This window comes from Nuphar pumila, chromosome 8 (genome assembly GCF_984573655.1).
Source record: "Nuphar pumila chromosome 8, dmNupPumi1.hap1.1, whole genome shotgun sequence".
NCBI classification, from domain to species: Eukaryota; Viridiplantae; Streptophyta; class Magnoliopsida; order Nymphaeales; family Nymphaeaceae; genus Nuphar; species Nuphar pumila.
The window spans coordinates 90,719,010-90,863,188 of NC_143256.1; the positions used below are offsets into that span (position 1 = coordinate 90,719,010).

A 144,179-nucleotide genomic window follows, 5' to 3' on the forward strand; every position below is an offset into this window, starting at 1 on the left:
CTATTTTTCGTCGGAGCCAAACCTTTTTCAACCCAGAGAGAATGATGCAGGGGTAGAATTAGATCCAAGTCAACCCAAAAACAAGAAGAAAGACTACTAGCTATTAATTCGTTCGGATCACATTTCTATTTATTTACTTTGGATTGTGTTTGAATTTTTTTGATATATCTAAATTCATCATATGACGGGTTTTATTTTCAACTATAAATACATTATTTTGAAGGCTTTTGTAATTAAGCTTGATTGATTAATTATTCGGAACTTAGGCAGACCCCTACCAGACCCCATGTGTCAGAGGGATTCGAACCTTGGCCTTCGGCTTGGCTCAGGACCCCGCTTACCACATGGGATGCCATCCCGATATCTTCCTAATTTCTTCAATAATGCATGTTGACCAATTTTCACATGGGAAAAATGAGAGATTCCATTTCCAAACCCGCATGCAAGCTTTTATGATTTTCCCACCCCCACCATCCAAATCCCACCCCCACGCGCACCACCCACCCCACACTCTCTCTCTCTCTCTGACACACACAGACCAGAGGACTAACGTACAGCTTTTTGCAAGAAATTAAGATTTGTCTTCCACAAGATATGTGCATAAACAAACCCCACACAAATTAGGAAGATATCGTCTAATGAATTGTATTTGAAACAGTGCATATACATAGTTTAGAGATGGATGGCGATAAACAGGCAACACCACAATCCAACACCAGGCTGCTATTATATAAACCTATATTTTCTTTCTTTGCAACACCTACGTTATAAACCTGTAACGACTTTGTTGCTAGTTCACATGGATTTTGTTTAGCATCATGTGGCCCTGTCCAAATGTTTTCTCAAAGGCCCACTTAGTTCTCCAAAGAAGGTAATACAGATCATTTGGTTACATGATAGAATGCTCGATCCTCTCTTCCAAACAGTCACACCCTATTTTATACATTCACGGATCGGATTTTCTCTCGAGGTGGCACCCGAAGCCAAGCCTTCATCATGTCGTATGTAGTGAAGCCAATTGCAACTGATGGAACCACCTGCAAAGTTAATCCTCCATTAGATGCTAATCATCTGAATATGCAGGTGACTGCAGGAGGTGACACTGGATCCTTATTTACTCAAACATCGCAGAAAATTTCAGGTTTGAATTCTACTATAATCAGTTGCTGAGGGTAAATTAACTTGGGGGGTGGTTTGTGGAAGCAAAAAGCTTTACACTACCTTGACATAGTTTATGCTCAGGCCAGCAAATAATTGTTTCCACCCTTGCTTGTGAATAATAGTTGTTAGCCCCTCCATTGTGCTTCTAAAGCCAGGATTTCTAGGTTCGGATGATGATGGCAGCATCTGGACCTGATAGCAGTTCCCAAATCAGGTCAACATGGTGAACAGAGGAGGCATAGCGTGGAAAAATGTGAGACAACATGAGGAGTCTTACTTGCATCTGTCTGCGAACCACATCCAAAGGGTATGTGAAAGTTTGCCCCAGTAGGCCAGCTAGAGCTCCACATGAGAGACGCATGGTCACAGACTTCTGATATTCATCAGGAACATGGCGCTTGAGCTCCTCATATACGTAAAATTTCAGGCCAGCATAAGGGAGGATCCCTATCAGCGTTGGACCTGCAGAAATGAAGACAGTATGTATGCAGCTAGATATTAGAGGAGCTAATGCATGAGTATTGGCTGAATAATATATAAGCAATAACTACAAAACTTCAAGTTAGATTTTCAACACAGAGCAGTAATTGCAGATCACACAGTGCAAACAAAAAGGTTACAAAACATGACTAATAGTCTAATACCAGTCGCGGCGAGACTTCAAATCAGTGTTATAAAAAATGCACCTTGAAGCGCAAAAGGTGTGCCTCGCCTTGAAGCGCGGCCCTCTGTGCCTCAAGGCGCAAGCTTGAGGCGCGAAAAAAAAAATTTACAACAAGATTTCTGAGACATGATCAACAAGATTTTTGTAGGTTAATCTCATATATTTTTCAGTTATTTCAGATATGTAATCAGTTTTTTAGTATATTACTGTATTTTAACTTTTGTTGGTTAATCTTGTATATTTTTCAGTTATTTCAGCTATGTAATTAGTTTCTTAATATATTTTAACTTTTGTTGGTTAATCTCATATATTTTCCAGTTATGTAATCAGTTTTTTAGTTACTTTTATATGTTAATCTCATATTTTTTAGAATAATCTCATATATTTTAACTTTTATAGGTTAATCTCATATATTTTTCAGTTATTTCAGTTATGTAATCAGTTTCTTAGTATATTTTAACTTTTGTTGGTTAATCTCATATATTTTTCAGTTATGTAATCAGGTTTTAGTTACTTTTATATGTTAATCTCATATTTTTTAGAATAATCTCATATATTTTTACTTTTGTAGGTTAATCTCATATATTTTCCAGTTATTTCAGTTATGTAATCAGTTTCCTAGTATATTTTAACTTTGGTATGTAATCAGTTTTTTAGTTACTTTTATATGTTAATCTCATATTTTTTAGAATAATCTCATATATTTTAACTTTTGTTGGTTAATCTCATATATTTTCCAGTTATGTAACATGTTTCTGAAAAGACACCATTCACGACTGGATCTGGATCTCAGGATCCAGACCCAACTTATCTTGTTTATTAACACATGCTCATTAATGGCATGTTGTAATATTTGTATAACATGTAATGGGTATTTTCGTACCCTAATCACTGTACAGAAGTCTACTTAATGAGAAGCAAAACACGCAGACCTGGGTTGGGTTTTCTCTGCAGCTCCGATCTCGACATCCTATTGATAGGTGGGTTAGTTATGAGAATTTTACAATGGATTTCCAACTCTTCTTAGCCTCTTTGGGCAAGGAGGATCAACCCACAACATTTTATCAAGCAATAAATTCTAGGAGATGGATTGAAGCTATGAACGAAGAAATGGAGGCCCTTCATGAATGTGGGACTTGGGATATTGTTCCCAGACCCCACAATCGAAATGTGGTTGGATCGAAGTGGGTGTATAAGATAAAGTATAAGCCGGATGGGACTATCGAACGATACAAGGCTAGGCTGGTTGCTAAAGGCTTCACACAGGAGCAAGGACAAGATTATGATGAGACTTTCAGTCCGATCGTAAAAATGGGCACTATCCGCATCATACTATCATTGGTTGTTGAATACCAATGGACTCTCAGTCAACTGGATGTGAAAAATGCGTTTCTACATGGAACTCTAAAGGAGGAAGTATACATGGAGCAACCTACTGGGTATGCAGAAGAAAACTCTAAAGAATACGTGTGCAAGTTAAAGAGAGCTATATATGGTCTGAAGCAAGCATCTCGATCTTTGTTTGACAGTTTTTCGCTTGAAGTAGAAAAATATGGCTTTATTCGGTCTCTTCTCGACCATTCTCTTTTCACATTCAAATGCAAAGATGTAGTTACCCTGTTATTGATATATGTTGATGACATTATCATTACAGGTAACTCTAATGAACATATTGAACAGGTTAAAGAACTTCTGAATCATAGATTCAAGATGAAGGATCTTGGTAAACTGCGATACTTTCTTGGAGTAGAAGTTGACAGGACTGCTGAAGGCATGACACTCACTCAACATAAGTATACCGTTGATGTTCTTAGCAAGGCCGGTATGAGTGATTGCAAGCCTATAAGCACACCCAGTGTACTTCATCAGAAACTCAGTTCCCAAGATGGAGATCTGTATGACGACCCTACAAGATATCGCAGGATAGTAGGAATGCTTCAGTATCTTACCTTCACTCGACCTGACATTGTTTATTCTGTCAATCAGGTATCTCAGTTTATGCATGAACCCCACATATTGGGCATATGGAAGTTGTTAAACACATTCTTCGATATTTGAAGGGAACTATTGGAGATGGTCTTCAATACAGAAAGAGTATGCATGGCCATCACATGCATGAGCTTCTTACTTACACAGATGCAAATTGGGCAGGAGATCCAGATGAGCGTAGATCAGTTTCAGGATACTGTATTTTTATTGGCCTAAATCTTGTCTCCTGGAGCGGTAAGAAGCAAAAAGCCATAGCGAGGTCGAGCACAGAAGCAGAGTATAGATCAATGGCAGCAGCTACAGCTGAAGTAACATGGATCAGACATCTGTTGACAGAAGTAGGAGAATCGATTTTCAAAAGCGTTCTCTTGTGTGACAATCAAAGTGCTATCAACATGTCATTCAATCCCATCTACCACAGTCGTGACAAACATATTGAAATTGATCAACATTTTGTAAGACAGAAGGTCGAAGAAAAGGAAATTGAACCAGAATATGTTCGGACTGCTGATCAAGTTGCTGACTTGTTTACAAAAGGACTTATCAAGGACAGATTTTGGATGTTAAAAGACAAGTTGTTCATGGTTCAAAACCATGTACACCTTGAGGGGGGGTGAAAAGACACCATTCACGACTGGATCTGGACCTCAGGATCCAGACCCAACTTATCTTGTTTATTAACACATACTCATTAATGGCATGTTGTAATATTTGTATAACATGTAATGGGTAATTTCGTACCCTAATCACTGTACAGAAGTCTACTTAATGAGAAGCAAAACACGCAGACCTAGGTTGGGTTTTCTCTGCAGCCCTCAGGGCCTCTCTCTCTCTCCTCGTTCGTTGCTTTCTCACAGTTTCTTAGTATATTTTATCTTTTGTTGGTTAATCTCATATATTTTTCAGTTATGTAATCATCTTTTTAGTTACTTTTATATGTTAATCTCATATTTTTTAGAATAATCTCATATATTTTAACTTTTGTAGGTTAAAATCTCATATATTTTCCAGTTATTTCAGTTATGTAATCAGTTTCTTAGTATATTTTAACTTTTCTTGGTTAATCGCATATATTTTTCAGTTATGTAATCAGTTTTTTAGTTACTTTTATATGTTAATCTCATATTTTTTAGAATAATCTCATATATTTTAACTTTTGTTGGTTAATCTCATATATTTTTCAGTTATGTAATCGGTTTCTTAGTATATTTTATCTTTTGTTGGTTAATCTCATATATTTTTCAGTTATGTAATCATTTTTTTAGTTACTTTTATATGTTAATCTCATATTTTTTAGAATAATCTCATATATTTTAACTTTTGTAGGTTAATAGCATATATTTTTCAGTTATTTCAGTTATGTAATCAGTTTCTTAGTATATTTTAACTTTTTTTTGTTAATCTCATTCCAATTATCTAATCAGTTTTTAGTTACTTTTATATGTTAATCTCATATTTTTTTAGTACTTATTTAAGATTTTCTATTTCTTATTGGTTGTTATTTCATCAATAAAGCATTTCTTTATTTATTTATATTTTTAGATATTTTTTATAATTTTTTAAAAGTTTTCAAAAAAATATTTGAGGCTTACGCTTTACGCCTCGCCTCGGTTTTTTGTGGAGTGCCTCGCTACGCCTCAACGCTTTTCACAACATTGCTTCAAATATATAAGAAAATATAAAAGAAAAAAGTGGTAATGTTGCAGAATTGTAAAGAAAATGCAGAAAAGTTTTCAAAAGATAAAACAAAGAAAAATATGACAAAAATCATATTTCAAATATACTAAGAGGAAAGCGACAATGAAAATACCATGGTAATATCAAAATATAAGGTCATGATAGTTTGGAGACAACATTGTGATGGTTTTGAGAATTTTGTGATAAAGTAGAAAAACAATACTAACATGGCCCTTGAAAATTTCAGACAGAACTAGCGTATCACTTGATCTTCATTGGAATGCTTGAAAAATTAAGATATGAAAACAATGTAAACAAATACCACAATCTTAGCAATAACACTCATACAGCAAACAGTGCCAGCAGTCCCCAACATAGCAATAGAAATTAGAAAGATTCCATAGAATCTATTAAAATGTACCTCCCAAAAATGTCTCTTGTAAGTATAAATATATATACTTATATACATAGAGATACATATACATATATATATATATATATTATATGTATATGTATCTATATATATATATATATATATATATTTTTTACTTTATTTTACCCGAAAAGGGTATTCTTGTAATTTCCTTTCTTGTGCATATTCTATTTGGAATATGTTGTAATTTTTCATCTTTTTTTTTCTGTATTTCTTTTTTAGTTTTTATTATTTTTGCTTTTTCATAAAAGGTGCATTGGGGGTCCCCCAATAGAGTCATTGGGGGCTCCCCAACGACTCCTTTGGGAGCCCCTTTGCACCTCCTTGTATAAATAGGGGTGTTCCCCCTTTGTTTTTCCTAAGCTTGAGAGTCTCAAGCATTTGCATCTTTTATGAAATACATGCATTATTGCATGTTTGCTATTATTACGCTTTTTGCGTATTTTGTTCAAGTGTTGTGAGAGTGTCTTTGTACACTTCTTTTATAAAGTATTTATGTTTGTATGCGTATTGTTTATTCATAGACATTTTCACATGGTATCAGAGCTCGGTTGGTGATCGAAGATCGTGGGATTCCTTTTTTTTCGAGTGCCTCGAAAAGCGTGCCTTCATTTTTTGGAGGTTGAAGTGGTGCATCTTGCGTCTCAAATATTTTAGAAGGATCTTGCGCAAGCTAGAGTTTGAAATATTGTGTTGGTACGCCCTTTCTCCCTTCCTCTTTACTTCATAATGGGCGAAAAAGAGTCTCATTTTACTGTTGGTTTCAAATTAAATGGGTCCAACTATCATGTTTGGGCCGGAAACATGGAGGCTCACATAAAAGGGAAGGGGCTATGGGGTTATGTGCAAGGCACAATTCCGGAACCGGAACCCAAAATAACGAAGGTAAACGGAAGTGAAATCAAGATTCTTGAAGGAGAAGAAAGGATCAAAGCTCTTGAAGATTATTCTAAGAAGCACGATGAGTGAGAAATGAAGAATTTCAAGGTTCTTTCTTGGTTCTTTTCATCCGTTGAAACTAAGATTAATGCCAACATTATTAAGTTCAAAAAGGCATCTGAAGCTTGGCATTATCTTGAGAAAATGTATACATCAAGGGATCTATCCCACAAGTACTATCTTCAAAAGAAGGCGCTCTCCCTTTCTCAAGGTGAAATGACTATTAGGGAGTATTATGCCGATCTTTCCTCCATTTGGGATGAACTTGCCATGCTTGAACCAAAATGGAGTGGAGAGGCAATCGAACTCCGTCACAAGCAACTTGAAGAAGATCGGTTCTTCAATTTTTTGAATGGGCTAAGGCCCGAATTTGAGCAAATAAGGTCATCTCTTTTATCCTCATTTACTCATCCCTCTCTTGAAGATGTACTCACCAAATTAAGTGGTGAGGAGACTCGTATGAGTTTATGTAAACAAGGATCAAATGTTCTTGTGGTTCCTTGTAATTATGAAGAAAACAATGAGGTCAATGCCGTATCAAGACCCGGAAACAATGTAAGAACCTATCGTCCTCCTCATTTTAAACCACAAAGTCAAGGTGAAAATGGTGGGCAAAGAGGAAAAGGGGACTATAGTAAAATTGTTTGTCATTTCTGTAAAGAACCGGGGCATATTAAACCCATATGTCCCAAATGGAAAAAGCTTCTCGCAATGACTACCACCGGTGCACCACAAAAGGAGGAGGCATCATCAAGTGGGTCACTCTCTTTAAATCAAATAGTGGAAGCCCTTCAACCCCTCCTCAAGGGAGCTACCTCAGGTGTCGCTGTGTCTACCACTTCTTCTCCAGGTAAAGTCTCTTGGCTTTTGGACTCCGGTGCATCTTTTCATATGTCCCCAAACATGTTTTCGCTTTCCGATTATTCAAAAAATGTTTCTCCATCTTTTGTTTCCACTGCGGATGGAACTTCTCTTGAAATTAAAGGAATAGGTAATTTTGAAACTCAAAATTTTTTTATTCCAAAAATTAGATTTATACCTAAACTAAACTTAAACCTTCTCTTTGTTTCTCAACTCTCGGACCATGGTTGCGATATTAAATTCTCTTATGATAAATGTTTAATACAGGATCGTCGGTCCGGGAAATTGATTGGGGAAGGCTTTAGAAAAGGAGACTTATACTATATGGAATCTCTTCAAGTTTCAAAATTTTTTTTGTAATGTTGCCCGAAACAAAGATATAAATGTGTGGTACAAAAGACTTGGTCATCCTGATATCACCAAGTTGTCTTATTTACATTTTGCAAAAGACCTATGTAAAAGTTTTTTTTTTTTTAATGATTGTATTCTCGGAAAAATGCAAAGTTTACCTTTTGGGCAAAGAATTATGTTCTCTTCTAAAACTTTCGAAATTGTTCATTCAGATGTTTGGGGACCCGCACCTGTTGCTTCAAAAGGAAGCTTTTCTTATTATGTCATTTTTGTGGATGATTTTTCCAGATATTCGTGGATCTATTTTCTTAAATTCAAACATAAAGTTTTTTCATGTTTTAAAACTTTCAATTCAATGATCAAGAATCAATTCAACAGCAACATAAAGATATTTAGAAGTGATTCTGGAGGAGAATATCTCTCCAATCAATTTAAAGTATACCTTGAGGATCACGGAATTATTCACCAAAGGTCTTGTCCCAAAACTCCTCAACAGAATAGGTTGGCCGAAAGAAAACATAGGCACATCATTGAGACCACTAGGACCCTTCTTATTTCCCAAAATATTCCTAAAAATTTTTGGGCAGAAGCAGCTCTTGCCTCTGTTTATCTGATAAATCGCTTACCATCTAGGATATTAGGAAAAATATCCCCTTTTGAGATATTATATAAGCTTGAACCTGATTATAATAGGTTACGAGTTTTTGGGTGTAAGTGTTTTATACTTACGGATAAGAATGACAAGCTTTCTCCCAAGGCTATCCCTTGCGCCTTTCTTGGGTATTCTGAAACTCAAAAGGGGTTTCGTTGTTATGATCTTCGAGATGATAAGTTATATGTTTCTAGAAATATAACGTTTTTAGAAAATGAAAGTGGTTTTGAAAAAAAAAGTTTCTCAACAAGAAAATTTTGATTATTCCTTCCTGTTTGACTTATTGTCTAGTAATGATGATATATCTAGTGATGATGATGTATCATCAAATCATGATGAAGAAAATGATGGTGATGTGGGTGAACATAACTCACATAATGAACAAGAAAGTAGAATTTCAAGTGATCCAATAACCTACTCTCGTAGAAACCAAGACACCTTTAGAAGTGCTATTGACCAATATAGTGAACTTGTTCCTACTCTAGATCACCGAAGATCTGAAAGGAATAGGAGACCTCCAACTCGTTTTGTCTCTTTTGATTCCTTCTCACCCCGATATAGGGCTTGTCTTAGTGTCATTCATTCTTATTTTGAACCAAGGAATTTTGAAGCTAAAAAATGTATAGAATGGCAGGAAGCCATGCAAAATGAACTTAATGCTCTTAAAAAGGCTGAAACTTGGGATTTCCAAACTCTACCTATAGGAAAGAAAACTATAGGTTGTCGATGGGTTTTTAAGGTTAAAACTAAGTGCGACGGATCTTTAGAAAGGTATAAGGCTCGCCTAGTCGCAAAAGGGTATGGACAAGAATATGGAATTGATTATGAAGAAACTTTGGATCTTGTAGCCCGAATGGTTACAGTTAGATGTCTTATTACTATTGCATCCATTAAAAATTGGAACATTTTTCAAATGGATGTGAAAAATGTTTTTTTAAATGGTGATCTTAACGAAGAAGTATATATGGAAGCCCCACCAGGCATGAAGATTCCTAAAGATAAAGTTCTTCGTCTTTGAAAGGCCCTCTATGGTTTGAAACAGGCCTCCAAAGCCTGGTATGACCGGTTTACCAGCGTTATGTTGGAAAATGTTTTTCCTCATGTTATACTGACACTGCTTTATTTACTAGAAAATCTAATGCAGGGATTGTGATACTTTTGCTCTATGTTGATGACATGCTAATCACAGGTGATGATGTTCAATGAGTCAAGGGTATTAAGTTCGTCTTGACTTCAAAATTTGAGATGTCGGACTTGGGTTTTCTGACATATTTTCTTGGAATTGAGGTTGCTTATTCGCAACGTGGTTATTTCCTATCTCAGTCTAAACTTGCTTGTGAGATTATTGACAGATCAGGAATTTCTGATGACAAAGTATGCGAAACTCCTGAAGTTGTGGGATCAAAAATGAAGATCGACGGCGGTGTTCCTCTAACTGATCCTACTCCTTACAGGCAGTTGGTAGGTTCTTTAATGGACCTTTGCATTAGTCGACCCAATTTGTCACATGCTATACACATTGCTAGTCAGTTCCAGCATGCTCCTACAACCATTCATATGAGTGTTGTCCTTCGCATCATCAGATATTTGAAAGGGACAATAAAAAAGGGAGTATTTCTATCTTCTTCTGAATTAAAATTACTTGCTTATACTGACTCTGATTGGGGAGGTGACCCTAGTAACTGTCACTCCACCACTGGTTTCTGTGTTTTCTTAGGTGAGTCCTTGATCTCATGGCGATGTAAAAAGCAACAGAAGATCTCTCTGTCATCCACTGAAGCCGAATATAGAGCCATGGCATCTACCACCATGGAAATTGTATGGATTTGACGCCTTTTGGAAGATATGGGAGTGTTTATCAGAGAACCAACAAAGTTGTGCTGTGACAACAAAAGTGCAATTTATATTGCCAAGAATCACACCTTTCACGAGCGAACAAAGCATATAGAGATGGACTGTCATTATGTCAGAGAAGAATACTTGAAGAAGGTTATTGATCTACCATACGTGACGTCTGAATATCAACTTGCATACTTCTTCACAAAAGCTCTATGTTCGCCCAGATTTCATTTCCTTCTTGACAAACTTGCGATTATCGCACCGTAAGTTTGAGGGGGGTGTTAAAATGTACCTCCCAAAAATGTCTGTTATAAGTATAAATATATATACTTATATACATAGAGATACATATACATACATATATATATATATATATATATGTATATGTATCTCTATATATATATATAAATATATATATTTATATATTTTACTTTATTTTACTCGAAAAGGGTATTCTTGTAATTTCCTTTCTTGCACATATTCCATTTGGAATATGTTGTAATTTTTCATCTTTTTTTTCTGTATTTATTTTTTATTTTTTATTCTTTTTGCTTTTTCATAAAAGGTGCATTGGGGGTCCCCCAATAGAGTCGTTGGGGGGGCCCCAACGGTCATAAATGTGACCGTTGGGGGCTCCCCAACGACTCCTTTGGGAGCCCCTTTGCACCTTCTCCTTCTTGTATAAATAGGGGTGTTCCCCCTTTGTTTTTCCTAAGCTTGAGAGTCTCAAGCATTTGCATCTTTTATGAAATACATGCATTATTGCATGTTTGCTATTATTACGCTTTTTGCGTATTTTGTTCAAGTGTTGTGAGAGTGTCTTCGTACACTTCTTTTATAAAGTATTTATGCTTGTATGTGTATTGTCTATTCATAGACATTTTCACAGAATCATCATCAGAATCAGTCCATCTGCTGATCTCTGTCAGACCAAGGGTGTTTATTGAACGCCATCATCGGATGCAATACTGGATATATGTAGGTTTTAGAATTTAGGGATTGACTCCTGAATTATATACACTTTATATGTGCTTGCCATGCAATGCCTGTTAAAAAAGAATCAGCAGCGTCAAAAGATGGGATATTGGAGATATGTAGACCATGTGAGGTTCCTCTTCTGAACCACACATTTCATAGCTCTGATTGGCAATTCCTGTTAAGAAAACATTGTTGTTGACACTTCCAAGGTCTTTCAGGCTGCTAAGGAAATAGATGAAGTTTACTAAATGAGCCATTTGACATTTCACAGCGGTAGTGCTATCTTAGGCATCTCTTGTGAAAGGTTAAGATTTAATCCAGATGGATGGATTAAGCATGAAAAGGACTAAAATGAAAAATACACTAGCCAGTCAAAAAAGTGCTATTTATTCAATGTGGGAAGTTATCCTAACCATCATAGTTATTTCAAGTTTCATTTCAGCAGATTGTCACTTAAATTCCAAATGGACTTGTAGACAAAGTGCAGCCCATTTCTTTAATATGGAATGAAAAGAAAGACTCCTCTGAGAAGATTGATTGACACATGAAGATTAGTGATTGTAAACACCCCAAATTTTCACCCTCAACCAGTGTTTACATTTCATGTGTCACTGCATATCATTGCATGCATTCGACATATCATTTCATTGCATTGCATGTCATTGCATCTCATCATCGAGATCCAGTACTCTTGTTTTCAAAATCTTTTAATCCAGATTCGATTTTAAAACTTGTCTTTCAAGATCAAATTTCATAAACCTGGGTTTTTTGCATCGATATTTTCCATTTATTAACCCCTAGGGTCTTATTTTCTTCAAAAAAATAATCTGAATTAATTTTAAACTCAATTTCAACTGATTTCAATTCTCAGATGAGACCCATTTAGGTGGTGTCGCTTCTGAATTCTTTTATTTATCAAAAATCTCAAAATTTAGAGTCCTAGTTGGATCAGGACTCTATCTTTCTATATTTTTGAATCTTTTCAAAACTCCATGCTGATTTTAAACCAGTTGTGGTCATATCCTTGCACATTTCTGTCATTTTTGTCAAAATCTTAGAGTCCTAGTTGAATGAGGACTCTTTTTCCAGAGTCCTAGTCGGATCAGAACTCTACCTTTTACTACACTTTTTACCTGTTTTTGAGAAAACCTATCAAAATCTTTCGTTTTGGCCGAAATCCCAGAGTCCTAGTTGGAGTAGGACTCTTTTTCAAGAATCTCAGTCGGATTAGGACTCTTCTTTAGAGTTTCAGTCGGATTAGGAATCTATCTTTCGTTGTTATTTTTACTTGTTTTCAACCAAATCTTTCAAAATCTTTCGAAATGAGTTAAAAACTCAGAGTTATAGTTGAACCAGGACTCTATTAAGAGAGTCCCAGTTGGATCAGGACTCTGACCCTGATTTCAATTTTAAGAGAATCTTTCAAAAATCTTTCTATCTATCAAAATTATTAATACCTTTATTATGAAATTTCAAAATTCTGGGATTTTATCTCGAATCCTGATCGAATCAGGACTCTATCCAAAGTCTATTTTCTCACTTCATTTTCACTGGTTTTCAAAAGCTTTGTTCAAATCTCACCATTTACTTCTTAGAAAACCAAAAAATTTCAGAGTTCTAGTCGAATTAAGACTCCTCTTCAGAATCCTAATCAGATCAGGACTCTGAACCGGACTTCAATTTTATCTTGTTTTCACTTGTTTTTCAAAATTCTCTTATTTGTTTTCTCATAAAATCCAAAATTTTGAGAGTCCTAGTTCAATTAGAACTCTGTCCCAAGAGTCCCAATTGGATCAGAACTCTACTTTGACTTCACTGTTTGTCATTATTTTCACTGTTTTCGCAAGTTCTTTCATCTATTTTTCAGAAAATACTAAAAAAATCTAGAGTTTTAGTCCAATCAGGACTCTGTCCCAGAGTCCTAATCGAGTTAGGAGTCTATCCTGAAGTTTGTTTTCACTTCTATTTTCATTCTTTTCTATCTGTTTTTCAAAAATTAGGTCATTTTGTAGAGTCCCGGTTGATTCAGGACTCTATCCTGGTTGATTCAGGACTCTATTTCAAAATTCTGATTGAGTTAGGACTCTAACCCTGACTTTATTTTCTGATTTATTTTACCAGTTTTGATAAAATCTTTCAAAAACTCCTTCATTTGGCTTTTAAAATCTAAAACCTCAGAGTCCTAATTGGTTCAGGACTCTGGTCCAGAATTTCAGTTCGTTTAGAACTCTGTTTTCAAAACCTTTGAATTTCACCTGTTGATTTTAACCCCTTTTCAAAGTCATTTTCAGTCTTTGTTTCAAGTTTTTCAAAACTTCGAGGTGGGGCCCACTCAATTGGTGCCATATCTAGAGGAGTTCTGACCCCGTCAGAACTCTGTGCCATTTCGAAACTTTCAATTTCAAGTGTTACTTTGAATGTCTTTTGAGAAAACCTCTTATTTTCAAGTTTTAAAATCGCTTTTTGAAAAACCAAATGGGGCCCACTCTAGGTGGCGCCACATTTGCAAAAGTCAGGGTTAGACTAGGGTTAGTCCATGTCCTAATTAGGTTATGGGTCTAGGTGAGTCGAGATTTAATTTTAAAAACCCTTATTTTTACTTTAGTCTTTGATTTTAAAGTTTTAAAAATTAGGTTTTCTGAAAAACCCAAGTGGCGCCACACTTGGAGTCTCTCTAGGTTGGTTAGCTTAGTTAGGTCAAGCTAGATAGAGTCCAACTAGGTTAGGTCTCTCCAAAAAAAGTCGCTCCCCATTAATGGTTTTGGATAGGTTTTAAAAAGGGCAAATTTGGAATTTAGGAAAATCTTAAACTAAACCTAATTTTTTCTATTTAAAGGACCATAAGGGGGGGTCGACCCCTAAGGCTTCTCTTTGGTGAATCTTGGAGTTTCTTTCTCCTCTCCAGCCCTTTCTCCTTCCTCCATTGCAGCTGCAACCTCAAGGTAAGGTTTTCATAAACTTTTTTATGCTTTATTTAATATTTTTTCATGTTTTAACATGGATTTCACCATTGGCCCCTCTTTCATGGTTTTAACCATGGATTCTCATTCAAGAACCCCAAGGTCGACCCAAGAAGATGATCTAACCTTGTTTAGTGTTGTATTTCGAGATTCTAATCCATTAGAAACGTTTACATTATCGTTTTTCATGTTCTTAACCAACGAAACATGAGATTTACCAGTTAAATGGGTTAAATCCATACTTTCAAAGGGAAAATTAATTTCAGCCATGGATTCCCTGTTTTCTTTTTATTTTTTTATCATATTATGTTCATTGCATATGTTTCAGCATTAAAACAAGTTTTGTTTTGCTGTTTACGTATTTTTTATTGTTTTCCATTATTAAATCATGTTTTTTTTAGTATTTCTTAGATTTCCATGTGTTTTGATTCTAGAACTGTAGGAATCATGTTATTCCGCGTTTAAATATTTGTTAAAAATTGCTGAAAATTTTATGTGGTCCACTGATATGTTATTGAGTCTCTGTAAAAAAAATCATAGGTTTTGGGATTCGGGAACCCTGTCAGAAAAATAAAAGATCAAATCATGATTTCCAGGTGTTAAAATCACTATCGAAATTCATAGGTAACTTGCAAGTATGTTATTTCTCTCACCCGAAGTCTGATTTGTGATCCGTAAAGTGCAGTAGATTCATGTTAATGTCTATTATTTACTGTGATTTTCCTGTATTTTTATGTTATTGTTCATTGTTTTTCCTCTGTTAGAAAGTCAGACCCATGCTTTAAAACTCGTTATGATTTATTAAAACCCTAGTTCAAATCGGGGCGATCATAGATCATTAACCGTAGATTTGATTCATGATCTGTAAAAAGGAAAGTTTATTATTTAATGTCTATTATTCACTGCTGAAATCTCAGAAATTTTTGATGAATTCTGCTATTTTTCCATGTATTTGCAACCGGAAGTGCATGTTTTGATCAATTTTATATTCGTTAAATTCAAGTACAGATTGTCAGAACGATATCTCCCCAACCGGAGATGATTTTTCCGATCTGTAAAAGGGAGATTCTTTGTTTTTCTGTCTATTATGGCTCTGTAAAATTTTAGAGATTTCCATGGTGAATTGACCCCTGATTCCGGTCTGACACCATGACAAGCAAATGCCCGCGGGTAAAAATAGCATATTTTAGGGTTTTAATGCAATTTTCGAATTGAAATAACATCAAAAATATCTTTTTCTGATTCCAATCTAATTTTAGGGTGATAATAAGGGCAGGTACCGATTTTTATGAATTTTGGATATCATTTGATGCTTTGATGAGTTAAATTGCAAAACAGGGTACCCGTAGGATCCCGAAACACTGCCAAAATCATGATTTTTGTGATTTTTTTATTTTTTTTATATATAAGTTCATGTTTTTAGGGTTTGTTCATGTTTAGAATCATGCTAGGACACCTCATGTTCGATTTAGCTGCTATTTTATCTTTTTAAACCCTAAATCCCAAGTTTTTACCAAAATATTTTCTGAAAACCCTGATTTCAAGGCCGTAGTCTTGCTATCAGAGGTAATTTGGTCATTTGACCTCAATTTCGAAATCCCTAACTTGGGTTTTCTTATTTTCAATCATATCATATCATTTTATGTTTGATTTATTCTCATTTGAATTTCAAAATTTGTATTTTACAAAATATCTTTCTGAAAACCCTGATTTCAAGGCCATAGACTTGCTATAAGGAGCATTTTGGTCATTTTGACCCCAAATTCGAATTTCCAAAGTTTATTTTCATATTTCTAATTCAATTTCATCATTTATGTTTATATCAGGGAAGTATGAATTGGGTTTACATCTGAATAATATCCGATAATTTTCAATATTTTCGGATAAATCCAGATAAACCTACATTTTTGTGCTAACATGTTTTCTAGTTTTGCAGAATTATTCAAGTGGAAGACTTAGTTATTTTAGTTCTTTTTCTTTTATCTAATTCAATGTAACATCAGATGTAATAATTTGGAATAAGAGTTACATTTCTTGCATAGAACATGATGCATTGCATATAGTTTAATTTCTGCAAATTTCAATATCTGATATATGCCAATTCATGCATTTTTTTACAAATCCACCATGGTCTACACGAATGGCACGTGCACAAGCTCTTAGAAAGTTGACAAACTCGGTAGAATTCGTATTTTTTGTCATAGTTAGAATACGAATGAGACCCAGATTTGTGATCTTCGTATTAGCCACATTCAGCCTACACTCTTAGGCTAACTTCAAAATGCACTGCATAAAATACAAAAGGATTTTCTCAATTCTTCAAAACAATATCGTTCAAATCCATATTCATTTATTCAATTTACAAATTCCAATTCCAATTCCAATTCCAATTCCAATTCCAATTCAGAGAAATCGATTTTCTCAAAATTTTCTACGTCTTACTCAGAAATTGATTTTCTTAAAACTCTGAGCTTTCAAGTGGTATTTCAAATATTCCTCAAGTTTAAATCACGATTTTCCAAGTCATAATATCTTCAATTTCAAAGTCTGAATTCAGAGAAATCAAGTTTTTCTCAAAGTTAGTTGAAATTCCTCAGAAATCGAGTTTTACAAAACACTTGTATTTCTTCATAAATCGATTTTCTTTTCTTCAGAAATTCTCTCCCAATCATGATTCACGATTTTCAGAGTGTTATATTTTCCAAGATTTTTCCAAGTGTTTCAAATATTCAAAGCAAACATCATGTTTTCAATCTGCATTTTCAGAAATTCATAGCGCATGTCTGACTCTTTGTGCATTTAGGAAATAGAACATCGGTTTAGACAAGTTGAGCAAAGCTAAGCACACTTTTGATCCTTCGTTCAATTACCCCTGGTAAAGGCGCCAGGAACGGTTGAACCTCGTACCAACAGACGAGTCTCATTCTACGGAATTTTTCCGCATTTTAAAACGGAGGCGAATTATTTTCAAAAAAAATTCAAAGGTAAATTTGACTTGCAAAAGTAAAATTTTACAATGATAGCAGTGATACAGCGATGCCAGTAGAGTCTTAGAGATTGAACCCGCAATATGGTACTGACATGTAGTATCCAGAGAACTAAAACAAAAAATCAAGGTTGTTCTGCGACACTTTAAATTGGCAGCAGGGGAGTATTTCTACCTTTTTAGGAATCAATGATCAGCCATTTGATCATTTTCCTTCTTCTAGTTAATGAAATTGAGAATGTCCATGTGGCATAATCATCCAGCATGCACAGAAAACCATATGAAAGCTTTGCAATCCTTATGTTTCTCATTTTTTTTTTTTTCGTATCATCCAGCATGCACTGAAAACCATATGAAAGCTTTGCAATCCTTATGTTTCTCAATTTTTTTTCACAGCTTATAGATGGAGAGAATATCGTAACATGGCAGATTTAGCTGCCTTCTGTTTTTCCAGACATTGACCTCTAGATACTTACAACAAACTAAAACATATTTGCTTACAGCGTCATTTGGAAATTTCATGTATTTTTCTCTCTGCTTGTTCTTTCCTTATTAGTTTCTGGCTATGTCACATAGGTGCACGTGTGGGTGCCGCGATACAGCACTTTAAAAAAACTTGGGTGCGGGTGCGGGAGGGTATATATATATATATATATATATATGAAATCTCAAACAAACTTGACTTTGTATACCTAGACTGATTCAAACCTGGGTCTACATTGACCCAAGTCTGAATCTGACTGAGTCAAATTAAACCCAGTCGACCCAGGTCCAGATACGGGAGGAAAAAAAAAAGCAAAAGGTGTAAATTTCAATAAAAGAGAACACTTCCTTTCCCGCTCTTCACAACAAAAATATTAAACAAAGGAAAATCTGAAGTGCCATGTAACGCCCCAAAATTTCAAACTTGTAAACCTTTTCAAAAGGGTCAAAAGACTAGAAAAATCTCTTTTCTTTTCAGAGTGTTTAACAAATCAGCAAAAACGTTTTGCTTTGAATAAAAGAGGCAAGTTGACAACCTTGGGCGCGTTAGCGTAAAAATCTACATTCACCAAACAGAAATAACTTGCAACCATTTTAATAAATCATTTGCATTAGAAATAACTTTAAGTTGTACAAAATTAGGATTTTCTAAGGAAACCCTTGCCCAAAAACCCAAAACGCAAGCTGCTAGCATAAACAGTGGGATCCTAAGATCATCTTGAAATCGCATCATCGCCTATCTCGCAACCTATTCATCACCTGTGCCCATAAAATGGATCAGTTTCGCGAAAAACTGGTAGATGCACAAGTAAGACGACAGGAAACTGAATTAAGTACATTTGATTCAGCATGCTAAGCAGTTTAAAGCAGATAAGCAGTGTAACTGTCAAATACAGCATAACGATTCATTCAATCGTAAGCTGTGAACTACCAAGCAACTAGCAAGTCTTATGACCCATCAACTAGTGTAAACAGACTTATGTTTCAATATTAACTAGCCTGCGAGTACGCATAGACGCGAATCGTAGAAACAACTGATACTAGTTCGGGCATCTGTTATTCTATGTATTTTCAATAACCCGAATAGTTAGTTGAGTCCGCTCCTAAGGAGACGGCTTTTGACCGAGAGAGGATTCCCCAAAAGCAGTTACTTGGCAACGAATGCATCCAACTTTTGCCGAAGTCCATGAGATCTACCACCTAGGATAATGTTTGGTAGTCCCGTCCCCTAACTCCAATGACTGGAGAGGCTGGATCTTTGCCTAGGTGGTTGTTAACAACCTGTCCATTGGAGTTTTTGTAGTGATCCATCCTCTCCCTTAACAGAAACAAAAGGCGAATGGGTGCGTCAGGCGTTACTTAACTGACGACCCATTCTACATGCTCTGGTCTTGCAACCACTCGAGCATCTTTCCTGTGAAGGCGATCGATCACCATTTTATGTGATTATAGCATTATGCATTTAGCACTGCTCGAGGTCACATAATTGTCTCATCCGATCGTAGTACTAACGAGCAGTGCACGTCTACAAGTATTATATGATGAAAGGGATATAGTTTCTTAACAGGAGCCTTAACAGAAGTGTTTCGTAAAGATGTAATGTTTTTTCAAACTTTACTTTTGACATTCTTTATCTTTTGAAACAGTCGCAATTCGTGCTGACATATGGCATGCGATTTTCTAGAATCTCTCATCCGTTATCGTAGTATATGCATGCCTCGCATGGCTCGATAATGGCCTTGATGAACGGGATACGGGTTTCTCAACAGAACCCCCACCAAGAAGTTTGTTCGAGCCCCAATTCGAGGTTAGCCGAGATATGTCAGATGCACGAACTGAAATAGACAAACACCTCTTTTCCAAATACGTAGATTTGGATAGTCCTTAATGTTTTAGCGTAACTCCCAAAAATCCTCAAGTCTACTTTGCAGGACTACTCACTCGAAAAGTCGGGATCCTTGCTAGGGATCCCTCTCCTTAATCGAGGATGTATCGTTTAAGCTCCTGACTCATCTCTTATCGTAAGAGGAAGACTGGTAAATGCTTGTGCATACTCCACGAGGATGCAGCTAATAGTACATGCGATGAGCGAAATCATGAGCGTCATGTGCAATGGCAATGCAGTAACGAAACATTTGCAAAAGCAGGAGCCTAGGCGCAAAGCGCGACGGCAAAGTAAAGACTGAAAGCAGGAGTACAAATGCAAAGCATGTGCGCAAAGCGTGACGGCAAAGTAAAGACTGAAAGCAAGAGTGCAAACGCAAAGCCTAGGTGCAAAGCGCGACGGCAAAGTAAAAACTAAAAGCAGGAGTACAAACGCAAAGTTTGTGGGCAAAGCGCGACGGCAAAGTAAAGACTGAAAGCAGGAGTGCAAACGCAAAGCCTAGGCGCAAAGCGCAACAGCAAAGTAAAGACTGAAAGCAGGAGTGCAAACGCAAAGCCTAGGCGCAAAGCGCGACGGCAAAGTAAAGACTGAAAGCAGGAAAGCAAACGCAAAGCCTGTGCGCAAAGCGCGACGGCAAAATAAAGACAAGACAGAAAGTAAAGGATAAGGATCGTGAAACTGCGTATGAGAGCTAATTGCGTACTTGTATGTATATATATTCTGTCCAAAAAAAGGGGGGAATGCACATCTGTTTGAAACATTTCCCACGTCACTGTTTTACGTCTTTGAGCCCGAATCGACCCTTTGATTATATCCCGACGAAAATCTGATTGTTGCGAGTAACGTATCAAGGCCATCTCATGTTCTTCTGCTTGATCACTATTTTTTGCTTGATCACTATTTTTTGCATATATATATAATTATCTTGTTAATTAATTGAACTTAATTCAATTGTCCAAGTCCTCCGTGCAATCTTCTCCTACCTTAGGGAGTCTCGTAGTTGCACTTGCCTTTGTGCGTAAGTAATGAAAGGCTCGGGCTGCGGGGCGCGAGCGAGATCCGTCGTGCAAACTGCGAAAGAGCAAAGCATGAATATTCTAACATAGAAAGAAGTGTTGGCCCTTGCTAGGGGTCGACCTAAGGAAAAGAAAGAAGGGGCGCAGCCCCTGCCCGCTTGTCTATCAAAAAAGAAAAAAGAGAAGGGAACGGGGCCCCTTCCTGCTTCTAACAGTCAACAAGGAAGGGGCTCAACCCCTTCCCCGATGGTTGAAAAAATAGAAGCAAGGAGGCGAAGGCAGGGGCTTCGCCCCTGCTGTCCGGAGAAGCAAAGAGGCAGAGGCCAGACATTAGTGAAGAGGGAGGCAGGGGGCTCCGCCCCTGCCTATTGGAAGTCAAAGAGGCAAGGGGCGAAGCCCCTGCCTGCCGAAAAATACAGACGACAAGGGCATCACCCCTACCAGTCTACTGGAAAAGAAGGGCAGGAGAAAAAGCCCCTGTCGACTGATTATGTACAGGCGGCAGAGGGCGTTGCCCCTGTCGACTTGCCGAAAAACAAGAGGCAGGGGCCAAGGCCCCTGCCGACCCATAATATGCATGGGGTGTCGCCCCTGCCGACCTGCCACATAGCGAAAGGCAGAGGCTTTAAAACCTGTCGATCAAAATTTTCAGGCGGCAAGGACATCGCCCGTGCCGGCCTGCCGAAAGACGATAGGGAGGGGCCAAAGGCAAGAGAGAGTGAGAGGCAGAGAGAGGCAGGGGCTGGAAACCCCTGCCGACCGATCAAAAACACGGAACAGGGGGGCGTGTGTCGGCCCTCTGAAATGCGAGAGGCAGGGGCAAAAGCCCCTGCCAACCAGTCGGACACATGCGGCAGGGGGCGTCACCCCTACCGGCCTGCCGACTGAAAAGAAGGAATAGAAGAAAGAAGACAGAAAAAAAAAGGCAATAGAGGAAAAAGAGGGGAGTAGGGGGTTACCTGCAAGGGCCACGGAAGAGGGGCGTCGGCGTCGACAGACGAGGAGTTGCAGGCGAGAGGGCTGTTGGACAGGAGCTCGCCAGAGGAGAGCTCGCCGAGAGTGGGAGAGAGGGTCGGAGGAGAGAGAGAGAGAGAAGGTGGGGGACCGAGAGAGGAACGAGAGAGCGAGAGGAGAAGGGTTTTGAATGTGAAACCCCTCCCCTCCTCGCTGCCTTAAATAGGCACGAGGAAGGGTGGCCCGGGTATGGATCCGTGTCGGGTCCGGATCCGACCCACGTCCGGATCCGACCCACTTCCGGATCCGACCCAGGTCCGGGTCCGATTATTCTTTTTTTTTGCATTGGATTTTACATCCTACCCTCCTTAAAATAATTTTGTCTGCAAAATTTCTATTGGATTCATTGATCAAGGTACAAGTCAGGGTATTTCTCCCTCATATCAGCCTCAGGCTCCCAAATACATTCATCGATTCTATGATGCTCTCAGTGCACCTTAACAAGCGATATCGTCTTCGACCTAAGCACTTGGGTCTCGTCGATCAACGATTGCCACCAGTCTTTCTTTGAATGTCAAGTCCTTTTGAATGTCCACTGTAATGAAAAGAGGCGGAAGTACCAAATAGAGCAAAAGGCACTCTTAAAAGTGACCACAAGAGTCAAGAGCACAAGCACTAAAAGTGCACACACAAAACACTCAAAAGTGAAAATGACTTAAAGTCATAAGGGGGCTCCTTGTAGTCGTTGGGAGCCCCAACGGTCAGAAATCTGACCGTTAGGGCCCCAACGACTACAAGTGTGGGGCCCCTTGTAGTCTTACAAAAAGGAAAAAATAAAAAGTAAAAAAGGTAAAAAGGAAAAAGAAAAAAGTAAAAAAAGAAAAAGTACATGGGAGGTTTTACAAGAATACCCCTATCGGGTATTTCACTAAAACAGAAACAGTATATATATATATATACATATATGCATATATATACTTATATATATATATGGATGTATATATATATAAGTATATGTATATATATATATATATATATTTTAACACACCCCCTCAAACTTTACGGGGAGAAGACCGAAGGTTTGCTGAGAAACATAAATCGTGGAGTTGGGAACACCTTGGTGAAGAAGTCAGCTAGTTGATACTCTGAAGTAACATATGGTAATGAGATAGTCCCTCTGAGGTATTCGTCTCGAACATAATGGCAATCCATTTCGATATGCTTGGTCCGCTCATGAAAGGTGTGCTTGCTGGCAATATATATCGCACTTTTGTTATCACAGCAGAGCTTGGTGGGAGTGGAAATGGGGACGCCCATGTCACCAAGGAGACTCCTGAGCCATACGATTTCCATAGTTGTTATTGCCATGGCCCGATATTCAGCTTCAGTGTATGACAGTGAAACCTTCTGCTGCTTCTTGCATCTCCACGAAATGAGGGATTCACCTAAAAAAATACAAAGACCCGTTATTGAGATACGATCATTGGGATTTCCTCCCCAGTCAGCATCAGTAAAAGCAGTTAAATCAAGAGATGAGGAAGAGGATAAGAAGAGTCCCTTGGATATAGTATTTTTGATATATCACACAATTCTCATTACGGCTGCCATATGAACCGAAGTAGGTGCATGTTGAAACTGGCTTGCTGCATGAACCGCATGAGCTATATCTGGACGTGTGATGGATAGATAGGTGAGAGATCCGATTAATTGACGGTAGGGGGTTGGATCCTCAAGAAGAACACCATCTCCAAGTCTCAGTTTTGCATTAATAACTTCGGGAGTCTCAACTTTCTTTTCATCAGATATTCCTGACTTGGTACAAATTTCTGCAGCTAATTTCATTTGAGATAGGATGTATCCTCGCGGGGAATAAGCCACTTCAATCCCTAAAAAATATCTCAAATAACCAAGGTCAGACATATCAAAAGTTTCTTTTAACATAGACTTTACATCATTTACTCCCTTTTTGTCATTCCCATTGATGATCATATCATCAACATACAGTAGAAGCATAATAATGGAGTCAACTGTCTTTTTAACAAAAAGAGCAGTGTCAGTATAGGAAGAAGAAAATCCTAAATTGATTAATACATTACTAAACCTATCATACCAAGTTTTAGGAGCTTGCTTAAGTCCATATAAAGCCTTTTTCAATTTCAAAATTTTTCCATTTAAATTCATACCTGAAGGCGGTTCCATATAAACTTCTTCATTTAAATTACCATTCAAAAAGGCATTTTTGACATCAACTTGAAAGATTGACCATTTTTTAACAGAGGCCATAGCAATAAGAGCTCGAACACTAGTCATTCGAGCAACTGGGGCAAAAGTTTCATCATAATCTACCCCATACTCTTGGGCATATCCCTTGGTTACCAACCTAGCCTTATATTTTTCCAATGAACCATCACTCTTAGTTTTTACTTTAAAAACCCATCTACATCCAATGGGTTTCTTGCCATTGGGAGGATCAATGATTTCCCATGTTTGTGCCTTTTTAAGAGCATTAAGTTCTAGTTCCATAGCTTCATTCCAATGAGCATATTGTTTAGCATCATTGTAATGAGATGGTTCATGAAAGGAGTGAAGAGCAAGTAGGCATGCTCGAAAGTTAGGAGAAAAAGAATCATAAGAAACAAATCTATTAGGTATTTTGGAAATCCGACTTGACTTTCTTTGAGAGGTCGCTTCGATTGACTCACTTTGGGAAAAATTTTCAAGGGCACAAGGAGGATTTCTTTCATTCCTTCTAGAGTAGACTTGTATTTGTCTTGAAACATTTTCTTCTAAGTTTTGATCGTCATTTGGATGTTCAACATGATCTTCGCTGAGGGATTCACTAGGATCAATATGATCATTTATGATATTTTCTTGAAGTAACAAGTCAAATAGAAAGGAATAATCAATATTTTCATTTGGTTGGTGCGAAAAACCATTTTCCTTTTCAAGGAATGTGACATCTTTTGAGATATAAAGTTTATTCTTAAGTATGTCAAAACACCGATAACCTTTTTGTTCTTCGCCATATCCTAAAAAGATACATTCAATGGCCCTAGGAGAAAGTTTATCATTTTTGTGAGTTAGAACAAAGCATTTACATCCAAAAATTCTTAGTCTTTTATAATCGGGAGACATATTGTAAAGTTTTTCAAATGGAGAAATATTTTTCAAAGAGGATGAAGGAGTTCTATTGATAAGATATGTTGAGGTTAGAACCGCTTCGGCCCAAAAGGATTTGGGGATATTTTTTGAAATTAATAACGTTCTTGCAGTTTCTATTATGTGCCTATGCTTTCTTTCCGCAAGACCATTTTGTTGCGGAGTGTTGGGACAAGAGCGTTGGTGACAAATTCCATTTTCTTTTAAATAGCTTTGAAAATCATTGGACATATATTCGCCTCCCGAATCGGACCTAAGAAGAGATAGATTTCCCAAAAATTGATTTTTAACCATTGCATGAAACTCTTTAAAGAAGGAAAAAAACTTCGGATTTGCGACTTAGAAAGTAAATCCACGTAAATCGAGTGAAGTCATCAATAAAGACTACGTAATACGAAAATCCTCCTTTAGACAAAATAAGGGAAGGTCCCCACACATCGGAATGAACAAGCTCAAATGGCCGAGTGGTAAAGTAACTTCTTTGAGGAAATGGAGTAGCTTTAGATTTCCCAAAAATGCAATCTTTACAAGTCATGTGATTGTCTTTACAAGTATTGTTCAAAAACGGAAAAAGAGACATTTTTACAAAATTTGGATGACCAAGTCTCTCATGCCAAATTCCAATACTTTTGTCTTTTACAAGATTGCAAGATGACTTAGATGGAAGCGTCAAAAAGTCCATAAAATAGAGATCACCCCTTCTATGGCCTTGCCCAATCAGCTTCCCTGACTGGAGATCTTGCACGATGCAATCTTTAGGTGAGAAAGAGACTTGGCATCCATGATTGGTGATTTGGGAAACGGAAAAAAGATTTAAATTAATTTTTTGAACGATTCTTACTTTAGGAACGAAAAAGTTTTGAGAATTTTTGAAGTCAAGTGTTCCAATACTTTCAATTTTCAATGATGTTCCATAGGCTGTTGAAACATAGGAGGACATGGGTTCGGAAAAAACATTTGAAAGAGAGTTTTTATGAGATGTCATATGAAAAGAAGCACCGGAGTCTAGTATCCACATACCTGAAGGTGATGAAGAGTAGGCGATGGCGGCTCCGGATGTTAAAGGAGAAGTCTTGAGAAGATGTTGGAGAACTTCAGAGATGTGATTTAGAGTTTCTTTGATATCTCCCTCTTTGGTACATTCTTCCTTCTTTGGAGAATTTTCTCCAACCGCGGCTACCTTTCCTTTAAGTTTTGGACAAACCGGTCTAATGTGTCCCGGTTCATTACAATAATGGCATATGATTCCTTTTCTAGGCCCATTACTATTTTTGTTAAAATGGGGAGGTCTATATGCTTTAACATTCGATCCGGGCCTAGTAACGGCCAAAACTTCATCACTCTTAATGCTCAAGCCAAGTCGAGTTTCTTCTTGACATATCTCGGCAAGGGCATCTTCAATAGGTAGGGTTTTGCTTCTATGGAGAAGAGATGCCCTAACTTGTTCAAATTTCGGGCGAAGTCCATGAAGAAATTGAAAAAAGTGCTCATTTTCAATTTGTTCCCTTCTTAACTCAATGTCTTGTGGAGCTACCCATTTAGGCTCAAGAAGGGCAAGTTCATCCCAAAGAGGGGTTAGAGAGCTAAAATAGTCTCGGACACTCATATCCATTTGTTTGGTGGAACGGATTTTTTCTTGACAAAAAAATTGCCGAGCAAGATCCTTTTGGGTATACATACCCTTAAGGAAAAACCAAACCTCATTGGCCCTTCTAAATTTGGCAATATTGGCACAATTTTTAAGGCCAACATTGTTCATAAACCATGCCAAAATTTTGGCATGGTTACTTTCCCAATCCTCAACTTTGGATTGATGGTCATTGATAGCTTTGATGCGCTCATCGTCATCCAAAGCTTTTTCAATCTCATTTTCGATTTTAGTGAGAACAATAGAGGGTTCGGGAGTAGTTCCCATAACAAAACCCCAAAGTTTCTTACCTCTTAGATGATTTTCCATAGCGGAGGCCCACATGAGATAGTTGGACCCATTTAGCTTAAAAGAAAGCTTCACTTTAGAGTCACGTTCCATCGACACCAAATATACTTCCTTTCTTCAAAACTTTGAGAGGCACGCGTTCCAAGATAGCAAAAGAGAAGCCCAATCACCAACCGAGCTCTGATACCATGTAATGAAAAGAGGCGGAAGCACCAAATAGAGCAAAAGGCACTCTTAAAGAGTGACCACAAGAGTCAAGAGCACAAGCACTAAAAGTGCACACACAAAACACTCAAAAGTGAAAATGACTTAAAGTCATAAGTTGGATATTATTGAAGAAAGAAAGAGAAGGGTGAAAACCCATACATGCAATAGGAGAATACCTCCTCTATTTATAGAGGAGGGAGTCTCAAAGAAGGGACCACAAGGGGGCTCCCTTGTAGTCGTTGGGAGCCCCAACGGTCAGAAATCTGACCGTTGGGGCCCCAACGACTACAAGTGTGGGGTCCCTTGTGGTCTTACAAAAAGGAAAAAATAAAAAGTAAAAAAGGTAAAAAGGAAAAAGAAAAAAGAAAAAAGTAAAAAAAGAAAAAGTATATGGGAGGTTTTACAAGAATACCCCTATCGGGTATTTCACTAAAACAGAAACAGTATATATATACATATATGTATATATATACTTATAGATATACGGATGTATATATATATATAAGTATATGTATATATATACATATTTTAACATCCACATCATCGTAATGAATGATGTGCGACGGTTCGTGAACGTATCTTCTCAACATAGATACGTGGAAAACGTTGTGGATCTGAACATACTGAGGAGTGAGCGCTACATGGTAAGTTGCCTCATCGATCTGATTTAAGATCTCGAAAGATCCAACAAATCTGGGACTTAGCTTCTCCTTTTTCTCGAACCTGAAGACGCTCTTAGTCGGAGATTCTTTTACAAAAACCATATCTCCTGTCGAGAAAGTAAGTTCTCGACGAAGCCGATCAACGTAACACTTCTGTCGACTCTGAGCAGAACGGAGACGTTCCCTAATCATCTGTATTTGTTGAGTATAGTATTGTAGCACTATCGGCGAATCCAGCTTTCATTCACCAACCTCGTCCCAATAGACTGGTGATCGACAAGGTCTCCCGTACAAAGCCTCGTAAGGAGCTATCCCGATGCTAGCATGATAATTGTTATTGTACGCGAATTTTGCAAGATTGGTATGAGAATCTCATTCCCCCTTTCAATTCATCATACAAGCTCGCAGCATGTCCTCCAAAGTCAGAATCGTGCATTTAGATTGTCCGTCAGTCTGAGGGTGGAAGGCAGTGCTGAATTTCAACTTCATGCCTAAGGCCGACTGCAGCTGCCCCCAAAACCTTGAGGTGAACCTCAGGTCACGAACGGAGATGATTGACACTGGAACACCGTGCAATCTCACAATCTCTTAGACATAGAGGTCCGACAAACTATCCAATGACTGACTGAGGCGGATAGGGTGGAAATGTGTCGATTTGATGAGTCAGTCTACGATCACCCAAATCGCATTGTGTTTCCTCCTCGTCCTCGGCAACCCGAGGATGAAGTCCATCGTGATGTCCTCCCACTTTCATTGTGGAATCTCCATTTGTTGCATCGCTCCGCCTGGTCGTTGGTGCTCAATCTTAATCTATTGGCAAGTCGAGCACTTTGAGACGTACTCGGCTACGTCTCGCTTCATCCCGCTCCACCAATATCTATGTTGCAAGTCTTTTAACATCTTCGTACCGCCTAGGTGAATCGTGTACTTGGACTTATAGGCTTCTGCGAGAACCTCATCTCTCATAACAGGATCTTCTGGAACCTAGAGATGATCCTTACGCCATACACTTCCTTATTCAGACAAAAGGAGGTATCTGCCAACTCGTACTGTGCATCGATCATCTGCCCGACAAAGATCTTGACCAATAGCTCGGGTTGAGCTACGATGATGGATAGACTGGTCGAATTTTGAGTGACCGCAAACGGTTCCCACGATACCAAATCCTCGATCAGCGTCCAACCAGCGAATAACAAGTTAATGGAAACGCTGAGAGTCTTGCGGTTGAGGGCGTCGGCCACGAGGTTCGCCTTTCCTGGGTGGTAGGACAAGGTGAAGTCGTAATCCTTGAAAAATTTCAGCCAATGTCGTTGTCTCATAGTTAGCTACTTCTGCGAGAACAAGTACTTGAGGCTTTTGTGATCTGTAAATGCTTTGAACCGCTCCCCGTACAAGTAGTGTTGTCATATCTTCAACGCGAAGACCACCGTTGCTAACTCCAAATCATGAGTCAGATAATTTTTCTCATGAATTTTAAGTCGGCATGATGCATAGGCGATCACTCTATCATTCTGCATTATGACACAACCTAAGCCTATCCCGGAAGCATCAGTGTAGATCACGAAGTCGCCTTGACCTGAAGGTAAGGTCAGAATAGGAGCAGTCGTAAGACGCTCCTTCAACATCTGGAAACTGCTTTCGCACTTATCGTCCCACACGAACTTAGCCTCTTTCTTTAGGAGCTTCGTCATGGGTAGAGAGATCTTAAAAAAGTCCTGGATAAACCTTCAGTAATACCTAGCTAATCCAAGAAAACTTCTGATGTCACGATCATTCCTCGGCTGCTGCCAGCTCAATACAGCCTCCACCTTTGCCGGATCCACGGACACTCCTTCCTTGGAGATGACATGTCCCAAAAACATGATCTCCTTGAGCCAGAACTCGCACTTGGAGTACTTAGCAAACAAGCGCTCCTTTCGCAAAGTTTCTAAAATAATGCTCAAGTGCTCACGATGTTGCTCCCGACTTTCAAAATAAACCAGGATGTCGTCGATGAAAACTATCACGAAGGTGTCCAAAAAAGTTTTGAACACCCTCTTCATGAGGTCCATGAAGGTTCTAGGCGTGTTAGTGAGTCCGAAGGGCATGACCGTAAACTCATAGTGCCCGTATCGGGTTCGAAAGGTCGTCTTGGAGATATCATCTTCCTTAATTATAAGTTGATGGTACCCAGATTTAAGTTCGATCTTTAAAAAGATTTTGGCCTTCTGCAGCTGATCGAACAGATCCTCAATGTGAGGCAACGGGTACTTATTTTTTATTATGGCTTGGTTGAGCATCTGGTAGTCAATGCACAACCGCAACGATCCGTCCTTTTTCACGAACAAAACAGACGCTCCCCAGGGCGAAACACTGGAGCGAATGAATCCCTGATTCATTAACTCCTTCAACTACTTCTTAAGCTCCTCAAGTTCAGCTGGCGTCATCCGGTAGGGTGCCTTGGAAATCAGTGCGGTACCTAGTAGCAATTCAATGTTGAATTCTACCTCTCGGGGCGGGGGAAGTCCTGACAACTCCTCCGGGAAAACATCTAGAAACTCACGAACAACGTCCAGATCTCTGATAGAGACTCGCACCGGTTCTGACTGGATGTCATTAACCAAGAAGGCAGTGCATCCTTTCCTCAAGTAGTTTTGCGCCTTTAGCGATGAAATCAGCTTGCTCGCCCGAACGGGTTTCACGATCTTGAATTCCACCTTGGGCATTCCTGGTGGAGATAAGACAATCATACTATCTTAGCAAAAGATCTTGACATGATGCTTGTGCAGCCAATCCATTCCTAGGATGACGTCAAATTCTGTCATATCTAGCAGGATAACACAAGCCGGTAAATGCCAATATGCCAAGACTACGTTCAACTCTGGTACGTGGGCTGCATAAATTGTGTTTTTCTCAATTGGGTTATACACGTCAAGGGCATTATGCAAGGGTTTTATAGGTATGTGTAAAAACTCAGCAAAATTTACCGAAATAAAAGAGTGTGTGGCACCACAATCAAAAAGCACAAAGGTCGCTTGGTTAGCGACCAAAAAGGTACCTTACACGAGCTCGCCTTTGGTTAACTGCTCGACTGTGGCGGTGTAGACGCATCCCTGCGCCTTCTTCTGACCGCTAGACTGTGGCGGCTACGACTGATAGGAGGGTTGTTGTTGCCGCTGCGGTGGTCGTAGGAGCAGAGGTGCTCCGTTGTTCCGCCTGCGGTCGTCGGCCGCCTTTTTGCGACATTCGCGGAGGTAGTGGCCCATCTTGCCACAATACAGGCATTCGCTTGTCTTGAGTGGGCATGACTGCTCACTGTGAGATCGTCGGCATTTGGGGCAGACGTCATCTGCCTACTTTCTGCTGCCTGGCTGGGGGGCTGCCCCGCAACCTCGGTCGCTTGGAAGGAGGAGCTTGCTTCCTGCCTCCGTCCTTCCTGAAAAAGGGCGGTTGTTTGACTTGGCCGCCAGAGGGGATCTTCTTCTGGTCGCCACCCGCAGCAGGTAGCTTCTTACTCTGGGTGCTCTTGGAGTGTTCCCAGTCTTCGCTCAGGAGTGTGGTTGTTGCCACTGCCGCGAAGAAGGTTGTTGGCATGCTGGTGAGGACCCTAGGTCGAAGTCCTTTCTTCAACCCTCGGACGAATTTCTTGGCCCTTTCACGTTCATCATCGAATAGGCTGGGGCAGTAACGCTCCAGTCTCTGAAAGCTGGCGATGTAATCCGCCAGACTAGAGTTGCCCTGTGAGAGCTCCAAAAATTCGACCTTCTTCTTCTCTCTTGCGTGAGGAGAAAAGTAGTTCTCCAAGAAAGCTTTTCTGAAAGCTTCCCAAGGAATCTCTGAAATTCTCAAAAACCGCATGTTATGGGCCGTGTCCCACCAGATGCGGGCATCATCCTTTAGTCTGAAGGTCCCGAATAAAGTCTTCTTGTCATCGGGGATAGCCAAAACTTGGAACACACGTTCCACTTCCTCAACTCAGTTCTCGACCATGTCTGGGTCAAGCTTATCGATGAAAGTCGGAGGATCGAGAGCTTCAAGAACTTTTCATACAACTGTGTCGTATGCTGACTTGGCTCAAGAAGGGGTGCTTGACCCCCTTGCGAACGGACCTGACTTCGTATTGCCTCTGTCAGGGCACTCAGGGAATCCATCACGAAACCCGGCTGATCTGACCATTCGTCAGCAAAATCTTCATTCGAGTTTCTTGTCATCCTTGAAGTAAACAAGGGATACAAAATTAGAATTCTGGAAACTCGAGATCGAAGCCAAAAACATTCATAATATACATGCATAACCTGAGTAGTTTACAAAAACTCAACAATGCAGGTATATAAACAGAAGGAAAAAACATTATCCGCAAAAACTTGGAGTTCGCAGACTCCAACTCAAAACAGCAAGTACTAGTTTCTCTCAGGGACGGCTAGTGAACTGTCTCAAGTATTCTCTTGTTGCCCGTGCGCCTGAACTTACGCCGAAAATAAGAGTGCATATCCTCATTTGGGACCCCTGGCTCGTAGAGGTGTGTTGTGAGTGTGTATTTAGGAGAGGAGTCCGGTGCGTAGGTTGGCAAAGCTGGGAGGTAGAATGGAGAGTCAGGTGAAGGCGTGTATGTAGGCGAAACATTGCCTGAAAATCAATCTCAAACAGTCCTAAAGCACCTTGGACTGGGGAAGTTGTATCCTCCAGATCTTATGTTGCAGACACCCTTCTGTCATACGATTCCTTGAGTTGACAGCCACACATTGTGTGCCCTTCTTCACCACAAAAGACGCACTCTGCCTGGGCTTGCCAGGGAGACTCCGCCTCGGAGGATTCCAGCACGGTAGGCTGGCTAAGCAGTACATGCGATGGTACGCGACCATCCTCTCGAAAATGCATTGTTGCCCAAGTCGCAGCTAGTGGTGCCTGATAAACTTCTGGAAACGTGAAGCCCCAAGAATCAGTGAAGGTGGGTGGGGGTGGCCTCTTGGTCTAACATTCCGACCTAGTAGTTAGACGACCATGTCTTTCCACCACAAGGCATCTACCCCTAACCGAGCGACAATGCATCTGTTGCGCGCCTCTGCTCGACCCACTTCTCGCACCGTCAGAAGGGTCCATATGGTTAGGAAGAAAACTTCAATAAAACATACAAGGTTCTTTTAGCCTAACGATGTAATCAAATTACAACTAAGAGAAGGGTTTACTTACAGCGCGATACGGATACTTGATGGTCAAGAACCACTGTTTCTTCAAGCTCTGATACCAAGTTATAACGCCCCAAAATTTCAAACTTGTAAACCTTTACAAAAGGGTCAAAAGACTAGAAAATTCTCTTTTATTTTCAGAGTGTTTAACAAATCAGTGGAAACGTTTTTTCTTTAAATAAAAGAGGCAAGTTGACAACCTTGGGGGCGTTAGCATAGAAATCCACATTCACCAAACAGAAATAACTTGCAACCATTTTAATAAGCCATTTGTATTATAAATAACTTTAAGTTATACAAAATTAGGATTTCCTGAGAAAACCCTTGCCCAAAAAACCAAAAAGTCCAAAACGCATGTTGCTAGCAGAAACAGTGGGATCCTAAGATCATCTTGCTCACGTCATCGTCTGTCTCTTAACCTATTCATCACATGTGCCCATAAAATGGGTCAGTTTCGCGAAAAACAGGTAAGTGCACAAGTGAGACTACAGAAAACTGAATTAGGTACATTTGATTCAGCATGATAAGCAATTAAAGCGGATAAGCAGTGTAACTGTCAAATACAACATAACGATTCATTCAATCGTAAGTTGTGAACTACCAAGCAACTATCAAGTCTTATGACCCATCAACTAGTGTGAACAGACTTATGTTTCGATATTAACTGGTCTGCGGGTACGCGCAGACGCGAATCGTAGAAACAACTGAGACTAGTTCGGGCGTTTGTTATTCTATGTATTTTCAATAACCCAAATAGCTAGTTGAGTTCACTCCTAAGGAGACGGCTTTTGCCCGAGAGAAGATTCCCCAAAGGCAGTTACTTGGCAACGGATACATCCAACTTCTGCAGAAGTCTATGGGATCTACCACCTAGGATAATGTCTGGTAGTCCCGTCCCCTAACTCCAATGATTGGGGAGGTCGAATCTTTGCCCGTGGGGTGGTTGTTAACAACCTACCTATTGGAGTTCTTGTATCGATCCATCATCTCCCTTGACAGAAACAAAAGGCGAATGGGTGTGTCAGGCGTTGCTTAACTGACGACCCATTCTACATGCTCTGGTCTTTTAACTACTCGAGCATCTTTCCTGTGAAGGCGATCTATCACCATTTTATATGATTACAGCAAGGGATATAGTTTATTAACAGGAGCCTTAACAGAAGTGTTTCGCAAATATGTAATGTTTCTCAAACTTTACTTTTGACATTCTTTATCTTTTGAAACTGTCGACAACTCGTGCGACATATGACACGCGATTTTCTAGAATCTTTCATCTGTTATCGTAATATTTGCATGCCTCGCATGGCTCGATACTGACCTTGATGAACGAGATATGGGTTTCTCAACAGAACCCCCACCAAGAAGTTCGTTCGAGCCCCAATTTGGGGTAACCCGAGATGTGTCGGATGCACGAACTGAAATAGACAAACACCCCTTTTCCAAATACGTAGATTTGGGTAGTCCTTGATGCTTTAGCGTAACTCCCAAAAATCCTCAAGTCTACTTTGCAGGACTGCGCACTCGAAAAGCTGAGATCTTTCCTAGGGATCCCTCTCCTTAGTCGAGGATGTATCGTTTAAGCCCCTCACTCATCTCATATCGTAAGGAGTGGTAAATGCTTGTGCATACTTCACAAGGATGCAGTTAATAGTACATGTGATGAGCGAAATCATGAGCATCATGTGCAATGGCAAGGCGGTAACGAAACATTTGCAAAAGTAGGAGCCTGGGCGCAAAGCGCGACAGCAAAGTAAAAACTGAAAAGCAAGAGTGCAAACGCAAAGCCTGTACGCAAAGCGCAACGGCAAAGTAAAAACTGAAAGCAGGAGTGCAAACGCAAAGCCTAGGCGCAAAGCGCGACGGCAAAGTAAAGACTGAAAGCAGGAGTGCAAACGTAAAGCGCGACAACAAAGTAAAGACTGAAAGTAGGAGTGCAAATGCAAAGCCCTTGCACAAAGTGCGAAGGCAAAGTAAAGACTGAAAGCCAAAGTGCAAACACAAAGCTTATGCGCAAAGCGCGACGGCAAAGTAAAGACATGACAGAAAGTAAAGGACAAGGATCGTGAAACTGTGTCCTTGAGCTAAATGTGTACTCGTGTATATATATATATATATATATATATATATATATATATATATATATATATATATATATATATATATATATATATATATATATATATATATATATAATTGTCTTGTTAATTAATTGAACTTAATTCAATTGTCCAAGTCCTCTGTGCAATCTTCCTCTACCTTGGGGAGTCTCGAAGTTGCGCTTGCCTTCGTGCGTAAGTAATGAAGGGCTCGAGCCGCGGGGCACGAGCGAGATCCGTCGTGCAAACTGCGAAAGAGCAAAGCATGAATATTCTAACATAGGAAGAAGCGTTGGCCCTCGCTTGGGGTCGACCTAAGGAAAAGAAAGAAGGGGGCAAGGGGCGTAGCCCCTACCTGCCTGTTTGTCAGAAAAGGAAAAAGAGAAGGGAAGGGGGGTTGTGCCCCTTCTTGCTTCTAACAGTCAACAAGGAAGGGGCCCAGCCCCTTCCCCGATGGTTGAAAAAACAGAAGCAAGGAGGCGGAGGCGAAGGCGGAGGCGGAGGCGGAGGCGGAGGCGGAGGCAGGGGCTTCGCCCCTGCTGGCCGGAGAAGCAAAGAGGTAGGGGTGAAGCCCCTGCCTGACATTAGTGAAGAGGGAGGCAGGGCCTGATGGAAGTCAAAGATGCAGGGGGTGAAGCCCCTGCCTGCCGAAAAATACAGGCGGCAAGGGCATCGCCCCTACCGGTCTGCTGGAAAAGAAGGGCAGGGGAAAAAGGCCCTGTCGACCGATTATGTACAGGCAGAAGGGGGCGTTGCCCTTGCTGGCTTACCGAAAAACAAGAGGTAGGGGCCAAGGCCCTTGCCGACCCATAATATGCAGGCGGCAGGGGGCGTCGCCCCTGCCGACCTGCCACATAGCGGCAAGCAGGGGCTTTAGCCGCTGCCAATCAAAAATTTCAGGCGGCTGGGGCATCGCCCCTGCCGGCCTGCCAAAAGACGACAGGCAGGGTCCAAAGCCCCTGCTGGCCAAAGGCAAGAGAGAGAGAGAGAGTGAGAGGCAGAGAGAGGCAGGGCTGGAAACCCGTGTCGACCGATCAAAAACACGCGGTAGGGGGCGTCGCCCCCTGCCGGCCCTTTGAAATGCGAGAGGCAGGGGTAAAAGCCCCTGCCAACTAGTCGAACAAAGGTGGCAGGGGGCGTCGCCCCTGCCGACCTGCCGACTGAAAAGAAATAAAAGAAGAAGACAACAGAGGAAAGAGAGGGGAGTCGGGGGTTACCTGCAACGGCCATGGAAGAGGGGCATCGGCAGACGAGAAGGAGTTGCAAGCGAGAGGGTTGTCGAACAAGAGCTCGTCGGAGGGGAGCGTGTCGAGAGAGAGAGAGAGAGAGAGGGGGGGGAAGGGTTTCGACTGTGAAACCCCTCCCCTCCTCGCTGCCTTAAATAGGCACAAGAAAGGGTGGCCCGGGTATGGATTCGGGTCGGGTCCAGATCCGACCCGGGTTCGATTATTTCTTTTTTTTGCATTGGATTTTACATGCCAACTGTTATTGATTTAAATTTCAAAAAGAAAAAACATTGAAGACAAGCAGCTTATAGCTGGTTGAGGATGACAAGTGTCGGTTGATGTAACAATACAAGGGCCACGTATCTTCCTTTCTTTCACATTTTTTTTTGAAATAACTGTCATTCTCTCTCTCTATTCCAACGAGATAAAGAAGAAAGAGGAGGACGTCCCCAGTCCTCTCTCTCTCTCTCTGTAGCCCTCTCTCTCTCTGGGTAAGCAACCTTCACTCTCTCCCTCTCTATCTATCCAATGAGATAAAGAAGAAAGAGGACGGCCCCAGCCCTCTCTCTCTCTCTCTCTCTCTCTCTCTCTCTCTCTCTCTCTCTCTCTCTCTCTCTCGTGGCGTGTTTTTCGTACCTGCATCACATCGCGTCAACGCGGGTACGAGGGCCCTTTTTGCAGAGTCCATGTGACAGGTTTCTGATGATGCATTGTAATGAAAGGGTGGTCTTCCACAAAAGCACTCAAATCTCTCAAAAGAGTGTCTATTAGAGACACTTTAAACAAAACCCATAAAAGGGTATAAATGGAAGAACACAAATGAAATAATAAAATATTTATTTATGACAAAAATGCTTAAGTAGCATTGTTACAAATATAGAAGGGGTGCACCCCTATTTATACAAAAAAGAGAGAGTAAGGAGAGCTCACTTTGAGCTCTACCAAAAAGAGAGTCCAACGGCTCTTATTATAGTCGTTGGACTAGAGTCCAACGACTATAACTCAGTCAAGTTCCAACTAGGACCTTGACTATATACTAAATCTAGTTCAAACTGAACTAGATATTAAAAAGAAAATTAAGAAAATGAAAAATAATTAAAAGAAAAAAATATATAATAATATTATTATTATATATGTTACAATTTACATTCTAACTTACGGTACAATAAGCAAAAGTTTGTCTAAGAGGAAGTAAAATCTGGAAGCAGCGAGTGGCTTGGTGAAGAAGTTTGTTAATTGATATTCTGATGTAACATATGGCAGATCAATGGTTCCATGTAGGTATTCTTCTCTAACATAGTGACAGTCCATCTCAATGTGTTTGGTGCGCTCATAGAATGTTCGGTTGCTTACAATGTAGAACTTTTGTTGTCACAGCACATTTTTTAAGCTTGCGTCAGCTCCGCTAGCAATCGTCTGAGCCAAACAACTTTCATAGTGGTGGTTGTCATGGCTCGGTATTCAGCTTCGATGGATAAAAGGGACCTTTTGCTGCTTTTTGCACCTCCAAGAAATTAAGGATTCACCTAAGAACACACAAAAACAGTGGTTGAGTGTCTATTATTAAGATCACCTCCTCAGTCAGCATCAGTATAGGCAATTAAATTTAATAATGATGAAGCAGTCAAGAAGAGTCCCCATGAAAAAGAGGACTTTAAGTATCTAATAATACGCAAAACTGCTTCCATATGCACAAAAGTGGAAGCATGCTGAAACTGACTAGCTGTGTGAACAGCATGTGGTATATCTAGCCTAGTAATGAAAAGATAAGAAAGTGCTCTGATAAGTTGTCTGTAAGGAGTAGAATCATCAAGAAGTTCTCCATCGTCAATTTTCATTTTAACGTTGACAACTTCTTCATTGTCCATTTTCTTATCATCTGTAATTTCAGACCTGGAAATAATATCAAAAGCAAATTTAGATTGAGATATCAAATACCTACGAGGGAAATAAGCAACTTCAATTCCTAAAAAATATCTTAATAAACCTAAGTCAATCATTTCAAAATAAGTTTTAAGAAGAGTTTTGATATTTGCAACTCCTTGTTTGTCGCCTCCGATAATGATCATATCATCCACATAAAGAAGAAGAAGAATGATGCTTGCATCAAATTTCTTAATAAACAAAACAATATCAGTCAAACACGATTGAAAATCAATATTAAACATAACATAACTAAATCTGTTATACCAGGCTTTTGGTGCCTGTTTAATACCATAAAGAGTTTTTCCTAGACGAAGAGCTTTACCCTTAGGGATACTAATATCAGGCAGGGCTCTCATGTATACTTTTTCAATTAGATTCACATTTAAAAAAGCATTTTTGACATCTATTTGAAATATAGGTCATTTTCTAATGGAGGCCAAAGCTATTAAAGTTCGGACAGTGGTCATACAAGTCATAGGGGCAAAGGTTTCTTCATAATTGATACCATACTCTTGGGCATACCCTTTTGCCACTAGATGTGCCTTATACCTTTTCAGAGTTTCATCACTTTTGATTTTGACTTTGTAAACTCATCGACAGCCTATAGGTTTCTTACCTGGAGGAACATCTTGAATAGTCTAGGTGTTAGCCTTTTCTAATGCATCTAATATAGTTCTCATGGCTTCTATCCATTCTACATGATTTTTTGCTGGAGAATAGGATGATGGTTCAACATATGATTATATTAATGCAATTGTTGCCTTATATGTGGGTGAAAATGATTTGTAAGACACAAATTTACCAGGTCTACAAATTTTGGACGCCCTTCTAGGTGAAACTTCGGAATATTTTTCTAATGCACATGAGAGATTTTGTTCTCTACGTCTTGAATATTATAGACTAACATCCCTATGGGCTTGCTCTCCATTATTGACATTATGTTCAATATCAATAGGACTTTGATCATTGTCAAAGTCGCATTCAAAATCTCATTCATTGGATTTTGAAGTTAGATCAATTAAAAAAGAATAGTCAGAGACATCCTTGAATTTTTCGAATTCAAAGAAGCTTTCTTTTTCTAGAAAAGATACATTTCTTGATACATACAATTTTCTATTTTGAAAATCAAAACACCTATAGCCTTTTTTATTATCGTCATATCCTAAAAAGGCACATGGGATTGCACGAGGAGAGAGTTTATCATTTTTGTTGGTGATAACAAAACATTTGCATCCAAAGACTCTTAGTCTAGAATAATCAGGAGATAAGTTGACAAGTTTTTCAATTGGAGTTATACTCTTTAACGAGGAAGATGGCATTCGATTAATAAGATAGCAGTTAGAGCAGCCTCAACCCAAAAACCTTTTGGAACTTTATTTGCAATTAGCAAGGTGCTAGTAGTTTCCATAATGTGTCGATGTTTACGTTCGGTTAGGCCATTCTGTTGTGGAGTGTGTGGACACGATCTTTGATGTATAATGCCATGTAAATTGAGATAGTCTTTGAATTATTTGGAAATAAACTCTCCCTTTGAATTAGTGCAAAAAATAAAAATATCATTTTGAAATTTATTTTTAACCATTTTATGAAATATTTGAAAGTGAACAAAAACTTTAGATTTATCTTTAAGAAAATAAATCCAAGTACATCTAGAAAAGTCATCAACAAAAATGACATAATATAAATAACCGCTTTTAGAAATGACTGGTGCAGATCCCCAAACATCTGAATATATTAACTCAAGTGGTCCAAAAGAAACAAAAGTTCTACTATGAAACGGTAATCTTTTCATTTTGCCAAGAATGCAGTCTTTACAAGAAAAACTTTCAGAATTATAAAATTTTCACAAAAATTGAAAATGTTGAATTTTAGACATGGCCAAGTCTTTTGTGCCATAAATCTAATATAATTTCTGAACATTATAGCAAAATGCATTCTTGGGTAATTCCAAAAAGTCTATGTAATAGAGTCATTTTCTATAGTCTTTCTCAATCAGCTTCCCTGACTGGTGATCCTGTACCCAACATCCATGAGAATAGAAGGAGATATTATACCCATAGTCAGATATTTGAGAAACATATAAAAGATTCATATTTAGTTTAAGAATATATTTAACTTCTAGGATAAAAAAAATGAATTTTGAAAATTTTCAAAACTTCTTACTCCTTTTATTTCAAGAGATGTACCATCAGTTGTAGAAACCTTTGACATACTTAAGTTATTTTAAGACATTCGGATAAGCTATTGACATTCAGGGTCATGTGAAAAGAAGCACGAGAGTCTAAAAGCCAAGGAAAGTCACCTGGATCGAAAAAAAATGCAACAGCAGCTCGAGTTGAGGAGGATGCTCCTTTGAAAAGAGGTTGAAGGATTTCCATCAATTGAGCCATAGATATAGGTGCATCTTGATCTTTTGGTTCAGATTCAACTGATGAAACTTTTTTTTCTTCTCTTCTCTTTAACTTGAGACATTGAGGCCCCTGGTTTATGACAATGGTGACAAATGACTTTTTTTTTGTCAAAGTCACCATTTCTGTCTACCAAAATGAGGTGGCTTGTAAGTGCGTGTATGATTACCCGGTCTAGACACAGCTAGAACGGAGTCATCATCAACTTTTAGAGTATTTTTTTTAAGCCAATTTTCCTCCATAGAGAGTTCTTCGATAGTATCAACAATATAAGGAATTTTTCCATGATGTAAAAGGGTTGATTTGGTGGATTCAAACTCCGGCCTTAAACCATTTACGAATTGATAGAAATGTTCCATATCGAGTTATTTTTTGCGAAGCTCGATATCTTCGACACAATGTCATTTAGGCTCAAGAAGAGTCAATTCTTTCCAAAGTTTGGACAACTCATTGTAATATTCTCGAATAGTTTTATATTTTTAAATCATTGTCCGAACTTTGTCTTGTAAATTGCACACATGTGCAATATCTTTAAGGGAATACATATTTTTAAGGTATTCTCAAGCTTTATTGGCATGCTCAAACTTGGCAAAACTAAAGCATTTCTTAATGTCTACGCTATTAATTAGCCATGACATAATTTTTGCATGCCTTATCCTCCACTCTTTCAATTTCTATTCATAAGTAGCCAAAGCCTTACTCTTCTCTCCTTCCGTTAGAGAAACTTCTTTATCACCCTCCATTTTAGTGAGAGCCAGTTTAGATTTTGAATCGGAACCATCCACTATACCCCATAACCCTTTTACTCAAATGTAGTGCTTCATAATCGAAGCCCACATTACATAATTTGTACCATTTAGTTTCATGGGTATGATGGTGATCTCATCATTGTCATCCATCTTTTACAAAGGTGAGAAAAGAAAGAAGAATAGACCAAAGAAGAGAAAAGAAGAGAGAAGGATAAGAGAGGGGAGAAACAACACAACTTTTTGTAGCAAAAATTTCTTCAATTGCTTCCTTTCTTCAAAAGAATCTTCTTGAGTTACGAACAAGATGATAAAACACCTTTTGCAAGAGAAGCATGAAAAACGAGGCAGAAGTTCTTCAAGACCTAAGATCTCCACGGCTCTGATACCATGTAATGAAATGGTGGTCTTCAACAAAAGCACTAGAATCTCTCAAAAGGGTGTCTATTAGTGACACTTGAAACAAAACCCATAAAAGGGTATAAATGGAAGAACACAAATGAAATAATAAAATCTTTATTTATGACAAAAATGCTTAAGAAGCATTGTTACAAATATTGAAGGGGTTCACCCCTATTTATACAAAAAAGAGAGTGAGGAGAGCTCACTTTGAGCTCTCCCAAAAAGAGTCGCTCTTATTATAGTCGTTGGACCAGTCCAACTACTATAATTCAGTCAAGTTCCAACTAGGAACTTGACTATATACTAAATTTAGTTTAAACTGAACTAGATATTAAAAAGAAAATAAAGAAAATGAAAAAATAATTAAAAGAAAATTATATATAATAATAATATAATATTATATTATTATATATATGTGTTACAATTTACATTTTAACATGCATGACAAACTAGGAAACAACCACATTTGTTCTCTAATGAAAACTCACTGCAAGAATTAATTCTAGGAATAATCTTCAAGGACCATCCAACAATTGTCTAGTGGATTAACCCACTTAGATGGGGTCTCACCTCCCTTTGGGCTTGTACAACCTTGTTCTTGCATTATCCAAACACAAGGTTACCTTTAAAAATCAGTTAATTTAAGCTACTGGGAAGATGGGTGTCTTGATTTGAAAGTTAAATATATATATATATATATATATATGCTCACAGGTTAGGTGCCAAATGAATGTGCTAAATGGGTTTTTCAGCCTTTTTCATTTTATTTTTAAATTCTGACCATACAAATGTGATCTATGTACTTGATTTTATAGAGATCAGCTCTTGAAGAGTTCGATTCTGACACATGGGTGGGTTTTTATAAGGTTCAAAAAATCAACGGTCCAAAATCTTTGTAAATTTTTTAGGCTCTAAATATCATTTTTTCATCGAAAACACATGATGCAGGTGTGGATTCCTCATAAATCGACCATACCCGACACATGTATGGGGTCGGAACTGCAAAAAAAAAAACACCGGAAAGGCAGAAAAACCCATTTAGCAGGTATCAATTCGCACCTAACGTGTGAGCAGTTAAAAGAAGTCGTCATTATGTATATGCAGGACCCGACCCGATTTATATACTGGATCGGGTCCAGACCCAATCAATGTATAATGTAAATTAGCATGTTATTAAGGGGTATTTCTGTACCCTAGAATTTTATACTCAACATATTAATAGAATGAAAGGCGCAACCACAAGGCTTTGACGCCCTTTCTCTGGAATCTCTCTCTCTCTCTCTCACGGTGATAGGTTTGTGTAGAGATCATTGTGAAATTGTCTACGAAGAGACAATACGCATACAAGCATAAATACTTTATAAAAGAAGTGCACGAAAGCACTCTCACAACACTTGAACAAAATACGCAAAAAGCGTATAAATAATAAACATGCGATAATGCATGTATTTCATAAAATGGAAGCAAATGCTTGAGACTCTCAAACTTATTTTACAAGGGGGAACACTCCTATTTATACAAGAGGAAAGGGGTGCAAGAGGGGGCTCCCCAAAGGAGTCGTTGGGGAGCTTGGGGGGGGCCCAACGACTCCATTGGGGGGACCCCCAATGCACCTTTTTGTTATGCAAAAAGGAAAAAGAAAAAAGAAAAAGAATTACAAAAAAATAAAAGGAAAAAAATACAGCATATTCCAAATGGAATATGCGCAAAATATAAAAAGACAGAAATACCCTTTTTGGGTAAAAGAGAAAAAGGGAAAAATATATAAATATATATATTTATATATAGAGATACGTACACATATAATATATGTATACGTATCTCTATGTATATAAGTATATATATTTATACTTACAATAATGTTTTTGATTATACATTTTAACACCCCCCCCCCTCAAACTTACGGTGTGATAACCGTAAGTTTGTCAAGAAGGAAATGAAATCTAGGCGAACAAAGAGCTTTTGTGAAGAAGTCCGCAAGTTGATACTCAGACGTCACGTATGGTAAATCAATGACCTTCTTCAAGTATTCTTCCCTGACATAATGGCAATCCATCTCTATATGCTTTGTTCGCTCGTGAAAGGTGTGGTTTTTGGCAATATAGATTGCACTTTTATTGTCACAGCACAGCTTTGTTGGTTCTCTGATAGGCACTCTCATATCTTCCAAAAGGCGTCGAATCCATACAATTTCCATGGTAGTGGATGCCATGGCTCTATATTCGGCTTCAGTGGATGACAAAGAGACCTTCTGTTGCTTCTTACATCGCCATGAGATCAAAGACTCACCTAAAAACACACAAAAGCCAGTGGTGGAGTGACGGTTACTAGGGTCACCTCCCCAATCTGAGTCAGTATAAGCAAGTAATTTCAATTCAGAAGAAGAAGATAGAAATACTCCATTATTCACAGTTCCCTTCAAATATCTGATGATGCGAAGCACAACACTCATATGAACGGTTGTAGGAGCGTGCTGAAACTGACTGGCGATGTGTATAGCATGTGACAAATCAGGTCGAGTAATGCTAAGATACATTAAAGAACCTACCAACTGCCTGTAAGGAGTAGGATCGATTAAAGGAACACCATCGTCAATCTTCATTTTTGCTCCCACAACTTCAGAAGTTTCGCATACTTTGTCATCAGAAATCCCTGATCTGTCAATAATCTCACAAGAAAGTTTAGACTGGGATAGAAAATAACCACGTTGCGAATAGGCAACCTCAATTCCAAGAAAATATGTCAGAAAATCCAAGTCTGACATCTCAAATTTTGAAGTCAAGACGGATTTAATACCCTTGACACCTTGAACATCATCACCTGTAATTAACATGTCATCAACATGTTGTAATAATATTACAATCCCTGCATTAGATTTTCTAGTAAATAGAGCAGTGTCAATATAACAAGAGGAGAAACCATTTTCCAGCATTACATTGGTAAATCTGTCATACCAGGCTTTGGGAGCCTGTTTCAAGCCATAGAGGGCCTTTCGAAGACGAAGAACTTTATCTTTAAGAATCTTCATGCCTGGTGGAGCATCCATATACACCTCTTCGTTAAGATCACCATTTAAAAAAGCATTTTTCACATCCATTTGAAAAATGTTCCAATTTTTAATAGATGCAATAGTAATAAGACATCTAACTGTAACCATTCGGGCTACAAGAGCAAAAGTTTCTTCATAATCAATTTCATACTCCTGCCTATACCCTTTTGCAACTAAGCGAGCTTTATACATTTCCAGGGATCCGTCGCTCTTAGTTTTAACCTTGAAAACCCATCGACAACCTATAGTTTTCTTTCCTATGGGTAAAGTTTGGAAATCCCAAGTTTCAGCCCTTTTTAAGAGCATTAAGTTCATTTTGCATGGCTTCTTGCCATTCTATACATTTTTTAGCTTCTTCAAAATTCCTTGGCTCAAAGTAAGAGTGAATGGCACTAAGACAAGCCCTATATCGGGGTGAAAATGAATCAAAAGAGACAAAACGAGTTGGAGGTCTCCTATTCCTTTCAGATCTTCGGTGATCGAGAGCAGGAACAAGCTCACTATATTGGTCAATGGCACTTCTAAAGGTATCTTGGTTTCTACGTGAGTAGGTTATGGGGTCACTTGAAATCTGGTTTTCTTGTTCATTGAGAGGGTTATGTTCTTCAACATCACCATCATTTTCCTTATCATGGTTTTATGATACATCATCATCACTAGATATATCATCATTACTAATCAAAAAGGAATGAGTAGTCAAAATTTTCTTGTTGAGAAACATTTTTTTCAAATCCACTTTCATTTTCTAAAAACGTTACATTTCTAGAAACATATAACTTATCATCTCGAAGATCATAGCAACGAAACCCTTTTTGAGTTTCGAAATACCCAAGAAAGGCGCAGAGGATAGCTTTGGGAGAGAGCTTGTCATTTTTATCCGTAAGTATAAAGCACTCGCACCCAAAAACTCGTAACCTATTATAATCAGGTTCAAGCTTATATAAGATCTCAAAGAGGGATATTTTCCCTAATATCCTAGATGGTAAACGATTTATCAGGTAAACAGAAGCAAGAGTTGCTTCAGCCCAAAAATTTTTAGGAATGTTTTGAGAAATAAGAAGGGTTCTAGTGGTCTCATAGATGTGCCTATGTTTTCTTTCGGCCAACCCATTCTATTGAGGGGTTTTAGGACAAGACCTTTGGTGAATAATTCTGTGATCTTCAAGATATACTTTAAATTAGTTGGAGAGATATTCTCCTCCAGAATCACTTCTAAAATTCTTTATATTACTGTTGAATTGATTCTTGATCATTGAATAAAAGGTTTTAAAACACGTAAAAACTTCATGTTTGAACTTAAGAAAATAGATCCATGAATATCTGGAGAATTCATCCACAAAAATAACTTAATAAGAAAAGCCTCCTTTTGAAATAACAAGTGCGGGTCCCCAAACATCGGAATGAACTATTTCGAAGGTTTTAGATAAGAACATAGTTCTTTGCTCAAAAGGTAAACTTTGCATTTTTCCGAGAATACAATCATTACAAGAAAAAGAACTTTTACATAGATCCTTCGCAAAATGTAAATAAGATAACTTGGTGATATTAGGATGGCCAAGTCTCTTGTGTCACATATTTATATCTTTGTTCCGGGCAACATTACAAAAAGATTTTGGAACTTGGAGAGATTCCATATAGTATAGGTCTCCTTTTCTAAAGCCTTCCCCAATCAATTTTCCGGACTGGCGATCCTGTATTAAACATTTATCACATGAAAATTTAATATCGCAACCATGGTCCGAGAGTTGAGAAACAGAGAGAAGGTTTAAGTTTAGTTTAGGTATAAATCTAATTTTTGGAATGGAAAAAAATTAAGTTTCAAAATTACCTATTCCTTTAATTTCAAGAGAGGTTCCATCCGCAGTGGAAACAAAGGATGGAGAAACATTTTTTTAGTAATCGGAAAGTGAAAACATGTTTGGGGACATATGAAAAGATGCACCTGAGTCCAAAAGCCAAGAGACTTTACCTGGGATGGAAGAAGTAGACACGGCGGCACCGGATGTAGCTCCCTTGAGAAGAGGTTGAAGGGCTTCCACTATTTGATTTAAAGAGAGTGACCCACTTGATGATGCCTCTTCCTTTTGTGGTGCACCGGTGGTAGCCATGGCGAGAAGCTTCTTCCATTTGGGACATATGGGCTTGATATGCCCCGGTTCTTTACAAAAATGACAAATAATCTTGCTATAGTCCCTCTTTCCTCTTTGTCCACCATCTCCTCCTTGATTTTCTGATTTGAAATGAGGAGGACGATAGGTTTTTACATTATTTCCGGGTCTTGATACGGCATTGACCTCATTGTTTTCTTCATAATTACAAGGAACCGCAAGAACATTTGGTCCTTGTTTACATAAACTCATACGAGTCTCCTCACCACTTAATTTGGTGAGAACATCTTCAAGAGAGGGAGGAGTAAATGAGGATAGAAGTGATGACCTTATTTGCTCAAATTCCGGTCTTAACCCATTCAAAAAATTGAAGAACCGATCTTCTTCAAGTTGCTTGTGGCGGAGTTCAATTGCCTCTCCACTCCATTTTGGTTCAAGCATGGAAAGCTCATCCCAAATGGAGGAAAGGTCGGCAAAATATTCCTAATAGACATTTCACCTTGAGTAAGGGAGAGGGCCTTCTTTTGAAGGTAATACTTATGGGATAGATCTCTTGATGTATACATTTTCTCGAGATAATGCCAAGCTTCCGATGCTTTTTTGAACTTGATAATGTTGGCATTAATCTTTGTTTTGACGAATGCGAAGAACCAAGAAAGAATCTTGAAGTTCTTCATTTCTCATTCGTCGTGCTTCTTGGAGTATTCTTCAAGAGCTTTGATCCTTTCCTCTCCCTCAAGAATCTTGATTTCATTTTCGTCCATCACGGTTATTTTGGGTTCTGGTTCCTGAATTGTGCCTTGCACATAACCCCATAATCCTTTACCTTTTATGTGAGCCTCCATGTTCCCGGCCCAAATATGATAGTTGGACCCATTCAACTTGAAGCTAAGAGTGAAATGAGATTCTTTTTCACCCATTAAGGAGTAAAGAAAAGGAGAAGAGGGCGTACCAACACAATGCTTCAACTTCTAGCTTGCACAAGATCCTTCTAAAATATTTGAGAAGCAAGATTCACCACTTCAACTTCTAAGGATCCAAAGGCACGGTTTTCAAGGCACTCGAAAAAAAGAGAATCCCACGATCCTTAATCACCAACCGTGCTCTGATACCATGTGAAATTGTCTACGAAGAGACAATACGCATACAAGCATAAATACTTTATAAAAGAAGTGAACGAAAGCACTCTCACAACACTTAAACAAAATACGCAAAAAGCGTATAAATAATAAACATGCAATAATGCATGTATTTCATAAAATGGAAGCAAATGCTTGAGACTCTCAAGCTTATTTTACAACAAGGGGGAACACCCCTATTTATACAAGAGGAAAGGGGTGCAAGAGGGGGCTCCCCAAAGGAGTCGTTGGGGAGCCCCCAACGACTCTATTGGGGGGACCCCCAATGCACCTTTTTGTTATGCAAAAAGGAAAAAGAAAAAAGAAAAAGAATTACAAAAAAATAAAGGGAAAAAAATACAGCATATTCCAAATGGAATATGCGCAAAATGTAAAAAGACAGAAATACCCTTTTGGGTAAAAGAGAAAAAGGGAAAAATATATAAATATATATACTTATATATAGAGATACGTATACATATAATATATGTATATGTATCTCTATGTATATAAGTATATATATTTATACTTACAATAATGTTTTTGAGTATACATTTTAACAATCAAGGACTCCTTTCTCACATGGTATCAGAGCAGCGTGACGTCTGGGAGTGAAGAGCTGCCTCATTTTCATCCTATCAACGTGAAAGTCGACAGGCGTGTGGATCTAATCAAGTCTGGGTGTGAAAAGCTTGATCTCGGTTCCATGGTGACAGACCTCGTTTTGGTTTCACGATGACAGATCACTGTGGTTCTTCTGTTTTTCTACAATCTGTCATTTTCTGAAAATCTCTGTTAACCTCTGCTGTGTCGTGGGTTCTGAAATTACTTTTGATCGCATTTTTTGAAAACACATTATTCTTTTTCTGTTTTTCTCTTTCTGTTTGCCGAGTTCAACCACGTGAAATTGATCCAACACGTGAACTTGTTTTCTACCATATGTTAGCCGAGTGTCCTGTTAGTTGAGTGCTCTGTTAGTCAAGTGCTCTGCTCGCCGAGACATGCTTCTACCATCTGTTAGTCGAGTGCCCTGTTAGTCGAGTGCTCTGTTAGCCGAGTCCAGCCACGTGATTTTGATCAAACACGTGAAGCTGATTAGCCGAGCCCTCTATTTTGTCTCTCATACCTAAGTGTCAGTTCAGGTTTTCTCTCAAATGGATTTTACTCATGCACAGTCATGTTTGTCCTCAAGCTTTTTCGGTCAACTAGTCTCTGAAAAATTGAATAACTCAAATTTCTTAACCTGGAAAAGACAGATCATCCCATTTATAAAGAGTCAGGACCTCTCTGGTCATCTGGATGGATCGGTTCCACCGCCTCCAGAATTCATTTCGTAGGAAAAAGCAGACGATAAAGGAGAACAATCTATTGTTCTTCACAAGAATCCAGAATCTGTTGCTTGGATGAAGAGGGATCAATCGCTAGTGGCATACATCACTTCAACTCTCTCACAGGAGGTCCTTGTTGCCCTTCCTGATGATTGTTCGGCCAAGGAACTGTGGGATAAGTTAGTTCAAACATATTCACAAATTTCTGAGGCAAGAATTATGTTTCTTAAGCGAGAGTTTCAAATGCTAAAGAAAGATTCCATGTCTATTATGGAATACCTGAACAAAATGAAAGGCATCACAGACCAGCTGGCTATTGTTGGGTGTCTTGTCAGTGAAAAACATAAAGTGCAACAAACCTTGAGTGGATTGGGGGGCAAACTATCATGTTATGACGACAACCTTACTATGTTTACCAGAACTTCCAAAGTTTGAAGATCTTCGTGTGAAATTATTGCAATATGAAATGACTTTGAAAGGATCTTCTGAAGATTCTCATGGACATTCAGGAACCCAAGATGTGCTAGATACGGGAATGAGTTATGGTCGAGGACGAGGAAGTTCTTTTCGAAGAAAGGGAGGCCAAGGGAGAAATACCTATGGAGGTCGTGGTATACTTCCAACACCCAATATACAAGGACAAAGACCCATTCTCACATGTTTTCTATGCAACAAGGGCACATTAAAGCAAATTGTTGGTTTAATCCTCAAAACAAAGGAAAAGCTCAACAAGCAGAGGCTAGGAAGGATGGAGAAGTAAAGGAGTTGTTGTTGGTAGCCTTGGCAGGATTGAATATGAAGCAAAATGACAAAGGCATTTGATATGTCGACTCCAGAGCTACTACTCATGTCACGGGTGATGTAGGTAAACTCTTGACTCTTACTCCTTATGTTGGTAAGAATAGCATAGTCACAGGAGATGGATCTCATCACTCAATCTCACATATTGGAAATGTCATTATACCCATGTCAAAGTCCTCTCTTAAACTTTCAAGTGTCATTCATGCACCTAATATTCAAAAAAACATTGTTTCTGTCTCAAAACTCATTGACGATGTTAATGCTTCAGTTGAATTTACTCCTTCTTCTGTTTATGTCAAGGATCTTCGCACGAAGAAGACATTCGCTGAAGGAAAACGATGGGGCAACATGTACATCTTTCAAGAAGATCCTTCATTCATTCCGACTATTCATCCTTGAAGCCTCACCAACATCAAATTTTTTATCCTGATTTTATATTTACTATTTCTAAATGTAATAAGCCAAGACTTTGGCATAGTCGTCTTGGCCATTGTGGTCGTCATTTTATTGAAAAACTTATCTTGAATAATTTCATTCCTAAGTCCAGTCTGAGTTCAGAGGTCGTTGATACAAAGTGTTCTAGTTGTCATTTATGTAAGAGTCATATTTTACCATTCGCTTCCATTAATAAAAGAGCTTCAAGGCCATTTGAGGTCATTTGTTCAGATGTCTAGGGTCCTGCCCCAATTACTTCTCTTTCTGGCAGTAAATACTATCTTATTTTCATTGATAGTTACTCGCGTTATACTTGGATATTTTTTATGAAGCACAAATCAGAAGTCTTTAGATTGTTCCAGAGATTTCATTCTTTTGTTCAAAATCATTTCTCTACCAACATTCTCAATTTCCAGTGTGATGGAGGAGGTGAATTCTCCTCGAGTGACTTTGTTAGTTTCCTTCAACATAATGGGATAAAGAAAAGAGTGTCTTGCCTGCATACACATCAACAAAATGGGATTGCTGAGAGGAAGCATCGACATATTGTTGAGACTGCAATGAGCATAATGCACGGGAGCAATCTCCCTGTATCATTATGGACTGAGGCTTTTCACTCCACAGTTCATGTGATAAATCGACTGCCCATGAGTATCTTAGAAAATAAGTCACCATATTTCTCTCTATTTGGCATACAACCTGATTATCATGAATTACGTGTGTTTGGGTCTGTTTGCTATGTTCACATTGACAACTCACTAAGGCACAAGTTCCAAGATAAAGCCTTAAAATGCAGGTTTATAGGATATGCAGAAGACTACAAAGGGTACATGTGCTATGATCCCCTGAGTAAGCGTGTCAAAATATCAAGGAATGTAGTTTTCGATGAAATGAACTTTGATGATCAGACTGCTAATTCAACCCTTCATGCTGATAACTCAAGCCCCAGCGTTGAGGTATACTACGCATGGTTAAATTCAGAACTCTTTTCCAATGGTAAAGTAGATTGTCCAGCAAATTGCAGTCAGAAGGAGACACATGAGGAATCAACCAATGAAACTCAAACGGAAGAGACTATTACACATGACTTGGAGCCAACAAGGTATAAGGGTGTGGTGTACACCCGGCGAGAGAAAGAGCCCTCATTCATTTCTTGTACAAGTACGGACCCATCTGATCCCGCTTCACAGATGATGAATATCAGAAGATCCTCACGGATTCGACATCCACTTGACAGGTGGGTAAGTTATAAAAAAATTTCATTGGATTTTCAGTTGTTCTTGACATCCATGAGTAAAGAGGATGAGCCCCTCATGTTCTATCAAGTTGCGAGCTCTAGAAGATGGGTAGAAGCAATGAATGAAGAAATGGAGGCCTTACATGAATGTGAGACATGAGAGATTGTACCTAAACCACTAAACAGAAATGTTGTTGGGTCAACATGGGTGTACAAGATAAAGTATAAATCAGATGGGAGCATCGAAAGGTACAAGGCTAGACTTGTAGCCAAGGGATTCACACAAGAGGAAGGACAAGACTTTGATGAAACTTTTAGTCCTGTAGTTAAAATGGGGACCATTCGCATTGTGTTGAGTCTAGTCATTAAACATGGATGGACATTGAGCCAGCTGGATGTAAAAAATGCATTTCTGCACGGGGATTTAAAAGAGGAAGTCTACATGGAACAACCCGCTGGATATGCAGAACGAGACGCCAAAAAATATGTATGAAAGTTAAAGAGAGCACTCTATGGTTTGAAACAAGTTTCTCGTTCCTGGTTCGACAGTTTTTCTCTAGAGATACAAAGGCATGGCTTCTCTCGGTCCCTTCTGGATCACTCATTATTTATTCACAATGAACAAGGCGTCACTACTCTTCTATTGATATATGTAGATGACATCATCATCATCACAGGGAACTGTAAAAGTCACATTGAGCGGGTGAAGAAGTTATTAAATCGGAGATTTAAGATGAAAGATTTGGGAGAGCTACGATATTTTCTTGGGGTAGAAGTTGATAAAAGAAGTGATACACTCACCCTTACTCAACACAAATACACGTTGGACATTCTCAGCAGAGCAGGCATGACAGATGACAGATTGTAAGTCGTTAACAACTCCAAGTGTCATTCATCAGAAACTGAGTTCAAAGGAAGGAGATATATATGGAGATCCCACTAAGTATCGCAGCTTAGTTGGCATGTTGCAATACCTGACTTTTACTAGACCTGATATAGTATACTCGGTTAATCAGGTATCTCAGTTTATGCATGAACCTCGTATGTCACATATGGAGGCAGTCAAACGTATACTTCGTTACCTGAAGAATACAGTTGGTGATGGGCTGGTATACAAGAAAAGAGAATTAGATCCAGGCGGGGGCCAGGAGATCGTCATTTATGCTGATGCTGATTGGGCGGGTGATTCAGATGAACGACGATCAGTATCCGGTTATTGCAGCTTCATTGGACCAAACTTGGTATCCTGGAGCAGTAGAAAACAAAAGGCGGTTGCTAGGTCAAGCACTGAGGCTGAATACAGATCGATGGCTGCTGCCACGGCTGAGGCTACATGGATAAGACATCTCCTGACATAAATGGGAGAACTGATTGCTCGGTCACTGCTACTGTGTGACAATCAAAGTGCCATCAAAATGTCCTTCAATCCCATCCACCATAGTCGAGCAAAGCATATTGAAATAGATCAACATTTTATTAGGAAAAAGGTTAAAGATAAAGAGATTGAGCCCATGTATGTGCCAACTGAAGAACAAGTTGCAGACATTCTCACCAAAGGGTTGACAAAGGACAGATTTTGGTTTCTAAAAGGCAAGTTGTTCATGGTACAGGACCATGCACAACTTGAGGGAGGCTGAAAAGAAGTCATTATGTATATGCAGGACCCGACCCGATTTATATACTGGATCGGGTCCGGACCCAATCAATGTATAATGTAAATTAGCATGTTATTAAGGGGTATTTCTGTACCCTAGAATTTTATACTCAACATATTAATAGAATGAAAGGCGCAGCCACAAGGCTCTGACTCTCTCTCTCTCTCTCTCTCTCTCTCTCTCTATATATATATATATATATATATATATATATATATATATTTGCTAGAGTCGCTCATATATATAATCTAGCAGAAAACACCATTTTTTCAACTGTTTTTTCAAATAATTTTGTGGATTTAACCTTAAAGAAGTGGTCCACGTAATTTTTTCATTAGAAAGGAGGTTTTGCTTCATGTGTCTGCAACATGTAAGCAGGTTTTTTAAGGGCTTCAAAAATCAAAGGACCACAATGTGTCAAAATCTCATGAATCAAAAAATCATATTTTCACATTGAAAAGGCATGATCCAATGTACATTCTCTAGCAAATAAAACATATTGAACACATCTATGAGGTCAGATTGAGTGGATACAACTTGCACATGATTTGTCAATTAGATTCTACATACCATGGACGGTATATATATATATATATATATATATATATATATATATATATAGAGAGAGAGAGAGAGAGAGACCAATTTACAAAGAAATTAAGCCTTTTAAAATGAAGAAGTAAATGATATAAACAAGTGCCTGAAAAATGCATAAACAGATTAGTATTATAAACAAGCAAGGTGAACAAAGCGACAAGCACCCACCAACTCCTCTATATAAAGAGCGAACTCCACCCTCAGCATAGACCTTCTGGAATACATCTTTAATGCCACTGTAAGCTGGATGACTGCGAACACCACCCATGCCACTTCTATACGCCACCTAAATAATTGAAATATAATTGAACTTCAGTAAAAGACAATATATGTTTTTTGAGGGAGACAAAATTCAAAGTTACAATGGATTCCAATGTACAGCATCAGGCAAGCATATCTACCAAACATGATTTCTTGAAGAATATGGTACATATGCAGAAGATGTTGTAAGAGTTAAATTGTATTTTAGGCTTTTAGACAATTAACAATACAACAAATGTAAAAACTATGATTAAGATAATGAAAATAATTCTTCTCCTAGCCTGATAAAACGAACAAAGAATGGGTGTTAGGGTATGGGGGATGACCCCTTTTATTGTTGCATTCTTTACTCTTTAGAATTAATAAAGTTCTCTTTTGAGTTTTGCCTCTATATGCTATCATGGTATCTTCCTCTCTTTGGTTTGATAGTATCCAAAGGGTATTCCAGGAGTATGGGATAGATTGTGAGGAAACATTTGCCTTATTCGCTTGTATGACTACAGTTAAGACCTTTATAGTTGTTGCATCTATTAAGAATTGGTTTATCTATCAAATGAATGTAAAAAGTATCTTTTTAAATGGATAATTAAATTAAGAAGTGTACATGGAGGCTCCTCTCAGTATGGATATTCCTTAAGGTAAAATACTTATGCAAAGCCCTTTATGGCTTGAAACAGGCTCTAAAAGCCAGGACTGATAGGTTTAGTAAGCTTAAGCTAAGTATTGGATTTTAAATCTTGTTTTACTAACACTGCCTTATTTATTAAGAAATATAATGCAGGTATTGTCATCTTGCTTTTTATATGAATAAAATGATAATAAACAGGGAATTGAACATAATAAGATGTTTCTCAAAGAAATGACTTATTTAGGCTTTCAGAGATATTTTCTAGGAATATAGATAGACTACTCATATAGAGGGTATTTATTGTCTCAATGTAAATTTGTTGCAAATATTGGTTTTGGATCAGGAATTATTGATGATAAGAGAGTGGATATTCCCTAAGTGACTAAAGCCAAGATGAGGATCGACAATGAGCAACCTTTGGGAAAACCTATAAATTTTCAAGCTAAGTGGGGCTCTTTCTTATCTATCCAATAAAAAGTTTGATACCGCTCAAGTTGTGCATTCTATAAATCAATTCCAACATGCTCCTATGTCGGTATATATGGGTGTTGTATTAAGGATCATTAGATATATTAAAACTTTCATTTCTAGAAGCTTTTTTTTCCTTCATCTTCTTCTTTGGACTAAATTGCCTACATTGATCCTGATTGAGGATGATCCCAACAACAAGCACTTAACTACGGGTTTTTGTGTTTTTATAAGTAAATCATTGATCTCGTGGAGGTACAATAAGCAACAGAAAGTCTCCTTATTGTCTATTAAAACGAAATATTGATCTATGAGCACTACCATTATAGAGATTGTTTGGTTAAGAAGATTGCGGGCATATATGAGAGTCTGTATGACATGCGCATAAAAAATTTGTTGTAACAATAAAAGCACCATCTAGATTTCCAGCAACCACACATTTATGAGATAAAAAAACACATTTAGATGGATTAGCACTACGTGAAGAAGGAAATCTCTCAAAAAGAATATTGAGTTACCCTATGTCATATCAAAATATCAATTGGGAGACTTTTCACCAAGCCTCTCTCCTCGCTTCTACTTTCTACTTGCCAAACTTTCAGTCATTATAATGTAAGTTTGTGGGGGAGCATATATATATATATATATATATATATATATATATATATATATAAAGAGAGAGAGTAATGAGTTCGTGCTAAATGAAATATGCTAAATGAGTTTTTCAGGGGTTTTTTGTTTTATTTTTAAATTCTGACCGTACGTACTTTATTTTATAGGGATAAGCTCTTGAAGTGTTCGATTCCGACACATGGGTGGCTTTTTATAACATTAAAAAAATCAATGGTCCAAAATCTTTGTAAATTTTTGAGGCTCCAAATATCATTTTTTCATCGAAAACACATGATCCAAGTGTGGATTCCTCGTAAATCGACCATGCCCAACACATTTATGGGGTCCGAACTGCGAAAAAAACACCGGAAGAGCATAAAAACCAATTTAACATATTTCATTTAGCAAGGTTCTCTCTCTCTCTCTCTCTCTCTCTCTCTCTCTCTCTCTCTCTCTCTCTCTATATATATATATATATATATATATATATATATATATATGTGTCTTTTCTTTTTTTATAATTATTTTTTTCTTTTTATTGTTTTTAACTAGGATCTACTAGCCATTAGACTAGCCTAACGGCTAGTTGTTGGGCCTCTTTTGTATATAAATAGGGGATTCTTCCCATTATATCATATGTTCTTTGTGCAATCGTTCCTTAATAAAATAATATTTTTTAAAGTGTTGTGAGTGCTCTCCTGTGATCTCTCTTTGGTGACATTAGTGGCCATTGTGTGAGAGCCCTTAGCGGCTTATGTGAGTAAACTTGTGCCTTGTGATTGTGCTCTTGAAGCTTGTGGATTCATATTTCATTGGTGGACATCTTATTATAAGAATTTCCCCAGCTTACAACATTAACAAACCAGTTGCTAACCAACTAATCAAGCATTCCTTGATTCCAAGTGAAATCCTTTGAAGTGAACATCTTCATCTTATTTAGAGCATACCATTGAAAGAGGAAAAAGTCTCAAAACCTAAAATTTTGCAATAGGAGCTATTGTATCAAATTATTCTATTGGAAACTTTAAAAAGGTATTCTGAAAAGAAAAAACAAACTTAAAAAGAACAAAACCACCACAAATTACCTGATAAGCAAGTTTTGTCCTAGCCAAATCCAATGGATAGGTACACAAAACTGCTGTTCCTCCAGCAGCCGAACCAGCCAAAAGGTCTATAACAGGTCCAGTTCCAAGACTAGCTACGTTATTCAGAATCCAGCATCGATACTGCTCATATGTCATGAAGTGTAAAGCCGCATATGGGACAATCCGGAGGACAGAAGCACCATTCCCTCTAAAAAAATAACAGACAACTTAATTGATTTGCCAAAAAAAACTCCTTGAAGCCCAGAGAACATTCATTTGTTACAAACTTACTTATAGAATCCAAGAAAACCCTCATGCTTCATCAACTTTCTCAAAGATTGGAACATCCCAAGAGAATGAAATCCCTCACTTCTTGTCTGGAGATAGCCATAGGAAAAAGAAAGAAGTTTAAATTACATCAAGAAAATGTGCATTCAACAGCAAGGCACATGAAAAAACTGAAAACTAAAATAAATATCACTATAGATTATTAAACAGATGAAAAATACAATGTCAAAATGAATAAGCATGAGAAGCAAAGAAAGTAGAAAAGGAAGATTTATTTTAAAGTTTATTGAATCCACAACTTACCAATCTTTAAGGCAAAATCTGACAAACTTCCCCTAAAGCCCACAATAGAAATAGAAGAGCTTCACGCCTTGCTCAAGTTAGAATTTTAGTTGAATAGTCTAAGGTGAAAAATATTCCTGAATCTCTATGTATTTTGTAGACAAAAACCTACCCAGATTTACGAAACAGTGCACTTGATTCAACTCTGACACCTCCATGATATTATAGTTGAACAAATTAATCAGAGTAGCTGAAACATGACAGAACCATTATAAGATTATATTCTTTCCTCATACATGCTTCAAGCATTTTTCTTTTAAGTGGAAAAAAGAAGCCATTTTATTCAAAGTAAAATGATGTTTACGGTGGTTTGGACATATTCGGTGAAGACCTAATGATGCTCCAGTTAGAAGGATGGAGAAATGGGAAAATATATTAGTTAAAAGAGGTCGGGGTAGGCCTAAGAAGACTTGGATGGAGATGATAGGAAAGGATATGAATGCTTTGAACCTCACCGAGGACATGGCATTGGATAGAAATGATTGGAGGAGAAGGATTCATGTGGAAGACCCAGAATGATTTTCTTTTTTGGTTCATATCGCCGACCCCAATTGTTTTGAGATGAAGGTGTAGTTGTTGTTGTTGTTGTTTATCGGTTTTATTGTAATTTTTTTGTTTTTTATTTTTCTGTTTTTGTGGTGTTGACTGCCCATTAGGGGCAGTTTGGTCGATAGGATCAACTAGCCATTGGGAGCTCCCCAACAACTAGTAGGTCTCCTCTCTTGTATATATATATATATATGGGGCTCAAGTCCCTCTTGTGGATTATGCATATCTTGTGCATTATGATTAATTAATAAATGCTTTGAGTGCTCTCTTTTGTGCCCTTAGTGGCGTATGTGTGAGAGCCCTTAATGACCTTTGTGAGTGCCGTTGCGCCTTTTGTGCTTGTGCTATTGAAGTCTCTTGGATTTGTGCTTCTTGGTGGACATCACGTTACATGGTATCGGAGCCATTGTGCTCTTGATACGTAGGCAATCCTTTGCTTGGAGATTCAAGTTCTCATGGGTCTGAAATATGCGGAAAAGAAATGTATGTCCTACAATGGACATTCACACATAGAAATCAAAGAACAAGTCCAAAAGAGGACATACACAAAAGCCAATAATGGCTAGAAAGCATAAAATCTTATAAAGGCACTAAGAGGCTTGAAGAAGCCACACTTACAAAGGGGGAGACCCCACTTATTTATAGGCAAGAGAGGAGTGAGGGAGAGTTAGAGAAAAGAAAGAGAGAGGGACCATTGGGAGTCCCAACAAGGAGTCGTTGGGCTCCCAACGGTCACAATTGTGACCGTTGGGGGCCCAACGACTCTTTGTTGGGGGCCCAACGACTCTTTGTTGGGCCCCCAATGGCTGTGCATTTAATGCACAAAAGGTACAAAAAAGAAATAAGAAAAAACAGAAAAAGAAAAAGGAAAAAAGAAGAAAAAGAAAAAGTCTACAATGCCCCTATTGGGCGAGTTTACAGAACTACCCCTTATCGGGTAGTGTATGATAAATATATTTATATATATATATATATATATATATATATATATATATATATATATATATATATATATATATTACATATATTTTAACACCCTCCCTCAAGCTTTACGGGGATACAACCGAAAGCTTGTTGAGAAGAAACATGAAACGAGGAGCAGCAAGAGCTTTGGTGAAGAAGTCCGCCAACTGGTACTTGGATGTGACGTAGGGCAGTGCTATGGTTCCTTTTAGGTATTCATCTCGAACATAGTGGCAATCCATCTCAATGTGTTTAGTACGCTCATGGAAGGTATGGTTGCTTGCAATATAGATAGCACTCTTGTTATTGCAACACATCTTCGAAGGAATTGAGATGACGATGCCCATATCACAGAGGAGACTTCTAAGCCACACAAGCTCCATGGTTGTAGTGGCCATAGCACGATATTCCGCTTCTGTTGAGGATAATGACATTTTATGCTGCTTCTTGCATCTCCAAGAAATCATAGAGTCACCTAAGAAAACACAAAAACCAGTGGTTGAGACTCTATCATTGGGATTTCCTCCCCAATCAGCATCTGTATAAGCAATTAAATCAAGAGATGATGAAGAGGAAAGAAAAACTCCCTTAGTTATGGTGTTTTTAATATATCTGACAATACTTAAGACTGCACTCATGTGCACAGTTGTAGGTGCATGTTGAAACTGACTGACGGAGTGAACTGCATGAGCTATGTCTGGCCGAGTGATGGATAAGTATGTCAGAGACCCAACGAGTTGACGGTAGGGAGTAGGATTCTCGAGAAATGTCCCATCTTCCAGCCTTAGCTTTGCATTGATAACCTCAGGGGTTTCTGTCTTCTTATCATCCAAAATTCTAGACTTGGAACAAATGTCAGCAGCAAGTTTCATCTGAGAGAGAATATACCCTCGGGGAAAATATGCAACTTCAATACCTAGAAAATATCTTAAGAAACCAAGGTCAGACATGTCAAAATTTTCTTTTAAAATTTTCTTAATATCATGGATTCCTTGTTCATCACTTCCAGTGATGATCATATCATCAATATATAGTAGTAGAATAACTACAGAGGACCCTGCACTTTTCACAAACAACGCAGTGTAAGTATAACATGAACGAAAATTTAAGCTAGTCATTACATTGCTAAATCTGTCATGCCAAGCCTTTGGAGCTTGTTTTAACCCATATAGTGCCTTTTTTAGTTTAAGAATTTTATTTTCATCAATAGATACTCATGGTGGAGGATCCATATAGACCTCTTCACTTAGTTCGCCATTAAGAAATGTGTTCTTAACATCCAATTGATAGATAGGCCATTTTTTAACGGATGCAACCGCAATAAGAGTCCTAACACTAGTCATTCTAGCTACGGGAGCGAAGGTTTCTTCATAGTCTATTCCGTACTCTTGAGCATATCCTTTGGCTACCAACCTAGCTTTATAACGTTCTAAATGACCTATCACTTTTAGTTTTAATTTTGAAGACCCATCTACATCCAATAGACTTCTTTCCAGTGGGTAATGAAGTTATTTCCCAAGTTTTAGCCTTTTCAAGAGCACTAAGTTCTAGTTTCATGGCTTCAACCCATTGAGGAATGTTTTTGGCTTCATCATAGTGTGATGGTTCATGATAAGAGTGTAATGCGATTAGGCATGCCCTATATTTAGGTGTTAGGGACTCATAGGAAACAAACCTATTAGGAGGATTGGAGATTTGGCTAGATCTCCTTAAAGAGGTTTCTTCTATGTTGGAATCTTGAGAATATTTTTCTAAGGCACTTATGGGAGCTTCTTGACCACGCCTAGCATAGGTTTGAATTGACCTATTCTCAAAATTATTACTTTTATTTTCAACATTACTAAGAGGAGTATCATCTAAATCATTAGGAACTTCCTCTTCGTGAGGAGTTACATCTTCTTGAGAGAGAAGATCAAATAAGAAAGCATATTCGCTTTCATCAATATCTTTATTTTTCTCAAAGTCGTTCTCATTTTCTAAAAAGGTAACATCTTTGGATATATATAGTTTGTTGCTTTTGGGGTCGAAGCACCTAAAACCTTTTTTATTTTCTTCGTATCCTAAGAACACACATTCGATAGCTTTTGGAGATAACTTATCTCTTTTATGTGTAAGGACAAAACACTTACACCCAAAAATTCTTAATCTATTAAAATCGAGTGTTCTTTCAAAGAGTTTTTCATATGGAGATATATTTTATAGGGATGAGGATATCATTCTATTTATCAAATAAGTGGAAGTTAAGGCAGCTTCGGCCCAATAGCACTTTGGAATTTCTTTGGAAATGAGAAGAGTCCTAGTGGTTTCCAAAATGTGTCTATGCATTGTTTCAGCTAGACCGTTTTGTTGGGGAGTCCTAGGACATGACCTTTGATGACAAATGTCATTGGTTTCCAAGTATTCTTGAAATTCATTTGATAGATATTCTCCACCGGAATCGGATCGAAGAATAGAGATATTACTTGAAAATTGATTTTTGACAATCATATGAAATTTTTAAAAAAAATTAAAAACTTCGGATTTTAGATTGAGAAAATAGATCCACACATATTGAGTGAAATCATCAATGAAAGTAACATAATATGAGTATCCTCCTTTTGATATAACTGGAGAAGGATCCCAAACATCCGAATGGACTAATTCAAAGGGTCTTTTGGACAAAAATGTTCTCTTTGGAAAAGGGGTGGATTTCATTTTGCCAAAAATACAACTCTTGCAAACAAAATGTTTCTCATTACAAAATTTCTTTCCAAAAGGAAAGGAGTACATTTTTGAGAAGCTTGGATGTCCAAGTCTTTGATGCCAAGTTTCAATATTTTTATCTTGGACATGATTACAAAATGAGTTAGTGGGAAGTTTCAAATTGTTCATGTAGTAGAGATCTCCCCTCCTATGGCCTTGCCCAATCCGCTTCCCGGACTGGAGATCCTGTATAGAGCAATCCTTGGTTGAGAAGGAGATTTCACATCCATGATCACATATTTGAGAGACAGATAAAAGATTTAAATTAAGTTGAGGTACTACTCTTACATTTGGCACAAAAAAATCTTTTGAAAAGTCTAAAGTTCCAAAACTTTTAACTTGTAAAGAGGTACCATCGACGGTGGAAACAAAAGAATTTTTGGAGTTGCTACATACATTGGATAGTCCATTTTCAATAGGGGTCATATGAATAGATGCTCCAGAATCAAGAATCCAAGAAAGCGTACCTGGAGGAGAAGAGGCAATGGCGGCTCCCGAAGTTGACAGCGATTTGAGTAGAATTTGAAGTGCTTTGGATAGTTGAGCAAGGGAAAAGGACTCTTTCCCTTTCATTGGCTCCTCCTTCTTTTGTGAGATTTCTTCAATAATAGCAACTTTACCTTTTGGAGGTTCATTTATCTTTGGACAATTAGGTCTTATATGACCCGGTTCTTGACAATAATGGCAAATGGCTTTCCTATAATTGCCATTATAGTTATTTTGCCTCCCAAAGTGTGGAGGCTTATAAGCTTTCATATGATTGTCGGGTTTAGACACGGCAAGAACTTCATCTCCTCCTTTAATCATGCCAAGACGCGTTTCTTCTTGGCATATTTCGGCTATGGCATCTTCCAATGGAAACGGTTTAGATCTATGAAGAAGGGAGGACTTAACTTGTTCATATTCGGGCCTAAGCCCATGTAAAAATTGAAAAAAGTGTTCTTTTTCCATTTGTTCTCTTCGCATTTCCACATCTTCACTAGATACCCATTTGGGTTCAAGAAGGGAGAGTTCATCCCATAAAAGTCCAAGAGTGCTATAGTAATCTCTTACACTCATTTCACCTTGCTTAATGGTACGGATTTTTTCTTGGATAAAGAATTGACGAGCAAGGTTTTTTTGGGTATACATACCTTTCATAAAGAACCATGCTTCATTGGCTAGGCGGAATTTAGCAATGTTGGCGCAAATCTTTAGCTCAACGTTGTTCATGAACCATACAAGAATTTTTGCATGCTTACTTTCCCAATCTTCTACCTTGGATTGGTGATCTTCAATAGCCTTCATGCGAGCATTTCCTTCTAGAGCTTTTTCTTGATCACCATCTATTTTCGTAAGTTGAAGTTGAGGTTCCCTAATGGTGCCCATAACATATCCCCAAAGTTTTTTACCTTTGAGGTTGTTCTCCATGGCGGCGGCCCACATCATCTAGTTAGTACCATTGAGCTTAAAGGAGAGATCAATCTTTTGTTCTCCTTCCATCATATAATCAAGAATGGAGGACAAACCAAGAGAGAGGTATAACTAGACAACTAGCTATATGAATCAAGAGCACAACCAAGGCTCTGATACCATGTAATGAAATATACGGAAAAGAAATGTATGTCCTACAATGGACATTCACACATAGAAATCAAAGAACAAGTCCAAAAGAGGACATACACAAAAGCCAATAATGGCTAGAAAGCATAAAATCTTATAAAGGCACTAAGAAGCTTGAAGAAGCCACACTTACAAAGGGGGAGACCCCACTTATTTATAGGCAAGAGAGGAGTGAGGGAGAGTTAGAGAAAAGAAAGAGAGAGGGACCATTGGGAGTCCCAACAAGGAGTCGTTGGGCTCCCAACGGTCACAATTGTGACCGTTGGGGGCCCAACGACTCTTTGTTGGGGCCCCCAATGGTTGTGCATTTAATGCACAAAAGGTACAAAAAAGAACAAAAAAGAAATAAGAAAAAACAAAAAAAGAAAAAGGAAAAAAGAAGAAAAAGAAAAAGTCTACAATGCCCCTATTGGGCGAGTTTACAGAACTACCCCTTATCGGGTAGTGTATGATAAATATATTTATATATATATAGATATATATATATAGATTACATATATTTTAACACTACCATGTGCGGGATCATGATCCAAGTGCTCCTGGTTCAAGTGTTTGTGATGTCCCACTCATTTCGTTCATCTTCTACCATCCTCATATTTCTCTTCTTTTATCTTTTCTTTGCTTCCATGAAGGACAAGTAGACCATCACCACCATTCCTATTAAACTCAACAATTCCAACTATGTGATGTGTGCGTCAATTGTGAAGCATCAAATATGAGGGAAGGGAAAACAAGTCCAAACTAGTTCTCGCCATGAGTGAAAACGGGAACGAAGTTGCTTTTCAAGGAGAAGATGAACAAGGCCATAGCCGAGAATGAGAAGAAATGCAAAGAATGGAAGATGGGTCACTCATGGATTCTGTTATGGCTCGTAAATAGTGTGGACCATTGTCATTGATATCACTGATATTTTAAAAATATAGCGATAATGTCAGTGATATTGAGTCGGTCGATATTATAGGCAATGTATCACGATATTTTCAAAATATCACCATTACTCAAAATAACGCAATATTATTGTGATAATATCATAATATGTTTAGGAAAAAACTCAATTTTTTATATTTTAAACATACATTTTTTTTTATATTTTAGAACTTGTTTCTTTATATTTTTGCAAGAAAAATCATGCAAGACTAAGTTTCTTATCTTTTGTCTTATTACTTATATTTTTTTGATATTTTTAAACCCACAAGATTTTCTCGAAGAAAAACCAACTTTTGAAAATCTCTAAGAAAATCCCTCACCGAGAAAATACCTTAACAATATAGGTGACTATGGTGTGGACATAAAAAAGCCTCAAGCTTGGCAAAAATTGAACCTACCAATGAAGTGTAGAGTTATCTTCATGATATGTACTCTCCCTCCAGGACATTGCACATGTGTGCATTCTTCACAACAAAGTTAAAACTATTAAGCAATACGTGAGTATTCTAGAATATTATAATGCTTTGTCTCTCGTTTGGAATGAACTTGCATTACTTGATCCAAAATAGCATTGTCCCTTGGATATACAACAACAACTACGCCTTCATCCCAAAACAATTGGGGTCAGCGTAAACTCCGCCTGTGTAGTTATACACTGCAGGTCCCAAGCCCGGATAAAGGAGGAGGGTTGCGGTAGGCCTGTGACAGCCAGCATAAAAACTTTGTCATATCCTATGAAAATGAACCATTGTCCCATGGATATAAAACTCTATAAAAAGCACATCAACGCAGAGCATTTTTATCAATTCATTAACGGGAATGCAACTTCATAGATGATGCATTCCCTCAATTGTAGAAACTTTGAAGGAGTCAAGTATAGAGGAGAATAGACTAAAAAAGCGAACATTGAAAAGTGATGACTCAGTTTTGGCCATGTCTAGGCCAGGGTCCAACGCTCAAGTCTCAAAACGGAGACATATCAAACCTTTTTATACTAAGAAGAGAAAAGATAAAAGGAGAGTTACTTCTGTGGGACCTCCTCATGATGAGAAGAGTGGTGGCGGTGAAAGTTACAAAACCATTGGATTCATGTCTCTCTCTCTCAATCAGTGGAAGCTCTACAACCACTCCTTACAGGTCAATCATCTTCTCTCCCCAGAACCGCAATCTCTACTTATTCTGATCCCAAATAGATCTCTTAGATTATTGATACGGGAACATCCTTCCATATGCCCCCAATGGATCCATTTTATTTGAATGTCATTCTAATTTATTTGATTCTTGGTCTCCACCAGCAAATGAACTCTTAAAATTAAAAGTTTAGAAACTTTGAAAGATTTTTTTAAAAATTCACAAAATTTTCAAATAGAACCTACCTTCTTATCTAGTTATGCCCAGATTGTTAGAACTCATGTATGAGGGGTTATTTTGTTCTTTTACCATTATTGTAGTGTATTGTAAATGTATTACATACTAAAGGGCATTTTTGTAACACTACATATAATTCAGCATTCAATATAAAGTAAGAGGTGATGTCCCAACTAGGGTACAACCTCCAAGTTATCTCCAATCTTTTTCCCTCTCTCTTCTTTTTTGTGTAACAGGGCACGCAGATCGAGGCACACAGCATGCAGTCTTCACATGGTATCAGAGCAAGTTGAGATAGAAAGATCAGGTCATGACATCCTTCTTCTCCCTTATCATATGTTTCTCTTTTCTTTTTAACCAGATCAGATCTAATCTGTTTTATGTTTCAATCTTTGCTTCTTCCTTCTCTTTTTCTTTTTGTCAAATCTGATCACGTCAGATCAGATCTATTATCACATCTAATCACATCAGATCAGATCTTTTTTTTATTTATCACGTCAAATCAATTTATCTATTTCTATTCCTTTTTTTTAGATCAGATTTGTTGTTCTTTCATCTGGAACAGATCTAATTTTCTCAATCAGCTTTACTTTCTGTGCAAGCCCTAATTCAGCATCTCTTATTTTCCTTTTATTTACATCAAATCTGTACTTTTTTTAAATCTGACATTTTCTTTATCGATTATAATTATTTCTGCTTTGCTTGTTACAGATCTGATTCCTTTTCATCAGAAAAATGTGAAGATCTCTTTCCTTCTTTTTTTCTTCACATCTTCCTTTTTTCAACCCAATAGTGTTTTCTTTAATATTTGGCAAATATCAAGTAGTCATCAAACTACATATCCTTTTCTGAATCTACAGGTACTGTTTTCCAAAAAAAAAAAAAGAAGGCAGACCTGTGTGAACAGTATCATATTCAAAATTTCATATTCAGTTTCAGATTCAGAATTTTTGTTGTTGATTCTCATTCCTTTGCAATGTCTTCTAATTCTCTCGCTTCATCACTTGTTTCTGAAAAATTGGATGAATCCAATTTCATAACATGGAAAAAATAAGTCATTTCATTGATATGCAGTCATGACTTGATGGGACATCTCGATGGATCTATGGCTGTGCCCTTGGAATACGTGTTGGTTACCAAGGAAAAGTCCAAGAAAAAAGAAAAAGAAATAGCGAAAGATGATGATTCTGTGTAGGTAGTTTATATTAAAAATCCTGATTATGTTACTTGGTTAAAAAATGATCAAATGGTGGTAGAGTTCATCATGGCAACGTTTTCGAGGCAGGTTCTTCTACATACTCCAACAGGAGTCACATAGAGAGAACTTTGGAAAGTTTTGCATAGGTGGTATGAGCAGATATCCACTCCTAAAGTGTATCACCTCAAATCTGAATTTGGATCGTTGAAAAGAAGTAGCAGTGTGGCAGATTTTCTTGACCGAGTGAAATATATTACGGATCAATTGGCAGCCATAAGTAGCCCTATGACAGATGAAGATGTATGCAGCCAGACCAACCTAGATTAGGTGATGATTATAATATGTTCAAAGCCATGTATATGGGGCTTGAGAATAGAGGTAACTTTGATAAGCTTAGATCCATGTTACTTGAGTTTGAATCCAATTTTGGCATCTCAACAAAGAAAGAGGATTCTCATCCGAGTCATGAAGTGATGATGGCTGCCACCTCAAACCGCGGACATGGAAGAGGCTGAAATCAGTATGATAACAAGGTTGTAGGGATTCTTCATAATCTCAACGTTTCCAACACAAATTAAAATCGTCAGAATGTGATATGCCAGATGTGTGGAAAATGGGGACATTCGTGTTTCAATTGCTATTGGAGATATGTTCCAATGTATCATCCTCCCTCAGTCACTTATCCAGCGTTTTTTCATCAGTTTGTACCAGAGTTACCGGAAACGCCTAGGTAAGTGGAAAAGCGCGCTTTCACGAAACGCGTTTCGGAAGCGCAAAACGTCGCGCTTCTGAAACGCACTAGGAAGCGCGATTTTTTTAGAAAGCGCGCTTCCCCTCGCTTCCTCCATTTTTTGTTTTTTTATTTTTGTTTTTTTTTTCTCTTTTTTTGCTTCCCCCTCGTTTCCTAGGTCGCTTCTAGTTCGCTTCCTAGGTCACTTCCGAGACTATTTTTGATTCGCTCCTAAGTCGTCCCATGCTTCCCGCTTCCTAAAATTTTGAAAGTGCTTCCCTTCTCGCTCCCGCTTCCTCGACTTGCAACCATGGTTTGTACCACAGGCAAGCGGAATGATTGGGGAAAGAGGTCAACAACCAACAACTTTTAATACAGTTGTTGGACCCGGATCTTCTCTTTATGGACAGAATCAAGATATGGATGCCTTGTGCATCATTTTCACAGGTTGACATGCATGGCACTGGAAACTCTTATGGTTCACCATGGACAGCAGGGCAATATCAATAGCACATGACTCCTTTCATATCATCATGGCTTGTTAGTTCAGATTCGTCCACATGGACCAACCCTACCACATCTCAGACCTCACAGTCGAGTGCTTGGATTCTAGATTCGGGTGCAACACATCATATCACAATTGACGCAAGTAAACTCTCAAATCTTATTTCATATCATGATAACAGAAAGATAGTCACTAGTGATGGAAAAACCCATTCTATCACCCACATTGGAACTGTAACGATCCCAACTCGTACCCATGAAAAAGTGACAAATTTTTTTTTAAACAAGTGCGGAAACATTCTCAGAGGCCTGGACCCTTATAGTTAAAACACAACCACCACCACAAGGGATCTTATACTCATCTTTCATACCAAACCAAACCAAACTTTATTTATTCAAATGTATATGGTTTGAAACATAAGTAAATAAACTGTAAATAAAGCAAAAAGAAGAGTCACGCTGTCCAAAAGAATCTATTAGGAAGTCGTGTAGTCCCCTTGTAGCTCCTCTCAGAAGCAAGTTACCCCACTAGGCATCTGAGACTGCGAAAAACACAAAAAGTAAGGTGTCAGAATCCAAAGAATCTTGCGTACGAATCTCTCTAATGAAACAAATAAGTAAAAAGAACATAATAAAGATTCATGCAATATTTTAGAGGAATGCGATTATGACAAATTTATAACTCAATTAATTATTCTTGTAATAGAATGCAATCATTAAGCATAAGGAATAATTTAAGCAATAAAGACATGTTATATGCATAAGAAAACAAACATCATGCACTCACCAATATATCAAAATTAAAGGAACAAGTAAATATGCATGATCTAATGTATATCAGGAATATGCATAATTTCAGTGCAATGCATGAATAAATTATTATCTTTTATCAGAGTTTTCTTTTCATATGCATATCCCTATTAAATGCACACAATTTAAGTTTCTTTTTTTAATTACCATTGTCCACGGATACTTCAAACGGGTAAAATCTCCGATGTCAAGTTAGGTTTTCAGGGTAGCTTAGCACACAATTTGTATTTTATTACTGGGTTTCAAACTTAGCCCTCGACCGATATCAGGAATCAGTATCATTCATCTGAACATTGAAAATCAACATCCACTGGCGCCACTTTCTTGGTATACCAAAACAACAGTTGTATCTACACACCACCCCCAGGCAAAATGGCGGATTCTCCCTAAAACCGTGACGAGGAGAAGAACCTCAATATCGGGTTCAGGGGCAACAACAATGCACACAGAGTTTTAGTATCCTCACGGTCCCCAAACCGCTAAGCCCAATATTACCTTTCCATAGAACGAACATCAAAAGAATGTTAATTACATTGTTCTCTTTCTTATCTTGTTGTTAATATAATTCCATAAATTTGTAAATCATCATGCAAATATAAATTCACAAATCAGCATGTGCAACTCTTCACGGTCTACCACCCGTGGCAACAATAGAACAGTGCAATTAAAACCACAATATCAAATATGACTTTTGCAATGCATAAACAAGTAGGGAGCACACCGGCTCAAATCTTCCACAACCTATGATGATCCATCTTGATCATCTATGCATTCATATGCAAAAATCTTAAGGAACATGCTAATGCATCCTTTTCATATCACATGCCTTTTGATGCACAATCATGAATGTCAATTTAGAGATGTGCATGAAATAATAATATTCATATACATGAGCTCACATATTCATGCCAAATGCATGCTTTCATTCATGAATCATTTAGAACCAACAAATGTGAACACGCATGACACTGACTACATGCAAGACATGATAATTTCAGGTCTTTACATGCATAAGAAACAACCAAGCACTAATACCATGAACATGCACATCATACACAGCTTAGACATGTGTGCAATGTCATCCTTCTTGCATGCATAAAACCAAATGTAATCCAATTAATACATGCAAACACTCACGCCATTATGAACATGTAAGAGCATATCAATTTCATTATATACATGCACATGAAAATACAACTATGCAATACCACTTTGAGTCGGCATAGTGTAGCAAATTTAAGCACAAGAGTATTACATTCTCTTGCATGCATATGGCCCAAGCTAAGTCACATGGGTGCGGGTGCGGGTGCGGGTGCGGGAGCGGGTGCGGGTGCGGGTGCGGGTGTGGGGATTCGGCACTTCCAAAAAACCCGGGTGCGGGGTGCGGCAAAAAAAAAAATTAAATATATATATACATATATATATATATAAAGGGTTCGGGTTCCCCCGACGCGGGTCCTGGGCAAGGCCTAATCAATACCACCACCAGCTACGCTCACGTCACTTTCTAGCAAAATAATTAACTGGCCAGGCACGGCCTTGACCTTAGTTGCCCGCCCTTTCCCCTCTGACCCACAAACCTCATTTCACCACATCAAGTGCTCACGTCATTTTTTTTATTGTAATGGTTATAAAGAAGATCAAACCAAGACCCATTAGTTTAATTTAAGTAGAATATCATTGTATCTCCTTGGTCAGGATGTAATTACTCGGGCTTTAAAATCACCAGTCAATATCTTATTAGTTTTGACCTCTATTTCCGTGACCGTACCGCCTCCAACCATCTTTTCTACCTTTACATTTTTAGATTTCTTTATGACATATAATAAGATATTTGAAGATCTTGTGTTTTGCGCTTTTTCCTTCTGGAAGTGGAGGTGAGACTAGTTGGGGGCAATTAGTTAGTGCATCACGTGAAGGAACTTTGGTTAGAGTCCCCAACCCTGGTTGGGTGCAACACTCGAGACATGTAAAGGGTTAGTGTGATGTGATTTGAAGTAATAAGGGGCACCAGCGTTAGCTTTACTAATTTGTCCCAAAGGCCGAATGTTGGAAGCATGGGAAGCAGCGAAGGATGAAAGGGGGAGATTGGTTGCGCATCAGAGACCGGGGCAGTAGTAGTGCAGGCACAGCAGGGAGCTTTGCAGGCGCAGCAGCAGCCTTGGTCGTGAATGATTCCGGTGAAGAGAGGGAAGGTATTAGTTCGGCGCCTCAAAAGTTGTCTCGCACCGATGCGTTCCCCTTTAGGATGCCTCCCTTCTCCCGTTGTGACAACAGCCCCACCTTTTATAACAGTGAGGGCAGGTCGAGCGATTTATACGATGTCCCCGGTGGTGCAGTTGCAGCAGGAGCTACTGCAACAAGGACTCTGCAACCTTTTCCTATTGCCTTCAAATCCCCAGGTATCAACTCTAAAACAACACCCCTTCCAAAACACCCTTTGCATTTTTTCGGCACCTCTGATTTGTCCAAAGATTCACCCTTGTACCATTTCATAGGGCAAAATTTATAAAAAAAATCAAAAAGATGTATCAAAATGACCCTGGGTGCGTTGACCGCACCCAGGGTCGGGTTGACCGCACCGGGTGCCGCTCCCGCACCCGCATCGCGTCGCGTCGACGCGGGTGCGGTACCTGTCTGGCCGAATCCCTGTGATATAGGGCCCAAGTTTTCTTTTTTTTTTTGCTGCCCGGATTTGGCTGGGCCTTATCAGCTTACTGGCTATGTCACAGGGATTCGGCTAGCAGGGTGCCGCACCCACGTCGACGCGACTCGACGCGGGTGCTGGTGCGGCACCGGGTGCGGTCAATCCGATCCTAGGTGTGTTGATCATACCCAGGGTCATTTCGGTCCATTTTTTTGGATTTTTTTTTTTTTGATTTGCCCTACGAAATGAGTTGCGGAATTTAAAAAAAAAATCTGCTGACAGCTGCTCTTGTTTTATAAAGGGGCACTTGTGTCCACAACATCTGACGAGCTTTGTTGGCATCCCATGTTATTCCTGCCTCCAAACAATTAATTCGCAGCGTTGGAAAACATACTGTTAACTTGGAAATGATGATCCATCTTCCTCAAAAATTAAAACCAAAATTCAAGAGCCTTTTGAAGTCTTTATCCTTCAAGGCTTCAACGATCCAGATCCTTCTTCGTCAAGGATTTTCTCTCTCCATAATAAATGATAATGGTGGTGGTAGCCTTGGTGGCTATTAGTATTCACTTTTCACCTGACGAGATGGGTGCTCTAGCCGTAGCCTTGTGTAGACCTCTCTTTTCCACATGTCAAATCCAACAAATTTCTTTTAGTTGTCATCTGTGTGCAACTGTATATAAAATGAAATTTGAAGAACCCTAGGCAATAGTGTGGCAGTGGCGGTGGAGCCGTAGGCCTCGTGAAGACTCTCTCCAACAAACCACATCAAACCTTTGCTAATATTTTTTTTCGTGAAGACCAGGGAGTTTCAGACATGATTGAATCATGACAGTCAGCAGAACGCAGCAGGCTGGGTCGATCAGATTGCCAATCCTTTTGGTTCATCAATTTTGTCCTGTTGCGCCAAAGTACACAACAAGCAGAACGTGGGTAACAAGTCTTCAAACAAACACCAGCAAAAAAAACTGGACCCCGACCCGTGCCGGGGGAACCTACGGTATATATATATATATATATATATATATATATATATATATATATATATATATATACATTTTTGCCCCTGTCACACCCCCGCACCCGGGTTTTTTTGAAGTGCCGAATCCCCGCACCCGCACCCGCACCCGCACCCGCACCCATGTGACATAGCTTACTAGCAAAAATACATGATGCTTTCGGGATGCACATTCACACATATATTAAACAAGGATGTGCATAGTTAACACTTTCATATGAATATATTACATATTCATGCAAGATACACGTCTCTTCCATGAGTCCTTTCATGTACAAATGCAAATGAACATGCAATTGTATATAAGTAAAACAACCAAAAATTTGGAACCTTTGCACATGGCAGCAAGATGTACAAGTAGACAGGTTCCTCACAAGCATGTAAACAACAGCATCCATTCAACTATTTACATGCAAAAACATATCAACTTTCGTGTATGCACATGCACGTGAAAGCAACTATGCAACAGTATCTTGATCAAGCATAATATACCAAGTCAAGCATGTGCAAATTTTCATTTGTAACATGCATAGAATCAAATCTAATATCATAACAAATTTAGAAAAACTTTAGCACCAAACTGAAATTTCCTCTCTTTTTTTCATAGTAAACTGACCAACCCGATATGCTTGCATAAGATTCAGCTATGTAGGCACATACAAATTCATTAAAAAAAAAAGCGTGCAGGTATAAGCATGTTTACATTCGGCTATACATGATTTCATAAATCCAATAAACATGCATTTGCACCCTTACCCTTTAGATATGTACTTACAAACAAGTTATGTATAAGTATACACTTATATACCTATTTTCATATTCAAATATCACATGATGACAACACGAACAACTCACCATGGGGCATACTTCAAGCTTACCATCTTAGCAAAAATTAAAGCTTTTTTTTTTTAAGTACCTGCCAGTCAGCGCAAAAACTTTTCTTTTTTTGTTCAAGAACATGGCCCAGCCGACCTAGCTGGGTCTGTGTCCTGCTGAACAGGAACCAGCCCAGCCAAACCCAGTTGGCTGGGACTGAAGTAACCCAGTTCAGTCCAGCCAACTGAGTTGGCTAAAAAAAAGCTCAACCAGAAATTTTTCTTTCTTTTTTCCATAACACATAAACGCATTTTTTTTAAGGAACATTATGAACAGGGCCTGGCAAGGTCGGCCAGGCCTGCACCTGCCAGCCGACTGGCTGGGACTGCTGAGCCTGCCCGTAAGCCCAGCAAAACTATCATAAATATATATATATATATATATATATGCTTTCTAGTATGCATGTGTGCAAGTTTATCACACAGGTATGCATGTATGTGCATATTTAAAATCCAGCATATATGTGCATATTAAAAGAGTCCACGTCCAAGACTGCATGCATGTCAAAATTTAAATTTCACATAGATATATGTATCTAAATTCGCAGCCAAGTATATGCAGCCCCTTTTTCACAAGTATATGCAGCCCCTTTTTCACATAAGTAAGAACGATTATAAGACTCTTAGATTAGAAATACAAGAATTTATGAATTCATATTTTAAAAGTGGATGGATAGGTAAACATATATATTCACGTTTGCACAGATTTATGGCCAAGTAAACATGCTTATGCATGTATGAACAGATTTTCTCTCAAACCTACATGCATATGCCGATTTTTGCATTAAGTATCCAAGATTTCTCATGCACTAAATCTGGACCTATGTCACAGGGACTCGGCAAACCGGGTGCCGCACCCGCGTCGAAGCGACGCGGGTGCAGGTGCAGCACCCGGTGCGGTTAACCCGACCCTGGGTGTGTTGACCGCACCTAGGGTCATTTGTGTCCAATTTTTATATTTAAAAAAAAAAATCTTCTGGGGGTGCTGCCCCCAGAGACCCCCGCCAGGGGCAGCCCCCCTGGGCCCCCGCCCGTTGAACGCGCAGCGAGACCCGCATTGGGAGGAGCCCCAGGACCCCCCTTTCTGCAAGGGCAAAAACTCTGAATCAGGCTCCACAACTCATCAGCTCGACCCCTCCCCTGCACAAATATATATATATATATATATATATATATATATATATATATATATATATATATATATATAATTTATTACTTTTTATTTTTACCGCACCCTTGCACCCAAGTTTTTTGAAAGTGCCGCACCCCCGCACCCGCACCCATGTGACATAGATCTGGACCAAATTTGCACATGTTACAAACATGGCAAATCTATCTCGATTTAGTGATTCACCACACATAACGAAAAACGTATACGAACACAAACATTGACATATGTATTTGCTCCAAAATAAACCCCAAAAAGAGAAACATAACACCCATATTAGAGTAAATATTCAGATTTACTCTTTTCTCATGGATTTTCACTAAAATATTGCATGGAATATAAATTCATGCTTTTTTTTCATTTGATTCAAGAAAAAGACTTGTACATTTACCGTAGATCGAAAAAGAAATAAGATTAATGGTGGAAATGATGGATGGTCGAAGAAGGTGACCTTCCTCTTCCTCTCTTTTCCTCTCATTTTCTCTCTTTCTCTCTCTTTCTCTCTTTTCCCTCTCTTCCTTTCTTTTTTTCCTTCTCTTTCTCTTTGATCTATTTATAGAGCTCTAGATGGGCGGGAGAAGAGAGTGCAGCCCCAGCTAGAACTCTCTTCTCTCTCATCCACTTTCCCGAATTTTTTGAAACCCTTCAAGTGTTGACTTTTCCAATTTGAGTATTTTTAAAAGCCTTTATTAAAGCTTCTAAGGCATGAATAAGGGCCCTATAAAGAGTCCTAAACACTCTAAAAATAAATCTCGAAATTAATTGAAATTAATTAAAATTAATTATTTATTTATTAATAATAAATAAATACCTAGAAGCTTCCAAAAATCATATTACTGAACTAGAACACTTCTAAAGTGATTTTATATGGGTTTAAGGGCTCTACTTAAAATCCTAAGCAAACCTTAAAATAAATTTTTGGAATTACATTAAATTAATTAATTATTTAATTAATTATTTAATATTAAATATTAAATAAATTTCTATAAGCCTCCAAAAATTACCAAATTAACTTAGGAGGTTTCTTAACATTAATAAACCCCAATTTAAAGGTTTTTGATGAATTTAAAGTTGGAAAAGTCGTTGGGCATGGATTTTGATCTGGATCCAGATCCAAGATCCAAATCCATCTCAAAAATTCAAATAGGTCTTGAGCTGGATCAAATCCAGATTAATATGGGTCTTGAATAGAGTCCAAATCCATATTAATTTGGATCAAATTCATCAGATCCGGTTCGGTCTGAATCCGGACTGACAAACTGCTCAATTTAAAAAAAAATGTTATTTTTGGTACAACCAAAACTCGAATCAAGAAAAGTAAAATATTGTTGCGCTCAAAATTCCGAGACGCATCCAACGACATATTACACTAATATCAAATTCTGAATTTTTTCAAAAAATAACCCGAATTTTGCTTGAATTTAAAAGTCAAAAATTAAACTTTTTCTCATGTTTCGATTGGCTCGCCTAGACCTTGTCGATGAGACCTGGGCCAAACCCAGATTCCAAAGCATCGGCCTAAAATCGAGAATCAAATGATTTTTCTTCTATACTTAGCCAAATTTTTGAAAAAACTGAAAATGACTAAGTATGAAAGTACGTGATATTACAAGAACAGCCACCATTCACACTCCCAGGTGTTTTTCGTTTTTCGAATACATTTCTTGTTCCTAATATTAAGTGTAACCTTGTTTTTGTATTTCAACCTAATGATCAATCTAACTCATGTATTTTTTTTTCTTCTTCTTCCATCTCTGTGAAAGACATTCACACGAAGCGGAACCTCGTTGAAAGAAAGAGATGTTAAGGGTTGTACATCCTTAATAAAGCTCATATTGATCGTCCTCAAATTCTCATGTCAGGTGAAGTTGTCCCGAATAATGATGTCTTATTGTGGCACAAGCGATTGGGTCACTATAATTCTTCCTTCCTTGAGATTTTGTGTAATAAAGGGCTTATTCCTTTCAAGAATAAGTACATTGTACGTTCCATGTCATGTGTTCGGTATCGAGTCACTAAGAGCCATGAGCTCCCTTTCAGCACTTCTAATAAAAAAGCTTCATTTCGTCTTGAATTAATTCACTCTGACGTTCGGAGTCCTGCACTCGTGATGTGTGTCTAAATCTTGTTTCTATGTCATTTTTGTGGATGATTTTTCCCGTTATACTTGGATTTATTTCTTGAAAACCAAAGAGCAAGTACTCTCCGTCTTCCAAAAATTTAAAGCTCTTGTTGAGAATCAGTTTTCCTGCAAAAATATTGTGTTTTCGTAGTGATGGCAGTGGTAAATATGTATCTATGGCATTTTCTAGTTATTTAGATAATAATGGAATAAAATGTGAGTACTCTTGACCAAGGACCTCTCAACAGAATGGTGTTACTGAAAAAAACACCGGCATATATCTGAAACAGCCCTCACTCTTATAGCAGAATCCAAATTACAATTAAGTCCATGGACTGAGGCCTTTCACATAGCGGTTTTTCTGATTAACTAGATGCTTCTTGCCCCTCTTGGAAGACATTCTCCTTATTTTATGTTACCCAGGCAACAACCTTTTTATTCCCTTCTACGGACTTTTGGAAGTAGATGTTTCGTGCATGTCCACAATTCGCTGTGTGATAAGATCTCGCCTAAAGCGCAGATATGTACATTTGTTGCATATGATGATACATACAAAGGATATTGGTGTTATAATTCTCCAACTGCTAAATTGATTGTCTCAAGGCATGTTACGTTTCATGAAAATGAGTTTGACATGAACAGCAATAACAGCAGCCATCTCAGTGAGATCAGTCCACATGAACAGCCTTCAATTCTCTGGCCAACAAGTGTACCATCGTTTCTAGAAAATTCAGTAGACTATCATGTGTACCAACAAGTGCTGGCAAGTGTTGCTATGGAACTAGCTGAATGTAGTGACTATCATGTTGTTTCTAATTACGCTACAGCACTTACTACTGCTACTGATCAGCCAAGGACTCATGCCACCTTCACCTATTATCCACAGGTATATCATAGATGTCATCCGTCTACTGCTATTGATCAGAGTACCCATGTTGATCAATCTACTGTTGTTGATCCTATATCTCCTTCGTTGGAATGTTTCTCCCCACTGCAACTGAATCAGCGGATATATCCCAGCGAACTCAGGTTAGGAGATCCTTCAGGGTTAAACACCCTCCTCAGCGATGGGTGAGTTATAATTCTCTCAGTTGAGTTTCAAATCTTTGCCGCATCCATTGATTCTAGCCAGGAACCTAAGTTTTATCATGAAGCTAGACATCACCCTAAATGGAAATGAGGAGATTGCAGTCTTTCATGAGTTGACACTTGGAAAGTAGTGCCCAGACCAAAAAGTAAAAACAGTATTGGCTGTCAATGGGTCTACAAAATTCAATATAGAGTTGATGGCAGCATTGAGCGATATAAGGCAAAGCTGGTAGCAAAAGGTTAACCCAAGAATATGGTCTGGATTTTGATGAGACACTTAGCCCTGTTGTAAGGATGGAGACCATTCGTGTTGTTTTATCCCTTGCTACTACTTATGGATGGAGCCTCAGTCAAATGGATGTGAAAAATGCATTCCTCCATAGCACTTTACATGAAAAAAATGTATATGAAACACCTACTTGGGTACCTTGAGGCAGATGCTAAGACCACATTGCTCCGTTTAAAGAAGGCTATATATGTTTTGAAACAGTGGTTTGAAACTTTCAGTGTTGTTCGCTCTTTAGGCTTCATTCAAAGCCTATGTGATTACTACTTATTTGTTCATTTGAATCACTCTCACATTATTATCATTCTTGTCTATATAGACGATCTTGTCATTACATTCAGTGATTCAGGAAGAATCACAAAGCCGAAATGCATGCTCAGCAAGCGATTTCATATGAAAGACTTAGGTCATTTGCAGTATTTTCTTAGAGTAGAAGTTGATCAAAGTTCAAACCATCAGTTTTCTTGTTTTGTCTTAGCAAAAGTATGCCATGGATATTCTTTCTCGCTTCAGTATGGTGGACTGCAAATCAGCACAGACTCCCATTGAGCAGTTCTGCAACCTTGTAGGAGCTCTCGATTATTCAAGACCCATGCACAATTTGAGGGGGGGTGTTAGAACTCATGTATGAGGGGTTATTTTGTCCTTTCACCCTTATTGTAGTGGGTTGTAAATGTATTATATACTAAAGGGCATTTCTGTAATACTACATATAATTTAGCATTCAATATAAAGTAAGAGGTGACGTCCCAACTAGGGTATGACCTCCAAGTTATCTCTAATCTTTTTTCCATTCTTCTTTTTTACTTAACAGGGCATGTAGACCGAGGCACGCAGCATGCAGTCCTCACACAGATGACTTACTATCCAAAGAGTGATTTCTTCATACTACATAGAGTAACAACAACAACAACTACGCCTTCATCCCAAAACAATTGGGGTCAGCGATCATACTACATAGAGTATCGCAGAAAAATGGTGAATCCTTTTATAAAATACTCACTTTGTTTTTTCAATGAAGGCTTTGAATTGCTTAAAATTTTCAAAGGCATTCAACTTCTCCTTTATGAAATAAACCCAAATTTTTCAGATAAAGTCATCAATGAAGATAAGGAAATATGTGTGCTCTCCAAAAGATATTGTATTAAGTGGACTTCATGCATCTGTGTGAACTATCTCATGATGTAACGACCCCAACTCATACCCATGAAAAAATGACAATTTTTTTTTTGAAATGCAGAAACATTCCCAAAAACCATAAGCAAAATAAAATAATAATAAAGTAAAAAGAAAAGTCACGTTATCCAAAAGAATATGCCCAGCAATCGTGTATTCTTCTCGTAGCTCTTCTCAAAAGCAAATCACCTCACTGAGCCTCTGAGGCTGCGAAAAACACAAAAGTAGGGGTGTCAGAATCCAAAGAATTTTGTATATGAATCTCTCTAATCAAACAAATAAGTAAAAAGAATACAAATAAGATTCAAGCAATATTTTAAATGGATGCAATTATGACAAATTCATAACTCAATTAATTATTCATGCAATAGGAAACAATTATTAAGCACGAATGAACAATTTAGTAAACAACAAGGACCACAAGTTAAGCAAAAAAGACATTTAACATGCGTTAAGGAACAAACATCATGCATTCACCAATATATAACAATTAAGGGAATAAGTAAATATGCATTACCTAATGCATAACATGAATATGCATGATTTTTATACACATGCATGAATAAATTATTATCTTTTACCAGAGTTTTTTTTCATATGCATGTCCTCATTAGAATCACACAATTTAAGTTCTTTTTTTTTAATTACCGTTGCCCGTGGATACTCCAAACGGGTAAAAGTTTCTGAGGTCAAGTTAGGTTCTCAGTTGTAGCTTAGCACACAATTTGTATTTTATTACTGGGTCTCAAACTTAGCCCCTCGACCGATATCAGGAATCAACACCATCTATCGAAACATTAAAAATCAACAACCAATGTCGGGACACTATGGAAATCAACAACCATAATGTCATTTTCTTGGTATACCAAAACAACAACTGTGTCTACACACCACCCCCAGGCAAAGTGGAGGATTCTCTCTAAAACCGTGGTCAGGAGAAAAACCTCAATATCGGCTTCAAGGGCAACAACAACGCACACGGAGTTTTAGTATCCTCACGGTTCTCCAAAACCGTAATGTCCAAGATTTTCATACTATAGAAGGGACATCAAGGAAACATAGATTACACTGTTCTTTTAATTTCTTTTATCTTGTTATTAATTCATTTCTTTTAATTTGCAATTCAACATGCAGAATTAATAACACAAGCTCGTAAATCAACATGTGAAGCTCTTTATGGGACCACAGCGCGTGGCAACATAGAACAGTACAATTAAAACAATAATATCACATTTGATTTTTGCAATGCATAACATCTCAAACAAAGAACAACACATGCTCAAGGCCCGCACAACCCATGATAATCCATTTTGATCATCTATGTATTCATATGCAAAAATCATGAATAACATGCCACGATGCATTCCTTCTAAATACTTCTCAATGCATGTTTATTTATGTCAATTTTAGATATGTGCATGAAACAATAATATTCATATGCATGTACATAAGTTCACACATTCATGTTAAATGCATACTTTCATTCAATATGCATATTCATGTCAAATGCATGCTTTCATTTATAAATCATTTTGATCAAACATGTGAATACTCGTGCAATCATTTACAAGAAAAACATATCAATTCTAGGTATGCATATGCACATGACAGAACTATACAATGACACTTTGATTAAGCATAACATACTAAGTGCAAACATGAAAAATTTTTATTCTTTTACATGCATAAACCAAGTCTAATTCAAATAACGAATCTATAAATTGGTGCATGCAATATAATATATCAACTATGCCCATATTTGAACCTTACATTATCACAACCCAATTCTTGATCCATATTGAGACTTGTCAAACATATTCATAAAAATGCATTCACTAGAACCTGAGAAAAATTTCATATTTCAAATTCATTATAAACCCAAGTGTCCTCTTTTTTTAGAAAAGAACCCATTTGCACCCAGCCGGGGTTCGGCCCAAGCCCAGCTGAGCTCAGTCGGTTGGGTCTAACCTAAGCAGACCTAGCAGACCAGCCGAATTCGGTCTGGCGGCTGCCAGCCGGCCCAACTGAAAAAAAATGAACTTTTTCTTTTTCTTTTTTTTGAATGAACTCACAAACCATTGCATAGGGGTATGTGCTGAATCAGTAATTTCGTGGTTCACAAAAATAAGAAATCAGTACTGTCGCTCAATGACATGGAATGACCGTCATATTACTGTACACAGCTCCAGATCACATTAGGGCAGATTAATACAATGTGAATGATACATATAGATATATCTTACACCAACAAGAAAAAGCAGTCATATACACGGTTTTCAGATCATATTATAACCAATTGGGTACATGGCATGAGTGGTTAATTAAATAATGAAATCGCAATTCCAAAAAAAAAAAAACTCTCAGACACTAATTAGACCTACAACGTCTCACCTTCTTTGAAAAAAAAATTCCACAAGGCTAATAACATTACTGTCTATCTCAAGAAACATGCATAAGACAGGGTATTTAATGTTGACATACGATTTATAACATTCCATACTCTTTGAAACAGATTTTTCAAATATCAATTAACATTGTTGCATGCCTCAAGCAACATGCATAAGGCAGAGCATTTACATTTTTAGGACTCACAATGTCATCGCACACACCACGTCAAGGTATATGCTGGTCTTTCATCAGTGACTATAGCACATGAACGTTTCATGACAGTATAGAATCACTCTGCAGTGCATATAATATTTTTCTAAAACATATCAAATAGTGAGTCATAATAAATGCGTGTTCATGCTTATGCATGTTTTTTTTTATCATACCCAATATACCCTATGGCTCAGCAACACATTAAGATATATTTAGACCTATGTATGTATAATCAGATTATAACCAATATACAGTTTTTTTTTTTTTGAAAACACCTGCAAGTCTGTCCGGAACGGGCAGGCCAGCCAAAGCCAAACCTGGTTCGGCTGGGCTGCCAGCCAGTGTAGCAGAACCATAAGGTCAGGGTCTGGCAGGCCAGGCCAGCCGAACAAAGTTTGGCTGGACTGCCAGCCAGCCCATCCGAAAGACATATTCTTTTAAGCATTTATATATATATAGATGTTTTGACTGCGTGTTAGCCCCAGCCGACAGTCAGCAGGGACTGAACTGTCCCAGTCCAGCTGACTGATTCGGCTGGGACACACCCTCTTCATGTATATATATATATATATATATATATATATATATATATATATATATATATATATATATAATAATTTTTTTTTCACTTGAACGGTCCAGCACCAATCTGAACAGCTGTTTGGGACTGGACAGCAGACTGTCTTGTCCCAGCCAACTGTCCAGGCTGGAACTGGACAGCTTTCCGTCCTGTCCCGAACCAAAAACCGCCAAAAATCCAAATTTTTCATATTAACTGAATATGCACATATTCTTATTTCCATAGATCTGGTTCAGTTTCAAGAACCATAGCCCCATGCCCACCTGTCCATATATATATATATATATATATATATATATATATATATATATATATACTTGTCCAGGAGACAGATCTGCCCAGAACGGACAGCATAAACAGGAGTTCAAATTTGGCCAGATCTGCCCATTATCACGATGATCAGATCTGTCCAGATCTGCCCGCTAAAAGCATAGAACAAAAACTTTCCAGACCTGTCCAAAGAGTCCATACAAGGCAAAAACATATATATGCATATGTATACATACTTCTATATATATATATATATATATATTGGGGAAAACATAAAATTACGCAGAAAATCGTAGAAAAACAAATACCACATGATATAAGTCTTCCTACATCGATTCTCATGGATTAAACCATAAAAAATCAAGATAGAATTCATGGTTCCTTATAAAAACATTGCCTAAAGCTTATTTAGGCTCTTTTTCTCATCCGAGACAAAAGAAAGACCAGTACATTAACCGTAGATCAAAAAATAAATAAAAATCAACGGTGAAAACGTCGGATGATTTGAGAAGAATGATCTCGTTCTACTCTTCTTCCTCCTTCCCTCTTTTTCCTTCTCTCTCCTCTTTCCCTTTTTTTATCTTTAAATTGCCCAAGAGCGGGGGTGACGCCCCCCCCCCCCCTCAACCCCTTCTAGATGGGCTGGAAAAGAGAGTAGAGCCCAATATGGGCTCTCTTCTCTCTAGAGAGTTTCGAAAATTTTAAAATTCCAAAATGTTGACTTTTCAAAATATATGGAATGTTTCTAAGTTAGAATTATGAAGACATACATTAGAAGCAAGAGGTTTTAAGTTGAGTAAGACAAAATATATTGAATGTCGGTTTAGTAAGCAACGAAGTAGTGATAGGAGTGTAGTGAAGCTTGGTAAGCAAGAAATACCGGTGGATAAATGTTTCAAATATTTGGGATCTATCATTCAAAAGTATGGAGAAATTGATAGAGATGTAAATCATAGGATAAAGGTTGGGTGGATGAAATGGAAAAGTGCAACTGGAGTGTTGTGCGATCGTAGAATGTCATTGTGGTTGAAGGAAAAGCTTTATAGGACGACAATTAGGCCTGCTTTACTATATGGTACGGAATGTTGGGCTGCCAAGAGACGTTATATTCAAAAAATGAGTGTAGCTAAGATGAGTATGCTTAGATGGATGTGTGGAAATACAATAAAAGATAAGATTCGAAACTAGGAGATACGTAAGAAGGTAGGCATTGCATCCATTGAAAATAAGATGAGAGAGAATCGTTTACGGTGGTTTGGACATATTCGGCGAAGACCTAATGATGCTCCAGTTAGAAGGATGGAGAAATGGGAAAATATATTAGTTAAAAGTGGTCGGGGTAGGCCTAGGAAGACTTGGATGGAAATGATAGGAAAGGATATGAATGCTTTGAACCTCACCGAGGACATGGCATTGGATAGAAATGATTGGAGGAGAAGGATTCATGTGGAAGACCCAGAATGATTTTCTTTGTTGGTTCATATCGCCAACCCCAATTGTTTTGGGATGAAGCTGTAGTTGTTGTTGTTGTTGTTGTTGACTTTTCAAAGTTTTATTTTAATAGGTTTTCTAAAATCTTTCTAGATGCTTCTAAGTGTGTTTAAGGGTTCTACTAAGAGTCCTAAACAAACATCAAAATAAATTTTCAAAATTAATTTAAATTAATTATTTATTTATTTAATATTAAATAAAAAATTCAGAAGCTTCCAAAAGTTGCCAAATTAACTTGGGAGGCTTCTTAACACTAATTAACTTCAATTTAAAAGTATCTAATGAATTTAAAGTTGAAAAATCGTTGGGTATAGATTTGGACCTAGATCCGGATCTAAGATCCAAATCCATCTCCAAAAATCCAAATGGGTCTTGAGATGGATCAAACCAGATTAATATGGGTCTTGGATAGAGTCCAGATCCATATTAATTTGGATTAAATCCATCAGATCCAATCCGATCCAAGTCCAGATCTGAACCGACAAACTGCTCCTTTTCAAAAAAATGCAATTTTCGGGTCAACCGTAACCCGAATCCAGAAAAATAAAACATCGTTATGCTCAGAATTTCGAGACGCATCCAACAATATATAACTCGAATTTCACCTCTGAAATTCGTCCGAAAATAACCCGAATTTCAATCGAATTTTGCTTGAATTTAAAGGTTGAAAATAAAAAAGAAAACTTACGTTTTAAGTGGCTCGTTTAGGCCTTAACAATTCGGGGGAACTTGATGGTTATCCATCTGTTTATCGCACTGGCCCTGAAAGGTGTTCTCGCAAGCCACACTATGACTCAGGTTCTGGACCATAGATTGGAGATGAATAACGGCTCCAGTCAAAACATTTATTGCCTCGCTCATCTCATTATACGACATCTAAATCGAAGCAAAATATTTTAATCAAATTAAGTGCAAATCAATAAGATCAACAGTACTTATTGTGCGATGCAGATGTCGAATGATCAAGAATCACTATTTTCCCTGTCGCTCTAATACCAAGTTGTAACGCCTCAAAAATCCAGGACTTGTAACTTTTAGAATAGTTTAGAAAGCTTTGAAATCATACAATTATCATAGTCTAAATAATACTTCAAAATGATATTTTTAAAACAAGTCGATGGACCTTGAGCGCATTACAGCGTAAACTTTTCTTTACCGAATTCCGCACAACTATTGAAATCAAAGGGTTTTAAAATGCAATTTCAATGATTTAGAATTTGTTTGTTGAAACCAAGAATAAGTTTACTAAAACAGTTTTAGTAACTCAAGGTTTAATAAAAAGAGAAATTTTGAAATACACTTTATACCAAATTTACCAACATGTCCTCAGGAGCGAAACGTCAGGGAAAGAGCTCTATCTTGAACTCATTGCGTCATCGTGTCATCGCAGAGTGTATCACCTATACATCACCTGCCCATAAAATGGGTCAGTTTCACTAAAAACTAGTAGGTGCACATACAGGACGATATAAAACATAGTTAAGCAAAATAATTTAATATGTCAAGTAGACAGGCAATTATATAGCAATTTAATTTCAACAGATTCATGGAGTAACTATCTTGAGCAAAATGTTAAAACTATTACAAGCATTTCACTGGCACAAATAGGCTAATTATTATAAGCAAGCAAAATACGATGCTACATCAACCACACACACAATTCCATAAGTATTGAAACCTGTTGCATGCTATAGCTTCCATACGGGTATAACTCAACAAATTGTGTAATCGGATTTAAATTATGTTTCGATATTAACTGGCCAAGTGGGTACGCACAAGGCACGACTCTAGAAACAGCCTAGACTGATCTGGGGGTTTATTATGCTATGTATTTTATGATAACCCAGATAGCTGACTAAGTCCGCACCTAAGGGGACGGTCAGTGATCAAGAGAGAAATCCTCAAAGCAGCATAAACAATGGATGCATCCCGAACATGGAGAGCTACCACCTAGGATAATTACGGTAGTCCCCTTCCCCTAACTTCGATGACTGGGGAAGCCGAGTCTTTTGCTCGTAACTGCCATTAATGTCTTGTCCATCGAAGTTTTTGTACCTTCCCGTCCTCTCTCCTGACAGGAGTCAGCGGTTCGAATGAGTACATCAGGGTAGTTAACTGAAGACCCATTCTACATATTTTGGTCTTTCGACCCAACTCGAGTATATTGCCGGTGAAGGCGGAAATCATCACTTATTTAGGTGATCTCAGCATTTTGTTATTTGCACTCAATAAGGTTGCCACAACCTACTCATCCAATCATCACAACGTAAGAAGACGTACTTGTCAAAAAGTATGGACGTACTTGTCAAAAGTACGACTACGATAAAAGGGATATGGTTTCACCAAAGAAACCCCAACAGATATTATTTGCATAAGAAGTAACACAACACAATTTGACAAAATAAGTCTTGAATTCATTTCAACAATATTTTACATATTTCATGATACGAGGTTGTCTCGAATCTCTCGTCCGATCAACAAAGTACTTAACACGTCGTGCATGACTAAAAGTACGCTACACCAAAAAGGGGGGTGCGTAGGCTTCTCAAAAGGAACACCCAACACACAACTTCATAACGATCAAACAAATATAGGAGTACTCATTTGGCACGATTCATCCTTAAAAGCCACAATGCCACATTAAGTCATTCACACAAGGCACAACACTATCAATCTTGCATCCAAAATTTATCTTAGTATCGACATGCGACACTAGATTGATAAATGAAAAATGGGTCCTTCAACAGAACCCCACTCATTCATAGGCTCATGCCCCTGATCGGGGTTATTCGAATTGGGTCGCAACTCGAATCGGGGTTATAAAATATTTCTCCCAAGTGTGTGGGCTTGGGAGGGCCCAAATGTGACTTCGCAATCCTGCGAGACTTAAAACTTAACTTTGCAAAAGTTGTGCAATTTGAAGAGCATTGGGTTGGCAGAAGGAAACTCGTTTTTAAAGAACTGCAATGCACAAGCACAACTTCTAGTGGTTTGAAAACAAGTGATATCAGGATAGGCATAAGACTACATTTATGTAAGTACATATTTACCATGAATATGAGCATATACAGGTTATAACATGACAACAAGCAACTCTCGACTTGCGCTGCCGCACATCGAGGGAAAAGCACATAAGTAATACATTAAGTACAAAAATCATACCTTGGCCACTTAGATAGGCAAACACATAAGGTCATAAGTAATACATGAGACACGAAGTCGTACCTCACTCAAAGGAAACGTGCAGGCAAAAATATATGCAAGCAAACAAGAGTATAGGTATTGCACGAAGTACGAAACCACACCTCAAACTCATAAGCAACTATGCAAAATAATGATCGAATAATGAAATTGTACCTCGACCCATGAGCATACAAACAAGATAATGCGCAAATGCAGAAGCAATATAATTCTAAGCATGTCTAGCATGGGCATCTTAATTATTTCAACTTAAATAGGTTCATTTATTGCCCTTTGTGCGACTTTACCCTACCTCGGAATGTTGTGTAGTTGTGTACGCCTATGCGTGAGGATAATACGAGGGTCGGAACGCGGAGCACGAACGGGGCCTATTACGTAAATCTGCAAAAGTGTGAGAGTTATAATGACGTAGTTGACAAAAAGAATAGAAGGGCAGTGGTAAGACCCGCCCTGTCGGCGGAATCAAATGAGTGGTAGGGGTATCGGCCCCTGACTGACCAAACAACGAATGACAGGGGCCTCGGCCCCTGTCTGACAGGACAGCGGATGGCAGGGGCCTCAGACCCTGCCGGCCAAAACAACGAACGACAGGGATCTCGGCCCCTGCCTGCCAAAACATCAAACGGCAGGGGTCTCGGCCCCTGCCTGCCAAAACAACAAACGGCAGGGGCCTAGGCCCCTGCCTAATGAAATAAATAAATGGCAGGGGCCTTGGCCCCTGCCTGACAGAACATCCAATGGCGAGGGCCTCGGCCCCTGCCTCACGAAAACAACAAATGGCAGGGACTTGGGTCCCTGCCTGACAATACTGGACGACAGGGGCCTCGGCCTCTGTTAAACAATGAATGGCAGGGGCTTCAGTCCCTGCCAGACAAAATAGAAACTGGCAGGGGCCTCGGCCCCTGCCTGACAAAACTAATAATGGCAGGGGGTCCGGCCCCTGCCTGACGGAACAGCGGCGAAACAAGGGGGAAGGTGCGATAGGGGGGGGGTGTCGATCCCCTGCCACCCTTCAGGTAGGCATAGAGGGAAATAGGAGGGCACGACACAGGCGGTATGTCGTCTGTCGGCCTCTCGGCAAGCCCTCCAGGAGAGAAAAAAAGAGGAGGAGGGTGCCGCAGGGGTGACTGGCCCCCTGCCGGCTCTTCGGCAACTTCAAGAGAGAGGGGGAGACGACAGGGGTCCCATAGGCCACCTGTCGGGCCTCCGATAGATGCAGAGGGAGCGGGAAGAGGATCAGAAGGCGGGGGAGGAGAAGGCTGAGGAGATAGAGGGCGTACCTGGAAGGGGGCGTCGTCGTCGTTGTCGGATCCATTGCGAGGTCGTCGGTGGCGGCGATTGGAGAGAGGCAGCAGCGTCGGGAGGAGGAGGAGGTGTCGGCGGTGCTCTTGTGCGCAGGGCACGAGGAGGGCTCGAGAGGGAGGTGCGGTCGGGGTTGCAGGCGAGGTTGTCGCCCGTAGGGAACGAGAAGGGGGGGGGGGGTGAGGTGCACCAATCCTCCTCCCGCAACGCTCTTAAAGAGCTCGGGGAGGGGCGAGATCCGGGGAAACCCTCAAGGGGTTTCCTTATCCTGTCGAAAGGGTGGAGCGGCGCGGGTGAGGAGCGACGCACAGGGGAGGGTTTTGCCCTCACCCTGCGTCGGGTTTTAAAACCCCAACGAGGGCGGGCCTGGGTCGGGTCCCGACCCGACCCGGGTCCGATAATTTTTTATTTTTTATTTTTTATTTTTTTACGTGGATTTTACACCACAAGTATACCACCTAAGTCGTTGTCAAGACCTTCCACCATCATGTAGGGAAACATTATGGAATGCCTAAATCCATCATATGTGACAATGACTCCCTATTTACTAGTTGTTTTTTGAAGGAATACTTTCACCTCTTAGGAACCAAGATAAAATATAATAAAGCCTACCACCCCCAAACTGATGGCCAAACCGAAGTAGTGAACCAAACCATTGAAACATACGTTTTGTTGTTTTGCCAGAGAAAAATGCAAATCTTGGACTGACTACCTACCATGAGTTGGATGGTCCTATAACACCTCCTTTCACTTCTCCACCCGTATGTCACCCTATGAAGCCCTATATGGTCAGCTCCCACCTAAAACCTTGTCCTATGAGGAAAGAAGCGCCAAGTTCCAAGAGGTAGACCAACAATTGAGAACGAGAGATGAACTCCATCTCTTGAAGACCAATTTGGCGAGAACCTAAAATTGGATGTGGCAACTCTAAGACAAGAACCAAAAGGATAGAGAGTTCCAGATTCGGGATTGGGTATGGCTCAAAAGGAGATTTAGGAAACAAGTGATCGAGCAAGAGCGAGAAATCCACAAACTTATTTATCGCTATTATGGGCCTTACAAAGTCTTTGAGAGAATTGAACTCGCAGCTTGCAAACTCAAACTGCCTCCATCGATCCAAATCCACCCACTGTTCCATGTGTCTAGGCTTAAGGCACACAATGGGGACCCTCCCAAAGGAATAGCAGCCTTTCCCAATGCGGTCGAACCTCGAAGGCAGAGTCAAATTCTAAAGACTCTAAAGATGCATGATCGGCAAGTAAAGAAGCATCTCATTGAATGGGACAAAGAAGAAACTCCTACTTGGGAGTTTGAATATGATCTTCGAAGGAAATATCTGGGATTTTAGCCTAAGGGACTAGGCAAATCTCAAAGAGGAAAGGATGATGCAAACCAAGTTCCAAGTGAGCTCGATCCCAAATTTTCAGCATTTTATCTTATATGAATTAGGAGAATCAAATTTTTTACCAGACCATGGTAGCACAACCTCACCTGTTACCCGAATTTTGACTTACTAGCCGTGATCTCTTCCTTTAGTTTATAAAACAAAACCTAATACATGGTGCTTTACAAGTAACTCTAATAGGTTATAAGTATTTACAAGTATGCCCCAATACTGGTTGGACATGTTACAAGTAGTTTGGATCCGGATCCAGATCCAAACTTAAATACAAATACAAATGCACTCTGTTTAATAGTCTCCCTCAAGTTGTGCATGATTTCGAATCATGGACAACTTGCTCTTTAGGAACCAAAAACGACACTTTGTGAGTCCCTTAGTGAACAAATCAGGCACTTGGTCTTCTGTTCTAACATAATGAGGCTCAATCTCTTTCTCTTCAATCTTTTGCCTGATAAAATGCTGATCAATCTCAATGTGTTTGGTCTTGTTGTGATGAATAGGATTAAGAGATATTTGAATAGCACTTTGGTTGTCACAAAGAAGGAAGCAACTAGCAATCGGTTCCTTTAATTCTGTTAACAAATGTCTAGTCCATGTTACTTCTGTCGTAGCAGCAGCCATCGCCCTGTATTCGGCTTCCGTGCTAAATCTAGCCACTGCCTTCTGTTTTTTACAACTCCAGGAAACAAGATTGGCACCAATGAAAACCCCATATCCTGAAACTGACTTCGATCATCAAGATCTCTGGCCCAGTCTGCATCTGAATAAGCAATGATATCATGAGCATTATTCACGGATTTGCTTTTGGTATACAAAAGTCCATCTCCAACAATACTCTTCAAGTACCGCAGTATCCTTTTTACTGCATCCATGTGCCCCGTCCTTGGCTCATGCATGAATTGAGAAACTTGATTGACTGAATATGTGATATCGAGCCTGGTAAAGGTGAGATATTGAAGCATTCCCACTAGACTCCGATATTTGGTGGGATCATGATACAAGTTTCCGTCTTGTACACTTAGTTTCTGGTTAATTACACTAGGAGTAGCAAGAGGCTTGCGATCTTTCATCACACCCTTTTCTAACAGATCCAAAGTGTATTTATGTTGAGTCAAAGTAAGTTTATTTTCTTGATTATCCACCTCTACTCCAAGAAAGTACCGAAGATTTCCAAGGTCTTTCATTTTGAACCTTTGATTCAGAAGATCCTTAGTTTCTTGAACATGGTTCTCACTGTTTTCTGTAATAATTATATCATCAACATATATCAACAAGAAGGTAGTAAACTCCTTACCTTGAAGAATAAAGAGAGAATGGTCCAATTGTGATCGATAAAAACCATGTCTTTGAATTTCTAGGGAGAAGCTCTCAAACCAAGATCGAGACGCTTGTTTCAGTCCATAGAGTGCTCAATTTAGTCTGCATACATATTCCTTTGAATCTCCTTCTGTATATCCTGGCGGTTGTTCCATGTATACTTCTTCCTTCAAATCCCCATGAAGGAAAGCATTCTTCACATCTAGCTGACTTATTCTCCAACCATAATCTACAGCCAATGAAAGAACTATATGGATTGTGCCCATTTTCACAACTGGACTAAAAGTTTCATCATAGTCCTCTCCAAACTCTTAGGTGAATCTCTTTGATACGAGACGAGCTTTGTATCGTTCAACACTCTCATCCGGTTTGTATTTGATTTTGTAGACCCATCGTGACCCAACAACATTTTTATCTGAGGGTCGAGGAACAACTGTCCATGTTTGACACTGGTACAAGGCTTCCATCTCTTCATTCATGGATTGAATCCATTTTTTGGAGTTAATGGCTTGATGAAAATGTCTAGGCTCAGTCTCTTTCTCAATCTGTGATAAAAATAAGTGAAAGTCCATGGTAAAATTCTCATAACTGACCCATCTTTCAATGGGATGTCGAGCTCTTTCATATCGTCTGATTGGAAGTGCTATTGTATTAGATACTGGAGAAGTAACGTCATTGGATGAATGAAGCGTAGAAGCTTCTTGTTCAATACCATCCGGAGTCAAGAGTGAGTCCCTTTCTCTTCTCCTATAAACTTGTCCAACAAACTTGTTAATCTCTGGAGGATGTTCTATTTCAAGTTTCTGTATGCCACTGTTTCCATCTTGACAGGATATTCCTTGATTACAGGAGGAAGAGCACTCATTGTTTGTTTCAGGAAAAACTCTGCACTGAGCCATGGATCATAAAATAGCGCACTCATATTGGTTTGGGCAGAAACATGTTCTCCATCTCCAAAATCACTTTCATCAAAAACTGCATTCCTAGATATCTTGATTCGTCTGTTGTCAGGATCATAACACCTGTACACTTTGTGATGATCTGCATATCCGACAAATTTGCACTTTGATGCCTTAACTTGAAACTTATTTCGCAGAGAAGAGTCAATATGAACATAACACGTGCAGCCAAAAATTTTTAGTTCATCATAATCAGGATGTTTCCCAAACAGGACGAAATAAGGGGATTTATTTTCTAAAAGCTTCATGGGCAGGCTATTAATAATGTAAACAGTAGACTGAAAGGCCTTTGTCCAGAGTCCTATGGGAGTACGACTTTTGTGCATCATGCTCATAGCGCTCTCCACAATGTGACGGTGTTTCCGTTCTGTAACTCCATTCTATTGGGGCGTATGCGAACAAGATACTCTACGATTTATCCCACTATCTTGGAGATAATTGATAAAATCCCTAGAGGAGTATTCCCCCCACCATCATATTGGAAATGTAAAATATTACAAGAAAAATGAGTTTTGACAAATGCATGAAAGCAACGAAAAATAGAGAAAACTTGCGATTTATTGTTCATGAAATATATCCAAGTGAAACGGGAGAAATTATCGATGAAGATAACATAATATTTGTTGCAGAGTTAGAGGGATTAGGGGTTGGTCCCCACACATCAGAACAGACGATTTCAAAAGGCCTTGAAGCTCTCTCACTTATTGAATGGAAAGGAAGAACATGACTCTTACACATTTGACAACTTGAACACATTTTATTAATTGAACTAGGAATCAAGCTAGATTCAGGAATAAGACCATCGGTTACTAATCGCTCAACAAAGACTTGACCACAATGACCAATACGCGAATGCCAAAAATCAGGCTTATTACATTTATTCGAAGATTGCAAACTGAACACATGAACATTCTTTGACGACATAGACTGAGGAAAGGACTTCAAGGTAGGTCAAACACAAGTAGAAGGATCCTCCTGGAAGACATACATATTTCTCCGGCGTTCCCCTCTAGCGAATGTCTCCTTCGTTTGTAGATCCTTGACATAAACAGAATACGGAGTAAATTCAACGGAAGAATTGGTATGATCAACAAGCTTAGAAACGAAAACAATATTTTTTGTAATATCTGGGGCATGAAGAACATTGGAAAGATGAAGTGGAGATTTAGGCAAGGGAATAGAAACATTTCCAATGTGTGTGATGGGATGGTGTGACCCATCTCCAGTGACTATGCTACTTTTTCCAAAATAAGGAGTTAAAGTAGAGAATATACCCGCATTACCTGTGACATGAGTAGCTGCCCCAGAATCAATATACCATACTCCTTTATCATCGCGTTTCAGATCAAGTTCGGACAACATTGCCAAGAGAAGCTCTTTCACATCTCCACCAAACTTTGAAGAATTATCCTTGTGTCCTGACGAGCTCTCACCCTTTTGAAACTTTCTTTTGTTCTGCGGATTGTGCCAACAGTTGGCTTTTATATGAACTCGCTTATTGCAAATATAACATGTGGGTACGTTTTTCATATTATAAAGAGGTGAAGCATTCGGGGTAGGCAATAGCCCACGCCCCCCTGGAGTACCTCGTCCTCGTCCTCTGCCGCCACCAAAATTATTATCACCACGTCCCTGACTAAAGGAAACACCAGTAGCAAGAACATGTCCACCAGTTTCATGTGACATCCCCTTCAGAGTCATCTCATATTGAAGTAATTTTGCTTGCAAGTCCTCAAATGATGGTAGATCAGGTAGGCATAGCAGTGAAGTCGAGAGAACATGAAATTCCGGTCCCAATCCATTCAAGGTTTGCCTGACCTTGTCTTTATCTATCACTTCATACCCTACAACGGCAAGTTGGTCATTGATAGTCTTAACCTTGTTCAAGTACTCCATGGCAGACATGGAGCCCTTAGTCAGAAGTTGAAATTCACCCTGAAGAAAGGAAATTCTAGCCTCTGATATCTAAGAGTACGTGTTCACTAGTTTGTCCCACAATTCTTTTGCTGAGCATTCGTCTGGAATCCCCACCAATACTTCTTGAGAGATAGTAGAGATAATAAAAGCAACTGCAGCCTGATCACGCTTCATCCAAATCTCGTACTGGAGATTTGGAATTTGTTGTATAGAATCAGCCTCATTTCCATCCTTAGTTCCTTGTTTAATAAATTCTGGAGGGGCTGGGATTGATCCAGTGAGATGTCCAAAGAGACCTTGACTTTTAATAAAGGGAAGAATTTGTCTTTTCCAGATCAGGAAATTCGAATTAGTAAGTTTTTCATAAATAAGTTGACCAAGAAAATTAGATGAGAGAAATGACTGAGAAGAGAATCCATGAATAAAATTTTTGGCGTGTGCAATCACAATGCAATAGAATAAGACTCGTCTCCTTTTTTTTTCTTTACAGGAGAAAGCTCGAGTACTTAACGTGAATGAGAAATCACAGGCCTGGTGTACAGATGTAATCTGATTTCAAATTTTTTTTTTATGATTGCACACAGCAGTAACGAATGCAAGTAAGCAGCAGCATAAATTGAGGATTATGGAAGAAAAGCAAATCTAAACTCAAATTGGAATCGTGAAACTGAAAGAAAAGGTTTTCGTGAAACTGATTTGACGTAAACTCAAATCAGTTTCAGGAAACAAAGGAATCGTGGATCGTGAAACAGGTTTGTCCCAGACCCAATTGGTTTGAGGGAGATAATGGTTACCGTGAAACTGGTTTGAAAAATAGACCCAATCCAGTTTCAGAGAAATGAAGATTAGGGAATAAATTTAACGCAAATCAGAAGGGAGTAATATGGAGAAAGAAATAGCAGATGGGGAATAAAAGAGGATATTTAGAAAGGAGAAGACGCAGAACAGTGAACAGGTAGAAAAGAAATAAAGAGGGGAATAATATCTCTTAGAGACGTACCTGTTGGAAAAACCTTCAGCCCTCGGATCAGAGCTGCTTTGATACCATGTCAGAATTCTCTAGAACTCTCTAGAACGATGAACAAGAAACTGCAGAGAAGAAAGATAATGGGGCTGCAACTGCTCACGTTTTTCCAATTGGAAAAATCGTGATCTCTTCCTTTAGTTTATAAAACAAAACCTAATACATGGTACTTTACAAGTAACTCTAATAGGTTACAAGTATTTACAAGTATGCCCTAATATTGGCTGGACATGTCACAAGTAGTTTGGATCCGGATCCGGATCCAAACTTAAATACAAATGCACGATATCTGCCGTCTAACAAATCTCACGATAAATTTAAAAAAAAATTGTTTTCCTTGGGAAAATATATGTATATTTAAATTTTTTAAATATATTAAAATATTAGAAAATATATAAACTATATAAAATTCATGCATATTGGATTACTAACGCGATAATGTCACGGAAAAACACTATTATTTTCAAAATAAGTAAGAGTGTGAAGATATCGCATTTTGGGGATTATATTGGTTTTTGAAGATCTCGTGCAATAAAATCGAGAGATTTTCAAAAAATGTCCAATATTTGTGACCGCTAGGTAAGGACAACATAGAGTCTTAATTTTAGATCTTAGAATTAGAAAATACCGCAAAAGGGATAGACATAGCATAGATCCTAGAATTAAGTGGTGGGCACTGAAAGAAGCTAAACAAGGAATGTTTGTATAGTAGGTAGTTAAGGAAGTTGATTGGTGTCTCGAGGAGGATTCAGAATCAATGTGGAATAACATAGCGGGTGGCATGAGAAAGGTGGCTAAAGAGGTATTGGGTGAGTCTAAAGGCGGTGCACCGCTAGGTAAGGATACATCGTGGTGAAACGAGGATGTCAAATTAGCTATTAAGGTTAAAAGAGAGTTTTATAGAAATCTAAGTAAGAGTCGTGATAATGAGAATTTGGAGAAGTATATGATAGCAAAGAAGGAAGCTAAAAAAGTAGTTCGAAACGCGAGGGATAAAAGTATATAAGGAGGTTTATGACAAGTTGGATACCAAAGAGGGCGAGAAGGATATTTATAGGCTTGCAAAGATGAGAGATAGGAAATCGAGGGATCTGGGTATGGTTAGATGTATCAAAGATGAAACGCAAAGGGTTTTAGTCAAAGATGAGGAGATTAAGGAGAGATGGAAAGATTATTTTGATAAGTTATTTAATAGAAGTCATGCTCAGGATCTTGGAGACTTCTCCATTCCTTTTCATGAGATGAATCGTGACTTCATGCGCAAGATTCAAAAGAAAGAAATTGCAAAGGCTTTGAAAAAAATGAAATCAAAAAGAGCAGTTGGCCCAGATGGTATACCTATCGAGGCTTGGAAATGCTTGGGTGAGAAAGGTTTAGAATGGTTGACAAATCTTTTTAACAAGATTTGGCGGACAAATAAGATGCCTAATGAGTGAAGGAAGAGTACTTTGGTGCCTCTATATAAGAATAAGGGTGATATACAAGATTGCACAAACTATCGTGGTATAAAACTCATGAGTCATACTATGAAACTTTGGGAGAGGGTGATTGAGTATAGGTTGAGGAAGGTTGTCATGATATCGGAAAATCAATTTGGTTTTATGCCTGGAAGATCAACTATGGAAGCTATACATCTTCTTAGACAACTTATTGAGAGATATAGAGAGAGGAACAAAGATTTGCATATGGTTTTTATTGATTTGGAGAAGACATACGATAGAGTACCTAGGGATGTTCTCTGGTGAACAATGATGAAGAAAGGTGTTTCTCTCAAGTACATTAGTATAATTAAAGATATGTACGGAGGAGTAGTAACCAATGGCCGCACTTGTGGAGGGGTGACAACCAATTTTCCTACAACGGTTGGGTTACATCAAGGATCTGCATTAAGCCCTTTCCAATTTGCTATAGTGATGGATGAGCTTACGAGATCAATTCAAGAAAATGTGTCATGGTGTATGTTGTTTGCTGATGATATTGTTTTGATTGATGAGTCTAGAGCTGGGGTTAATGCTAAGTTAGAATTATGGAGACAGACATTGGAAGCAAGAGGTTTTAAGTTGAGTAAGAGTAAGACAGAATATATGGAATGTCGATTTAGTCATGGTTTTAAAACTCGCCGAGTCAACTCGTTGACTTGGCTCGGCTCGGCCCTCCAACGAGTCAACCCGGCAAGGCAAACTCGGCTTGCCAAGACTCGGGCTTGACTCTGGCTTGACTCGGGCCTAACTCGGCCGAGTTCTAGGATGTTTGAAATTTGATTTTTTATTTGAGTTGAAACAAACATGGGACGAAGTACGGTTGTTACAGACAGAACATATGTTTTGTCTGTTATGTTCTAAGGGTCTGTCCAATCTTGGACAAGCAATCAGACAGACCCTTAGGGTCTCTTGTGATTGTGTCCTTAGTGGTCCTTGTGTTGGCTGATTTGGTGGACTGATGTGCTCATTGAATTTGTGGTATGTGTGCTCTTGGATCTTCCCTGTGTGTGTGTTAACTTCGTAACAGGTACTAGGTATCACTATCATAGCATAATCAACTATAATATTCATCATGTATTATCAGAAGCATAAAATTAAGGAACTAAGTATATGTTGGAAACTGGTAATTGGCCTTGTGGTAGCCAGTAGCTAGAAGTCACTCAAGAGAGGATTCGTAATGTTTCCATAAATTTCTACCAATAAGACAAATGTCAACAGAGCTTCACATAAGTTCTTGATTGCTTGGCAATGCACAGAACCATCAAAATACAAAAATCCCGCTAATTCATAAGAAACAACATTAGGAGCCAGTGTTCATAGGGAAAAGAGTTTTAGCTCTCTTTGAGAGTGAACAACCAAGATTTTATATGTTGCATCTCTTTCGAGAATTTTTGTCATGCCACTTAATTTCATATTTTTCAACTTACACCATAGTTATTCTTCAACTTACTCCATAGTCCTTTGTCTAAAAAAGAAATTTGAAGGCTATTTAGCAGGCTATCCTAGAGTTTTTTGCTACAGCATTAGTTGTTTTTAATGACCTTTGTTTATTTGTCAAGGATGTACATTTATATATGGTCACATGGACAACAAAAAGGACACATGGCATGCTATTGTTGTTCAATTTTTCATTAAGAATACTGTATAAGGGGGCATGACACAAGGGTAACTGGTAAGTTGGGAATATTCCTGTGAGATAGTCTAGCAGAGATCAGCCTATACATTTTTCAATGCTACTGCTCTCTATGAATGGTTTAACTAGAAAATGACAAACCCAGGAAATAATACAAGCAAAAACCAAGCTAATTTAGTTGATGCCAATTGTTATCAGTTCAAAAGCAACCGAAGAAAGAGTCACATCTCTCCCCCAGTTTCAGTGATTACATGCCTTAACACAACCCAAGGATCTCTTGTTTACTGAAAAACATAGTTTGAGACAAATTATAAATTGTTTTTCTTTTAAAATCAAAAGTTAACAAAACCCGGTCCGAGTCACCGAGTTGACCCGTCGAGTCATGAGTCAATAAAGAACGAGTTGAGTCACGGGTTTTAAAACCTTGGGTTTAGTAAGCAACGAAGTAGTGATGGGAGTGTAGTGAAGCTTGGTGAGCAAGAAATAACGGTGGATGACTGTTTCAAATATTTTGGATTTATCATTCAAAAGTATGGAGAAATTGATGGAGATGTAAATCATAGGATAAAGGTTGGGTGGATGAAATGGAAAAGTGCAACTGGAGTGTTGTGCGATCATAGAATGCCATTGCGGTTGAAGGAAAAGTTTTATAGGACGACAATTAGGCCTGCTTTACTATATAGTACGGAATGTTGGGCTGCCAAGAGACATCATATTCAAAAAATGAGTGTAGCTGAGATGTGTATGTTTAGATGGATGTGTGGAACTACAATAAAAGATAAGATTCGAAACGAGGAGATACGTAAGAAGGTAGGCGTTGCATCCATTGAAAATAAGATGAGAGAGAATCGTTTACGGTGGTTTGGACATATTCGGCGAAGGTCTAATGATGCTCCAGTTAGAAGGATAGAGAAATGGGAAAATATATTAGTTAAAAGAGGTCGGGGTAGGCCTAAGAAGACTTGGATGGAGATGATAGGAAAGGATATGAATGCTTTGAATCTCACCGAGGACATGGCATTGGATATAAATGATTGGAGGAGAAGGATTCATGTCGAAGACCCAGAATGATTTTCTTTTTTGGTTCATAACGCCGACCCCAATTGTTTTGGGATGAAGGCGTAGTTGTTGTTGTTGTTGTTGTCCAATATTTGTGACCGTGAGTTGAAAAAAAAAACTTTTCATTTTCCTTCAAGATTAATTAATCAACAAAACACAATACACACGCATCAAACGAAGCCAGCAAATTAATCAACCCCAATTTAATGACAAGCCAAAACAGAAAACCATGGAATAACTAAGTCATTTATATAAAAATGCGAGATCAAAAGAAATAAATTATGACCTGAAAGAGTATCTTGATCCGTTCCAGAGGCGCAACAGCAGTCTTAGCAAACCCTCCGGCTGCACCTCCGGCAATCAATTCCTTCACATAAACAGGACAATTATCAAGAAGATGAACACTTGATGGAGCCGACGAATCCCCATTTGCTTTCAACGATTGCTTGGTAAATTCGGCCACATTTGTCGTCAAAGTGGAGCCTTGAGGAGAACCCATTTCCAAGAACCCCAAATTCTAAAGAAACCAAATAACTCTTCCCTAATAACCGACGCCCCAGAAAATAGAAAAATCAAGATTTTCCAAATTCTACAACAGGCCAAATAACGGCGATTGACGATTACCCAGCCTGCAATTTTGCGAATTCCTTATCCCATCTGTCTCTGGGGAGGCAGAAGGAGAACTCAGCTTGAGGAAACGGGAAATCCAAGACCTTCAGAGTGCTCATCAACAAGGAATCTCCATCGCTCTCTTCTTCTCTATGATACATCAACACCGCGTCTCTCGATCGGAACCCACGAGAACCCTTCAATGTTTCCCGGATAGGAGATCACTCCCATGGATCTATGAGGAAATCATGAATACCCATGTCGAGATTTCACGATTTGGAAGAAGAAATTCTAGAGAGAGGATGTTGGTGTCTTCGAGGACATTTTCTGACGAGATTTCCGGTGACCGGACGGAATTTTCAGGGAGAAATCGATCACTCGGAAAGCCCTCTCCGGCTTCCTCTCCTCTCCTAATACCTCGGTGTTTCAGGGGAGTTGGAATTGAAGTTGGTTTTGTGGCCTCTTTTGTAGGGTCTTTATTTATTTTAAGGCCTTGAATAACAAAACCATTAGGAGGTAGAAACGCAGATCTTTGAGAGATCTTCTAATCTGACGCTTCCCAAAAAATCCCAATAAGATCTTCAAGGGTAGCGATTCAGCCGTCCAATGGAACTCTGCCGTATCTACAATGCCCATTTATTTTAAATTTAGTTAAATACAAACGCCTTTTGAGAAAACATTCTTTCATGTTATATTAGATTCTCAGCTTAGCATGCAAGGCTGTAAATGCGATTCATAAATTTTTATTGATTTTTACTTCGGAAACCGCATCAAGCGCAGACCGAGTAGGGCTGGTTCAGCCTACAATAGGGCTTACCCTTTGACCCAAGAAGTAGTCAAGCTTCTCCTTATGCAGGAAGGAGGTGATGCCCATGAGATTTAAACCTCAGCTGCCCATCATAAGAACTCGGCACCCTCGGGTCTAAATAAGTAAATAAGTAATTTGATTTTTGGCTGAATTGACATTCAAAGAAAAGTCAGTAGTTGACACCAAAGAGGGGGAAGGTGTTGTGTGTTTTCCTCCGAAGACAAATTCACGTGTTTCGGTGTCTACGATGAAATATCTTGGGACCCGCAATAATTCATATGTCAATGTTACCCATGACGATTTTATAATAAAATAAAATATAAAAAAAGTAGATATGCATTTGACAGAAATGTTCTTTCCTAAAAAAGATATCTGGTTAACAGAAATGTTCTCCCATAAATAGCTTTACACATTCCCGCAACTCTTATCATTGCCTGAGTCAAAGTCCATTGACTCCTTAAAGGGGACAATGCCTGAGCTGAACATTCTGGATCATCCTTTAACAACGCACCATCTGTTCTAACAGTAGCTCCCTTTGACAATGTACCCTTTGCCGTCAAAGCATCTTTTATCGTCGTCTGCTGCCGTTGAAGCACCATTTGCCATCGTCTGCTGCCGCCGTAGCACCTTTTGTCATCATCTATTGTCGCCAAAGCACTCTTTATCGTCGTCTGCTCATGAAAAATAGTTGAACTATCAGAGGAATCAACATTCTGTTTATTATTCATCATGATACTAGGTTGCAAGAGTCGAACTAAGTAGACAGAGAATAGCGATTTATAGAAGAGATAATAGTGGCAGCGTCGAACTGAGTAGACAGAGAGCAACAATTCACAACAGAGATCATATCAGAGAGTAACGATTTATAGTAAAAATCAGATAAGAGATTAGCGATTTACAGTAGAAATCAGATTAGAGAGTAGCGATTTACAGTAGAAATCATATTAGAGAATAGCGATTTACAACAGATATCAGATCAGAGAGTAGCGGTTTACAGTATAAATCAGATTAGAAAATAGCGATTTACAGTAAAGATCAGATCAGAGAGTAGCGATTTACAATGAAAAACAGATAAAAGAGTAGCAATTTACAGTAGAAATCAGATCAGAGAGTAGCGATTTACAGTAGAAATCGCTACTCTTTGATCTGATTTCTACTGTAAATCGCTACTCTCTTATCTGATTTTCACTGTAAATCGCTACTCTCTAATCTGATCTCTGTTGTAAATCGCTACTCTATGATCTGATTTCTACTATAAATCGCTACTCTCTGATCTCATTTCTACTGTAATATGCTACTCTTTGATTTGATTTCTACTGTAAATCGCTACTCTCTGATCTGATTTCTACTATAGATCGCTACTCTCTGATCTCATTTCTACTGTAAATCATTATTCTATGATTTAGTTTTTATTGTAAAACGTTACTCTTTTATCTGATTTCTACTGTAAATCAATACTCTCTGATCTCACTTCAACTGTAAATTGCTACTCTCTGATCTAATCTCTGTTGTAAATCGTTGCTCTCTGACTACTCAGTTCGACGTTGTCATCATTATTTCTTTTGTAAATCGTTATTCTTTGTCTACTCAGTTCGACGCTTGCACCATGGTATCATAATAAAAAATAAATAGAATATCTATTTCTCTGGTAGTTCAACTATTCTTTACGAGTAGACAATGACAAAGTGTGCTCTGACGGCAATAGAGGATGGTAAAAGATTCTCCACCGACAGCATCTGATGGCAAAGGGTGCCCCGGTGGCAGCAGACGACAACAAAGAGTGTGTCATCAACGAGAGCTCTTGTTATAGCAGATGGTGCATTGTCAAAGGGTGATCCGAAACATTTAGGGCAAAATATTGCGAGGAGCTCTTGTTACAACAGAGGAGTTTACTGCTTAGGGTGAAAACATAATGTTTGGACTTTAAAGAGTTAAGATCATCCTCCTTTTTTTGGACGGAGGACATTTTTATCCTTTCGTAGAAGCATCATTTCATGGCGAGAATGGCGAGAAAAAGTACTTAAGTCTTTGCAACCGCATCAGTCTGATGTTGACACACACGGGGATATGAGCCCCATATGCTTACATACATGGTGCTCATTCGGACCCCCAAAGGCACACCTGTGTGTTCGGGGGGAACATATAACCTGCTTCGCTAAAGAGGGCTCCCCATGATCGGTAGGAGTTGTTAATACACGTCTCCTTCTGATGGGAGGTTGCTGGTTCAAAGCGCCAATGGTACGTTGAACAATAACTAGTTAGGTCAGACTAACCCAGCTTGCCTTTCAAAAGAAAATAAGTTAGTAATTGATGTAATGGTTAAATGCTTCAACTGGAAACATAGAAGCTGCTTCATGCAAAAGATAGAAGGTTATTTAGGCAATGTCCCATCACAAGTGGGGCTAGTAAACAAGCCGAACCAGGTATGTTCGGGCTCGGCTGGTTTACTAGTGGATTGAGCTTGTGGCTTGGCTCGTGTTTGTTTTTAGTTGAGCTGAGCTCGATCTTGGCTTATCCCTGAATGAGACGAGCCGAACACGAGTTGGCTCGTGTAAAAACATTTTGTGTTATTTGTATATAGTATATATTTTTTTATATATTATACTTGAAAATATATATAATTTTTTATAAATTACACTTAATAGCCCATATTTTACGTATATATTTTTTATTTACCCTTCTTTTTTATATATATTTTATGCATTATTCCTTTTATATATTACACACAATATATATTATCCATAATATATATATATATTATCTATACGAGCACAATCGAGCTGAGCCAAGTTGAACACCTTGTGTTCGGGCTCAACTCATTTAAGCTAAATGAGTTGCTTGTGGCTCGGCTCGCCAACTAAATGAACAGATCATGAACGAGTTTGTGACAAGTTAAATCAAGCCGAGTCATGAGTTGCTCTATTCGTTTACCAACCATATTCAGGAGTTCACACTGAGTTTTGACACTTTATTCGAAATTTTATCAATGTGGGTGGCACCCTTCATATTTTAATTAGATAAAGGTTGCACTTGGCTCTCCTTCCATCCTAACGCCATATGGGCCATTGACATTTGCAACCCAATATGAGCTCAACTTTGAAAATTACATATTATCCTCTCATTATTCATCTTTGTGTTAAAGAGTGCAAGTCGTCTTTATGGGCACGTTTAAAAGCGAGAAAGACGTAGGAAAAGCGATGCAAATGAAAAATTTGTATGGATTTTCTAATCCTTCCAAACGAGAGAGACTTTTTCATTGAGAAAGTTTTTCTAAAAAGTACACTTTTTGATAGAAGACATTCCTCCATCAGAGGTGTGGAGGGATTTTCCTACCAAGAGAAAATTTATTTTTACTCTCCACCACAAATTTCACCACATCTCAACACCACACACCATCTCACCATCACCATTATCGTTCATCTCACCACCGCCCTCCTCCTCTCTCATTTTTTTATATTTTCTCAAACATGCCCTACATGTTTTTTGTTTTTCTTATGTCGAGTTACCCTCGCCGAAGCTAGATAAACTATCATGGAGACCCACAACCACCCTGTTGGATCCAGATAATGGATCCAATGTGACCATATCAGTAGCATAATTGAAATCCAAAGAGTCACAAATTGAGCTTGTAACTTACTATAACACCCTAAAATTTCAACCCAAAATTTCAGAGTTTTTTTTTTAAGAAAACCAATCGGTCTCAAACCAGTTAGGAACTGATCTTGGTCATTCTCAAACTGGTAAACGTATGATCCTTGTGTGGAACAGAACCTTAAACGATTTCACAATCGAACTCAAAAATGTACACACTCAAGCTCGATAACGATCGCACCAATATCAAAGTTTTTCCTTGTCATATATATATATATATATATATATATATATATATATATATATATATATATATATATATATATATATATATATTTCAAATTTATATTAGTCATTTTGCTTTCGCATTATATATGAACTAGGTTTGCCCTAATATCGGGTTTACCCAAACCGTTTATGGAAGAACTTGTTTTTCACACCGAAATCAAGGTTTTTGTCAAACTCGATTTCGATGATCATTAATTTTGAACTGATATCAGTCCTAGTTATATTAGGATTGGTATACGGGTTCCAAAAACAAGTTTGTATTTGAAGTATGCTTATGCATATAGATTCCAATCCACCCATATCAGTTTAGAACCCCTACCACTTTTAACGCAATCAATGAGCACTGGTCATGCATACATTTTACATTTTATTCATACAATTTTATGCATGATCCAGTGAAAAATCATTTTAAAAACTCATTTTTATCATTAGTTTTGAGAAACTGCATTGAAATAAAAATTATCAGAAAATCATGTATTTCAAAGCTTGCCTGACATTTTTCAGTGTTTTATTTAGTTTAGGAATTTTGAATTAGTGTTTTAATTTGTTTAGAAGAGTTTAAGTAGAAGTTTTAATTAGTTTAGGAAGTTTTGTTTTATGAAACACGTTTTTCAAAAGACCACTTTTTAGAAATTATTAAAAATTAATTAGACGTGTTTTGAAAAACTTGTTTTAACCTAATATTTTATTATAAATAGTACATGTTAAGAAGTAGAAGACATTTTTTTCAGCATTGGAAAGCATGCCCCTTGCTCTCTCTTTCTCTCTTTCTCTCTCTATTTCTTTCTCTACCTCTTCTCCTCCTCCTTTTTTTTCCTCTTTTTCTTCTTACTTTGAACCCTTATTGTCGTAAAAAACTTCTTCTTCTTCGTAGGGGAGACGTGTGTTCAACTGCGAATAACCATCCTCTCTTCTCATCCAATCCATCGAAAGCGATCCGCGAGGTGATCTTCTTTCTCCCCCGTTTCACTTTAGTTTTAGTTTTGTATAACATAAAGCATAGCATCACATGTAGTTTCATTTGACCATTGCATATTCATCGTATTTAGAACATATTAGTTTATTTTCATTAACTGAAAATCTAAAATAAGAAAAATATATTTTAATCTAGTTTAACCATTTTTCTTGATTTGTGCATAGGATAATATTATTTTATTCTAATCGATAGACTTAGCATAGAGTTTTATGATATTTTAGTGATTTTTAATTCAGTCCATGTTAGATTTATTTTAGATTAAATTTTTGAAATTATTTAGATTAAATCTAGTTATATTTTTCAAGTAGCCGATTAGGGTTTTCATTGATCTTTATTCTTTTCTAGTTATATTTTTTATTTAGCCAATTAGATTAATTAGTTTTATTCTTTCTATTAGTTAGTTAGGTTTATTTCATCTTTAAAAATTTTACTTTTTGTTGTTAGATTATAAATTAGTTAGTTAGTTATCAATTCTCGTTTTTAATTTTTAGCCATTTTAAATATTATTGTTTATTTTTTTTATTCTTTTTAATTACCAATTTTTATTCATGTCAACTTCTTTGTTTGGCTTTCAAAAACCTGAATTTTAGAGTTTTAGTTGGTTTAGGACTCTAGCCTAGAGTTTCAGTTCGATTAGGACTATTTTCAAAACTTCTTATTTTCATCTAGTGATTTTAACTCTATTTAAAAAAATAAACATTTTCAGTATTTATTTCAACTTTTTTAAAACCCTAGAGTGGAGCCCACTCAATTGGTGTCACATCTGAAAGAGTTCTGATCGATTCAGAACTCCGTGTTGGTTTAAAAACTTTCAATTTTCATTCCAATTCTAAACCTCTTTTGAAAACCTTTCATTTTAAAGTTTTAAAATCATTTTTGAAAAATCAAATGGGACCCACTCTGGGTGGCACCACACTTGAAGAAGTTAGGGTTAGATAGTGTCCTAGTTAGGTTAGGAGTCTAGAGGAGTCCAAACTTGATTTTAAAAGTTACATTTTTACTTTAGATTTTAACCTTGATTTTAAAGTTTTAAAAATTAGGGTTTTGAAAAAGCCAAGTGGTGCCACATTTGGGGTCTCCTAAGTCATTTAGAGTTTCATTAGGTCAATTATGTTAATCAACTAGAGTTAAATTAGGTTAAGAGTCCTCATAAAAATTGCCCCCCCCCCCCCCTAGTGGATTTAGATAAAACTTTGAAAAGTCAAAAGAGCATCAATTAGCCCTAATTAATAGCTTTTTCAAAAAACTATAAAAAGAGGCAAAAGGGGGGGTCAACCCTTATGCTTTCTCTCTCCCGTTCTTGTGCCTCTCTCTCCTCTCAGCATCCTCTTCCTCTTCTATTGTTGCAGCAACATCCAAGGTGAGTTTTCTTTAACATTATTTCATTAGTTTTATTATTTTTTTATATTTTTTTCATGATTTCCACCATTGCCGCCCCTTGCTTATGGATTTTAAGCATGATCTACCTTCAAGAACCTTAAAGTAAAATAAAAAACATGATCTAATACTGCTCCATGGCTTATTATTTATTTTTAATCCATTAGAATAGTTTAAAATAATATTTTTTATTTTTTGCCAAATAAAAGATGAGATTCGTCCGTTTGATGGGTCGAATCCCTCTTTTTGAAGGCTAAATCAAATCCAACCGTGTATTTCTTGATTTTTTTTTATTTTCTTATCATATTAAAGTTTATTTTACTCATCCAAGCATTAAATATAGATTTATGATATTATTTGCATGTTTTTCTTATTATTTTTCATGTTTAGATTAGGGTTTTGCAAGTTTTATCGATGATACACAATTTTTAATCTTGGGTACGCAAAAATCACATTATTCCATGTTTAAGTTTTTGTAAAAAAAATACAATTTTTTTAGGGTTGGTCCACGGGTTTGTCAATGATTTTCCATAAAAACTCAAGTTATTTTGGGTTCTGTAACCTTGTCAAAAAAATAGAAAACCGAGCCTTATTTTTTTAAATCGTGAAATTGCTACTTGGATTCGGGAACAACTTGCCGAGGTGATATCTCCCTCGTCAAAGATCTGATCGATGATCCGTAAGTTGCAGTAGTTTTGTCTTGATGTCTAGTATTTACTGTAAAGTTTTCATATTTTTATGCATCTGTTTGCTATTCTTCTTCTGTCAGAAAGTAGAATCAGTTTTTTAGAGCTTGTAATACCTTGTTTAAACCCTAGATCGACATGTGTCGATCCTATCTCCCTAACAAAAGACTCGATCGATAATCCGTAAAAGGAAAAATCTTTCTCTGTGTATATGTTGTTCACTACTAAAATTTTATATATTTTTAATACGATTTGCTATATTTCTCTATACCTGAAACATGATGTACTTATTTCAACTTGTTATATATTCGTCAGAATTGAGCATATATTGTCGGAATGATATCTCCCTAACCGGGGATGATTTTTCCAATCTGTAAAAAGAGAAATCTCTATTTTTTGTCTAATATCTTTTTGTAATATTTTATGAATTTCCATGATGATTTGATACCTGATTTGGGCCTGACACTGTAATAGGTATGTGCCCATGGGCAAAATCACGTATTTTAGGGTTTTATTCAATTTTCATATTAAAATATTGTCAAATATATATATTTTTAATACAATTTAATTTTAGGATTATCATAAGTATCCATGTCGATTTTTGAGTTTATTTGATATATTGTTTGATTAAATCATGAAAACAGAGTGCCCGAGAAGTCCCGGTTCGAATAAAATACTAGCAAAAATTACTATTTTTATGATATTTTGATTTTTTTATAAAAAGATTTATGTTTTTAATATTTGATCATGTTTATAATCATGCTAGAGTACTTCACACCCGATTTGGTGTTTATTTGATTCCATTTGAGCCCTAAATCTAAAGTTTTACAAAAAATATTTGCTAAAAACCGTGATTTCAAGGCCATAATCTTGTTTTTAGGGGTATTTTTGTTATTTTTCTTCAAATTCTGAATTTCAAAATTGTTTATTTTTATTATTTCTTCATTTTTACATCATATTTTCTTATGTTTATCGAAGAGAAACATGGAAAAAGGCTTATATCTGGATAAATTCAGTAATTTCTAGATATTACTGCATAAATTCTGAAAAGCCAACATATTTTCACTAATAAGTTTTCTAGTTTTGCAGGGACATTCAAGAGTGTATTTTCTTTTATTTCCTTTTTCTTTTTTTATGTAAATTGTAATTATAGGATATGACAAAGTTTTTATGCTGGCTGTCACAGGCCTACCGCAACCCTCCTCCTTTATCCGGGCTTGGGACCGGCAGTGTATAACTCATAGGATAAAAGTTGGGTGGATGAAATGGAAAAGTGCTACTGGAGTGCTGTGCGATCGTAGAATGCCATTGCGGTTGAAGGGAAAGTTTTATAGGACGACTATTAGACCCGCTTTACTATATGGTACGGAATGTTGGGCTGCCAAGAGACATCATATTCAAAAAATGAGTGTAGCTGAGATGCGGATGCTTAGATGGATGTGTGGAAATACAATAAAAGATAAGATTCGGAACCAAGAGATACGTAAGAAGGTAGGTGTTGCACCCATTGAAAATAAGATGCGAGAGAATCGTTTACGGTGGTTTGGACATATTCGGCGAAGGCCTAATGATGCTCCAGTTAGAAGGTTGGAGAAATGGGAAAATACATTAGTTAAAAGAGGTCGGGGTAGGCCTAGGAAGACTTGGATGGAGATGATAGGAAAGGATATGAATGCTTTGAACCTCACCGAGGACATGGCGTTGGATAGAAATGATTGGAGGAAAAGGATTTATGTGGAAGACCCAAAATGAATTTCTTTTTTGGTTCATATCGCTGACCCCAATTGTTTTGGGATGAAGGCGTAGTTGTTGTTGTTGTTTGTTGTATGTAAATTGTAATTATAGCTTTGGAATAAGAATTTAAATTCCTGCTTAGATTAGGGTTTGCATGTGCATATAGTTAATTTTTTTTTAATAATATTAATGTGTGATGGATGATGATTCATGCATATTCAAATTCACCATGGTCTACACGAATGACATGTGCACTAGCTTCTAAGGAGTTAATAAACTCGATTGAGTTCGTATTTATGACCATAGTCAGAATATGAACAATATACAGATTTATTATCTTCTTTTACGCCACAATCAGTCTACACTCTTAGGCATCTTAAAAAATCATTGCATATTTCAAAGTTTTTCAAGTATTTTCTCCTTTTACAATCAAATGAGATATTATTCAATACATATTCGTGGCCATAGTCAGAGATACGTAGAGAATGCATTTCATCTAAGTTCTATAAGGCAAATTTTTTTTTTATCAATGATTTCTCATAAATTCTTCAGAAAATATTTTCTCAAATTGCATTCATGCACTATCTAGGTTAGAGTGCATCATATGAGGACTTTCATAGGGCCACACACCCATCCATTTTGATATAATTTCCAATTTCATCTCAAAGAAATCAACTTTTCTCAAAGTTATTTGAATTTCTTCAAAATCGATTTTCTCAAAACCTCAGGATTTCTTCAGAAACTGATTTTCCTTTTCTTCAAAAGTATTTCTCAATGCAATTCATGATTTCAAAGTGTCATTTTTTAAAAATATTTCCAATTATTTCAAGCAAACATCATGTTTTCAATCTGCATTTTCTGAAATTCATAGCACATGCCTGATTCTTTGTGTATTTAGGAAATAGAACATCGATTTAGACAAGTTGAGCAAAGTAAAGCACTGGATTGATCCTTGGTTCGATTACCCCTAGTTATGGTGCCAGGAATGGTTGAACCTCATACCGACAGACGAGTCTCATTCTTCAAAATTATTCTGTATTTTAAAACGAAGGCGAGTTATTTTCAAAATCTTTTTCAAATGTCAGTTTGACTTGCAAAAGTAAAATTTTGTAATGATAACAGGTTTGATGATCGTGATGAGACTTGTCTATGTCTGATCAATCTTGTGCTTTGCGCTATTCAACTTGTCAAAATCGTGTTCTATAATGTCAGTTGTGGCACCCCAAACCCTGACTTTGGAAAATCTTAGAATTTTATGTGATTTTTTTTTTGAAAAGGTTTAACTAGAAAACAGCGAAAAGCAAAGTGTGAGGAAAACAACAAAGCCGCGAGCCTGGACAGCCACAGGTGAGTGCAACAAGGTAAACCACAATGTGAACAAAGGTACAACTACCATGTAAAAAGGGTATATAACCCAATAGTTTAAAGTTTACAAAATAAGAGTACAAGTCTCAAAACAGGGAATATATCCCAACCAAAATCCCCAAACCCAAAACCACGAGGGATAGGATCTGCAGAGCAAGTGTGGGTCCCCCAAGCCTCCACCATGTATCGTCGCATAGCACTGCACCTGTTCGTCACCTACATCCCCATAAAACGGGGTCAGGCCTCTTGCGAGGTGGTGAAGAAACAACCACAAATATATATATATATATATATATATATATATATATATATATATCAATTTTGACAAGGATTCGTAAACAAGAACTAACAAGTGTCTGTGCCTGTGTCAGGTAAGTGTGAAAGTGACAAGTACTAGTCAACAAAGCTGAAGTAACAGTAAAGCAAGTAACTAAAGTAGAAACTGAACTGTAAGAAGTGCTGAAACAAGCAAGTGACTAAAGTAACAACTGAACAAGTAAAGTAACTGAAGGGAAAACTACTGAACAAGTAAAGTAACAACTACAGTAAGTCAACTGATTGGTTAGTCTTTAAGTTCTTCTGATTACTTTTTCGGGTACGCGAAGAAACCTCGCATTCGGTGAGACATGCACCCGGCGTCTGTTATTCAAGTTCTAGTGTGATAACCGGGGAAGCTACAAACCGAGTCAACCTCATGTGAGTAGCACACAACTAGGAGAAAACACTCGCATAGGCAAGGATTGCAATCCATACTACTGCAGTAGTGAGGTCCTAAAAAGGTAACCTCGACCTCCCTGACTCTGAGTGACTGAAGGCCAAAGGACGCTACAGCTCCTGTCAAAACACGTGTCGCAGTAACGACAAGTCACTCAGGGTTATACCATCCACCCTCTCCAAGGTGAACCGTTTTGTGAATGGGGCGAAGCAGGTTTATCTTTCTTAGGCTCATTGTTCAGTCATACCTCTTAATGAGGAATTTGCCTCGTGGTCCCCATGGGGTACGCAAAACGAAGACTTGGCCTGCCCATTCACGTGCTCAGCCTCACGCGGCCAATAGAGCGCACTGCTCGTGAAAGCAGTCACAACACCATATTATTTCTTTTCTAATTCAAGGTATATTCACATAAGAGTCCATTCACAACACAAGGGCCACTGCCCAAGGACTCCAACTGAGCCCAAAACAAGTCATTTTCATTCATACCCTATGGTGTTCAAGTTTCAATCTTTTCATTCCATGAGGGAAGTGCATCTTGTGCACTTTTTAATACCTCAAACAATGTACCTCCTCAAGGTACGCACTACTCAGTACGAGTGTCAGGATGTGCCACATGCAAAGTGTAAGAGTACCACATGCTTTCTAGCTTTCACACAAACATAAATAATAGATGCATTTTATATTTTCATTTCTGAGAGACAGTAAACATGCAAGCAATTATATTGTTTCATGCATATGACATTTCATCATGTTTTCATCACTTAAGAATTTGTCTCTAAATCATTAACAACGACATTTTGCATAACCTGCAACTATTTCTCATAGTAAATATGTACTATTTTGCATACTTCAATGTTAAGATTGAATTTGACAATATTCCCATACTCAAGTGTTGAAACTGAGTTTAACCAAAATCCCAACTTATGAGAATAACATTGGCTTTTTCACAGTATGGGGTGTCGCGCCAGCGGACCCGATACAACAATACTGCACTGTATTGTGATTCTAAATCAACATAGTCTCTAAGTACATGGATTTGCAAAAATGTTTATCTGCTTACTTTACTAGTCTATCGAACATAAACCAAGATGTGAGGGTTTTCCTTACACAGTATGGCATATATACGCGTCGAAGGTGATTTCTGAAAATATCCCATTCTAATGGGGATTACATTGGCATTACCACGGTTCGAGGTGCCACACTTGCGGACTCGAAACGAACCAATTGACAAGACGAACGTGGAATAACACTATGGATACTCATCTCTAATTCAGAGGGTAAAATCATCTAAAGAAACATTTGGACAGGACACGAGAGTGTCACATGTCCATTCGATCGCACCGAAACACTCAATTAGGTGTTTCAACATATATTTATATATATATACCCAATTTTACAAATATACTCAATGAGGCACGCTCCCTATGTATGTACACGTATCTACATATATACATTCAACCTTACATATATATACATATCTACACACACACACACACACACACACACACACACACATATATATATATATATATATATATATATATATATATATATATATATATATATATATATATACTCGAAACCAGTGTATCCCAAGGCATGTGCACGCATGCCAACACCCTAACCGATCTGCAAAAGGGTGCGGGGCGAGACAACTACTAGTTTGAACCTAATATGGTTCGGTTCGAAGTAGGTTTGTGCTGACTTTAAAAGGACAAGGGTTGACAACCAAGCTAAAGAGATTACAGGGCTGCAAAGGGGCCAAAAATGAACCGCGTACCCGCTGCCAAGGCGGGCCTACAAAGAAAACATAAGTCTGGTCCTCTAGACCAGATTGCTAGGTTTACCAAGTAAATCTGGTCCGACTCACAGTCTGGACCAGACTGCCATAATGGCACAGTTGGGGCTGAAACTGGCCATCAAATGGGGTAATTTGGGCTGGGTCAAACTGCCAAAAGGGGCAATCACGACTAAGTCTGTAAATCTGGGCGCAAAGGGGCTGGACAAGGTGGGTCTGGCCCATAGGACCAGACTGTGCTGTCAACCATATACAGGTCTGAACTATTTGGTTCAGACCTGGACCCACAAGGGTCAGTCACCACAGCCTGGGTGCCCAGCACCATGCAGCTGGCACCCGGCTCCATCTAATGAAAGGCCAAGGCTGACACCGTGTGCCAGCCTGGTTGCCAACGCACACACAGGTCTGAACCTTGGTTCAGACCTGCATGCAATCGAAGGTTAGCCGAAAGGAGGAAGGGCCTGGGTGCTTAGCACCGCACGACTCCATCTGGCTCTAACAAAAGGGGAAAACGGGTTGGGTCTAGGCTCACTAATAGTCAGTCAAACCAGACTGTAGTGCTGGTCTGAACCCATGGTTCAGACCGACACTTCAGTCCCAGTCGAAAAAAAAACATTTAAACTTAACACCGATTTATATATCTTTTTTTTCTAAAGTTTGTGTTGGGCGCGCGGGCCACCCGCACAGCGCCCAGCTCCAGCTATAGCGCAACTGGGTTGGCCAGAGGGTTTGGTCCAGTGGACCAGACCATGCCATCACCCAACAACATGAACTAGAGCCCAAAGTCTCGGTTCACAGGTGCTAATGGAGCGCTGGGCACCCGCCCAAGGCCAGCCCAACTTGCTACACATCTTGGTTGACCCAGCGCCCATCCAGCTGAACCGAAAGGAACAACGAAAAAAAAGGAAATATATATATATATATATATATATATATATATATATATATATATATATAGACTTAACGATGGGGCCAGGGCCCCCTTTCTATCTCAAATAGGGTCTGGTCACACCGTGACTATGTCAAGAACAAGCTGCAACACCAGTCCTAATGTGTTGGGACTGGGTTGAACCCCAAACGTCAAAAGAAAACCCTTTGAGGGTGCTGCCGGCTGCAGCGCACAACCAGTGCTTGCATGCACTCCATATGAGTTCCAAAAGGGCTGGGTGCATGCTGGACGAGCCCAGCTCGGTCCAGCGCACCCCAACATTGGCTACCATGCCCAAGACAAGCCAAAAACGCAATAAAGATGTAAACACATACGTTGCTGGAAACAAATCAGAATTTGCATGCATAAGTGCTGAAAAACCGAAAATACATTTAGAAAGGAAATGAAAGAAACCGATTGCAAGACATGCAGCCATTAAGTTAATAAAAACCAAAAAGAACACTTGAAGAGAAACAATTTTTACAGCTAATCCACCTTCGGAGCATGCACGCATGGGTGTATTGCTCCATCGGTTTCATTATGTTCTGAAACCTTTGAACAAAAAGAAAACGTTGAGTCTTCACCTTAGAGTTGTGGATGGAGGAAGGTTGCTGCGGTTCTTCACGTCAAGAAGGGCTCCCACGACTGGAGGAAGAATGTAAATGAGAGGGAAGAGAGTGTGGGAGAGAGAATGAGAGAGAGAGAGAGTGTTAGAAAGAAAAACCGCCCAACTAAAGGGGCCCGATTTTTCCAAGAGGATTTATAAGGTGTTGATCTTTATTGCATGTTTGGCTTGTCTTGGGCATGGTAGCCAATGCTGGGGTGCGCTGGACTGAGCTGGGCTCGTCCAGCATGCACCCAACCCTTTTGGAACTCATATGGAGTGCATGCAAGCATTGGTTGTGCGAAGCAGCCGACAACACCCTCAAAGGGTTTTTTTTTGACGTTTGGGTTTCAACCCAGTCCCAACACGTTGGGACTGATGTTCCAGCTTGTTCTTGACCTGGTCACGATGTGACCAGGTGGTGTGAGTTTTATGAAAACCCTTTTTAAAACAATATTTTTAATGAAAATCCAGTGAAAGCCAGACACCAAAAATATAAAAACCGGCTCGCACAAGTGGTGGAGTCCGGGTCGATCTCAGGGAACGGAAAATACTTCGTATTCAAACACACAATCTAACTACTCTTTATTGCCAAAATAAAAAGAATTAATTAAATAATTAACTACGAGAGTACGGCCCTACGCAGAGGGCTTAAACAAAATAAATAAATGGTTTTATTACAACCCAATGAATTGAATAAAATAAAATAAAAGCCTAGTCTAAAGAGAAAAACAAGAGTCTTCAGTGCTTAAGGCTTTGGTGGTCCCTTTCTGTCCCTTCCAGGTTGAACACTTTGGTATGGTTTGATTCAGGGTCCTCTGAGGGGTCACTTGAGGGCACAAAAAATGATCTCTTTGCACATCCAACGCTTCCCTGCAAAACAGAAATCAAGCAAACGCAGCAGCAACAAAGAAGCTAAACTAAATCTAAAATGAGAAATCAGTAAAAAGAATCCAATTCACTAACTGCCTACACTAAAGGACACATTAGCATAACAAATTAACAAATTACGAATAGGAAAGAATCAACGTGTACACTAAAAACTATTTATGAATTCAACTTGAACATAGACTAACTCATCTACCCATGAATAATCCAGCACTAAGAAATCACTAACTTAAAAACATGAATCACTACAAAACAATAACGATCTGCACTAATAAATTTCAACTATGTAACAAGAAAAAGAAAAACAACCCTGAATCTAACTAAGAAGCAACTAACGGATTATGTAAAAAAAACAAAAAAAACATGCATGAACCATGAAACCGCTAATGCAATGCAATGTACTAATTCTGTACTACTCTAACTCAAGTAACTCAGCCTCAAGACCTAACTTATATAATCAGTAACATTAATTTCTACAACTCTAAATATAACCTAACGTCAATGCACCTTCAAATGCTTTTGCAACACAACAACTGAATCTAATATCTATAGTGACAACTAACTAAGAATTATGGCTATATAAAAAATTATTAATGCATTAAATCAAAGGACACCAATTAAGCAAACACAAATTAAACCTTGCCTACTAAAAGAATTCACGTGCTATGTGAAAAAGGCTACAAAAGAAAAATAGAACTAACCTTACAGATGACAACACCAATTTACATACTAATTAATTATTCTAAGACACGATGATGCAAGCAAGAAAGAAAGAAAGACGCTGCTGATAAAATACTATGCACTAAGCAGACGCTACAACAACAACAACATATTGGTTCATAATAACTCCGCCTGTGTAGTTATACACTGCCGGTCCCAAGCCCGAATAAAGGAGGAGGGTTGCGGTAGGCCTGTGACAGCCAGCATAAAAACTTTGTCATATCCTATGCACTAAGCAGACGCTAATAAAAAAAAATGACACACGTTATTTTTTCTTTTTTTGATTTTTCAGATGATGCTCAACATATGCTATGCAGATCTAAGATGCAGTATGCTAATGCAATGCTACGCAACTCACTACACTATGAAAAGAGAAGAGAAACACAGTAACATAAGGGAAGAAAGAGAAAGGAAACAACCCGATGGTGGACTTGGCTGGACTGGTTGAGGGAAGAACGGTCTCTCCCTATATCAGATTTCCATGCTGCCTCCCTTTTGCTGAAGGAAGAACCCGCTGGCTAGAAAGAAGAAGAAGAAGAAGAAGAAGAAGAAAAACCGGCTGAAGGTAGAGAGAGAGAGGCGTGAGAGAGAGAGAACTTCAAAGTGGGTTGCGTGAATTCCAACGTGAGAGACCCCCTTTCTTTCTGCTGTAGAAGACTACTTATAATACTAAATTAGGCTAAAAGAAAAAAATTTCAAAACAAGTCCAAAATTTTCAATATTTTTCAAAAGACCCATTTTAGTAAAACATGTTTTATTGTCTAAAAACAAACAAACAAACTTCCTAAACTGATTAAAAATTAGCTAATAAAAACCTAAGCAAACTAAACTACGATTAAAACATTCTAACTATAATAGAAACACTAAAAAATATATGCAGGGAAAGCTTTGAAAAATATGATTTTCTGATAAAATTCAATTCAATGCAATTTCTCAGAACTAACAATAAAAATGGGTTTTTAGAGCGATTTTAACACGGATCATGCATAAATAATGATTAATAAAATGCAAATATTATGCATGATCAAATACCCCCATGCTTATCGTTTGCTAGTCCTCGAGCAAACTGAAGCAAAAACAAAAATACTAAACTAGACACACAATAAATACCTAACTCACTTTCGTAGGAATCACGGTTGCATTTAGCATATGCAACAAGCCCTTTCAACCCCTGGGTTGCCCTAGTGGACGAGTAAGGTCTCGTGAGTTTTTTTTTTCAGTGATGCTACCCACAAACATCTGTGTCAAGTATGCATAAAATTTTAAAACACAAAGCATTAGGCAGTTAAGGAGTTCGTTTCCACAAGTATTTCATGCCATTTCATCATCAAAACATGATTAGAGTCTTCTACTTGCCACCACAAAATAAAATATTTTCTTTCACTTTTCTAAATAGCATAATCATTTATGTTTCATCCTCAGAAATTCAAATACATACATATCATTATTTACTTATCCTCACTCATATGTGTTCTGCACAAGTTTCCTCAATATTTGCTTTTAAGCAATGAACTTTTCTCTTTTACGCTCTTTTCTCTTTCTTGATTTTCAATTTTTCTCATTTTCAATTTTTTTTCTGAGCACTATATCCAATTTCTAGTTTCGTGACCCGTGTAACGAGCTTTGGGTCAGTGACTCCCAGGCCAGACGACCTTAGGGCACCAGATACAAAGTATCCCTCAGACTTAATTGCTCGAGTCACTAGACCTTTAATTTTCTATAGTTTATGTATAGTCTACTTCTCTGTCATGTGCAATGTCAATATCTATTAGGCTCTCTATAAAGTCCATGTAACGAGCTTTCAGGCCGATGGCTCCCAAACCAGATGGCTTTAGGGCACCAGGTGTAAACACCCCTCAGGCTCTACTTGCTCGAACAAAATAGGCCACAGATATCAACGTAGACAAAGAATTGACTTGCTTCGTTATCCTTTTCAACGTGGACTCAAACACTTCAACTTGTGTCTAAGCCCAGCTACTAGGGAGTACGAAGATATCAAACAACTAAACGTATGCTCGTTTCACTTTTTGAGCTCTTTTGCAACATGTTTATTTGCTTAGTTTTCAAAAATAAAACTGTACATATTCATACTTGTGATTCAAAATAGACTCTAACATGCATTTATAATCATTTCTTTGAAATCCACATAAACAACCATGGTTTTCTAGATTCGTGTTAGAATTTTTTTTTTCGTGGGGCTTAAAAATTCTCTAAAGACGTTAGATGTTGCAAAGCAGTCATATAAGTTCAAACTCATTCCCTAAAAGCCTACTTTTAATGAGTTGACATAAACAAATGCAAGTACAAAGACATGAAAAGTTTAGGTGTGCACACTACACCCTCCCCCATGCTTGAATGACACTGTCCTCAGTGGCACTCCCCCATACTTGTATGAAACTAATAGGCTGCACTTGAGAACAAAATAATTGGGAGAAAAGAGCAGAAGTCACCTGAGATGACATATGAATGCATGTCCTACGATTACACAAGAAAGCATACCTGATCTAACAAAACACTCATGAGATACAAGAAAGCAAAGCAAAATAACAAAAACCATCTATGATATTTACTAGATCCTACTAAAAATACAACATACAAACTTGTGCTCCCCCTCATGCATCCACGAGGTTAATAGCCTCAATGTCTTGCTGCACCACCATATCAGAAATGTAGGGCTTCAGTCGCTGCCCATTAACTTTGAAAATGCTACCCGTTCGAGGGTCCAAAAGATCTACCGCTCCATGTGGAAAAACTCTATGGACTATGAATGGTCCATCCCATCTGGACTTCAGCTTCCTTGGAAAAAGATGGAGACGTGAATGATAAAGCCACACCTTTTGACCAGGCTCGAACTGCTTCCTCACAATATGTTGATCATGGAAATGCTTGGTTCGAGCCTTGTATATTTTGGCACTCTCGTAGGCTTCATTGCGCAACTCCTCAAGCTCACTCAACTGCAACTTCCTCTCAGCGCCAGCTTGGGCCATATTAAAATTGAACTTCTTGATAGCCCAATATGCCCTATGCTCCAATTCAACAGGAAGGTGGCATGGTTTCCCAAAAACCAATCGGTATGGGGACATGCCAATCAGAGTCTTGAAAGCAGTCCTATAGGCCCAAAGGGCATCATCAAGGCGCTGAGACCAGTCCTTGCGGTTTGGCCGGACTATTTTTTCAAGAATTCGCTTGATCTCCCTATTGGAGACCTCGACTTGGCCACTAGTCTGTGGGTGGTACGGTGTGGCAATCCGATGATGTACCGAGTATTTCCTAAGTAATGAAGCTACTTGTACATTACGAAAGTGCGTACCACCATCACTAATGATCGCTCTAGGGACTCCGAACCGACTAAAAATGTTGTGCTTGATAAATCGGAGCACCTCCTTATGATCATTGGTTTGGGTGGCCACGGCCTCGACCCATTTGGAGACATAATCAACCGCCACTAGAATATAAATAAATCCGAACGAAGGCGGGAAAGGACCCATAAAATCAATGCCCCACACATCAAAAATCTCAACAATCAAAATAGGAAGGAGGGGCATCGTATCACGCTTGGCGATGCGTCCTGTCTGCTGACAGCGCAAGCACCTCCTACAAAAATCATGGGCATCTCTATGCAGTGTCGGCCACCAAAATCCTGACTGGAGGACCTTCGCGGTGGTCTTTCAACTCTAAAAATGGCCTCCACAAGCCAAGGAATGACAAAATGATAGAATGGAGTCATACTCCTCCTCAGGAACACACCTCCGAATCATCTGATCTGGGCATAATCGAAACAACTCTGGTTCCTCCCAAAAATAGTGCTTTACCTGCGAGAAAAATCGATCTCTCTCATTGCGGTTCCAGTGCGCAGGGTATTCTCCAGTCACCAAAAAGTTGATTATATGCGCAAACCAAGGCAGATGCTTGACATGAAAGAGCTGCTCATCCGGAAATGAATCATCAATCTGCCCCTGATCAGTGGATGTCTCCACTGTCAGTCTGGATAAATGATCTGCTACAAGATTCTCACATCCACTCTTATCTCGAATCTCGAGATCAAATTCTTGTAACAGAAGGATCCATCGAATGAGACGTGGTTTGGCATCCTTTTTACTCATCAAATATCGCAATGCTGCATGATCTGAGTAAATGATGACCTTGGAGCCTAACAAATATGAGCGAAACTTCTCAAGAACAAAAACTACGGCTAATAATTCCTTCTCTGTGGTGGTATAATGCATTTGCGCATCAGAGAGGGTCCTACTAGCATAATAAATCACATGAGATCGTCGCTCAATCTTCTGACCGAGAATCGCTCCAACCGCGTAATCTGACGCGTCACACATAATCTCAAATGGCACTGACCACTCAGGAGATCGAAGAATAGGCGCAGTAGTCAAAGCCTCCTTCAGGGCCAAGAATGCCTTCAAACAGGCATCATCAAACACAAATGGTTGATCTTTCGATAATAGGTTGCACAACGGTCGAGAAATCTTGCTAAAGTCCTTAATGAACCTTCTATAAAAACCTGCGTGCCCTAGAAATGATCGCACCTGCCGCACAGAGGTTGGTGGAGCTAATCTAGCAATGGTATCCACTTTGGCCTTATCAACCTCGATCCCTTTCTCAGACACAATATGTCCAAGAACAATCCCTTGTCTCACCATGAAATGACTCTTTTCCCAACTAAGAACCAGATTTGTCTCCCTACAACGCTAAAGTACACGAGATAACTTTTGGAGACAATCGTCAAATGAAGAGCCATAGACCGAGAAATCGTCCATGAAGATCTCAAGGACATCATCCATCATATGTGAGAAGATCGCCATCATGCACCGCTGAAATGTTGCCGGGGCATTGCAGAGCCCAAACAACATTCTCCTATAAGCAAAAGTGCCATATGGACAGGTGAACGTCGTTTTCTCCTGGTCTTCGGGATGAACGGCCACCTGGTTGTATCCTCAATAACCATCCAGGAAACAAAAATACTGCTGGCCTGCGAGTTTCTCCAAGATCTGGTCGATGAACGATAGAGGGAAGTGATCCTTCCTAGTTGCACTGTTCAACTTTCTATAATCTATGCATACTCGCCATCCCATGGTAGTCCTCATGGGGACACTTTCTCCTTTTTCATTCGTCTCTACAGTGAGCCCAGACTTCTTGGGAACAACCTGGGTAGGGCTCACCCACTGACTGTCGGAGATGGGATAAATGATCCCTGCATCCAACCATTTGACTACCTCCTTCTTTACCACCTCCTTCATATGGGGATTTAGTCTCCTTTGCGCCTCTCTTGAGGGTTTAGCCCCCTCATCCATGATAATCCGATGCATGCAAAAGGAGGGATCTATCCCCTTCAAATCTGCCACCGACCATCCAATCGCCTCTTTATGCTCGTGCAAGACCTGTAAAAGCTGACACTCCTGTGTGTCCGTCAGGTCTGCGGAAATAATGACGGGGAGAGTCTGATCCTTGCCTAAGAAGGCATACTTGAGTGAGGCCGGTAAGGGCTTCAACTCAAGCTCAGTCGGACTCTCTATGGATGGTCGGGCTGGCTTTTCTGCCAATTCAGGAAGCGACTCGAAGTGCCAGGTCCAACTCAGATCACCTGTCTGACTCTCTATCGACCCATGACAATCTTCTTCGAGTGATTCATCAACCTCCTCCTGAGGTGGATCACTCAATAACCAGGTATGTTCTGCTTCTACCAGGTCCTGAATGAAGTCAACCTCGAAAGAAGCCTCATCTCCGGCAGGTCCCATCGCCGCATGAAAAATGTTCAGCCTCATCTTCCTGTTGCCAAATGAGACATCCATCGCGCCTGTGCGACAATTAATGCACGCATTGGCAGTGGCCAGAAAGGGGCGTCCAAGAATGATGGGGGTCTGTCGCATATCATTAACTCCCTCCATATCTAAAATGATGAAGTCGACAGGGAAGTAGAAGTCCTCTACCATGACTAGAACATCTTCCAGAATCCCTCGCGGGACCTTGATTGATCTATCTGCAAGCTGCAGGGTCATAGGTGTTGGCTTCATCTCCTTTAATCCAAATTTGTCATAAAAGAAACCCGGCAAGATATTGACACTTGCCCCAAGGTCGAGCAATGCACGCTCGACAGTGATGTCTCCTATGACACACGAAATAATTGGAGTCCCTGGGTCCTTAAGCTTTGGTGGGGTTTGGTGCTGCAACACCGCACTCACCTGCTCAGTCAAGTATATCTTCTTCGGTACTTGTGACTTCAACTTTCTTTTCTGCGTACAAAGATCCTTTAGAAACTTTGCGTATGCAGGGACTTGCTGAATGGCATCAAGCAAGGGGAGGTTTATCTGAACGTGCTTGAATATCTCAAGCATCTCCTGCATATTCACTCCATGTTTGCCTAATGACTTCGGCCTCTCTAACGCCTCAGGAAATGGGGCTTTGGGAATATAGGACTTTGAAGGCTCAGATGGTAGAGCCCTCTCGCTTTCCTGAGGTGGGACGGTAGGGACAGGCTGCTTCTCACTCGTTCTCTCTCTTTCTTCTACAACCTCCCTCGCTTGGTATTGCTTCCCATTCCTAAGGGTGATTACCGCTTGAGCCTGCTCTTGATGGGCATCTGTCATATGCAGGCCATGCATCGGCTCCTTACCCCTAGGGTTCACCACCGGTTGGCTAGGTAATGCCCCCTCACTCCGCCTGCTAAGCGCCTCAGCGAGTTGTCCCATTTGCGTCTCAAGCTTTGCAATAGAATGTGTATGGGAACTCAGATTTGCCTTGATATCCGAGAAGGCTTGCAACATCTTGTCCTCAAAGGACTGGCTGGATGAGGGCTCTTGGGACTGGGGCTGACTATAAGTAGGCTGAGCTGAAGGGTAGCTGGTTCTCTGAAATCCAGGCGCATAACCGCCTTGCCTGGGTTGACTCTGGGAAGGGTTGGGAGGTTGGGCTTGTGGATTTCTCCATGAAAAGTTGAGATGGTTCCGCCAGCCCGGGTTATATGTACTAGAATATGGATTGGGTGCGGGCCTAGCGAAACTCTGCGCCATCTGAGCTTGCTCCTGGACAAACTCAGGGTATTGTGGCGCAACGGGGCAATCAACAACATGGTGTGCAGGGCTAGCACACAGCGCACACACATGTAGGAATGGAGAGGAACCCGACAATAGCTGATCCAATTTCTGGGACAGTTGGTCGACCTTGTTTTGCAACTCAAGGTGCATCCCTATCTCGAATATACCTGCCTTCTTCGCGCCATCTTGCACAGGTGTGGCCCTTTCAGATCGTGAAGCAGAAGCATGGTGCATGGAGTTCTCGCTCAAGGTCTCAAAAAGGGCCCATGCTTCATCTTCACTTTTGAGCATAAAAGTGCCCCCACAGGCAGCGTCAACCATTTGGCGGTTCTTTTCAGTGAGACCATCATAAAAATATTGCACCAGTTGCCAGCGGGGCACCTGGTGATGGGGACACTTGCGGAGAAGATCTTTCATCCTCTCCCACGTTTCATGAAACATTTCTCCCTCGATCTGTGAAAAGCTGGTGATGGCTTTTCGATACTGGTTCGTCTTACCAATTGGGAAGTATTTCTTTAAAAACTCCCTTTGCATATGTTCCCAAGTGGTAATTTGAACTGTATCGAGGGCCTTCAGCCAATGCTTGGCTTTATCCTTAAGGGAGAAGGGGAATAACGTCAACCTTAACGCGTCATCTCCAAAATTGTTGATTTGCACCGTAGAGCAGATCTCGAGAAATTCGTCGAGATGACAGTATGGGTCTTCGTTGCTAAGGCCATAAAAGGAGGGTAACATCTGGATGACACTGGCCTTGATTTCAAAATGGTTCGCTCCCACATCAGGTCTTGTGATGCAGGAGGCAGGAGTGTATGTGTTGGGCATAAAGTACTCCCTAAGAGGACGGATCAACTGCTGATCTTCAGCCATGGGGCTGGATTGATGGGCTCTCCTAAAGAAAGATTCGGGATCCTCAACAAATTCGACAAGCTCAGGTTCAAGCGAACGTCGCCCGTGCATGCACCCAAGGGTAGACCGGTGCAGCAACCGTCCTAAATTGGGTTTTTCTACCTAACTAACGCGCTAGCGGCCAAACCACACAAACCACAAAGCGAGTAACAAAAACAATTACTGAAAACAAGAAATAAACAAGCACCACGCAGTTGCACTCAGTAGAGAATTTACGACAATGAAATCTATGTGCACGGTACCAATCGTACACAGTCACTTCTAAGGGGATCCTAATGGGTGAGCTGTGCAGAAAAGTAAGTTTGTCTCTACGGTATGCACACACGTGGTTCTACGCCTAAATGCGAAAAGCAAACTAAACAATCCTAATTAAAGAACTGAATTAAACTAACAACCTATAAATACGAGAACAAACACAAGGCAATAAAGTGAATACTAGTATTTCGCCGTTCCCTGGCAACGACGCCAAAATTTGGTGTGAGTTTTATGAAAACCCTTTTTAAAACAATATTTTTAATGAAAATCTAGTGAAAGCCAGACACCAAAAATATAAAAACCGGCTCGCACAAGTGGTGGAGTCCGGGTCGATCTCAGGGAACGGAAAATACTTCGTATTCAAACACACAATCTAACTACTCTTTATTGCCAAAATAAAAAGAATTAATTAAATAATTAACTACGAGAGTACGGCCCTACGCAGAGGGCTTAAATAAAATAAATAAATGGTTTTATTACAACCCAATGAATTGAATAAAATAAAATAAAAGCCTAGTCTAAAGAGAAAAACAAGAGTCTTCAGTGCTTAAGGCTTTGGTGGTCCCTTTCTGTCCCTTCCAGGTTGAACACTTTGGTATGGTTTGATTCAGGGTCCTCTGAGGGGTCACTTGAGGGCACAAAAAATGATCTCTTTGCACATCCAACGCTTCCCTGCAAAACAGAAATCAAGCAAACGCAGCAGCAACAAAGAAGCTAAACTAAATCTAAAATGAGAAATCAGTAAAAAGAATCCAATTCACTAACTGCCTACATTAAAGGACACATTAGCATAACAAATTAACAAATTACGAATAGGAAAGAATCAACGTGTACACTAAAAACTATTTATGAATTCAACTTGAACATAGACTAACTCATCTACCCATGAATAATCCAGCACTAAGAAATCACTAACTTAAAAACATGAATCACTACAAAACAATAACGATCTGCACTAATAAATTTCAACTATGTAACAAGAAAAAGAAAAACAACCCTGAATCTAACTAAGAAGCAACTAACGGATTATGTAAAAAAAACAAAAAAAACATGCATGAACCATGAAACCACTAATGCAATGCAATGTACTAATTCTGTACTACTCTAACTCAAGTAACTCAGCCTCAAGACCTAACTTATATAATCAGTAACATTAATTTCTACAACTCTAAATATAACCTAACGTCAATGCACCTTCAAATGCTTTTGCAACACAACAACTGAATCTAATATCTATAGTGACAACTAACTAAGAATTATGGCTATATAAAAAATTATTAATGCATTAAATCAAAGGACACCAGTTAAGCAAACACAAATTAAACCTTGCCTACTAAAAGAATTCACGTGCTATGTGAAAAAGGCTACAAAAGAAAAATAGAACTAACCTTACAGAAGTAAGCCTTGCAGATGACAACACCAACTTACATACTAATTAATTATTCTAAGACATGATGATGCAAGCAAGAAAGAAAGAAAGACGCTGCTGATAAAATACTGTGCACTAAGCAGACGCTAATAAAAAAAAATGACACACGTTATTTTTTCTTTTCTGATTTTTCAGATGATGCTCAACATATGCTATGCAGATCTAAGATGCAGTATGCTAATGCAATGCTACGCAACTCACTACACTATGAAAAGAGAAGAGAAACACAGTAACATAAGGGAAGAAAGAGAAAGGAAACAACCCGATGGTGGACTTGGCTGGACTGGTTGAGGGAAGAACGGTCTCTCCCTATATCAGATTTCCACGCTGCTTCCCTTTTGCTGAAGGAAGAACCCGCTGGCTAGAAAGAAGAAGAAGAAGAAGAAGAAGAAGAAGAAGAAGAAAAACCGGCTGAAGGTAGAGAGAGAGAGAGGCGTGAGAGAGAGAGAACTTCAAAGTGGGTTGCGTGAATTCCAATGTGAGAGACCCCCTTTCTTTCTGCTGTAGAAGACTACTTATAATACTAAATTAGGGTAAAAGAAAAAAATTTCAAAACAAGTCCAAAATTTTCAATATTTTTCAAAAGACCCATTTTAGTAAAACATGTTTTATTGTCTAAAAACAAACAAACAAACTTCCTAAACTGATTAAAAATTAGCTAATAAAAACCTAAGCAAACTAAACTACGATTAAAACATTCTAACTATAATAGAAACACTAAAAAATATATGCAAGGAAAGCTTTGAAAAATACGATTTTCTGATAAAATTCAATTCAATGCAATTTCTCAGAACTAACAATAAAAATGGGGTTTTAGAGCGATTTTAACACGGATCATGCATAAATAATGATTAATAAAATGCAAATATTATGCATGATCACCAGGCCCTATTTGAGATAGAAAGGGGCCGCTGGCCCCATCGTTAAGTCTATATATATATATATATTTTTTTTTCTTTTTTTCATTGTTCCTTTCGGTTCAGCTGGATGTGTGTTGGGTCAACCAAGATGTGTAGCAAGTTGGGCCAACCTTGGGCGGGTGCCCAACGCTCCATTAGCACCTGTGAACCGAGCCTTTGGGCTCTGGTTCATGTTGTTGGGCGATGGCACGGTCAGGTCCAGCAGACCAGACCCTTTGGCCAACCCAGTTGCGCTATAGCTGAAGCTGGGCATCGTGCGGGTGGCCCGCGCGCCCAACACAAACTTTAGAAAAAAAAAAGATATATAAATCGGTGTTAAGTTTAAATGTTTTTTTTTTATTTTCGACTGGGACTGAAGTGCGAGTCTGAACCATGGGTTCAGACCAGCACTATAGTCTGGTTTGACCGACTGTTAGTGAGCCTAGACCCAACCCATTTTCCCCTTTTGTTGGAGCCGGATGGAGCCGTGTAGTGCTGAGCAACCAGGACCTTCCTCCTTTCGGCTAACCTTCGGTTGCATGCAGGTCTGAACCAAGGTTCAGATCTATGTGTGTGTGTTGGCTACCAAACTGGCACACGTTGCCAGTCTTGGCCTTTCATTAGATGGAGCCAGGTGCCAGCCGCATGGTGCTGGGCACCCAGGCTATGGTGACCGACCCTTGTGGGTCCAGGTCTGAACCAAATAGTTCAGACCTGTATATAATCGACAACACAGTCTGGTCCTATGGAGCAAACCCACCTTGTCCATCCCCTTTGCGCTTAGATTTACAGATTTAGTCGTGACTGCCCCTTTTGGCAGTTTGACCCAGCCCAAACTGCTTCATTTGGCGGCCAGTTTCAGCCCCAACCGTGCCATTATGGCAGTCTGGTCCGGACTGTGAGTCGGACCAGCTTTACTTGGTAAACCTAGCAGTCTGGTCTAGAGGACCAGACTTATGTTTTCTTTGTAGGCCCGCCTTGGCAGCGGGTACGCGGTTCATTTTCGGCCCCTTTGCAGCCCTGTAATCTCTTTAGCTTGGTTGTCACCCCTTGTCCTTTTAAAGTCAGCACAAACCTACTTTGAACCGAACCATATTAGGTTCAAACTAGTAGTTGTCTTGCCCTGCACCCTTTCGCACATCGGTTAGGGTGTTGGCATGCGTGCACATGCCTTGGGATGCACTAGTTTTGAGTATATATATATATATATATATATATATATATATATATATATATATATATATATATATGTAAGAGTGAATGTATATATGTAGATACGTGTACATACATAGGGAGCGTGCCTCATTGAGTATATTCGTAAAATTGAGTGTATATATATATATATATATATATATATATATATATATATATATATATATATGTTGAAACACCTAATTGAGCGTTTCGGTGCGACCGAATGGACATGTGACACTCTCGTGTCCTATCCAAATGTTTCTTTAGATGATTTTACCCTCCGAATTAGAGATGAGTATCCACAGTGTTATTCCACGTTCGTCTTGTCAATTGGTTTGTTTCGAGTCCGCAAAAGCGGCACCCCGAACCGTGGTAATGTCAATGTAATCCCCATTAGAATGAGATATTTTCAGAAATCATCTTCGACACGTATGTATGTCACACTGCGTAAGGAAAACCCTCACATCTTGGTTTATGTTCGATAGACTAGTAAAGTAAGCAGATAAACATTATTGCAAATCCATGTACTTAGAGACTATGTTGATTTAGAATCACAATACAGTGCAGTATTGTTGTATCGGGTCCGCTAGCGTGGCACCCCATACTGTGAAAAAGCCAATGTTATTCCCATAAGTTGGGATTTTGGTTAAACTCAATTTCAACACTTGAGTATGGGAATATTGTCAAATTCAATCTTAACATTGAAGTATGCAAAATAATACATATTTACTATGAGAAATAGTTGCAGGTTATGCAAAGTGTCGTTGTTAATGATTTAGAGACAATTTCTTAAGTGATGAAAACATGATAAAATGTCATATGCATGAAATAGTATAATTGCTTGCACGTTTATTGTCTCTCAGAAATGAAAATATAAAATGCCTCTGTTATTTATGTTTGTGTAAAAGCTAGAAAGCATGTGGTACTCTTACACTTTGCACGTGGCACATCCTGACTCTCGTACTGAGTAGTGCGTACCTTGAGGAGGTACATTGTTTGAGGTATTGGCAAGTGCACAAGATGCACTTCCCTCATGGAATGAAAAGATTAAAACTTGAACACCATAGGGTATGAATGAAAACGAGTTGTTTTGGGCTCAGTTGGAGTCCTTGGGCAGTAGCCCTTGTGTTGTGAATGGACTCTTATGTGAATATACCCTGAATTAGAAAAAAAATAATATGGTGTTGTGACTGCTTTCACGAGCAGTGTGCTCTGTTGGCCGCGTGAGGCTGAGCACGTGAATGGGCAGGCCAAGTCCTCGTTTTGCGTACCCCACGGGGACCACGAGGCAAATTTCTCGTTGAGAGGTATGACTGAACAATGAACATAAAAAAGATAAACCTGCTTTGCCCCATTCACAAAATGGTTCACCTTGGAGAGGGTGGATGGTATAACCCTGAGTGACTTGTCGTTACTATGACACGTGTTTTGATAGGAGCTGTAGCGTCCTTTGGCCTCCAGTCACTCAAAGTTAGGGAGGTCGAGGTTACCTTTTTAGGACCTCACTACTGCAGTAGTATGGATTGCAATCCTTGCCTATGCGAGTGTTTTCTCACAGCTGTGTGCTGCTCGCATGAGGTTGACTCAGTTTGTAGCTTCCCCGGTTATCACACTAGAACTTGAATAACAGACGCCGGGTGCATGTCTCACAGAATGCGAGGTTCCTTCGTGTACCCGAAGGAGTAATCAGAAGAACTTAAAGACTAACCAATCAGTTGACTTACTGTAGTTGCTACTTTACTTGTTCAGTAGTTTTCCCTTCAGTTACTTTACTTGTTCAGTAGTTTTCCCTTCAGTTACTTTACTTGTTCAGCTGTTACTTTAGTCACTTGCTTGTTTCAGCATTTGTTACAGTTCGGTTACTACTTTAGTTACTTGCTTTACTGTTACTTCAGCTTTGTTGACTAGTACTTGTCACTTTCGCACTTACCTGACACAGGCACAAACACTTGTTAGTTCTTGTTTACGAATCCTTGTCAGAATTGATATATATATATATATACTTGTGGTTGTTTCTTCACCACCTCGTAAGAGGCCTGACCCCATTTTATGGGGATGTAGGTGACGAACAGGTGCAATGTTGATGCGACGATACATGGTGGAGGCTTGGGGGACCCACACTTGCTTTGCAGATCCTGTCCCTCGTGGTTTTGGGTTTTGGGATTTTGGTTGGGATATATTCCCTGTTTTGAGACTTGTACTCTTATTTTGTAAACTTTAAATTGTTGGGTTGTATACCCTTTTTATGTGGTAGTTGTACCTTTGTTCACACTGTGGTTTACCTTGTTGCACTCACCTGTAGCCGTCTAGGCTCGCGGCTTTGTTGTTTTCCTCACACTTTGCTTTCCGCTGTTTTCTAGTTAAACCTTTTCAAAAAAAAAAAAATCTCAAAAAATTCTAAGATTTTTCAAAGTCGGGGTTTGGGGTGCCACAATGTTTGGTATTAGAGCAACGTTAAGTGTGGTCCGAGCTTCATCGTGCATCGTCCATCACACTGTAAGTATAAGTTAAGCTTTACTTATTTCATTGTTTCTTGTTCTTAGTTAGTATTGTATATTTGGTTCTATGTGTGGGTTAGATGTCGACGAACCTGAGCTACGACAAGATTTTGGAAGCTCTCCAAAACCTGACTCGAGGCGAGGAGGCCTTGAGTGGAGTTGTGCAACATTTGGCACGTAGTGTCCATATGTTGGCACCTTCTTGTGCCAGGTATTTGGTTGATCACGCGAGACAAATCTGTCCCCGTGAGTTGGCTGATTGCCCCTATTGCAGTCTTCGAGGGCATGTCAAGGATGAATGTCCGCCGAAGTTGAGGGATGAGCTCTGGAGGAGCAATGTGAATGATATTGAGGATGTATCTTCGGTCACCGGACCCTTAGTTGTGGAAGTGGATAGCCAGGACGGAGATAGGCGTGGAGCGATAGATTCCAGTATTCTCCCGAGTCTTATCCATATGTGGTTTCCTCAGAGTACGTGTCGCCAATACTGATGGAAGTCCAGGAGATTTCTGACATGCCGCTGAGGAATCCTGCTTCTCCTCCCCGTGTCAGACCGAGGCGCTATGGAAGTCGGAAGGACTACAAAGACTTCTACACTAGCCAGTCTTGAAAACACTATGTTATGTTGTTAGAAAAACTGAGTCAGTGTTTCGTTTTTGGTTTTTGCTTGAGTTGTTAGCAGTGTTTGATTAATCATGTCTGGATGAAGGGTGTTTCTGTAATGCTTGCAGTTTTCTTATTAATGAAATGAAATTTCCTATCTTTGAGTACTTGCCAGTTGCTTATGTGTAAATTTTACTTATTTAGATGCGTGGCGTACGAGATGCGATGATCTCATGGAGACGCTTAACAACCTTACTGAGGTTGTCGGACGCCAGGCAGAAACGATGCGGAACATGGGCAAGCACATTCAGCAGGCCGCCCAGTGTCAGGGAGTTCCTGCCTGAGTTCCAACCGCAATAGTACCATATAAGCAGTTCATGAGCATGAATCCCCCATCGTTCGACGGGAAAGCGACACCTGAGGCAGCTGAAGATTGGATACGGGAAATGGAGCAAATCTTCCGTGTTCTTCAAGTCAGTGATAATCGCAAGGTGAACTTCGGGACATATCATCTCTGGAAAGATGCTGAAAGATGGTGGGCGACCACCTGGGAGATTAAATTTGACAACCAGCCGAATGAGTGAGAACAGTTTGTTGAAGCCTTCTTCGCTGCATACTTTCCGGCTCACGAGAGGAGTAGGAAGATGCAAGAGTTTCTTGATCTGCAGTAGGGTAGTTTGTCACTTGCGGAGTACATCACTCGTTTCCGCAGCTTGGAGAGATTATGTCTGAACTTGTACATGACGGAGAAGGAGCGAGCACTGAAGTTTGCTCGGGGTCTAAAGCCAGCTTTGCGGACAAAGGTGTACACCCGTGCACCGACGACAGTAGACGAGGCTTTGGAGACAACCTCCTTATTAGAGCATGATTGGGTGGAATCTCATAAGACTCCAGCATCTCGACAGCAACAGCACCATCCAGGCCAAAAAAGTTGGTCGAGGAAGAGACAGTTTCAGAAGAACCAGGGTGAAAGAAAGTTTCATCCTCCGTCAAAGAAGAATCGGAACAACAACAACAACAACAACCAGTTACTGTACCAAAACCGTCGGCCCCAATATCAACATCAGCAGCACCAGCAGCCACAAAAATAGATAACTGCGGCAAGTTGCCCAAAGTGCACCACTGACCATCCAGGGCGACCCTGCCCGCGTGACACGGGCGGTTGTCTTTATTGTGGCGAGATGGGACATTACATCAGGGATTGCAGGAAGAAACGAGCGGATGACCAGTGGAGAAATATGCCAGGAACTTCTCAGCAGGCGCAGCAGAGGCAGCCTCAGCCATATCATCATCAGCAGCAACAGTATCAACCGAAGCAAACCAACTAGAAAGTCATTGTCAGACGTGCGTACACGGCAACATTAGAGCAAGTGACCAAGGGAGAGTTGGTCCAAGGTACTATCTCAGTCGTCGGACATGCAACTTTTACATTATTTGATTGTGGTGCTTCTCATTCTTTCATAGCTGCTAGATTTGCTCGTACGTTACCTTTGACAGTAGAGTCTTTGAATTACCCGTTGGAGGTTCGCACTCCGACTGGTGAACAATCTTTTTGTGATTTGTATATTCCGAGCATCGAGGTGTCAGTGGCAGGGCAGAACCTGTCGGCTGACGTGATCCTGCTAGAGATGACGAAGTTCAATGTCATTCTAGGCATGGATTGACTTTTTGAGTATCATGCTCAAGTCTTTTGTCGAGAAGGCAAGGTTGTTCTTTTTCAACCTGATCGTTCTGTCTTGGAGATCAAGCTTCCTCGACTCTTACGCGATAGTCGCATGATTTCTTCTTTCAAGGCTCAGAAGTATCTGCGGAACGGGGGTACTGCATTCTTGGTCAGTATTACCCCAGTCGAACCCGAGATGGTTTTGATTGATGACTTGGACGTAGTCCGAGAATTTTCCGATGTGTTCCCGGAGGAATTACCTGGGTTACCTCCGAAGCGAGAGATCGAATTTTATATCGAGTTGTTGCCTGGAACTACACCTATTTCCAAGGCACCGTACCGTATGGCTCCAACAGAACTTGAGGAATTGAAGCGACAGTTGGAAGAACTCTTAGATTAGGGTTTTATTCGACCCAGTGCTTCTTCATGGGGAGCACCAGTGTTGTTCGTGAAGAAGAAAGATGTATCCTTGAGGTTGTGCATCGACTATCGGATGCTCAACCAAGCGATGATCAAGAACAAGTATCCGTTACCCAGGATTGAAGACATTTTCGATCAGTTGCAGAAGGCGAAGATTTTTTCGAAGATTGATCTCAGGTCAGGTTATCATCAACTTCGTATCCGAGAAGACGACATTGCGAAGACAACTTTCTGAACAAGGTATTGTTTATACGAGTTCGTGGTGATGCCTTTCGGCCTCACGAATGCTCCAACAACATTCATGGATCTAATGAACCAAATATTTCATCCGTTTGTGGATTCGTTCATGATAGTGTTCATTGATGACATCTTGGTCTACTCGGAGAGTCCTAAGCAACATCGAGAGCACTTGCGTTTTGTTTTGAGTACTCTTCGTGAGCATCAGTTGTTCGCCAAATTCTCCAAGTGCGAATTTTGGCTCGAGCGAGTTATGTTTCTTGGGAACGTGATATCAAAGGATGGAGTGTCAGTCGATCCAGCGAAGGTGGAAGTAGTTCTAGGCTAGAAACAACCTCAGAATGTGTTTGAGATTCGCAGCTTTCTTGGATTGCCAGGTTATTATCGACGATTCATCCAAGACTTTTCAAGGATTGCTTTACCTTTAATGAAGCTTTTGCGTAAAGGTATCAAGTTCGAGTGGAACAATGCTTGTGAAGACAGTTTCCAGATCTTGAAGTCGAAGCTGACGACCTCGCCGGTGTTAGCTTTACCTTCTGGTAGAGGTGGTTTTGTGGTGTACACAGACCCCTCTGGTACCAGATTGGGTTGTGTGCTAATGCAACACGGCCAGGTGATTGCCTATGCTTCTAGACAGTTGAAGACCCATGAGAGGAATTACCCGACGCATGATTTGGAGTTAGCAGTAGTTGTGTTTGCTCTGAAATCGTGGCGACACAATGTGTATGGAGAATCATTCGAGGTCTTCTCAGACCACAAGAGCCTCAAATATCTGTTCTTTGAGAAGGAGTTGAACATGAGGCAGCGATGTTGGCTCGAGTTCATCAAGGATTACGACTTCACGTTGTCTTACCACCCTGGTAAGGCGAACGTTGTGGCAGATGCGCTTAGCCGTAAAGCGAGTGGTGTTCTGGCTAGTCTCGTGTGGAGCCAGAAGCTTATTGAGGATTTCGTAGCCTGGAAACCTTTTTCGGTTGGAGGTAGTTTGATCAGATTGTCTGGTCTGACCATTCGATCAGAATTTTTGCCGAGAATCGTGGAGGCTCAGAAGCTTGACGACCAGTATGGTAAGTTTCTGGCCTTGGCAGAGCAAGCAGATTCTTCTTTTAGTGTGTCAGATGATGGCAACATTCGTATGAGAGATCGTCTTTGGGTTTTGAGCGACCCTGAGCTGAAGAAGGAGATTCTTGATAAAGCGCATATGTCGAGATATACGATTCATCCAAGAGGAACGAAGATGTTTAAGGACTTGCAGCGGAAATATTGGTGAAATGGCATGAAGCGCGAGATAGCGGCTTACGTTGCGAGGTGTTTGACTTGTCAGCAGGTCAAAGCGGAACACCAACGTCCCGGTGGTTCCATGCAGAGGATCGAGATTCCTCAATGGAAGTGGGAAGACGTTACGATGGATTTTGTGGTAGGTTTACCGCAAACGAGGCATAAGCATGATGCAATTTGGGTAGTTGTGGACATACTCACCAAGTCTGCTCATTTCTTGCCGATCAGAATCAGTCAGTCTCTCGAGAGCCTAGCTGACTTGTACGTCAGAGAGATTATTCGACTGTGGGGTCAGTTGCAGTCTTCTTTGGGGACGAAGTTGAAGTTCAGTACAACCTTTCATCCCCAGACAGATGGACAATCCGAACGAACGATTTAGACGCTAGAAGATATGTTGTGAGCCTGTATGCTTGACTGGAAGGGTGAATGGGATTCACACCTGTGTTTGGTTGAGTTTGCCTACAACAACAGTTACCACGCTAATATCAGGATGGCTCCGTACGAAGCGTTGTATGAGAGACCTTGTCGATCACCGTCTTATTGGGACGATATGAGCGACAGATTGAGCGAATCGCCGATTGTTCTTCAACACTACACTCAGCAGGTACAGAAGATTCGAGAACGTTTGAAGGGAACGCAAGATAGACAGAAGAGTTATGCCGATAAGAGTAGAGCTCTCTTGGGTTTTTGGGAATTACATCATCCTTTATTTTGGAGATGTCCTGGCTTTTCTCTCTCTCTCTCTTTTTGGAAGGGTACGTCACAAACTCCTTTATCTTGGAGATGCTCTGATCCTTCTTTTCTCACAGGGATTATATTGACGGTTATTGGCTCTTTGGTTGGAAATCTCTTGATGATAGCAGAAATTAAATATCCTTTAGGGTTTGTCGGGCGGTCCATCGCAGTCGCCTTCATCTTGACGGTGATCTGAACTTTCTCTAGAAGGATCCGTCACAAACTCCTTCATCTCAGAGATGATCCAAATCTTCTTTGGCTCTGGGGTCTAACTCGCATAATTTGTCTTCATCTTGACGACAATTGAGAGATCCCTTTTACAAATATTTAATTGCAGCTTAAATGATTGAGGAGATATGGAAATTAAATGGATTTTTTCTATATCACCCATGATATTTCGACTGCTTTATTTTCCAAGAATGGTCTTTAAAAATGTGCCATTGATTGCGATCAATACCGATCACTTATGACTTTGCAACAACATTGAATTTCCTTTGCTGGCCATATCAAGGATTTATTCTTCATCGTTTTGGTTGGCCAATAAAAAGATTTTGAATTTTGAATCCTTTTTTGCAAAAGCTTTATCCTTTCAGAAATAATACTGGAGGTATTCTGAGGTAATAATTTTGTGCAATAAAAATTTTGAAATCAACAAATATTTAATGACAAATTGGCAAAATGTTCTTGAAATCATTGGTGAAAGAAATTGCTTGAGATTTAATTGACACATTCTTGACTAAATTGAGTCCTGAAAAGACTCAGTAAAAGATCAACTCGAAAGTTAGGTTTTGTTTTGACTAACCAGCTCGAAAGCAAGATTTGTTGATCGACCAGCTCGAAAGCAGGATTTGTTGACGGACCAGCTCGGAAGCAGGATTTGTTGACCGACCAGCTCGAAAGCAGGATTTGTTGACCGACCAGCTCGAAAGCAGGATTTGTTGACCGACCAGCTCGAAAGCAAGATTTTGATTAAAAGATTGAATTTGATGATTTGAAATTGATTGACATTGATGAAGTTGTAACCCGAAGGCTTAGAAAGTGATAGATATTGATAAAGTTGTAACCTGAAGGCAAGAAAATGACTGATGTTGGTAAGATTGTAACCCAAAGGCTTGAATTTGGAAATTAATTGACCCGAAGGTCGAAATTAGAAATTAGTTTACTTGGAATGACATGAGTTCAATTGAGAACGACATTGGTTCTCTGGGAACAACATGGGTTCAATTGAGATTCAGCCTAAGAACTTGGATCAGGAGGACTTCAACCTACAAATCACAATTTTGAAAAATACCAATCCAAAAGGGGTTCGACCTAAGGACTGTAAAGAATACTGGATCAGGAGGACTTCAACCTACAGATCAAATTTTTGGCAGTGGGATTAGTTCCGAAGGGGTTCAATCCTAAGAACCGGGGATCAGTAGGAATTCAACCTACAAATCGAATTTTTGAGAATGAGATTGGTTTGAAAGGGGTTCAACCTAAGAACCACAGGGTTGAGAAGGGCTTTTGGTTCACAAAGGGGTTCAACCTATGAGCCATATTGGTTTGACACACATTCAACCTACAAATCACATTGATTCCGCAGGGGTTCGACCTACAAACTATCAATTTCATAGGGATTTAACCTAAGGATCACATCAGTTCTGCATGGGTTTGACCTACGAACGATCAATTCCATAGGGATTTAACCTAAGGATCACAGTTTAAGAAGGAAGGATTCAACTTGTGAGCTTTGAATGGACCAGGTGCTAAACTGGGTTTTGATGGAAGATTTGAATCGAAATTCAAATCTTCAAGGAAAAACTAAATCAATTGGGTTTTGAAAGAAAATTCGAGTAGGAACTTGGATCTTCTAGACCAATTACTAAATTATAGAAAAGTTTGAGTAGGAATTCAAACCTTTAAAGAAAAGCCAAGCGAATTGGATTTGGAAGAAAATTCGAGTCAGAACTCTAATTTTTCTAGACCGATTCCAGGCATTTAAATTGGATTTGGAAGAAAATTTGAGTCGGAACTCTAATTTTCTAGACCAATTCTAGGACATTTGAATTGAATTTGAAAGAAAATTTGAGTCAGAACTCTAATCTTCTAGACCAATTCTAGTACATTTGAATTGGATTTGGAAGAAAATTTGAGTTAGAACTCTAATTTTCTACACCAATTCTAGGACATTTGAATTGAATTTGGAAGAAAATTTGAGCCGGAACTCTAATCTTCTAGACCAATTCTAGGACATTTGAATTGGATTTAGAAGAAAATTCGAGTCGGAACTCTAATCTTCTAGACCAATTCTAGGACATTTGAATTGGATTTGGAAGAAAATTTGAGTCGAAACTCTAATCTTCTAGACCAATCTGGAAAAGGAAGAAAAAAAAAATTCGAGTTGAAACTTGAATCTCGGAGGAAAGAAAATTCGAGTCAAAACTCGAATCCCACAAGAAGACTAGACTAGCATGGATTAGGTTTGAAAACATTAACCAGTAAAACCAGATTTAGAAAGTTTGACCAATAAAAATTGGATTTTAAAAGTCCGACCAATAACAATTGGATTTTGAAAGATGTACCAGTGTGAATACCGTATTTTGGAAATGAACCAGTATAACTACTGAATTTTGAAAATGGATCAGTACGAATATTGTTTTTGAAAGAATTCCCAGCACGGACATTGGATTTTGAAGATTTACCAGCACGAACACTAGATTTTAAAAATTTACCAGCACGAACACTGGATTTAGAAAATTTTACCAGCACGAATACTGGTTTTTGAAAATCTTACCAGGACGAACACTGGATGTTGAAAATTTTACCAGCACAAACACTAGATTTTGAAAATCTTACCAGCACGAACACTGGATTTTTTTGAAAATTTACCAGCACAAACACTGGATTTAGAAAATTTTACCAGCACGAACACTGGATTTTGAAAATCTTACCAGCACGAACACTAGATGTTGAAAATTTTACCAGCACGAACACTAGATTTTAAAAATCTTACCAGCATGAACATTGGATTTTTTAAAAATTTATCAGCACGAACACTGGATTTAGAAAACTTTACCAGCACGAATACTAGATTTTGAAAATTTTACCAGCACGAACATTGAATTTTTTAAAAATTTACCAACACGAACACTGAATTTTTAAAAATCTTACCAGCACGAACACTGAATTTTTTGAAAATTTACCAACATGAACACTAGATTTAGAAAATTTTACCAGCACGAACAGTGGATTTTGAAAATCTTACCAGCACGAACATTGGATTTTTAAAAATTTTACCCAACTGATTCTGATGAGAGATTTTCAGTTTTCATCCTCACGATGACTTAGACAACTGTCGAGGTCTCAGGATTTATCCCTTATCCTGAATGGGTAGTTCAAGTTTATCCCTTAACCTGAAGGGGAAGTGAATTCAATATATATGGATGCAAATAAATGCGAATGAATGCATGCAAATGCAAATGAATGCGAATGAATGTAAAATGATGTAAATGGATGTACATGCATGCAAAATGAGAGATTTATTTAATCCTGCTTGCATACAGGATATTTTGAAGACAATTTTCAAAATAATGCCCCAGTATAACTGAGGAGTGAGAAGTTGGATGAAAGGATACGTAATTGATATTTGAAGAATGCTTTCTGACTTTTGATTGATTTAGAGACTCTAAAGAGGGTCATTCCTCATGCAAGAACATTTTACAGAGAAGGAAAATAATAGGTGACATCAAGTTTATGAGAAAAATTGATAATTTTATTAATGCATTGAAGGAAAGATGACAAATCAAGGAAAGACAAATGGGATTGCATTATTCCTTCAAAATAATGAAAGCAAGATGAGAAATGGGAAAATGCTAGCATTGTCAGCTTCTTGAATGATTGAGGAAAAAGCTTAGTTAGGATGACTAGTCCTCCTTTTCATCTTCAACAAGGAGATTCTTATCAATGCAATCTTGAACGAGATTCTTGAAGACGAAACAATGCTCGGTATCGTGACCCATTGTCCGATGAAACTTGCAGAATTGATCTTTAAACCTTTTCATGGTCACAGGAGGATCCACTATCTTGGGGAGTCTAACCATCCCTTTGGCTCTCATGTATTTCAGAACTTGCTCGAGCGGCTGTTCTAAGGGAGTAAAATTACGATCGTATCCCCAACCATCATGCTTTGGTCTTCCTTGGGGTTTTAATTCTAGTTGGATGCTTGAGGGAGGGCTGTCATTCTGCTTGTTGATTCTGTCCTCTTGTCTTGTATGATTATCTTTGCTGGAATTTAGACTCCATGATCCGCCGGTGTGGTTCTTTCTGCCACCCCTTTTGCTTTTGCCATTACTGTTGCCGGGGGCATTCATAGAGAATGTGAAGTTTGACTTTTTTTTGGTATCTGAATTGCTCTTTGAGAGTGTGAGACTCTCATATACTCCATTCTCTATTACCATCTCGAGCCATTCAACTCGTTCTATCAATTCGATGAAAGATCGTGCTAAGGAAGTAGAGATCAAGCCTCTCAAAGGTTGGGAGAAGTTATTCAGGATGACCGACAATGCATGCCCTTCTGATATCAGATCTTTCATTTGATTGTAGGTGGATCTCTATCTGTGGATAAAGTCTCTGGCCTTTTGAGTGTCCTTCTGCTTCAGATTGTAAAGATGATTCAGGGTGGGTCGCACCTCGGTATTGAACAAGAATTGCTCAATGAAAAGATTAACCACCTTGTCAAATTCCTTCAACTCAATGGGATTGATGTGCTCTAAATACCATTTGGCGGCAGTGCCCTCTAGACTGCGAGGAAAGCATCTAAACAAAGCGCGATTGTCTCTCTTGAATCTATTGCATTCTGCAAAGAACATAGCCAGGTGAGCCTTGGGATTGTCAGTCCCATCAAATTTGACAAATTTGCGAGGGCGATCTTCTAGGCTGTCATCTCCTTCCAGACTATCATAGAAATCTTCGCTTATGAAAATCCTTTTGCCTTTGTCGCGGGCCTGCAGATCTCGAACTATCCTGACCATATCTCTGAACTGTGGTTGGTCAGAATCACTGATAGGCTGATCTTTGAATCTATGGGCTGACCCCTGCCCCTGAGTAGACTTGCGAAGTATCTGTTGAGTCTCAATTTCTTCATCTGTGTCTCCCACTGATTCCTCTTCATCAGATGTATCTTCATGCTGGACACGCTTTTTAGATATCTTCACCTGCTTCTTGACTGTGTGACCCTCAGCCTTCTGCTTGACCTGGATCTGCTCTGTACTGGCTTCAGCTTGCTTTGCCAACACCTTGCTCATCATTTTTTTGAACATGGCATACATCAGAGGATCAATGCCATCATCTGCTTGTTGACTTTGGTTTCTAGCAGATCGTGGAGAATCCATCTCTTGCTCGCTACTACTGTTAGGGTACTGAAGCGATGCTGTTTTCTTTCTGGATCTAGTCTGAACCATTCCACGATACCGAAACTCTCTGTAAGACAAATGGGATGATTAAAATGAGGGAAAATTCTTGAAGGCAATGACTTGGAGAATATAATGAAAATAATGGATGAAGATCTGAAATTGGGTTGACAGTTTGAAGGATATCCTTTTACGAGGGATGGGATTATTGTTGGGATTGCGACAATTACATTGTTATTCCATGAGAGGAAATAAACAACCGAGATATGCCTTGTTACCTAAGCGAGGTCGTCAACCATGAAGAAAAAGACATTTTTGAAGGAATATAACAAAGTAATGCATAATTGGTAATGAGCTTTTCTGTGAACTTGGTAGATTATCTGAGAAGGAAAGCAAGAAGTTTTTTTTTTCAGGGAAAAGCATTAATCACAAAGGGCATATTGCATGAGAGTTCAGAAAATAACATTATGAAGAAAATGACCTCCAAATATAAGGAAAACTGATGATTTTATTGATGTCTTGGAGGAAGGATGACAAATTTAAAGAAAGCAACTTGAGACTACATTTATTCAGAGAAGCAAAAAGCAAAAATGATGGAAATGAGAAAGCTTTGACATTTGTTGTCTTCATGAATGATCAGGGAAAGGCTCAGTCAGAACGATCGACTGGTCTTCCTCTTTAATAGGAAGATTCTTGTCAACACAGTCTTGAACGATATTTTTGAAGACAAAGCATCGCTCAATATCATGCCTCATAGCTCGATGGAATTTGCAGAAGCGATCTTTCCATTTCCCTAGGGCGATCGGAGGATTAGCAATTCTTAGAAGCTTAACCATTCTTTTGCTCAGCATGTATTCAAGGACCTTTTCGAGGGGCTGATCTAGAGGAGTGAGCTTGCGATCATAACCCCAACATTCACGCTTTGGCTTCTTTTGACTGCTTGCTTTTTGCTGGGAGCGGGATTGAAGGGGTTTGGCTAGGACGGTCGGCTGGTCCACCATTTTGCTTTCCCCCAGAATATTCTTATCAACATGATCCTGAAAGATATTCTTGAGGACAAAACAATTTTCTGTATCATGTCCTATTGCACGGTGAAACTTGAAAAATTGTTCTTTGAATCTGCCCATGATTGACGGGGGATCAGCGACTTTTGGTAAATGAACCATGTCTTTTGCAAGTAAATTTTTTAAAATAGTCTTGAGCTTCTGATCCAGAGGAGTGAACTTTTGATCAGCGCTCCAGTCTTTGTGTTTTGGTTTTCCTGCTCTTTCCCTTTATGCTGGAGACTAGACTGGAGAGGTTGATCATTCTGCTTGGCTGGTTCCTTTCTGGTGCTTGACTCAGGTAGCTCTAATAGCATCTTTGTCATCATTTTTTGAATCATCTTGTACATGACTGGATCAATGTTATCTTTACTTGTCTGGTCCTGTTTTTTGACTGGCCTCGAAGAACTCATCTCTTTGACACTGTGTGAACACCCCAAATTTATCAAAGATTTGCAAAATGACCCTTTTGCCCCTGACTCCATCTTCTGAGAAAAATCGAAGCGATTTCAAAGCTAAATTTCAGTCATTCTACAGATTTTCGGAATGAATTCCATATCGATATACTCAGAATTCAATTCCGAATCCGAACCCAGTGTTTTAAATCCAAATCTGAGCCCCGTTGTCCGATTTCCAAATTAAAATTACAAAAATACCAAACATGGTTCTAAATGGCTTGGGCAATTCATCAGGCACTCTGTTGAATCCCCAACCCAATATTTCTTAGTTCGAGGTTGTAAACCTCGAATATTTCCTAAAAATTCGGACATAAATCCATTTTTTGAAGAAATTTTCTAAAAAATCGCCTTGAGTTCTCAGAAAAACCCCCTTTTGTAAATATTTTACAAAAACACAAAAAAATTAGTTTTAATCTTTGGTTTCTCGTAAAACTTTAGGATTTTATTCTAAAAATGCAAAAAATGGAAAAAATAACATAAAAAACCAAAAAATTGGGAAAAGCTACAAGAAAAACGAATGATTTTTAAGCTTTTTGAAACCATTTTGCCGAAAACCTCACTTTTTAACCACTTTATAAAAATTTCCTAAAATGGGGACCTCCTTTATGAAAAAGTGGAGAATTCTAACGGATTCCTTCCCGCGCGTTTCCCCCTCCTCTCTCCATCGTCCGATCCTCAACAAACCTTCTTCTCTCCACCCTTAATCTTCAACCATTTCCTCTCCCGAAGCCTCTATGATCTCTTTAAGAAGAGACATCGATGTTCTGTTGAGGATCATCTACTTTTTCTCCTTTGGTGTCGATCACCTACGTTCACGGATCCGTTTTCTTCGTTAACATTTCATACAACCCATCCTCAGGCTGGAAGTTCCCCCTTCAGCCTCCATCTTTTCGGTGACGATCCATTGCAATCCACCTTCATCCGCCTTTCTGTTGGAGAATCCATAAGGTTTTCTTTCCTGGAAGGAACCACTTCATCAGCCTCTTCTCTTGGTAAAAAGCATGATCGAATCCGCGAAAGTGTAGGAAAGGTAAGCCTCTCCTCCTTCATCCAAAACAAAGAATCCGGTAAGAGCCTTATTCTTCTTCTTTTTTTTTTTACTTTCTTCCTTCTTTTCGTCCCTAATTCCTTAGATTCCTCTATTCATCTCATTAACGCATTATTGAGTGTGTTGGGTTGCTTGTGACAACCCCAACCCCTCTTTTGTGCTATAGCAAATGGAACCGCCGTTCCCACATTTTTTTATTTTTTGATTTT

General features: G+C 38.9%; 1 protein-coding gene across 1 annotated transcript; it reads right to left on the reverse strand.

Annotated features, from left to right (window-relative positions):
* Window positions 1–620: 620 nt before the first annotated feature.
* Window positions 621–100,834, reverse strand: LOC149830010 (mitochondrial carrier protein CoAc1-like). The gene is made up of 7 exons (XM_090016248.1): window positions 100,071–100,834; window positions 57,435–57,520; window positions 57,144–57,351; window positions 54,258–54,375; window positions 1,439–1,623; window positions 1,222–1,353; window positions 621–1,037 (listed from the first exon to the last, which is right to left on the reverse strand). The coding sequence occupies exons 1-7, from the start codon at window positions 100,281–100,283 to the stop codon at window positions 939–941; spliced, it is 1,041 nt and encodes a 346-aa protein (XP_089872374.1). The 5' UTR covers window positions 100,284–100,834; the 3' UTR covers window positions 621–938.
* Window positions 100,835–144,179: the final 43,345 nt, after the last annotated feature.

What these genes read in the sequence shown, in the direction of transcription:
- LOC149830010 (XM_090016248.1), bottom strand. Translation starts at nt 100,283, where the DNA reads ATGGGTTCTCCTCAAGGCTCCACTTTGACGACAAATGTGGCCGAATTT. An exon ending in TGGTTCGCAGACAGATGCAA is followed by an intron (nt 1,354 to 1,438) that starts GTAAGACTCCTC and finishes AACTGCTATCAG; the next exon opens with GTCCAGATGCTGCCATCATC. An exon ending in TGAGCATAAACTATGTCAAG is followed by an intron (nt 1,038 to 1,221) that starts GTAGTGTAAAGC and finishes TTAACTTTGCAG; the next exon opens with GTGGTTCCATCAGTTGCAAT.